The sequence below is a fragment of the Castor canadensis genome, chromosome 7, assembly GCF_047511655.1.
Source record: "Castor canadensis chromosome 7, mCasCan1.hap1v2, whole genome shotgun sequence".
Lineage (NCBI taxonomy): Eukaryota > Metazoa > Chordata > Mammalia > Rodentia > Castoridae > Castor > Castor canadensis.
This window is the reverse complement of record NC_133392.1, coordinates 20136124-20262770: the sequence shown is the minus strand read 5'-3', so window position 1 is coordinate 20262770 and position 126647 is coordinate 20136124. Positions and strand designations below refer to the sequence as shown.

General features: G+C 39.8%; 2 protein-coding genes across 6 annotated transcripts; one reads left to right on the top strand and one right to left on the bottom strand.

The window, feature by feature from the left end:
- The first annotated feature begins 14402 nt into the window (after positions 1 to 14402).
- Mxi1 (MAX interactor 1, dimerization protein) lies at positions 14403 to 88715 on the top strand. Of its 4 annotated transcripts, none has more exons than XM_020183092.2 (6): positions 14403 to 14922; positions 32203 to 32335; positions 54169 to 54198; positions 83180 to 83294; positions 83915 to 84086; positions 86200 to 88715. In XM_020183092.2, exons 1-6 carry the CDS (start codon positions 14649 to 14651, stop codon positions 86361 to 86363), a joined length of 888 nt encoding a protein of 295 aa, XP_020038681.1. In that variant the 5' UTR covers positions 14403 to 14648; the 3' UTR covers positions 86364 to 88715. The 4 variants fall into 4 exon arrangements, with proteins under 4 accessions (XP_020038681.1, XP_073934436.1, XP_020038682.1 ...); XM_074078335.1 differs by lacking the exon at positions 14403 to 14922 and adding an exon at positions 15692 to 15710; XM_020183093.2 differs by lacking the exon at positions 14403 to 14922 and adding an exon at positions 30825 to 31058.
- A 7341-nt stretch (positions 88716 to 96056) lies between these two features.
- On the bottom strand, positions 96057 to 106527 carry Smndc1 (survival motor neuron domain containing 1). Of its 2 annotated transcripts, none has more exons than XM_020183110.2 (6): positions 106332 to 106527; positions 105074 to 105193; positions 99675 to 99817; positions 98932 to 99093; positions 98157 to 98310; positions 96057 to 97268 (listed from the first exon to the last, which is right to left on the bottom strand). In XM_020183110.2, exons 2-6 carry the CDS (start codon positions 105191 to 105193, stop codon positions 97131 to 97133), a joined length of 717 nt encoding a protein of 238 aa, XP_020038699.1. In that variant the 5' UTR covers positions 106332 to 106527; the 3' UTR covers positions 96057 to 97130. The 2 variants fall into 2 exon arrangements, with proteins under 2 accessions (XP_020038699.1, XP_073934438.1); XM_074078337.1 differs by lacking the exon at positions 106332 to 106527 and adding an exon at positions 102079 to 102268 and having other exon boundaries at positions 105074 to 105544.
- Positions 106528 to 126647: the final 20120 nt, after the last annotated feature.

Below are 126647 nucleotides of genomic sequence, written 5' to 3'. Positions count from 1 at the left end.
CAACCAGTAAAATATTATGAAAGCATATTTGTTGACCTGGAAAGATACCCAGAATTCATTCTTCTTCTTTTTTCCTGGCAGTATTGGGGTTTGAACTCAGGGTCCCTCTAGGATTCATTATTGAGTGAGAAAAGGAGGTTAGAAAACATTTTGTATCGTGTGGTACTATTTTCATCAAAAAATACATCTGCATATGTATGCGAGAGAAAATACATAGGCTCACGCCCATAATCCCAGCTATGTGGGAGGCAGAGATAGGAGGATCAGGGTGCACAGCCCACCTGGGCAAAAAACTGTGAGACCTTACGTAAAAATAAAAACTGAAGCCAAAAGGGCTGGGAGTATGACTCAAGTGGTAAAGTGATTGGAGTTCAAAGCCCAAAGCCGCCAAAGAGAGAGGGAGGAGGGGGAGGAGGAGGAGAAGAGTGCTTTCCCTAGTTGCATAAATAAATAAATAAATAAATAAATAAATAAGTGTGCCATATACTTTTTGGCAGTACTGGAATTTGAACTCAGGGCCTCGCTCTTGCTAGGCAAGCAACTCTGCCACCTAGGCCACAGCCCCAGCAGGGAAACCATTCTTTTATGGAAAATGTTGCCAGAGGAACGTGCAATGCCGGGTTTTATGCAAAATATCTGTGCATCATGACAATGGCTGTACACTTAACATGTTTTTACTTTAGCCTGGAAGGGTGGGCCAAGTAGAAACTAAGGGTCGTCAGGGGAAAATAGATGAAAGATGTGCTTTTGTGAATTTATCAACCAAAATGTTACCAGTAGCAACTCGAATTTGGATAATTGGGGAGGGCAGGGTTTGAGACAGTGTCTTGCTATGGGGTCCAGGTTGGCCTCTAGCTCTCGATCCTTCCAAGCGCTGGGATTACAGACATGCACTACCATTTCTGGTTCAGATAATTTTTATTATCTTGTTTTTAAATCTCTGCATTTCTATGATGATTATTTATGTTGACATTTTCAAGTGGTTTTTTTGTTTGTTTGTTTTTTCCTAAAGACTAATGGTAATTCAAGTTAGAATCCAGAGGACCCTAAGACCTGGAGGGGAGGAACGGGGAGTTGAAGAAGTGCCAAACTCCAATTGCTTCAGAATCTCATCTGGAGCATCCTAGGGACCAAAGCCCATGACTTTCCCTGGGACTTCCTTGGACATATGCAATCAATTGCTAGGCCTCATTTCTGTGGTCATATCTCCTTAGGGTGATAGAGTGAACATGTTCTAGATTCTGTTTCTGGGCAGACTTCAAGTCTCTGCCACACAGCTATCTCATTTTTAGTAAAGATATAAAAGACAAAAAAATAAAACCAAAACCACTGCTGTGCATGAAGAGCTATGAATGGGACAGAGGTGGTGGCTACTGGTCCCAGTACCCACGTGTGTTATGTACACGTAGATAGTGCCTGAATAATGATGGGTCAACTTAACATTTTTCAGCTTTACAAAGGTGTGAAAGTCATATGCACTCGGTAGAAAATATACTTCAAGTTTTGATTTTGTGTCTTTTCCTGGGCTAGGAATATATAAGAAGATGCTCTCTCATGATGCTGGGCTATGGCAGTGAGCTGCAGTTCCATGTCACACTAAAACAAGGGTGACAATGTTCTTCCTGATCCTCTACAGAGTTGCTAAGCTAGGATGTTTGATAGATTACATGTATTGAGTGCATTTTTTTATTTATAATATTTTCAACTTGTAATGGGTTTATTAGGATATAATCTATCTACCTATCTATCAAAAGAGAGAAAGTCTTAAAATCAGGTTGAAATCAAGTAGATTGATTCCTTTCACTTTATTTTCCTTTTTTCAAAAATTGTCTATGATCAGGAGAATCATGGTTCAAAGCCAGCCTGGGCAAATAGTTCAGGAGACCCTATCTCAAAAAAAACCCAACACAAGTGTTGAAGTGTAAGCTTAGATTATTGATTTGAGTCTCTTCTAATGTATTCATTTAGAGCTATAAATTTCCTTCACTGCAGCCTTATCTTTCCCCCACAAGTTCTGATATGTTGTATTTCAGTTTTAATTCAGCTGAATGTATTTTTTAATTTTCCTTGTGACTTCTTCTTTGATCCTTGGATTATGCAGATGTATATTATTTAGTTTGTGTTTAAAGATTTTTCCATTATCTTTCTATTAATGATTTCTAGTTTGATTCTATAACAGTCAAAGAATACACTCAAAACATCAATTATTTTACATTTGCTGGCATTTGTTTTGTAGCCCAGAATATAACGCATCCTTGGTATTTTCTGTGGCTACTTGGAAAGAATGTCTATTCTGCGATTGTTGGGTACAGTGTTCGGTACATATCATTTAGAATATGTTGGTTGAGGTGTCAACTGATTTACTCTCTAGCTATTCTGTCAGTTATTGCGATAGGGGTATAGAAGTCTCCAACTATAATTATGAACTTATGTATTTCTCTTTCCAGTTTTAGCTTTATATATTTTGCACTTCTGTTGTTTGGAACAAAGCTGAAAATACATTTAGGATTGCTATATCTCCTTTATGTATTGACCCTTTCATCATTGTATTATATTTCTTTCTATCTGTAATGAGATTTTTTTTCTCTGAAGTCCATTTTATCTGACATTTATATAGCCAGATCTACTTTTCTTTGAGCAATGTTTGCATGATATATCTTTTATCAATCTTTTTACTATCAACCTGCCTATGTTATTATATTCAAAGTGAGTTTCTTGTAGACAGCAAGTGTTGTCATGTTTTATAATCCACTCTATTAATTTCTGTCTTTTATTTGCCAAATTAGATCAAATACTGATTTAGTAAGCATAAATCTACCATGTTTTTGTTTTGTTTTGTTTTCTGTTTGTCTTTTTTCCTTTTTCTGCCTCCCTGTGGGTTGCCTGTGAGTTACATTTTCTTAGAATTCTATTTATTTTTCTATAGTATCTTTAAGAGTACCTTTTGTACAGATTTTTAAGGAGTTGCTCTAGTATTATATTATACAAACATAACTTATTATAGCCTACTGATATCATTTAATCAGTTTACATGAAGCCTAATACCCTTACTTCTCTTTTTATCTCTTTACCTTCCCTTAGTTATAATTATCTTAGCCATATATTTAGAGCCATGCCAGGAAGTCTTATAATATTTGCTTTCAACATCGAACAAAATTTAGAAAATTCTAGACTAGAAAGAAAGCCTCGTGTATTGACCCATATTATTTTTGCTTTCTGTGTTCTTTCTTCCTTCCTGATGTTTCAAATTTTCTTTAAAACTTTTTTACTTTCATGTTTAGAGATCTGTTTAGGCTCTTCTTTTTCTTAAGGCTATGTCCACTCATGACAGATTCTCACAGTGTTTCTTATTTGAGAAAGTCTTGGTATTCTCTTTATTCCTGAAGAATGTTTTCAGTGGATAAAAGATCCTCAGGTGACAGTTCTTTCAGCACTGAAAGAAGATTGTGCCACTTCCTTCTGGCTTCCATGGTTCTTGGTGAGGAATATGAATCTGCTGTTTTCCTCTATGATAAAGCAGAATTTTTCTCTGGATCCTTTTAAGATTTTTTTTCTTTGTATTTAGTTGCTAAAAATTTAGATTTATTTGATTCAATCCCATTTGGGGTTCTTGAATCTGTAGATTTATGTCTCTTGACAAATTTGAGGAGTTTTCAGTCATTAATCATTTTTTCTTCTGGCAGTTTTAAAGCTTTACTCTCTTTCTCTTTCCCTTCTGGAACTCTAACAGCGTGAATTTAGATCATTTGTTATAGTTCCACTGTGTCCATGAAGCTCTGCTAATTTCTTTTTCAGTTTATCTTCTCTCAGGTGTTCAGGTTGGGCAAGTTCTATTTCTATCAGCCTCCTGCTCATTTATTCTTTCTTTCTTCTCTCCCCTCCATTCTGCCATTAAACCCACCAATGAGCTTTTCATTTTGGTCATTATACTTTTCAGTTCTAAAATTTCTAGTTGGTTCTTCTTTATAGCTTTTATTTCTTTGCTGAGATTTTCTATTTTTTTCATGTGTTTCCAACATGTTTGAAACTGTTCAATGAAACATTTTTCATCATGGCTATTTCCCTTTACTTGACTTTTAAATTATTAAAGTTTTTATAACTGACCAAAATACAAATTATATATATCTATGGAGTTCAACATGAAGTACTGAAATATGTATACATTGTAGAATCACTAAATTAAGTGAAACATTTTTTCTGCAGTGATGACACTTAAACTCTACTGTCTTAGTCATTTTCAAGCATTATAATTTCAATGTTATTAACTATAGTTATCATGTGGTATAATAGATCTCTTCACCTTTTTCTTCCTAACTGAAATTTTGATTCTTTGGTCAAGATCTCCCCAGTTCATCCCCTCTTCTCCCATACCTATTGACTGTCTTTGTTCTTTTGGTTTGAGAACATCCTGATTCCTAGGATGATGAATGCTTTTAGATTGAAACATGGACATTTCCCTATTATGTTATGAGGCTTGATATTTTATTTGAGACTTCTGCTTCATATGGCTTTCTCTGACTCCACTATGGCAGGGAAATGTGTAGTTGTTGGACTGTTGCTGCAAGACAGAGATAGAAGCTCAAGTTCCCCTCCTGGCCTCAGTTGACCCATGAAGAGGGCACTCCGGTAAACTGTGAAAGGATAGAAGTTCCTCGCATGGTCTCTACTAACTGTAGGGAGAGGACCCTCATTACCAACTGGTAGCTGATAGTAGTTGAAAATGCTGGTTCCCCATTCTACCTTCCCTGACATCATTCTGGTGTTGGGGAACCTTGTTAGAGACTGGGTAGACAAGGCTCCACTGTTGATCTTTTCTTGTGAGAATATAGGTGAAATTAGTTTTTCTGTGATGTTTGGCTATGGTTATTATCTAAAAGCGTTTTGTCTTGCTAGGTTGTCCTTTTCTTGAGAGCAAGATTTTGTTGTGCCTTTTTTTTGTCTGTGGTTGCTGGTTTGTCCAAGTTGCTAGCTTCTCCATGTCTGGAATATATAAGGCAAAAATAAAATCCAGGGAATCCACCACTGTGTTGTTCTTTGTGTCCTGAGCTCCCTTGACAAGAGCTTCCTTTCCTCCTTTCCAAGACTTCTCATGTTTGTTTTATATGTAATGTCCAAAGATTTCGGTTGTGCTTGGAAGGAATGGATAAAAGTATGCCTATCTCATATTCCTGGAAGTGGAAGCTCTTTCCTCTCTGTTTTTATTTGTACCTCTTAACCAAAGCAAAAACCCACTGGAATTTCAGTATCATTCCAATTCTTAGCATAGCTCATCAACATTTTTAAGCGTTCAAAGTCCTTTGCTAAGAGAATGTCTTCAGGAGATATTTTGGGTCCGATCTTTCCAGAGAAAATAAGCAGGCCTGAATAATTGGAGTATCCTTTCTGGATAAATCTGTTATCACAGTAAAATTAACCCCATCAAATAGTATTAAATCTTGAGAGCTCAAAGGGGGAAGACAGTGTTATGCTCAGAACGACTGTCCTAAAAACACCACCATGGCCAGCTGTTGGTTCTTGTTTTACCATGCCAAATCTCTGAGTAATGGCTGATGATGTCCCCCAAATTAATCATCTGCAACTCTACTCTCACCTTCTGGGTTTGATCTTCTAGTGACACTACCTAAATTCCCATTGTGTTTCTTTCAGCAAAGGTGAGTTACAAAAAAACAAATCAGAAATAAATCTCTGGGTATTACCAACAAAGAAGGTGTTTTCTTTGAATGAAAGTCTTTTTAACTGTGTTTCTCAGAGATTTCCTGTACAGTTTCAAAAGGAGTTCACAACCACTTTGACTGGGACTTTGCTGCAAGTCCTGATGGAGACAGGCATTTTCTCAGAATACCCATCAGCATGAATGTTAGCCAACTACGTCTCCTTGTTAAGAGAATGCAGCCTATGAAAATGATTTTCTTCACCAGAGGCAAGAGGCAGCTGCTTCTCAGTTCTGAGTCCTGTGGTGGGAAAACTTTTGGAAGGGCAATGAGACTTTTCTGTTGGTTCCTAGTTTGTTCTTAGGCCCACCCTGATATTGAACAAATATGGACAAATGCTATCTGTTGCAATCAGACAAAATGTGGTCTTTTATTGCACTGTTACTTCAGTTGCTTGGGGATTTGGAGAAAGAAGTTTGCGGGGGGTGGCTAATGGAGACAGATGGCCAATTCAATTATCACTTGAAAAACAGGTTTGTCCTTCAAAAATGACAACAGCAGTGGACTCTCAATGGCAGGCAAAATTTGAAAAAGGATTAGGAAAGGATTACCTAAGAGAAAAAGAACAGGTGCATACAGGGTGTTCTGGTGAAAGGGGTGGGGATTCAGCTTTTGAATGACACCCTCAAAATAGCCCTTTCAAATCTCAGTTCCATTTGTACCTATGGACTTGACAATGGTCAGTATTGTGAGTTTAAGTCAGTCTAGAATTAAGGCAAAAGGAAGAATGAGTACAAGTTTCCCTACATTATTTGAAGGGGAAATATAACTTAAAGATGCTACTTTGTGCTTTCTTCAGGTACGCATGTACCTGAAGGGAAGGTAGAAAACCCACAACTCTCAAAGCAAAGCTCTCCACCCTATGTGAGCACTGATACTCTGCTTCAGAATCCTGGGAACAGAGAAAAAGAGTCATAATTCTCCCGAGAGGATGGCTGTGGAGTCAAGGCCAGAATTTCAATAAATGAGCTGACCGAAGAACTGTGGATGAAAGTGATCATCTGGCTGTTCCCATTTTACAGATGATTCTAGAAATAGAACCCTGGGAGGTACAGTGACCTGCCAAAAGTCACAATCAGTTACTTGGCAAACTTACAACTGGAATTCACAGATTTAGATCCCCTTTTCCCATCTCAACCTTTTCCTTTATGCTATGAGCAATCCTGTCTTAACAGGCATGGCCGATGTTTTGGTTTCCCCCCAAAACCCCAAAGGTAGGTCCCAAGCCTATGTTCTGTTCAGCAGAGGGACTCCTCGGGGGCACACCAGAGTACGCACACTACAGTCCCACTCACAGGAACCAATGGCCCCTGTTTTCTTTTTTCTGCAAGCCGTGGAGAAAGAAGAACTGCAGGAGCTTCTGGGAAAGGTAGGCAACCAAGTCACAACAAAGCACTTACTGAATGCCTCATCTGTGACAGGCAGTGTGCTAAGCATTTTATAGACGTAACCTCATTTGACATATATGGGTCAAGGAACTTATTTTTTTCTCAATCTCCATTTCTTCATCTGTGAAATGGGGGTGATGATAATCGCCCATGGATTGACTATGAGGCTGATGTCAAATGGTGTATGGAAAACAGAGCCTGGAATATGTTATGCATTCTATGAATATTAGCCTTTATAATCACAGTATTTTTTTTTTTGTCATGTTGAGGATTGAATCCAGGACCTCGCACCTGCTAGGCAAGTGCTCTACCGAGTTAAAACCCCAGCCCTGATTACAGTATCTTTAAAACAATATGGCCCAGGTATTGTGGTGCCTAACTTAATCCCAGCACTCAGGAGTCTGAGGCAGAAGGATCATGAGTTCAAGGGCAACCTTGGCTATATAGTGAGACCCTGTCTCAAAAATGAAAAGAAGAAAGGCACACACACACACTATGAGACTAAATTGCATATATTTACAATGGCCTCAAACGTGTTTGTGTACAAAAGATATAAGATTAAAATTTACATGATAGGAACATATTTTTCTTAATATTGGTTCAGTCTAAGTTTTGATAGAGCTCAATTCTCTGAAGACTTTGAAAAGTGAACCAGGAAGTGTAGAAAAATTTCCCAATTCCAGCCTCTGTGTTTGGGATTTTCAACGCGATTTTACTTTAACAATAATGCAATTAAGTATCAAAAGTCGAGGGCAGATCCCTAAGAATCAGCGAGTTCTTCTCCTGTGCCTGCCTGTCTGGGATGGGTGCTTTTCCAGTGCGGTTATATGGAAATAGCCTCTGATTATGTTTCTGACTTTTCCAGGTAGGTTATAATTTCAGACAGTTGCTTTGACATGACTTTTGGCAAGGCACACATATCTGAGATCTCTGGACCTTTGTGAATTAGAATGGCAGATGACATTTTCTCTCTCATTTAACTATTTACGGGCTAGAGGTGTGGTTCAGTAGTAGAGCATTTGCTTAGCATGCCTGAGGCCCTGGGTTTGATCCCCAGAGCAGAAAAAAAATTGTTCTGATACATAACATAGCGTGCCTTCCTATTGTAGAAACATTCAAAGGATCAGTTGCTTGCAAACAAAAGTTAAATCTTTCTTTTATTCGTTGGTACTGGGGTTTAAACTCAGGGCCTTATGCTTGCTAGGCAGGTGCTATGCTACTTGAGCTACGCCTCCAGCCCAAAAGTTAATTTCAGATACAAGCAAGAAGAGAGAAGAGGAAAGGATGAAGGCAAATCTGTTTCATGTCTATTCCTGTGACGCATGAGAGGACCTCTTAGCCATTCTGTGTGAACCCTTCTACTTGGACCTTAATGTGGAGTTAAAATTTCCTTGTCTGAAAGACACAGGAGTCAAAAGTGCCACCCTGATGTTCATGTGTGTGCCTATGTGTCTATCTGTATGTGTCTGTGAAGGTAGGCAGTTTCAGCTATTTGCTCACCACTGTGTCCCTATCCCTAAAATGAGAATCCGGCACTGGGAAGACCCTCAGTGTCTTCTGATGGAATGAAATAATGTGCACGCTGAGCCTATGCTCATGAATCTGCTATCCCAGATAAGTTACCCACTTCAGAGAGAGAGAGAGACAGAGAGAGAGGGAGTAAGAGAGAGAGAGAAAATAGGCTTTAGGCTTCAGAGGGAGAGAAGGCAGGTGGTGGGCAGGTGTCTAGATTAAAGACCAGGGACTAGGAGCAACGGATTTTGTGTACCTCCAACATGGGAGGCCATTTTCAGATTCTTCATCTCAGTAGCTCATAATCCTGGGTCCTGGGATCCCAGATATCAAAGACAGGAATGAGTCTCCTCCAACTTTCTTGTTTTACTTTGTTTTTCAAAAAAGAGCCAATGAGAAACAGGCTTTTCCCAGAGGTATGGCAGATGGGGTGATCTAAAATGCCAGTTAGTTTGCTATTGTCTAGAATTTTCTAGTAATGTGTGGTCACAGAGGTCTTCTCATGCTGACCCAAAGCCCGATGGACGCATCCTAAGCTGTGATTGATGAACACAGGGAAGATGAATTAATGAAGCTTTTTGGAATGGTGGAACAAGGTAGTTTCTGAGCTAATGGAACGCTCCATGACACAGTGGTGCCATGGAAGAGCTGTTCTAAACACTGGTCTTCTAACTCTTGTTCCCACCTTGTTGTCATTTTTGGTTTTTGTTTTCCCTGAAAGTCTTCCAGACCCTCACAGCCTAATACTCCCCCAACATGCACACAACGCTTTGCAGTTTCTAAAATTCCTTCATATATACCCTTTCATCAAGACAGACATTGTTCTTCCCTCTTTGCAGATGAGAAGACTGAGGCTCTGACAGGTTAAGTGACTTATACAAGTGCAGACAGTTGATGACCGGGAGGAAGACCTTTTACCACCTGCATCTCCCAATGCCTAATCTTTACCATTCTTCCATTAGCTTAAGGAATTAGCCATCTTTAATTTCAAATGTCTCTGGGAAGAATCATATTTAAGCTAGTGTCAGTCACTGATACCTCGATGTACAAAAAAATAGAATCTTTTGGTGAATTATTTTTTTTAAACATGGAGATGTTAAAGAAAGTGAGAGCCTGGAAAACTGAAGAGACCTGGAATGTGGAGATGTGGGAAATCTCTTCCCAGTTTGGGCTCAGGCCACAGCCTTCATGACCTGGTGATTTTTTCAAATCCTGCATCAGAGGCATCTTATTACAGAGGAATCCCATCTTGCCACCAGATCTGTTACCGACAAAAAGGACAGGGAAAGGACAGCCGAGCCTCTGCTTTGTGGTAGCAGAACCTCAACCATCTGGCTTCAATGGCTTTCTGGCATCTCCACAAAGACAAGATTCAAGTATTTAAACTTTAATGTGAGTGACGCAGGAATAGTTTTGCAGACTGTCAAATGCCTCTTCTTGCACACTGGAGCAAGGAAGCCATGAAGAGCCAAGACCAAGGCTTCCGGCAAGCAGGAAAGGACATTCATGTCTTCATTCTTCATGACTTAAGTCCCTGTTTTGTGCCATGCATGTGCTGTGCTCAGTGCAGGGCTGGGGAGCCAGGTGTACACCTTGACTTTTGATGTGCTCATAGTCTGATAAACCCTGGAAGTACTGGGCGTTGGATAGGAGAAACCCAGGACTCAGCTGAGCTGGGACGGGCCACTAGGACAAAGTTGCAGAATCCAAGAGAGTAGAGATAATGTCCTAGTTGCAGGTGATACCCAGTAAGCTCCAGTGTAGGGCAGAGATTCTTTTTCCTCTGCCCGTGTCCATACCCACTGGTGAGTGTGGGAGGGGATGGGGGCATGGGGAGTGGTTGAAGGATGCCAGTCAGCACTTTTATGCCAAGGGGAGGGAGGAGTCTCATGGTTCTCCTTCTGTTTGTATCTCACACTCCCTAACACTCTATTTCTGGCCATCCCTTGGTAGGGCATGCCCTACCAAGACCCCCAAACTGGAGTAGCTTGCTCAGCTTGCTGCTGGGTGATTCCTTCCCAAAGGGAAAAGTGCCCAGGAAAAGTGTGGCTAGGAAAACTTTGGAGATTAGGACTCAGGTAACAACCCAAGGGACAGAAGATCTCTTGATGGTGTTTACCAAGTCTGAGTACAAAGACCACAGGGCAAAGAGCAGAGAAGAATCTGACTAGGACATTCTAACAACATAAGGAAAAGCCAGAAGTTGGAGTGACAGACAGGCTGGAAGGGTTAGCAGGGAAGAATGGATGAGGGAGAAAGAGCAGGGCTAAGGAGCCCAAGTGGTCCATGAGAGAAGAAAGAGCATCCATCCTCATGCAAGATGGGGAGGTCTCAGTGGCAACTCTTGTGTTGCCATCTCAGTAATTAACCATCCTCTATGTACATAAAGACATAATTACAGGCAAAACAACTCCTTTGATGTAAGAGTATAGAATGTCTCAGACAGAGAGGGGGTAAATAAAGGAGAGAACAATCTTGCTTTAATATGCAAACAAAGTTGATGGAAAAATATTACCAAATAAGCCAAACAAACACACAGAAGGATGGGAAAACAAGACCCATACTGTGCAAGCGTCCCTTATGCTGGGCCACCCGGGAGAGCTGTAGTTGACCTCATGGGGTATTTCTGCTTTTCTTTCAGAGTTCACACACCTTCTTCTCAGGGTGGCTGTATTCCCATCCCCTACCTGTTCTGAGCAGATATTCCCAGCAAGTTCCCAAGGAGGCCTGTGTACTTCGGGAATCAAAGCCCTACAGAAAGGGAGGAGGACTTGAATGGATCCTCCTGGGAAGCAAAGCTAATCTGGAATGGAGCTGAGCTTGTAACCCGGCATCCAGGATGCCTGTCCTATGATATAAGCCCTGAAATACCACGCTTGCTGTTGGGGCCAAACTTTATTAGAGAAATCTGTTAATTGGGGGAGAGAAGGAAAGGGAGCAATGCGACGCTAATATGATTTAACACTTGATGGGCTTTGAAAAAAATAAGGAAGGGGCTTCAGGCTTTAGCTTGGCACGTTCATTGTTCCACATACATGTTACCAAAATGAATATATACAAGTAAACCTTATGCAAGACGCTGGGGGCACAATCGCAAAGACTTTGTAAAACAAAAAGGCATTTCTCCTGCCTCCACTGTGTCTCTTGTGGTGCCATTGTCTGATGGTAAGAACTCACATAATAACAAAAAACAATGTCCCTATGATGGGGGAAGACTTGATTTGGCACAGGCAGTGGTGTTTTCCATGGGAATGATGGTGGGGGCTGTGGCCGACTGTGGGAATAGTGCAAATCAGCACTTTTTTGTAGATTTTCTTCAAGCCATTGTTTATTTTGGCTTTGGTCAGATTCGTGGGCCAGCCTGAAGATTCCCACTGGGCTTTCTGAAACTCACAGACCTATGAGAGATGGAACAAGGATAAATAAATAATTACAAGACGCTCTTCCCCTGCTCCAGCACTTTTGTGTGGGGTGTGTCTGTCTCACGTACATGCATGTGGTTTGTAGTACTGTATATGTGACTCGTCCCACCACTGGAGAATTAAAGAGAAACCAAGGATTTTCTCTGAACTAGTTGGGCTTGTTGTATCATTTTCATTTGGGGAAAGGAAGGTCAGAACTGTTTCATATAAGCACCAGTTTTTGCAAAATGGCGTCGAATAAAACTTGTTTGAAATTGGGCATTCACCAAGCCTTACTGAAGTCCTTAGATATTTGTGGACATTTAAACATGAATAGTTCAGGTTGCGGTTCTGATAGACACAAAAAGTTAGTAATTGTGCTGATAATAGAATAAATGACCTTTCATTTCATGACTCTCAGAAGCTTCTACTTGACCCTGGCCGAAGGATACAGAGATCAATCATGCAAAATCTGTCACAAGATGAAAAATGACCTAAGAGTGTGTGTATAACGATTGTATTGTGGTACAAACCCGAATACACTGGATTAAAAAAAAAATTGTTGCACTGGAGGCCTTGAACTCAGGGCTTCATGCTTGCAAAGAAGCAGCTATACCACTTGAGCCACGCCCCCCAGCCCAATAGATTGGGTTTAAAATGCTAGTTGCTGGTTGTTCCTGTCATATCAGCAGTAGATTGTTACTTTTTTAACCTCTGTGTGTGTGCGTGTGTGTGTGTGTGTGTGTGTGTGTGTGTGTGTGTGTTACATGCTAGGCAAGTGCTCTATCACTAAGCGACATCTCCAGCCCAGGTTATTACATTTTTAAGAGTGTGCCAAGGCTTTCTTGCAGGCTCTGTGCTGGCCTTCACACATACTCTGTAAGCTTCCTGGAATATTTTAGAAAGAAACGTACTCTCTTTCCTTTTCTCAAGTAGTTTCCATTTCCAGTAAGTCTTTGTGACAAATGTGTATGAAGCTGCCTCTGAGCAGGGTGGCTACAGCACACAACTCCAGGGGGCAGCATTCTCTGTGTCCTTTATGTAAGTACTTTCCCTGGAGGAAAAGTCCAGGTGGCTTTCAAGGGGACAGATTTGGATGGTCTTGTAGAGATTTGTTTCAATGAAAAGTCTTGTTCACTTCATTCCTCCCTTAGAATCAGAGTAAGGGACAAAGGATCTGGCTGAAAGATCCTATTATGGCACTTGGGATGGAACTCAGAGATAGAGTGTTTGCACAAGTTCCTGGCTTTGATCATCAGTACTGCAAAATAAATAAATAAATAAATAAATTCTTACTAGGGACCCAAATGTGTTAGGTGTAGATATGATTTAATCCACACAAGATCTTATCAGAGGTTTCAAAGGATTTGGAAAGTTAGGCAAGAGAGGCTAAGGGATTTGCCCACTGCTGGCTCACACAATCTGCATGCAGCAGATTTGGGATTCGAACTCTTTTCTGTGGCACCCCAGAACAGCCCTCAGGTATCCCAGTGTCTCCCACTGCACCTCTCAGGCCTGGAAAGCATATAGAGTTGCTGACAGCAGCAGCAGTAAAAACATGTCAATTGGAGTAAGGGTCTTCATATCCAAAGCTGGGATTCCCTGGAGGGGTCGGGGGAGAGGGGAGGAGAGGTTGTTCCTGGGCTGCCAGTTCTGCCTTTGAGGCCCTCTGTCAAATGAAAGAGTCTTGGTTGTGAGGCTCCCTGATGTGAGCTTTGCACAGCTGGACCAAGGCTGAGAGGAGTAGTGTGGAGAGAGATGCTTACATCTCCTCCCCTTCCTGGAAAATAACTTTGCATTTGAAGGGTTGCAAAGAAGGAGCGAGTAAATCGGTAACCCGGACTTGGGCAGCCTGGGGATTTCATTTGGCTATGTGAAGGCCAACACAGCACAGGGTGTGTGTGTGTGTGTGTGTGTGTGTACAAATGTTTGTGTTGGGGGAAGGAGTTCCTGGCTACCTGTGATGGTTCTATTTTTCCCACCCGAATTTGGCTTTTATTGTTTGTTTAAGTTTGAGAATGGGTCTCACCATGTAGCACAGTCTGGCCTCGAACTCAGCCTACCGTGAGTTGGGCTTTCATTAAAAAAAAAAAAAAAAAGGGGAAGCCACAGCAGCTATCATTTTTTGAGACCTACTATGTGGCAGCATTGTGTTGGACGCTTTCCCAGGTGTTATTTTTCCGTTAAGAAATAAATTGTTTTTATGCACCCAGAGACATCTAGTATTTTTTCCATTCGGTTTATAAAATACAGTGCTCTATAGGGTGCTAAGATTTGGGGAGAGGCGGGGAAGGGTGTGGGGACGGGCAAGGGGCGGTCCCTGCCTCCTAGTCTCCACCTTTTATTTTGACCGGTCAGATGGCGACAGGCTCGCACTAGGACCCAGGCGCCAGAATGCCTCCGTCTGTCCTGTAGGTTCATTCAATCTCCCATACACACAGACCCACAGCGAGACCGACACACACTCTCACGCACGCACACACACACAACTCCACGCAGCGAGGCTCGGGAAGTCAGGTCGGCTCCTCACCCCGGCGCCTCCTCCGCTCCAGCAGGCCGGGTCTCCCTGGGGGCCCGGAGCTCGGCCGGCCGCGCAGCCCCGTACGAGGACGAGCTCGGCGGACCCCTGTCCCTCCATGGGCAAACGCGGGCGGCCGCGCAAAGAGGCGCGCGGCGAGGGCGCGGGACTGGTCCCCGCCGCGCCCCCGGCCGTGCCCCCGGCCGCCGCCGCGCCCCAGCCCCCGGCCCAGCCCGAGGAGCCGGCGGGGGCCAAGCCCCGGTGTCCCTTCTCGGATATTTTCAACACCAGCGAGAACTCGATGGAGAAGCACATCAACACTTTTCTGCAGAACGTGCAGATTCTGCTCGAGGCCGCCAGCTACCTGGAGCAAATCGAGAAAGAAAACAAAAGTAAGTTTGGGGGCCCTCGGCAGCTCCTCGGCGCCCAGCTCTTTCTTTCTCCCCCACTCGGGCGACCCCTGTCCCCTGCTCGGTCCGCACCCCCCCCCCCTTTCCCCAACAAACACATCAACCCTCGGCAGGAAAGCCGATGACACCGGAGAAAGGACACGCACGCAGAAAGCTGCTAAAGATGTAACAAAGACGGCGAGGGGAAGAGGGGGCCTGTCGGTGCGTCCGTCTGTCTCTGGCAGACTGGGAGGACAGCCCGGCCGAGGAGCGGGGGAGTGTTGTTTGCTGACAACTGAGCCCAGAGCTCATCTCTCCTAGGTCGCCTTTCTTCCTTTTTTTTTTTTCTCCTTTCCCCCCCCCCCCTTCTTTTCTTTGCGGAGCATTCTCAGGCAGACAAGTGTTGCTGTTGTTGTTGTTGTTGTTTGGTCTCTCGTTCCTTGGTGGGGTGGGGATTAGTAGCCGAAAGTTGGAAACGTAGGCAGAGCCCAGGGTTCCAGAAAGAAGCACACAGACACACACAACAACAATAACAACCACCGCCACCGAACAGCTCTCCACCGCCAGGGCTCGAGCTCGGGCTCTCCCCACAGTCTACTCCACCACCCCCCTCCCGCAGCAGGACTGGGCTCAGGCCATCGCGTCCCCTGATACGGTCCCTCTGCACTTCCGTTGCCCTGGGGTGCCATCGTCTCCAAAACCCTCCCCCAAAGAAACAAGCCAGTGGGACCAGGCAGCGCCAGCAGCTCGCCTCGGACCCGCCGTCCTCCGCCGGGGAAACTTGGCGAGGGGTACGTGGCTAGAAGGAAACTTTGGGATCTCGCAGAAACAATAGTTGGGGAAGAAGATGTGGGCTTGTTGTGTGCGGTTTCTTTATTTTCCAGGAGTCAGCTCCCAAGTGAGCGCGCAGGGCCAGCAAGGCAAATGCTTTCCTGGGTTGATTCCCCCCCTTCAGGTGGAGATGCATTGGCGGGGGGTGGGGGTGATAGGAACCCCACCCTGGCTGGCTTCCTTTTTGTATTTGTCTCATTTTTGTCCCTGCCAGCCGAGTCCCCCAGCCCTCCCCAGGCAGTCGACTCTGCGCCCTAACGGGGGCACGCGTGTGCGGCGTCTCCAGCACCAGCCTCAGAATAATAGATTTGAGAAGGAAGAAGGGGCCGAGGCAGATAGACCGACAGACAGGAGAAAAGAGGAAACCGGGGTGTTTAATCTGTCTGAACAAGTAGGAAGATAAATGAGAGAGAGAGAGAGAGAGAGAGAGAGAGAGAGAGAGAGAGAGATCCGATTGCAACGTGTCAGATCTTGCATCCCCCCCCCAACACAACAACAACCCTCAGACACAAAAACACCTTTGCTAACCGACACCCCAGGCCTTCAGGGTTAAAGCAGCCGTGTGTTGGCAGCGCAATTGTGCAGACGCTGTAAGACCAAAACAAGGATTTGTGTTGGGGGAGGTCGGTGATGCGTTCTTTTCTTTCTCTTCTCGTCTGTTTTCTCCGAGTGCCTGGTTTGCGAGAGAGGCGCATCGCAGGCTGTGCAGCGGAGTCGCTGTGCGATTATTCATCGGGGGGCCGGGGGGGTGCTGCATTCGTCTGGACGTTAGTTTCTGAAAAGCCAGGGCTGGTGGGAAGCTGGGTGAAGACGTGGTTTTGTTTGGTGTGTTTGCTTTTGTTGCAGGGGGGAGGGGCGCGATTTCTTTAGTTTCCCCTCCCGGGTCCCTGGTCTCTGGAGTCTGTCCCGTGACGCCGGCTCTTCCTGGGGGGTGCACCCAAAGAGGGCACCTTGGCAGTATGTGGCGATCGTGGTTTGCCGCCCCCCCCAGCCCCCGCCAGCGAGGTGTATTAAGTAGGCGACCAGAGCTTCCTCAGTGTCCCGAGGTCCCCCCTCTTCGCACCAACAGACAATCGGAGACCTTTCCCCACCCCCGCACAACCCCCCCGCCGCCCTGGCCGTCGCCACCTCCTTGTTTACCCCGTGCCGGGGATCCGGCGTGGCCACCAGTCACGTAAGCAGAGAGCCGGGTGCGCCGGGCTGGGCTGCCCTGTGCGGGGCGGGCCCCCGGCGGCTGAGTGGGGCTCCAGAGGCCAGCGAAGCCGAGGGGCTCGGGAGCCTTAGTACCCCAGTCAAAGTCAACTTCGTGTGCGTAATCAGCACCTCAGCCCCGCAGTCCCCCTCCTCCGGCCCGCTCCCCACCGGAGTATTTTTAGCCCTTTCGCTACTGCTGTTCGGTTCTAAATGACGTGATGCCAACGGCCCCCAGCTTTCCCCGAGAGTGTGGGGGCACTGCTCCGTGCCCGCTTGGCTGCAGGGGACCCAGCTCCAGGCCATCGCCCCCTACCCAACTGCTCATGCAGGCGGAGGTGACCCCACCAGCAAACTCTATGCTACCACCCACCAGACCCTCTATTATTCCCCCCTGCAAAAAGGAGCAGCCCATGGGAGCTACTTTATTCTCCCCACTCTCCTCCTCCCCTGCCCGGGTTGGGTCTCCCCGTACGCAAAACGGCCGGGCGCTACATCTGTCGCGTTTTATTGGGGGCGCTTCTTGGCGCTGGCAGCGCTTGCCGTTGTTTTCTGCTCGCTGCACACAATGCCCGCGCGTCACGGCGGCCCGCGTGTGCACAGCAATAACGCGAGTCGGGGGGCGGGTCGTGCGTGCGTCGGGCTCGGGCACTGCGGGTCGCTCCGCGCGCGCGGGGCTTGTTTTGCTCCAGAGCGCGGCTTTCCGAAACGCTTACATCATTCAGTTGTTGGGGGAGGGAGGAGGATCTGGGCGTTCCGATAGAATTCCAGCATTTCCCTGGTCCCCGGTTTTTGGAAGGAAGCTAGAGCCCTAGCTTTTTAATTATTATGATGGGGGGATGCCGAGGTTTTGTTTGTTTTGCAAGTCTAGGGTTTTTTTTTTTTTTTTCAGGTCACTACTGCAAAGGGCATTCCTGGCCGGCTCAGGTGCACAACCTCCCCGCCTTCATTTCAGCGAGTTCCCCTGTAATCACTTGATCTCAGTTTCTCTGCCTCCTCCTCCTCCCCCTCCCAGCTTGAGACACATGGTTTCCACATGGAGACAAACTTCTTTCCTCCGACTGGACTTGACCTAGCTGCATCTTTCAGCCAATCAGCAGCATCACCCTCTTCTGACGTCATGCGTTGCTGAGGCTAGATGCTGGGGGGCGGGGCCAGGATGCAAGCCAGGAAATCTCTGGGAGCTGTAGTGCAGCCAACTGGTCCTGTCTCTTCTTAAAGGGACGCACTTCCTCGGGGAGATGAGGGTAGGCTTTCGAGTCTCCATTTCAGGTTCTGTGAGACCTTCCCGAGATGCACCAAATAGCCCTGGTCACGAGTTCACACGTTCCGTTTTTACTGTTTGCAAAGTACTTACTTGGCAGAAGCTTGCCTTATTTTCCACTGTAGCCAGAACTGCCTCATTGAGGTTTTCATACTAGCAGTGTTCACCAAGCTCTGACCACAGTAATGAATAATTTCCAGTAGATAGGGTGAGTTTTCTTGAGGGAGGGGTTCACATTAAGTCACCAATGTTGACGATACTCTCTGTGTAGGCAAGGGATTCCTTAGAAAACGCAGGTACCATTTCCCCAAAATGCTACTTGATAGGAGCCTCTACCAATCTCAAACCGAAGGCATTCAGAACAATTAATCATAAAGTCCGTGACCCTGTTGTCACAAATTCAGAAATTATATGTAAATAACCTCTGGCACCATTACCCATATGCCTGTGGAATCCAGTGGAAGGGTAGCAATTAAAGACTAATAATTAGAAAAAGATTTAGGCCCTGTTTTGGAAAAGCTTAAAACTGAAAGGGAAGAAGAGATTTACAAAGGGATGCTGTTGACTGGTAAGTGGAAGCAGTTATGACGGCAGGAAGGAGGTAGCGGCTTTGGAGGCAAAACTTAAGATAGGGAAGAATGGTTAGATGGGAGGAGAAAGCCATGGGTTGCTTTCTGGAAGGGCTTACCTGGGTTTGAGATTGGGGGTTTTCCTAGGGGCATGGACAGGCCAAAGGGCAGCCTCTTCCTCCTGCTGGGAGAGACTGCTAATGGAAGTTACAACTGTGTGGTGTCATTTGGCCCCACCCTACTTTCCTGACTTAATCTCCACTATGGGGCCATGAAACTTCTGCTCCTGTCCAGCAGGTCCACCAGCGTGCAGGCTTCACAGTCATGCCTCTGTGCTTGACTCACTCTTTTTTTTTTTTTTTTTTTTTGGCGACACTGGAGTTTGAATTTAGGGCCTTACACTTGCTAGGTAAATTCTTACTACTTGGACCACTGCACCAGCTCTTTTTTTGTGTGTTGGATTTTTTCAAGATATGTCTTGAGAACTAATTGCCTGGGGCTGGCTTTGAACCTCCTGATCTCTGCCTCTCGAGTAGGTAGGATTACAGGCATTGACTCACACTTTTTCCTCTGTCAGAATGCCCTCATTTACTTAATCCCCTGGGGTTTCTGTGTCCTTCAAGACATAAGTCAGCTCCCACCTCTTCCAAAAAGCCTCCCCAGCTACTTTACCCACTTGACTCCATTTCTTGAATAAGGGTACTTGAGGGAATGAAAGCTTTGCAGTCCACATGGAACAAGGAGCCAGAATTCCTAGTCTATGTTGACTGGCTACGTGACGTTGAGCACAAGTTACCTAGCTTCTCTGAATTTCCATTTTGTAAAATTGGCATAATGATAGGACAGCACTCAGGTCATTGCCGAACAACTAAATGAATCACTGGTTTTAAACATTTTAAGAACCTGAAATATAATACATGCTCAGTTAATAGTAACTTTCTGAGCATTCACAACCAATACCATAAAATGCTCTCCTTGCATCCTGTGTGTTAGCTTTACCTTGCAGGAAGATCACCTACGGTATTTCAGTATGCGTCACCTGTTACATAGAGCATACAGTAGACACTAAATATATATTTCTGCATAGGTTAGATTTGGCATTTCCTAGCTATGACATAGTAAGCAGGTTTGGAGGCTGGGACACATAGCAGACGTTCTAAAGACTTGGGGAAGAGCTGGAAATACTCATTTCTGATTGCTCTTGGGTAGTATGACCAGGGCCTGCAAGGATATGATGGGTCAGGCCTGGCCAGTCAAAACTGCATTGTGTCAATAGTTGATCCTGAAAATAAAGAAGTTACTGGCCTAGAAAGTAGGGGTCTAGGACAACTTATGCTAAAATGGAGGGCTTTGTTGGGAACTAGTGTTCAAATTGGTCACATTTCTTCATGGGCGTCATGTTATGATGAATCCATTCATTCGACAAGTATGTAGTGAGTGCCTACTATGAGTTGCTGCTTTTTTCTGTATACTCTGTGGGTTGATATATAATGCCAGTGGAGGAGTGGGCTGTTTGTTTTTGGGAGACTTGTGTCAAGAGCATTGTTAAATCAAGCTCTTCTCTCTGTTTTAAATTGTGTGCTCCAAATTCAACATTTTTTTCCACTGGTAGACCTTTTTTTTTTTTTCCAGAGGTAGACTTTTGAGAATATCATTGTGGATGTCAGAGTGCCAGAGCTCCCAGGGACTGGGTGCCTGTGAAGGAGATGCAGTGTATGGGGACAGGGCCTTAGGAAGTTGAATTGAGCTAGTCCTGCTCTGGGGGAAAAGGAGGCTTCATCAGATCGGCTACAAAGACACAGCAGCAGCTGCTCACACATATGTGTCTCTAACCCAAATGCCCTCCCATTGGCACACCCAGAAATGGGGATTTTTCATTTGGGGATGGCTGAGCAAAGGTCTAGAGGGAAATGAAGAGGGTGCCAGCACACAGCATCAAGTAACTAAGTGCATTGCATAATATTAGTCCTGGCTACCATTTATTGAGCATTGGCTGTATACTAAGTAGGAGGGTAAGCATGTGTTATCTCCTTCAGTTTTCACAAGAACCGTCTGACACATGAAATTTTATTACCCTCATTTTACACATGGGGTCATCCAGAAACAGGCATGCTGGGTAACTTTCCAAAAAGTCATATGGCAAGTAAGTGGGAGAGCTGAGTTTGCAACCTAGATCTCTAATTCCAGAGAGTGCAGTCTAAGCCGTAGACACATGTGCTCATTTTATAGCCAAGGAATGAAGTCCAGACAGGAGAAACGACTTGCTCAAGGTCACCAGCAACATGAAGCAGAGTTGGTATTTGGAACACCCTGTTGCTTGCCCAAGGTCTTTCTGTACACACCTTGCTTAGAAGAGGTTTAGAAGTGAGACTGGAGACAGAACAGCCAACCAGAGAGGGATTTTTGTTTTTCAGAGTTGTTCAACCCCCTTGGCCCTAATTCAAGTTTAGGACTCCTAGGAAACACCCCCCCGCCCCTCCTGCTGCCTTTCCCAAGTCTGTCCTCTGAGCATATTAGAGGAGTTGGGGCTGTTGCTATGGTACTAGGGTCAACAGCAGGTTCATCAAAAGCAGGGTCTTTTGCCTAAAAAAAACCTGGCCCTGCAGAAACGAATTGGCCACAGAGATTTGCATCAGTCATTGTGGCCTGTTCTGTTTTAGATCCCCCTGCCTTCCTGCCCTACCCCCTCCTCTCTACCACCACCACTTTCTATAAATACAGTTGGGTAAATATTGATTTAAACTGGGTTTCTGGAGGAGAGGCACATGCTTGCCCTGGCTTGGTCTTCCCTTAGATACCACCAGTATGTCAGACCTGACACACCTAACCCCAGACAGCTCTGGCTTCCAAATGACCTGTTTTGGGGAGGTGAGTTGTGGCTTTGTGGCTTTTGAGTTTAAAAAAAAAGGAAAATAAGAAAAAGAAGTAGGAAGGCAACAACCAGCAAGAAATGTGAGTCTTCTGGCAGAGTAAAGCAAGCAGCTTTCAGCAGGGGGTCATTTAGGGTACCTTTCTCTGCCATTTTCCAATTTTTTTCTTCCCCTCCATTTTGGATTTTGTATTTAAAGGAGGCAGGTGGTAAAACAGACTGTTGGGGCCAAGAACCCCAGAGGTCACGAGTATCCATCATCCTCACTACACAGGGGTGTGAGGACAGAGGCCCAGAGAGGGACAATGGCTTGCCCAAGGTAACACACCAGAGGCAGAACCATGTCCTTCTATGTGCTCTGTGTTCCCTCCTGCCTGATATGAGAATGGGTCACAGACAGAACCCCAAATGACTTTTGTTTTACTGGTCAGGTGCTCATAAAGTCAGCAATTCTAAAGCCCGGTTTACTGATCTCAGGGTGTGTCTGGCTATTGCAAAGGTCACTGCAACATTCTCAATAGTCTTTCAAAATGAAGCTAATTTGACTTTGCCGTATTTAGAAAAATATTTTCTTTTACATATGACGGATAGAGGGAAGGAGCCAGAAGGTGGTGACAATGATGAGGTGTCTTACTCCCAGCCTTAACTGAGGAGGGAGAATTCAAGTTTTTGCCAGGGAATGGTGGTGGGTTCCAGGCTCACACTGACAGGGGCAGGGGGTGCGGGGAGAGGAGAACAAATGGGAGGGGCAGAGGCAGAGACAGAGGCTGCATAGATAGATGATAGATAGATACAGAGGAGAGACTATTCCCCAGGCTCTGGCTCTTCTGCTAAACGTGTGGAAGCAATTGTCTCTGATAACATAGTCCCTGGGTGGCCTGGCCAGAGGTGTTAAAGCTGTCCACAGTTGACTTGATCTCCCTGGCCAAGGGCATTTGCCACCATTATTCCAAGCTAGAGGCTCCTTCTGTCCTTCCTCATCTTGGCAGAATACCGTGCTGGGCCCCTTACTTGTGTAACATTTTGAAAGTTCAGGTGACCCTTGCTTTGAGCAACGAATCTCCAGGAAATACATGTAAACAGAAGGCCTTTTAAAGAAGTGTAGACCAGAGAAACACTCTTGAAAAGTTTCTTGCAGGAACTATTTTGATAAGATGTAGAATTACGTTGCGGGCCAGTAATTTTCCCTAAACTTGTTCATTTGTTCATTCCGTAAACTGGCATTTAAGGAGTGCATGCTTGCTTTACATCACCTTGGGGGGTACTCTATTCCAGTACCAGGTTTTGGAAATTCAGTTGTCTTCAAGTGGATCCCAAGCTGGGCATGCTGGCATGGTGCCTTTAATCCCAGAGTTTAGGAAGTCCAGGCAGCAGGAGCTTGAGTTTGAGGCAACTGTAGGCTACTTAGTGAGATCCCGTGTCAAGACAACAACAATTTAAAGTGAATCTGAACATTGTGCTGGCATTTGACTTGGCCTTTGTGTCTTTGATTCTAGCCATCATTACAGACACATAAAAACTTGTCCTGGGCTTCCAAAAGTATTCCTTTCCTCACTGTCTCCCCCACTCCCACTTAGTATTTAAAATGCTTTGTGTTTCTGTGTTTGTCCTTGTCATTTCTACAGATCTGACTCTTTAAAAAACTGCCTGAGCTTAGGAAACCAAGTACCCTGTCAGTGGCCTTGTAAATACACACCTTCTACTCTCAGTTCTTTATGGGTCAGGCCTTCTGCACTTGGAGGATGGTCCACACCAGTGTTACCATCCAACACACTCTCCCACACAACATACCACTCTCAACATACCTCAGCTGTCTGGCTCCAGTGTCTACTGAGGAAACTTCAACATAGCAAAATTAGAAAGACAAACACACTGTCCTAAGGGAGGAGATTGGGAAATTCAAACATAACCCCCCCAAAAAGGGATTTGGATTGCCTACTGGTTGAGATATTTTACTCTGTATCTTTATTGCAAGGACACATGAATGAAGATGACTGGGGTCTGAACTGGGGACTGGGTAGGCAATTACATTAAAGTGGAGGGAGGCCTAGGGCTGGCTGTTTCTGGCTATGGGTGGCAAGTGGGAACTGATGTGGTCATTATTTTTATTACAGTATGGCCCCTTGTGTTAGCTCCCTCTTAACCTCCGCCACAGCCTCACCATTATTACTATATTTCTTGTCCCCCCACAAACTGAGTGCCTTGCAAACAGCTTTCTTTCATTCTTTCCACCAGCTGTAAAATTGAGCTTTGTGGAACAAGTAATTTCTAAAACCTGCCAGGAACCAAGTGTTGTGCTTTAAAAGTGAAGCATGAGCCAAGTATGGGTGGCTCACGACTATAATCCTAAGTAACTACTGGGGAGTCAGGAGGATCATGGTTCGAGACCAACCCAGGTGAAGAGTTGGAGAGACCCTACCTCGAAAATACCTAACACAAAAAAAGGACTGGTGGAGTGGCTCAAGTAGTGGAGCACCTGACTAGCAAGCATGAGGTCCTGAGTTCAAATCCCAGTACCACCAAAAAAAAAAAAAAGTGGAGCATGTAAGGTCACCAGTTTGGGTTACATATTCCAGTTCAAATATTGGCCAAATAGAAACCAGTAAACAATTCTAGTCTGTCTTCTGGGAGTCTGATAACCCTTCCCGAGAGGGCTGCTGACAAGTGTAATCTCCTGTCTGCTTTCCAAAGGACTAGTGATAATGACCCCTCTTGCTGGACATTTACTATGATGTGCCAGCACAATGCTCAGTGCTTTGTATTAAATCCTCACAAACACCTAAGAGGTGGGTGCTATAATTACCCTCATTTTATAGCCGAGGAAAGTAGTGGAGCTGAGACCCAAACCCAGGTTTCTCTTTCTTCCTTAGGGGTTTGGGAGATGTCTCAGGGAGCCTGAAGTTAGCAGGAGGCAAGAAATGGAATCTGGGATGTTTGAAGTCCAGGCTGAGGATCCCCTTGAGGATGTCTCCCTGGAGTGACCTCCTCTCCCTACTTCCCGGGTCCCCCACCCCAATCCTAGGATAGAGAGAAGCAGCCAAAACCTCCCAGGGCTTTCTGGGCACTGACACTGAAGCCTTTCTCTAGAAGGTGATGGTCTAGGGTGTTGCTTGCTTATGCAGTGCACTTGCCCAGCACTCTCTGGGGAACTCACCAACCAGGGGCTCTGCGTGCTGGCTGTCAGGGCTGTGGATCCACACCCCATCAGGCTGCACTAGGCTTTCTTCAGTGCCTGAGCTTGTAGGGCAACTGAGCTGGTCTGTGCTTGGAGTCAAGGGCTGCTGCTGAGAAGCCAGAGGAGAGAGGCAAGTGTCAGTTGCAGGGATGAGCTTAAGCCCAGATGGTGTGGGTCAGCTGGTTCCCGTCAAACAACATAGGACTGACTTCTTCCTCTCCTGATCAAACTCTGGGAAATGAGAGTGATCTTAACTATAACTGGGTTCATGTCACTTGTTTAAAGCCCTTCAATCATTTCTGTCTCTCTTGGAATAAAATCCAAACTCCTTATCATGACCTTCACCCCAGCTCTGCAGAGTGATTTTGGTTTGAGGATGGGCATTCTTGGCATCTCCCTTTCCTGCCCTCCTAGGCCCAACCCTGACCCACTGAATCAGAGTCTGCATTTCCCACAATTTCCAGGAATTGTGGAGGAAAGTTTGAGAGGATGTCCTGGACAGCCTTTGTGATCTTCTCTAATCCCCCCAGTCTTTGGACACTTAGTCTACTTATGACAACATAGAGTTGTTCTACTTGCTTGTCACCAGTCTTTTGAACTAGAATATAACCACCTTGAGGACAGGAGCCAGAAGTGGTTATGCTCCTTATTCTATCTTCAGGATCTCTTTTGTTGCCCAGTAGATGCTTAAGGAATATCATTGAATGAATGATGAGTTTTCTGCCTTTGTCTTTCTGACTGTTTTTCATTAAGACAGCTATTGGTGGGACAGCCCTTGTGCAGGTCAAAGTGGAATACTGCAAGATTTAACATCCTTCTCACTAAATGCCACCAGAACTCCCTGGTCATTGTGACACTCCTACGTATTTCCAATGTCTCCTAGAGGAATAGGATTTGCCCTTGATTGAGACCAGTGACCTGTCTATGGCCATACCACCCTGAACGTGCCCGATCTCGTCTGATCTCGGAAGCTAAGCAGGGTCGGGCCTGGTTAGTACTTGGATGGGAGACCAGTGACCTAACCAGTTTAGTCTGACCACATCTGATGGAACATACCATGGTGTATGCTTTTGGGGTCCACGAGTCTGAAGATCCATGTTTGAATTTGTTCACTGGCTGTGTGACCTTGGGCAAACCAATTACCCTTCCTGGGTGTCACATGTGAAACAGGAATCACAGAAGTGTGCTTAGGGTGAAGTGAATTGACTGTAGGAACAGCAAAATGCACATAGTTGGGTCTACTTACATGGCAGTTAGTAGCCAAATGGAGGCATTCTGTTTTGGGTTCTCTGGAGAATCCCAGCAGCCTGGAATCAGAATGTTAGAGCTGGATAAGAGGTGAGGTCACCCATGTCTTCAGACAGGCAAGGGCCTGTGTTTTCATTATAAATGATACACCTCCAGCTCAGCACTCAGATACAAGACAGAAGGGGTCAGATGTATGACTTAGTGCCCACAGCTTGCCTGAGCCTATGAGTGACCTCCACAAGTTTGTGCCACCTGGAAAGGGGTGATGATTCCAAGAAGTGGGGGCAGGGCTACTCCAGGCCAGCTTTTGGGAAAGGAGGGAACGACACCCAGGGGTGTGGGAAGAATGTGAGGCATCCTCCAGAGAAGGCCTCTGGCCATCTTTTTATTTATTTTTTAAGACCTTTAAATCAAGTTGCATCTCACTTTGAAAAAAATAGGTCATTATAATACCAAAACCTGATATATACAAAACAAAAGAAAATTATAGTTTATTCTTGCTTTGGATGTAAATGCAAAAAAAATCTAAACAAAGCATTAATTCATGGAATTAAACAGTTGCTTCAAAAACATAACATCATGGCTGACCAGGTCAGATATGGCTGGAAGTCATGCAATCTACCAGCATGAAATGATTACAAATACAAATGACAAAAGAATAATGTGCCACCTCAGCAACAAAGGATGAAAAGTCACTTGAAAAAAGGATTTGAAAAAAAAAAACAGAAAAAGAGAGAGAAAAAAAGATGCCTTTGGGATATATTTGTAAGGAACACAGAAACAAATTTTTGTTTCCTTATGTTCCTTATTCCTTAATATTTGTAAACAATCACCCTGCAGATTGTTTACCTGTGGTGGTCTTTCAGTGAATGTGCTGAACGAAGCCTGGGCCAGGGCTTGTGGTCCTCACCAGCGGAGAAGCTGTAGATTCTGAAGGCAGCCTTTCCTTTGGGAAGAATGAACCTCGAACAGAAAACCAAAGCAAGTTTTGGATTCTTTGGGGATGTAACTTGGTCTTGAAATTTAAAGAATTGGGGCCTCACAGATTTAAAAAGGTCAGAACACTTACTCCACTTGAGTTTTTTTTTTTTTTCCCCTTCTCTTTTAAACATGAATCAATCAGAAAAAGAATTACAGAGATGAGAAGAGAGCATAGGGCTTAAGGGCTTGGTTCTGACCCTGCCTGTCTCCATCAGTTTGATGATCACCTGTGTGGCCTTGGGCAAGTTCCTACACCTCTCTGAGTCTGTGTTCTCAATTGAAAAATGGAGACTGAACTGAGAAATAAACTCAATAGTATAAACTTCAATGACATAAACCATGAAACATTATTTGGGAGAATATTCACTTGGCACAGCCCTAGCAAAACCCTTCTAAATACCTCGCCAAGTTGCACTCTGGTATGCCCCCCTCCCCTCATGAGGTGCTTCAGAGTAAGCAAACCACTTAGATGTGCATATTAACTGAGTCCTGAGATGCAGCTTTCTTCTGGGATCCAAGTTCATGCAAAAAAAGATGGAGAAGGACATTTGAGAGATTAATACATCCATTATAATCCCTCAAATAGCCTGCTGTAATAAGGGCCATTTAATAAGATGTAAAAAGCCCTTTTCTAAGGGAAGAGATGGGTCAGGATGGAAGTCAAGTGCAGCTGTTTGAGCCTTTGCCAGTGGTCTGATCTCACCAGAAAAACTGGAGTTAAAACACAACAAACTTCCAGATTCAGCGATCTCAGATTAACACTGTGACTGTCCCCTGCTGCTGCTGCCCCCTCCCCACCTTCTCTTTTCTCCTTTCTCCCCAGCACCTGGGTGGCATGCATTTCCTTGTGGTTGGGATGTCAGCAGGCAGCCCTGGAGACTGAAGCCCTGGGAGGTGGCAGCTACCTCTCTGGTTTAGCATTACGTCATTGCTTTAGACCCAAATTTATCTCGGCTGCACACAGCCCCGCAGCTCTGGCTGCTGCTGACTTGAGGAGAGCTTACGCACGAAGTTAGCAAGGCTGACTCACTGGGCAGGGAAAGGATTTCTGCTGCTCTTCATGTTTCTGAGCTCTGGGGGAAGAGGATGGGAGGAGGCTGTGCTCATCATTTTGGGATGGGGGATGGAAAGATGTATTAACTGTTAGGGTTGTCATTTAGGACCTTGGAGCTCACCCTCCCCTGTGCCCAAGTGGGTTATTTGAAAGCCTCCACCCTTAAAGGTCATTGCTGAGTACTGAGCCTACATGGTAAGCACTTGTGAGTTCCATAAAGATCTCCTAAGCACCAGGTGTCACCAACACTGTGACTTTGGACTTGTGATTCACGGACCCTTCCATCTCTCCTGTCTGCAGAAAAAATATAACACAGCAGCCGCCACTGTTGTGAATTTGCAATGATTCACTTTGGAAATTTGCATTTAGTAAACAGGGGGAAGGAGGGGCTAAGAGTTATGAGCTTTGCTTGCTTCTCCAGAAGGCAAAATGTTCCATCCAGGCTGATTGTTGTAGAGCTGGGGGGCTTCCCGCCACCCAAATGAAACTCCCCAGATTGAGAGATACTTTTGGGAGATGCCAGAACCACATGGGTAAGATTCCAGGTTCTTTTCTATGTAGGCTTTAAAAGCCTTGTTTTTCATGTTTGCCCATTCACATTTGTAGTGCTGATGGTTTTATGTGAGCTAAAGCTGAGGGATGGTTTCTGGTACCATAGCTGTCATGGTAGCCCATGTCCAGTCAAGGCCTTCAGGCCAAAGCAGAGAGAAGGAAGCGGCACCTCAACTGCTGCTTGAAAAGGCTGGAGACTTCCTGTACATAAATCAGCCCTAACACTGCCCACTGTTCACGCTTACCATAGCCATTCTTCTTCTTCAACATGTGCAGGTGGCCTTTTGGTGACTCTTGTGTTATTTTCCCTGTCTCCTCATCTGCCTTTTGTCCATGGCGCTAGGCTAATTCACCTGAAGTCACCTGTGAAAGGCCAGGCACAGGCCCCCTACATCTATCTAGCCTTCTCTTACTGATATGCCCTGGCTCTATGATCTGATCTATGGAATTAAACCCATCTTGAATTCATGTATATTTTTCTTGATTGCATGTCACATAGGTTTTATTGGCATTGGGTAAACTTTTATTTGCCATAAAACTTCCTCTGTTAAGTTCCCAATGTAGCCCTTGGGAATTTGGAATCTAAACTGAAAGGGATTCTGCAAGTGGTGGAAAATAACTGAACCTAGTAATTTCTCCCCTCAAAATAACAGATGTTCTGAGTGAATGGTATTTTCTTTTCAATAATTTCCTCCTACCCCTACCCAACAGGTTTCTCATTGAGGATGCAGGGTGGTTATTACTAATACCCAATGGAAAAGCCCAGATCTGAAAGGACCTAGCCAGCAGCTGAAAAAGCACAGTCCCTTTTGCAAAGCCTTTCAAAAAAAATTTTTTTTTCTCCTGTGGCTTGTGAACTCCTCAATTTTGGGTCTCCCTGAATTTGATGGAACATCTATTTCTTAAATATTGTGCCAAGTGTAATATTTAAAAGGGCTGGCAGAATTTTGCAACCTGTGACTTCATTGGAGCTCTTGTTCACTTTGGAAAAAAAAAAAAAAAGGGAGAGGGTGTTAAAATGGAGCATGAATCCCATAACATTTTTGGGAGGGTAAGCTATCCATCCCAAGATGGCATTTTCTGCATAGCATGGCATGACCACAGAGAGGGGAATTCTCCCCTCACCAAGAGCTTCCTGTTATTTTGGATTGTCTACCGGGGGTTCCAATAATCAGAGTGGGAAAGTTATGGATATGTTTACAAAGTTCCTGGCTTGCTCTCAGCAGTTCCAGCTCTCTTGTCCTTCTTCTCCCTGGATAGCTGTTCTCCACTGGGGTGGTTAGTGCCTCAGGAGACATGTGGCAATGTCTGTAGGCATTTTCAGTTGTCATGCCCAAAGGGTGGTGGTGTGCTCCTGGCATCTCATGGGTAGAGACCAGGGATGCTGCTGAACGTCCTACAATCACCACTCCAAGAAGGTATTATCTGGTCCTAAACAGCAACAATGCCAAGGTTGAGAAACCCTGGTCTGGACTCTGAGGACTTGTTAGATGGAAGACTTGCAAAGAGAGTGGTGGTAAGAGCACCCTTGTAGCACCAAAGAGGCTTTTCCGATGTCGAAGAGCACTAGCGAGAGACTAAGGGAGGATATAGTTTTAAAGAGACTTAGAAAAACTTCTTGTCTGTATGGAAGCTCTTTGTGATTAAACGATCCCTTGTTTCTGAACAATGATTTTGGCATCTCAAGTGTTTCTATGTATGCTGTCCTTGCAGATGTAATATTTGTAGTTGAGGAAACCGAAGGACAGAACTTACATGAGAAAGTAGAACTTACAGAACTGGGCATGGCAGTTAGGATAATGAATGCTCCAGTCCTTGGGCACCTGTGGGGAGTCGCGGAGAAATGAGCCGCCTCGGGAGAAGACTCAGCTCGATCAAATCCTTCTCTCTCAGAAGCCCAGCTCTGTCAACTTGTTAGTCTTCCCATCGTGGAAGAAGAAAAGGGAACTCAGCGAGACTACATTTCCCAGCAGCCACCGCAGAATCCTGCAAGCGCAGGCGCACTGGGCAGCGCGCAAACTACGACTCCCGGTGTGCAGCGGGCTAGGCGGGACTACACTTCCCAGGAGGCAGAAGAAGGGGCGGGCCCTGGCGTTGCTCCCTCCCCACCCCCGTGCTCGCGCCGAGAGGTAAACAAACCGCGCGCGGGCTGCTGGCGGCGCGGCGGGCGCGGCTGGGGCGGCGGAGAGCGCGCTGAGCCGCAGCCGGGCTGGCCCGCCCCGCTCGCCCGCTGCACATGTCCTGGGTTGGGGCGGGGTTGTAGCCGTCTGTGGCGCCTCCTCTCGGCCAGGGGCGGGAGCGCGGAGAGGTCGGGTCTCCACCGGCGGTGCCCATGGAGCGGGTGCGGTTGATTAACGTGCAGCGCCTGCTCGAGGCCGCCGAGTTTTTGGAGCGCCGGGAGCGAGGTAACGGCTGGAGCGCCGCTGCCTGAGCCCGCGGGCTCCTCCTCCGCGTGGAGAGTGCTGTGCGGCTGGTGGGGGGGCGGGGGGCGTGTGGGAGGCGGTGCGCACGCGTGGCTGGGAGGTCCGTGCGCCCGGAGGTGCAGGTGAGTTTGTAAGTGGAGGTGTGAGGGCAGGTGCGCGTGCTCGTGGGGTGCTGGGAGGGGCGTGCTTGCACGCGGGCGGGGCGGGAGGTGGGGTGAAGGGAGCGAGGCCGGGCTGGGGGCGGGGTGAGTCGGGGTGAGCAGCCGGGAGAGCGCAGGGGGGAGCTGCGGGGAGAGGCCGAACCTTCCGACTTGAGATGCCAGCAGAAAGGAAAGGACGGACGGAAGGGGGCAGGAGCTGTGGGGGTGGGGGCGGGCGGTGCAGGAGGCCGACAGTGAGAGTCAAGGGAGATGCTGGAGACCAGCCAGTCGGACCCCAAGCAAATATGAAGATTGGAGGGGGGAGGTGGTATGGGATCCCTTTAGAGATAGAGCCCAAAAGAAGTAGATTAGGGGATTGGGATATGAAGAGCAAGAACTATGGAACCGTGGTGTCAGGAGAGAAAATGTCCCTTTAAGACTTGGTGATTAAAATAATTGGAGTACTCAAAAATGTGGGTACATCCTCTAGAGGATGAAGACTGTTTAAAAAAAAAAAGGAATTTTGAGGCAGGTGAAATCATTGAGGTGAATGATAACTGATTTTAGAAATTAGAGTGTTTAAGTCAAAAAGGCTTTTGGAGAGAATGGAGAAATTATTTGGTTTAGAGGAGATACCAGTACACCCTCCTCCATTGGTGGGTTGAGTCTGTATATGTCACAGGATTTATGTCCAGGCAAGTACTGGAATGGGGGGGTGGGATTGGGAGAAGGTCCTCCCTATATAGCCCATGCTAGCCTTGAACTCAAGATCCTCCTGTCTCAGCCTCCCAAATGCTAGAACTACATGTGTGCACCACCATGCCCAGCTAAGGACTGGCATTTTTATCTCCTAATAAAAAAATAGTAGAAACATTTGACCTCTTCCTGCTTTCAAAGACATGTTTCTTCAAGAACCTTGGATTTATGGATCTGTGGATCTGGGTATGGATGGATGTTCTTTCACCTTTTTTTCTTGCTCTTTTTAGAGTGTGAACATGGCTACGCCTCATCGTTTCCCTCCATGCCGAGCCCCCGGCTACAGCATTCAAAGTCCCCACGGAGGTTGAGCCGGGCACAGAAACACAGCAGTGGGAGCAGCAACACCAGCACTGCCAACAGGTAGCAAGCTGGGGAGGTTTACAAAGGGGAATTGAAAGGGAGGAAGGAGTACAAACTCACAGGCCCTGGTCCTACTCACCGATATTTTCCCTCTAATACCAATTCCGGAGCAACGCAACTGGGTTTCTTTACCACCCTGGGGATTAGACCCTTTTAGAATAATAAGCTCTAGGGATCATAGCCTGGCTTTGTGTGGAAGAGAGGGTTAGAATCTAGAAAGGCAAACTAAAGAAGTTCTTGCTAGGATTATTAAGATAGGAAGTTCTGTGACTCAGTGGACAGCCAGTTGAGAGACTTGGCCGCATGTGTCAGTGTGTAGCCACACACTGAAAGTAGTCTTGGGCCAGCTTTCATTTTTCTTTCCAAGTTTGGGATAGTCCAAGAAGCATTTTTATAAATCAGAAATAGCTCTGGCATGATATGAAAAGTCAAGAGCTTTGTTAAAGGACTAGAAATATATAGGTAGTGGAGGAAGTTAGTGGGCATGGTCTATTTTTTTCTGTTTAAGGAAGAGGGGGAGGACCATACTGTGCAAATTTTATATTTTATTTAATGGTGATAGTTGATTGGCCAGGGGGTAGGGGGCTCTAAAGAAGAAAATCAAAAAGATGCTATCCTTCAAGCAGAACAGATGTCTTTAGACTCACGTACTGAGTCTTAGTCGACTTCTGCTTTTGAAAACTTTTGGCAGTGCCTGCCTGTCTCTTCAGTATTTTTGTTCCAGGAAGTCAGTGAGTCCTAAGACGTCTTGTCATATGAAGTTTTCACAAACCCTTTCCTGAAAGATGAACAGATGCTGCCTTTTCCATTGATAAGAGGAAACTAAAGGATACCTTTATTCCTGATTCTCTAAACCATGTCTAGAGAATGATTGATCTGAGGTGGGGTTTCCCTGAAGGCATTGGAGCCAGGTGGTTGGGTAGTCATTTGGAGAGGCAGGTTGAGGAGTGAATAGCAGAAAACCTGAGGCTCCTGCAGATACCAGTTGTAGCTCATGAGGTTGAGTCTTCCCACCCTGCATTTCAAACACCACTGAGGCAAAACCTGGACTCACTCTTCTCCCTTTTGACTTGCCTTTAGAGCTACGTTTTCTTTTTGCTTTATTAAAACTATATGTATTTTCTAAATTATAAAAATAGCCTTAAGTTTAATATGTTGTATTTATGTCTTGTGATATGTTATTATGTTTGAGATGACAATACATACTATGATACACATTTAAAAACATAAATATAAATTTGCTTGCCCTTAGAGTGTCTCTGGTTAAGCTACCAGGAATTAAGACCTTTTCAGGGATTTATCTTTCAATCCATATGTAGATTAAAACAAAAAACATTTTGTTTTGTTCTGTTTTTTTAAACTTAGAGACATGGAAACAGGACCTGGGTTCTATTATACTGCAAATATTTAAGTCTTTCCTATTTTGTAGGAATTAGGCATGTGATCTCTATATTTCTTCTCTGTTCTATACTGTTTTCATCTGTAAAATAAGGGATTGTGTTAGGTACTTGCCAAGATCCCTCAGTCCCCTGAAATTCTAGGACTCTGGTACCTTGACAGCGTTAGAGACTATTATATTAGTAACTAGTGTGTCTCCCCATCATTGCACATGTAGCATTTTTACTAACAAGGATTACAAGGTGTAAATAAGATGTACATTTCTAGATCCTACTAATTATATTATAGGTCATCAATAGGAAAATCTCTGTCCTCTGTTTTCTTACACTTAACACTGGCTCAGCTTGGGGTTTTGTTCTTTCTTTCTTTATTTATTTTTGTTGTCACTGGGACTTGAATTCAGGGCCTCACGCTTGCTAGGTAGGTGCTCTTACTGCTTAAGCCATTCCACCAGCCCTCATGCTACTGTTCTGTTTAAGATTCTGTTGTTTTGTGGGTCCATAGTATTCTTTACTTTGTTTTAGCACAGCACGTGAGAAAATCTGTAAAACTATAAGCATGCTATGTTTTGCTAGTACTCAAGGGGAAATGTACATACATTGAACCGCCTAAAACTGAGGAAGGTAATTTTTCATGGGAATTTAAGGAGCAAGCAAGAAATAAAAAGAAAGAAATTAATTCATGTGTGGGGTTTAGGCTGGTACCTGTGAAGGAGAGAGAGTATGTTAAAGTGGAACACTAGCCATTTATTTTTAAATTTTGGCTTCATGGGAACAGAAGAGCTGAATACAAAATTTTAATATCACGTATTGGGGGAATAGTCCATATGTAAGGGAACACGTAGGCTCCCTATTTTAAACTTCCTATTAGATTTAATAGGTTTTTATTACACTGGTTACATAAGTAGAAAGATGACTTGTAGAATTTTCTATTCATTCTGAAACAAGGAAAATAAGAGTTGGTGAATGTATGTCATGTTTTTTTTCTGATCAGAAAGCTACCTGTATGGAAGTTGTTGTTCCTACTATGTATCTGAAATGCTGGTATTTATGTCCTAAGATGACATTTGTTTTCCTTACATTGTAGGATCTTTAAGATATAATGGCGGCTGACTTTTTTCTCCTGGTATTCTCAGGTCTACTGTGATATTCCTGATACAAATGTTATTTAATACATTTGTACAGAGCATTGGTTAGCTCATAATATAAATTCGTATTCCTTCTTTTCTCTGAGTCTTGAAGTCTTATTTTCACAGAAGTCCAAAAGACAAGAAATGATACAGTGTGATATTACAAGTGTGTTCCTTGCAAATCCTTCCTGTCTAAACTGACAGTTGGGATGTGGGGCCTGTAATACATAAATGCTTCTAAAGCACGTGCCTGATTTTACTATCATCTGGCACTTTTCCTAAAATCACCCTTGCTACTAGAGAACCTTGCTACAATAGTTATCGGACTCATTGTAGAGCATCACAGCTCAGATTCTCAGCTTCACAATTTTTGTCTCACAATTGAAAAATCTCAGGATCTGCCATCTTCAAAATTCTACTAAATGAGCTATGGCTTTGGTGTAACACTGATCTTTTCCTACATATCTCTTGAATATGTCTTCTTTTCTTTTTATTAGTTCCCTCCCTATCTCAGCCATCATCTCTCACCTGAAGTAACTTCCTCCCTGCTCTCCTTGCTATCACAGTTCTCATGAATTATATTGACTTTCTTTTAGTTGTCTTCCTCAAGGTCTTTGCATAGACTCTATTTCCTGTTGGCAATCATTTCTCCTCCCCCTTCACCAAGTTATCGCTTGGTAACTTCTTACTTAGCACAATCATAACTTCCTCAAGGAAACCATCCTTCTTCTGCTGTAACAGGTTAGGTATTTACACACTTCACAGCACCCTTACTTTTCCTTCCCAATGTTCATTGCATTTGTAGAAATACAGTTGTCTTGATTGATTGTTGGACTAAAAACTCGGGGCAGGATTAAGTCTTTTCTAAAAGCTTTTAACATTTATCTCCACTATGTATCACAGTGCTCTGTACACAGTAAATGTTTCTCAAAGAATGTAGTGTCTTAAATGGAAACAGAGCTGGCGCAGTGGCTCAAGTGGTAGAGTGCCAGCCTAGCAAGTGTGAGGGTCTGAGTTCAAACCCCAGTACTGCCAAAAAAAAAAAAAAAATGGTCTGAGTTAAATGGAAACAGGAGCTCACTGTGTAGCCCAGGCTGGCCTCGAACTTGTGATCCTCCTGCCTCAGCCTTGCAAGTGTTGGGGTTACAGGCATACTAGTTCTTTTAAATAAGCATACTATTATAAACTGCAGAATGCAACACTTAATTTTAAAGAACACTCACTGTCATCTTGGAAATAGAAATAAAATGATATGAAAAGAACCACAGGTCTGTCAGTATTGGCAGTGATGTTGGTATGAATATGTGACACACACATAGTAGTTTCATTGTTTTTAAGAAAAGAACCAATTTATGCTTGAATTTGAAGTGCATGTATAATTTCTTCTGTTCAGCATCCTATGGATACTAAAGAATCTCACATCAGCAGAATTTCAGTTCCACCTGCTAGGAGCAAGGACATTTAAAAACAAACAAAAACCCCCACTTTTTTTTAAAACTACAGAATAAGTAATTTTTTGTCTTATTTTAGAAGGAAGGATTGTATTGTTGTGTTTTCAGCTTTATATCTCTTCTCAGTGTCTTCATGGATTTTTAGGGTGTTTTGGGTTGGAGGTGGGAAATGGTAAATTATTTTTTTCTAGGATGTAGAGAATTGTTTCCAGTGGAAGTAATTTGAGATATTTTGTTTTCCATTTCTATCCTTAAACATGTACCTATTTGTTTGAAGAAGAATTGAACAAAGACATTTTATGAAATTTTTTCTGTATTTTTCAGATTTTCTATTTTAAAAAATAGTTTGTGAGTCTTTGTCCAACAAACTGAAAGTTTTAGGACAAAATGCAAGTTAGTAGTAGTTAAAGTCTTAATATTCTTCAAGAATTATTTGTATGTCTCACACTAAACTAATTCAGGCTTTCCATTAAATGCTTCTTTGAAGCATAAATTAGCTGTCACTAGGTTTCTTGTGGTGTATCCCTCTAGGAAGTGTTGTTGTAAAGGAGACTTGCTTGATCAAACCTTGTAAATTAGGACAACTGCTTTTCTTCCTATTTGATGAGAGGCCTTTTGTGAAAATATTGCATATGTAATGTTGAATGAAGATCAGAAATTATAGAAAGGGAATTCAAGATTTCATCTGGTGCAGCTCTGTTTTATGAAGGTAAGATTATTACTCAAGTTATGATTAAAAGAACATGTGGCCAAGAGGTGGTTCAAGTGGTTTGCTTAATCCTTATGGCACAGGCAGTGATTGACTTCAGTAACAAGTTGGATTTTTTAAAAACAGTATAAATATCATTCTACCCATGCAGACTGTTGACTTGAAGAAAGCGTTCTCTTCTGTATTACTTTTCAGAAATGAAGCAGCATTGCCTCCTTTTGGGTATAACATGATTCTTTCATCATTTTTTCAGTGAGAATCATTTTCTAGATATTACTGTCATCAAAGTAGGTTGGTTGTATGCTTTGACAAAATGTTTCCACATCTTATTTTTAAATTCATAGTATTGATGTAATGTAGGCATGAAATTTAAAATTTTCTTCTCTCTCTTCCTTCCTCTGTCCCTCCGTTCTCCTTCTCCCTCTCTCCCATTCCCTCATTCCCTCCCCTCCTCCTTCCCCTCTTGCATTTTTTGGTTAAATTGCTTTTATTTTTTTATTTTATTTTCCTACATTTAAAAATCCTGGCAGACTTTTTTTTTCCTTCTGCATTATGTGTGCATGTTTGTGACTTACATGCACATACTACATTTCTCTACCCTCATGCAGCTTACCATCTACCGAAGATAACAGGTTAACAAATATACATGTGAACATATTATTTCAAAATATGATGAGCTCCATATAAGAAAAGTAGAGGCTCCTGTGAGGTGTACAACAGAGTCCTGATGATTTGGTGCATGAGGGAAGCCGCCTTGGGATGCTCTGCGATCTTGCTTTCACTTATCCTGGATGTTCATCTCCTGTTCATATTTACATGTCTGTGGCATCATTTCAAATTACTATAGGAGCTTATTCATGCGTGTACCGTACTTTATTAAGCCAAACAGCCTTTGATGACATTTAAGTTATTTTTCAGATGTTTTTGTCATTCCAAACAGGGGTGGTGTGTACACTCTTGTGTATACCTTTACATTTGTCTACCTGGACCTTTGGGGTAAATGTGAAAAATTAAAATAGTTGGGTCAAAGGGAAGAGCTCACTGGACATTACAGTATACTTCTGTACCCCAGCGCTTGGAAAGCTGAGGCAGAAGGATTGCGAGTTTGAGGACAGTCTGGGCTAAATAAAAAAGATGGGAGGGCTCCATGTTCCATAAAAATGATAACAGTAACTTTTGCATTTAATATATTATTTGTGCATAAAGTCCTTTAACACACATTATCGTCTCATTTGGATTTCAGAAAATTCTGTGAAGTGCAATTCTTTTCCCCATTTTTTTGATGCTGAAGCTAGGCATGTATGCCAGGTAACTTCCACAGGTACAATTAGAAGATGAGTTAAAGTCCTGGGATTTGTTTCTCTGGAACCAGTAAAGAGTTTTTAGTAATTTTCAGTAAAAATTAAAGACTCAGTGTCTATAATCTGAAACTTTATGAGTTAGTGTTCTGTCTTCCTGTTCTGCTTACTTTGTGTGTGTGTTGGGGGGGGACTGGGGTTTGAACTCAGGGCTGCTTCCTTGCAAAGTAGGTGCTCCACTGCTTGAGCCACTCCTCCAGTCTTTTTTGCTGTGGTTATTTTGGAGCTGGGTCTCAAGACTATTTGCCTAGGCTGGCCTTGAACCGTGATCCTCTGGATCTCAGTCCCTCGAGTAGCTGGAATTGCAGATGCGAGCCACTGGTGCCTGGCTCTGGGCCCCATGCTTTTGAACCTTTGCAATCTGTTTCCCTTTTTTTTGGGGGGGTGGCCTCAGGGACCCAAGCTTTTGCTTTGGTTGTTTTTGAGACAGTGTCTCGCTTTATGTCTAGGACAACCTGGACTGCAGTCCTCCTATTTGTGTTTTTCCGTCTAGCTGGGATAACGGGCATGCACCACCACAAACAGCCGTTGGTTTAGATGGGGTCTCACAGACTTTTTGCCCAGGCTGGCCTCAAAACATGATCTCGGACTCCCAATAGCTATCCTTTTTTAAAATTAGTTATTAAGGGGCTGATGAAATGGCTCAGGTGGTAACAGCACCTGCTTAACAAGTATGAAGCCCTGAGTTCAAACCCCAGCACCACCAAAAAAAAAAAAACCCTAAAATTAGTTATTAAAACTGCTGTCTTAAAGGTAATTAGCAACCAAATTTATGCTTCCCTGTCATAAAAGAGCTTAGTTTATGTTTAGGAAAAAATATATGTGTATAAAATTGTAACTAATACAAGGCAGCAAAATGCTGTAAACAGCCATTTTTGTTTTGCTCCATGCAAAGTACAGAGAGCAAATTGTTTAAATTTATAGAGAATAGATAATAACTTACTGTAGGAATGCTATAGATTCACAGCATATATCTGTCTATGATTAACTTTACCATGCATTTAGCAGCTACAGAGATTGCATTATTTGGTATTAAACACAAAATTCCTTATGTTTATCTAAGAAGCCAGTTTCTCATAAGAAAATATTCAGGATCAGTGTGTAATTTTGTTATTAATGTTAGTGCATCATTTGAGGGGAATGTGTTAAGGATTTTCTTACAACATTGGGTCGAAGGCTTTATGCCATGCTTATTTCTTTCCTTTACTGTGGTGAGGCTCAAACCTAGGGCCTCAAACCTAGGACCGAGCTAAACCCCCAGCCTTTTGAGAACCATGTTTTGGAAGCTAAGTGACCTGAGTTTGAAACCATTTGGAATAGGCACTTGTAAATATAGAAGAACATAATTTCAGTCTTCAGTTACTCACATATTTTTATAATGCAGCTGATTTTCCTTTATTTTGGTTTTGACTAACGAAATGGGTAATTTAGTATTCTCTTTTGCGAAATTGTAATAAAGGAGACCAGAGGTAAAGTGTAGTACATTTGTGTTAGAATTATAAAGACATGAGTTTTCAGATGTTTGGTTTTGATCCCACCATTGTCCTGTGTGATAGTGTATATTTTCTATATGAATATTAGAACTAAGTGATCTTTAGTCTGCATAAAAGCTGTGGACAGTGTGTTGTCCTTAGTTAGGATTGGTTTCTGTAATAAGTAATTTTCTAGTACTTAATTCACTGACTCTTTTAAGAAACAAAATGATTTAATCTATAAAAGTTCTGGCCAGGCGCTGGTGGTTCATGCCTGTAATTCTTACTGTTCAGGAGGCAGAGATCAGGAGAATCAGGTTTGAAGCTAGCCGGGGCAAATAGTTCCCCAGACCTTATCTCGAAAATACGCAGCACAAAACAGGGTTGGTGGAGTGCTCAAGTGGTAGAGCACCTGCCTAGCAAGTGTGAGGCCCTGAGTTCAGACCCCATTTCTGCAAAAAAAAAGCAAATAAACAGACAGACAAATTTTGGACTTAGAGGTTGGCTCAAGCAGTAGAGCACCTGCTTTGCAAGCTTGAAGCCATGAGTTGAGACCCCAGTGCCACCAAATTTTTTTTAAAAAATATTTTAAAGTAAGTATAAATTAATTAAACAGCATTATATGGTGTTTAACAATGTCAGAATATAGGGTTGTAGTTTGTATATATATATATATATATATATATATATATATATATATACAGAGAGAGAGAGAGAGAGAGATATTGAGATTCTACCTTTTTGCAAAAGGTAGATGATGAAATCTGAGCTCAGTGATGGGAGACATTTTGTAATATTTGAGTATTTATTTTCCTGGTTTATGGACTCAGTAAATACGAATACTGTCAGCAAGCTCACAGAGAACTGAGGGTATTTTCTGATGAGATGTTGGCAGATACTTTTGAGAAAGTTTGGAGAAACTTAGGTTCGGTTGATTGCTTTATATGAAACTGATGTAGAGATGTTTAGTTTCTATTCTCATTGTCATTTTATCTGTAGCAGGTATCCTCCTTGGAGATAAGGTTACAGGTTTTTAAAAAAAAAAAAACACTTGACAATGAGGCCCATATTATAAGACATTGCTGAGTAACATGTTTTCTTTATTTTTCCAACAAACATTGACTTACTAAATACCAGCCAGTGTCTCTTGTGTTGGCCTTTCTCATGAGTGTTGAGGTAAAGTGTAGCAGGTGTGAGACAAGTCCTTGAAGATGGAGACGTGCTAGCCCCTGTGTCCATACAAAGTGGGAATGAGCATAGAGTGTTACTCACAGTCCCCCAAACTAGAAGCAACAGAAAGGTTTCCTAAACAAAATGGGGTGTGTTCATTCTATGGAATACTACTCATATATATAACAAAACGTGAAAAGAATGTAGTCACAGAATTAAAAGTACATATTGCAATTATATTATAGGAAATTTATAGAAAAGGCAAAATACAAAGACAGAGCCAAGCAGTGGCAACTGGGGCTGGGAGTGAAGCGCCTCTGCAGATAGACCCGTGGGAACCTTTGGGGTCATAGAGGAATTCTAAAGCTTGGTTTTACAAAGGTTCCATAACTGCATAAGTTTACCAATGCCACTGAACTCTGCACCTAAAATGGGGGAATTTTGGGATATGTAAATTATACCACAATAAAGCTGGTTTTTAAAAAGATGATCTCTTATTGTAGTAAATTAAGGAAGAGAATTGAACATGTGACATGCTAAAAAGAAGTAAAGGAATGGATGAATATTAAGCATAAACTCCTTTAGAACTTGAAGTAAACCAGTAAGAGATGAGGAGTGAGGAGTATAACCAGGTGGAAGATGGCATCTCCACTTCCCCTAAGCTCCCAGAGCAAGGAGATTGCAAACCTCTCCTCTCTTACTCCCTCCGAGGACCACTTTTCTCTCTGGTGTAATTCCCTTAGGCAGTAAGACTAATAAATGTGTAACATCTGTATTGACAGAAGTAACTGAGCACATTAACACTAAAATTCAGGACCAGCTTTTTAATGGACTTGATATATATGCGTAATGCTGTTAATTATGGAACCATTTATCGTTTTGGCAATAAGTGTTTACTCAACGTTTATTTCATGCCCAATTCTTACTGAATTACAATTTGAAGTTACAATTCAGGAAATACTAGTATTTCCTCCATTTCTAAAGGTTTTCAGAATGTTGCTGTATATTAGAATGTGTTGCCAGCTAATGAACTAGCCTTGATAATTAGTGGTTTATCTTAAATTTTTTTTTTTTTTTTAGAAGTTCTGGGATTTGAAGTCAGAGTCTTGTGCTTGCTAAGCAGGCGCCTTACCACTTGAACCATGTTCCTTGCCCTTATTGCTTCATTTATTTTTTTACTGTTTTTTGTTTGTTTGTTTTTTTGTTTTGTTTTGTTTTTTTGATAGTACTTGGGGTTGAACTCAGGGCCTCATGCTTACTAGGCAGGCACTTTACCACTTGAGCCACTCTGCCAGCCCTTTTAGTTATTTTTTAGGTAGGGTCTTGCATTTTTGCCTGGAGCTGGCCTCAGATTTCTCTCCTACCTATGGCCTTCCTGCCATAGAGGGAGCATAGGTATACACCACTATGCCTGGCTTATTGATTGAGATGGTATCTCTCTGACTCTTTGCCAGAGAACCATGGCCTTGAACCATGGTCCTTCCAATCTCGACCTGCCAAGAAGCTGGGCTTTTATGTAGGAACCACCAGTCTTAAATTTAACTTCTGAAAATATGTGTAAGAGTAGTCATTTTAATCTTAAAAGTTCTCAGTATTTTCCAACATTTTTTCCTACATACCAAATGATTATTTCACAAATGATATATAACTTTATGTATAAGATGCTGCTTAATTTCTTGCATTGTGAAGAATAGAAAATGAAATATTTATTTTAGATTCATTCTAAATATTTAAAAAGCAATATATATAGTTTAGTCAATTAGTGAAGTATAGCTGAATTCAAATATGAATATATTTCACTATATTCATATAGTGAATTCAAATATGATATATTTGATACATTGTCAGAACCTTTGTAAATGCACAGTATAGCCCCACCCAGCACAACAATAAGGGAGGAGAGGGAGTGGGTGGTAAGGGAGGGGGTAGGGGCAGTGGGGGAGAAATGACCCAAGCCTTGTATGCACATATGAATAATAAAACAATTTTAAAAAATAATCCATTTTCTCCCCATCCATTTTCTGCTCTCTAGAGGCTGCTGCTTTTCATAGTTCAGCAGTTTCTTCTGCTGTTTCTCTCATATTTTAAATAAGAAGCTTGTCCTGTTCGTTAGCTATTGAGTTCCTGTGTAGAAGATGAAGATTTGACTGTCTTATCCTCTTGGCTAGTAGCAGATTAATCATATGACCAAAAGGAAATTTTCTAAAAAGTGCATGAGAGCAAAGATTCCCCAAAGCAATTATGTCTTCAGATCATAAACTTCATAGTAATTTATGTTAGTAGTCTCCCACACTAAGTGATTGAAGGTTTGCTCTTTAAAATTATGCATGAAGATTATCTCAAATTCATGTAGTTTAGTACTTTTTAAAATAAACTTTATTGAGATATAATTTCAGCACTCACTTCATCAGCACATATACTGAAATTGGAGATATAATTTCCATACAACAAAATTCTTCAGTATTTAGTGCACAATTTAGGGACCTGACAGATGTACAGTTGAAATTACCAACACAGCTTGTGATGCAGTGTCCATCACCCCCAAACGTTACCTCATACCCTTCACAGTCAATTTTCTGTCTCTATCCATGGTCCCAAACAACTTCTGGTCCCTTCTCTGTCTTTATAGGTTTACAATTTCTACAAATTTTATGTAAATGGAACATACTTTTTTATGTCTGACTTTAATTTAGCATTATGTCTTTTTAGATCCATGCATGTTCATTCCTTTTTATTGCTGAATAATATCTCATTGTATAGATGCGCCACAATTTGCTTATCCATTTGTCGGTTTATAGACAATTAAGTTTTTTGGTTCATAAAGATGTTATGAACCTTAATGAACAGGTCTTTTTGTGGACATATGTTTTTACTCAAGTAAATTCCTCAGAATAGAGTTGCTGGGTTGTACAATAAGTATGTATTTAACTTACAAAGAAACACCCAGCTGGGTGCCATTTTACGTTCTAGTCAGCAGTGATTGAGACTCGAGGATAGTGCTGCATTTGGAATTGTCCGTCTTTAACTTCGGCTGTTAAGTAGGTGTGTTGTGGCACTCCTGGGTTTTAGTGTGCATTTTCCTTAGGGCAGTGATCTTGAGCTTCTTATGTACTTGATTGCTGTCTATCTTCTTTGTGAAGTGTCTCCAAATCTTGTCTTTGAGTTTGTTAGTGAGTTGAAACTTTTTTATTATATTAGCACATAATTGTTGTACAAGGGAATATATTGCATATGTGTAAGCATACTTTTACATCTGTGCTTACAATAAATCTTAGTTACATTTACCCTCTCCATTGTTCTCCCTCTTCTCTCCTCCCCCTTCTTAGAACGATTTTATCAGATTTCATTTTTCTGTTTTCATACGTGCAAACACAAGAGTTGTATGTTGTTTGTAAATTCTGGACAAAGTCTTTTTTTTGTTTTTTGTGGGACTGGGGTTTGAACTCAGGGTTTTGCCCTTGCAAAGCAAGTACTCTCCTTCTTGAGCCACACCTCCAGTTCATTTTGCTGTGGTTATTTTTGGAAATGGGATCTTGAGAACTATTTACCTGGGTTGGCCTCGAGCTGTAGTCCTCCCGATGTCAGCCTCCCAACTAAGATTGCAGGCATGAACCACCTATGTGTGGCTGAACGTATGTTTATTATATATGTGCTTTGCAAATATTTCTCCTCATCAGTTGATTGCATTTGTCCTTGTCTTTTTTAGTCTTTTGGCAGTACTGGGGTTTGAACTCAGGGCCTCACACTTGCTAGACAGACTCTCTTCCACTTGAGTCAGGCCCCTAGCCCTTTTTGCTGTAGTCATTTTTCGAATAGGACTTCACTTTTATGCTTGGACCAGCCTGGACTGTGATCCTTCTATTTATGTATCCCTCATAGCTTGGATGACAGGTGTGTACCACCATGTGCAGCTTTTATTGATTGATGGGGGTCTTGAGAATACCTCCCCAAGTTGGTCTCGAACTGCAGTCCTCCCAATCTTAGCCTCTCACATAGCTAGGATTACAGGAATGAGCCACTGTACCCTTTGTCATTTTCTTTTTTATTTCAGACAGGGTCTTGCTGTGTAGCCCAAACTGGTCTGGAACTAGCAATTCTGTCTCGGCTTTCCAAGTGCTGGCATTTACAGGCATGCTCCACCATGCCCAGTGTTTAACTGATTTTTAAAAAAATTTTTTGGTGGTACTGGGGTTTATACTCTGGGCCTCATGCTTGCTACACAGGCACTCTTCCACTTGAGCTGCTCAGCCTGGCCTTTTATGTGTTGGGTATCTCAGATAGGGTCTCACGAACTATCTGTCCAGGCTGGCCGCAAACCACGATCTTCTTGATCTCTGTCTCCTGGATAGCTGGGATTTCAGGCATGAGCCACCTGGACCTGGCTAACTTTCTTTTGAAGGACAAAAGTTTTTTGTAATGAAGTTCAGCTGGTCATGTTTACCTTTTATGGTTCATGCTTCTGTGTCCTAGGAAGTAAGCATAATCTGGGATCACAAAGATCTTTCTCTTCTACTTTCTTCTATCAGTTTCATAGCAACAGGTTTTCCATTTAGAGCCAAAATTTAATTAAAGGACTTTTTTTTTTTTTTTTTTGCCATGCATACTAGGAGGTTTGAGGTAAGGGTTGAAGTTGGCTTTGTGGCCAGTAGACATCCAGTTGTTCCAGATTGTTTGCTGGAAAGACTATACTTACATGTTAAAATTGTCATCAGCTGACCACATATATGTCAGTCTATTTCTGGATTCTCTGTTCTGTTCCTTTGGTCTAAATATTTGTCCTCACTTCAATAATACGAACTTTTTGCTGCTTTTCCTTTCTTTCTTTCTTTCTTTCTTTTCTTTCTTTTTTTTTTTTTTTGCAGTACTAGAGTTTAAACTCAGAGCCTCAGACTTGCTAGGCAGACACTCTACCACTTGAACCACTCCACCGGCCCTTTTTTCTGTGATGGGTTTTTCAAGATAGGGTCTCACGAACTATTTGCCTGGGGCTGTCTTCAAACTTCTCCTCTTGATCTCTGCCTCCTGAATCACTAGGATTGCATGTGTGAGCCACTGGTGTCTGGCTCAATACAGTCTTAATTACTGTAATTTTCTAATAAGTCATGAAATCAGGCAGCAAATGTCTTCTACTTTAATGCTTTTTCAAAAGTTACTTTAGCTATTGTAGGTTGTTGATATTTTTACATAAATTTCAGAATCATCTTACTGATTTTTATAGCAAAGCCTACTGGAATTTTTGATTAGGAGTAAGTTTACAGATTAATTTCAGTAGACTTGACATGTCTTAACAATACTGAATCTTCTAATTCAAGAATATATGTTCCTTTTATTCAATTATTTAGGCTTTCAAATTTCAGTAACATTCTATATATTTGTGTTGGCAGTACTGGAGTTTAAACTCAGGGCATCGCACTTACTAGGCAACTGCTCTACCACTCAAGCCATATCCTCAGCCGTTTTTTGCTTTAGTTTATTTTAAGTAGGATCTTTAACTTTTTGCCTGGGGTCAGCCTTGGTAAAAAGGTAATCCCCTGTAGCTGGGATTACAGGTGTGCATCACCATTCCTGACCCTCTGTTCAGAAACTTTAGAGCATGGGTAATGTACATACTTGGTTAAATCTATTCTTAAGTATTTTTTGATGCTGTCGTAAGTAGCATTTGAATTGGGCATATTGACCTCGTATATTAACTCTGCTAAATTTACTTTTTATAGTAATTGTATATTCTGTAGGATTTTCTAAATAGACAGTAATATTCATTTTATGGGCATATGCTGGAGTTGGAACCCAGGCCCTTGCCCATTCTAAGCATGTGCTCCACAATTGAGGAATGCTGCTGGCCTCTTAAGTAAGTAGTGTTGTTTGTGATTAAAAATCTTTTGTATTTCCTCCTTTCCATTATACATGATACTCTTTTTTCTTGTCTTATTTCACCTGATAGGATTTCTAGTAAGTATACTGCTAAATAGAAATGGTGAGAGTGAACATCTTTGCCTGGTTTCTAATCTTGAGGAAAAATGCATTCTTTCACTATTGCATATGACAACTGTAGGGTTTTTGTAGATGCCTTTTTGGTTGAGGAAGTTCCTTTCTTTCCTAATTTGCTAAGAGGTTTTTTGTTTTTTGTTTTTTTATCATGAAGGGTGAGTGGATTTTTTGTCTTATGCTTTTTCCATACGTATTGAGATGATGCTGTGTTTTGGGGTTTTTTCCCCCTGTTAATATGGAGGATTTAGTTGATTTTTAGATCTTAAACCAACCTTACATTCTTGGAATAAACCCTACTTGGTCATGTTATATTTTGTACTATTGTAGTGCTGATACTAACCCTTCAGAATTAGTCCAGACTCCCCAGTTTAATGGTGCAGCCTCAAAGTCTGCTCTCACTACAGATGTTAGCCACAAGTCAGGGGTCCCAAGCTATTCTAACTCCCACCGACTGGTTAAAAATTCAGGAATTCCCACATCCCCTCAAGTCTAATAATTCTTTTCACCTGCTCAGAGAACTGAGGAAAGCACTATACTCACAAATGCAAGGTGTATCATAAGTGCTCTGAATCAGGACCGGTCAAATGAAGGTACACAGAGTGAAATAGTCCAGAGCTTCTGTGCCCTTTGTCCATTGAATCTGATTCCTTACCCTCCTGTCAGATTGATGCGCATCCAGTCAGAAGGCTCAGCCTAGCCTCAAGTTCCAGAGCTTTTATTAGGGTGCCATTATGTTCACGTGACTGATGGAATCATTGGTTATGTGACCGAACTCAGTCTCTGGCCCCTGTCTGCTCCCTAGAGGTTGGGCTGACATCAGTTATCCAGAGCCTGTACCCTCTAATCACACGATGGTCTTTCCACCATGACCAACTTCCATTCTGGGTCACCTCCTTAGCTTAAACTCAGGTGCACTCCGGGGGCCACCACGAGCAGTGAAGACACTTCTGTTAGAAAATTCCAGGGTTCAGTTTGCTAATACCTTGTTAAGAATTTTGTGTCTATATTCATGAAAGATATTAATCTTTTTTTTTCTTTTTTTGTTTGTTTTTCATGTAATTTCTTTGTCAGATTTTTGTATCAGGCTAATGGGCTAATACTGGCCTCAGAGAAGTGTTCCCTTTTCCTCTTTTTTTTTTTTTTAAGATTTTATGAAGGATTGGTTTTCTTTATTCCTTAAATGCTTGGTAAATTTTGTTATTGAAGACTTACGGGCCCAGAGCTTTCTTTGTGAGAAGGTTTTTTAAATTATTAATTTGTTTAATAGATGCAGGGCTGTTTGGGGCTAATCAGTTCTGATATTTATCTCTTTCAAGAAATTTGTCCATATCTAAGTTGTTAAGTTTAGATGATGTGAACAAACATGATTGGCATAAAGCTATTCAAAATACTTTCTTATCTTTTTTTCTTTTTAGAACTGAAAATTGAATATAGGGCTTTGAGCATGCTAGGCATGCCACTTATAGCTCTTTCTTACTATTTATTTATTTCATTCATTTATTTCCTTATGTAAGTACTGGGGATTGAACTTAGGCCTCATGCTTCCTAAGCAGAGTGCTCTACCATTGAGCTATGTCCCCAGCCCTGACTTTTTATAGCACAGTTTTGCCAGTTTTGTACCTTATATGAATGGAGTTATCCAGTATGTACTTTTTTGTGTGCCTGGCTTTTTTAAAATTTAACTTTATGTTAAAATTGTGGAGGTTGTTTTGCATAGTAGTAATAGTTTGATTCATTCTCATTGCTATGTAGTATTACTTTGTATAAATATTTCATAATTTGTCTGTATTATAGATGCTTGAGTTTTCAAATTAGGCTATAATGAACATTCTTTTGTATGTCCCTTGGTGGACATATGTATGTTTAGTAGTTTGGTTACATTTAGAGTGGTAATGCCGAGTCATAAAGTGTGCCTGTTTTCAGCTTTAATACATAAGTTTTAAGGGAAAAAGTTAGGAGTTGCAGTTATTGTGTATTCTTTTTAGACAATTTTTTGTGGGTGTAGTTACTGTGGTTGTGTTTTCATCATTAAGGAAGAAACAATACATTTCTTACAAGGCATTTTTTTCCTGAAAGTGTGCAATATTCAAGTTTTATTTGACTTAATAGGTTTTTTTTTTTAAAGATGAGGTATACCTTTCGATGGAAACAAATGGCAAAATATTATTTTAAAAGAAGAGTAATATATACAAATAGAATATTTACTACTCCACTAATTCCACTAGAGTTTTCTTTAGGTATGGACTTCAGAGACCCCTACTCTACTGTAGCTGAAGTTTTTTTTTTTCTTGCTTTTTTTAGTATATACTTTAGGTTACCAGTTAGAAAATTCTGATTTAGCTTCATAGAATATGTTCTTTTTATTGTGTGGAGGGCAGTATCCATTAGGTACTTTAGGATTAGAAAGTAAATGAAACAAAAACGCTAACATTGAGGGCTGGTTCCTTGATTCAGCAAGGATAGACGTCTCTTCTTCTGCTAAAACTGAGTGTTAATTCTGGGAATGGAGGCTTTTGATTTCCTTCTGTGGTAACACTACTCTTGAGCCAAACTGTACCATTTTGTACAGTTTCAATTCAATGCTTCATTTTGTTGACTGTCACCAAACTATACCCTACAGAATTAAAAGTCTGTGTATTAGAGTTATGCTGTAGTCAGTGACAACTTAGAGATATAGGTGAGGTAATGATGCCCTTCTGACACGGGACACATTAGGATATCTCTCTTAAGGTATGTCAGTTGTGAAAAAGATTACCTATTATTCAGTGATAAAATGATAGAAATGTCTTTTTCTCTGTCCTTGGAAGTTGTTAAGCATTCAGAGTAAGGGTGTTTAAAAGGAAGACAATTCATTAGTATTTGCTCTCAGTGGTGTGTGCATTTTATTTGGAGGAGAAAAAGTCATCTAACTAAACGGATTATTCAGAGTGTCTGAACTTTACAGGAAACTTACCATAGTCGGATATTTCAGTGATACATTACTGGAAGGATGTGGTTGGACACATAGGTGCTCAAGAAAGCAAAGGTATTGGTTGTGAGTGTGCTTGTGTGGGATACGTTTCATTATGTATTGCCAGCACTCTTGGGACTATAATTTCCTCTCTGAACATGTAGATAAGCATCTTTTCCCCTGTCATACTACTAACCTTTGTGCCATCCACATAGCTAACTGAATGACCAAGCAGCCTCAGTCACCCATCCTCTTTCAGTTTCCCTTTTCAGCATTGTGAATGTTTGTTTGCTTGTTTGTTTTCCAGGCCAACAAGTGTTATTGAAAACCAGTCAGATTGTTTTATGTAGTATACTTGACAATGGTTTGAGAAGTATATTTTTAGTCCTGTTAAAAATAATAAAAACAGGCAGGTAGGGTGGTACAGGCTATAATCTCAGCACTTGGTGGTAGCAGTAGCTGACATTTAGTGAATACTTCTTTGTGTGAGGTGCTTTCACATATTTTCTCCAGTTCTCAAAATAACCCAGCCACGGTACAGGGTAATACTCTACTTTTACAAATCAGGAAACTGGTTCAGAGAGGTTAAATAATTTGTCCCAAAGTTACATAGCTAATGTGAGTGACAGAGTTAATAATTAAACTTAAGACTTTTTATGATACCTGTACATTGTTCCCTGGTTTTGGTTTGGACCCACAGATCTGCTTGTTTGCTTATCTTATTCCTTCCACTTGGAATAGCATCTTCTTAACAGGCTCTAGATATTGCTAGTAGCAAATGCACACATCATGTGAGCCCCACATCGATTGCCAGCTTTTTCTGCAATTGTCCCCGTGCCCAATTTGGAGGTAAACTCTGCCTTCTTTGAACTCTCACAACAGTTGTACCTTTCGTGTTATTTTTATTTTGCTCTCAGTTATAATTCCTGTACACGTCTTAATTTACAACTGGAGACTGTGCCGCCTGATATGGCCTTTCACCATGAATGTACTCAGTAGTTTTTGACTTGATGGTTTATGCAAAAACTAATGAAAATAGGAGAAAAATTGGAGAGCATGGCAATATGGTAATAATTAGCATATCTGTGGACATTTTTGTTTCTTGTTATTTGGGAATCTTGTTAAGTTTTGCTAGTGGTATAACTAAATGTAGAATGCATTTCCTGGCTTGGTGAAAAGGTTTATATTCTTAGTAATCTTTTTTTGTTGTTATAGAAGACAAATAATAAAAGGGAGAGGTAGAAAGAACCTGCTGCTTTAATTTTTGTTCACAGTGGTGGGTCAGATTATATTCTTTTTATGCTAGCTTTTATAATAGGCTCAATACAATATTGAAATCCCACAATTGGTTACCATTGAATATATTATCTTTTGCATTCATGGCTATCAATGGGATTGCCAGATTGTTTAGAACAAGTTTACAGTAAACCAGAAATCTACTCATCTCTCCCTATAATGTTTCCATTTACTACTTACTCTAGTATTTTAAGTGTGTATTGTCTCCTTTTTTGTTTTACTTGTCTTAGTTTTCTTCCCAGAGAAAGGCAATTACACCCAAACTTGCTTGTGAAGAGGGGAAGAGAACCATCATCGATCAATCATTCACATTTTGAAGGATGGTTTATGTTTTTTTGTCTTTTTAATATATGCCATTTCCTTCTTTTAACTTACTGCTTTAACATTTCAGTAAGTTTCATTTCAGTGAAACAAAAAAGATCAAAACTTGTATTATTCATATGGCAATAGAGGTTTTATTGTAATTTATTGAGTTTTGAGTGCTGAGAAGATGCAGAACCTAGAAGTTTTAACTATGTTTTTATAGTTTCTTTCATCTGAATTAACAGCAAGTATGTGTGCTTGTTAATTTGTCTGACGCATTTGAAACATCCTAAGATGCTTTTCTACGTTTTTTGAGGGAGAAGTATTTTTATTAAGATAATGTCTTTGAAATGAGCTTCAGTCTTTCTCATCCCATGTCACTTGGACATTATGAAACTGTTAAGAAAGCAAAAGGTAGATGAGAAGTAAGCCTTAAACTAAGACAGTGGGTAAAATTTCCACAAATTATGAAGCCTGAAAAAACTCTTTTATTTTTATGGTTTGGGAACCTGATTATTACGTATTCATTAGAATAGTAAATCAGATTGAAGCAGTCGATAACATAATATTCTGAAAGCTTTTGGCATTAACCAGATATGTAAAATGATTAAAGTTTTATTGATAGAAGGTTAAATTCTTCTACTTAAAATTCCTGTATGCCTGCCTAGCAAGCATGAGTCCCTGACTCACGCAAACTCCAGTGCCACAAAAAAAAAAAGAAAAAGAAATTCCTGTTGTTAATACTGAGTTCTTATCAAAGTAACACATGTTCATTGAAGGAAACTCATATAAAATAACTCTAATAGTAACTGACTTTCTGTAGAGTTTATTATAATTTGTTGCTCAGTATAAACTTGTTAACCCTTACAACAATCATGAGGCAAGTTACTGCCATCCCTTGGTATCTGCAGGAATTGGTTCCACAACCCTCACAGTAAGCAAAACTCATTGACACTCAAGTCCATTGTATAAAACGGTGTGGTGTCTGTACATAATGGATTCACATCTTCTTGTGTCCCTTAAGCCATCTTTAGATTACTTACAATACCTGATACAACGTGAGCCCTGTGTAAATAGTTGTAACTGTATTATCATGTAGGGAATAATTTTAAAAAGTCTGTACACATTCAGTGTAAACACACTTTTTTCCTAAATATTTTCAATCCACAGTTGGTTGAATACAGATGTGAAACTGTAGATACAGAGAGCTAACTATACTGTTGTTTTTCCTTTTTCATAGATGAGGAAACTAACCACAGAGAAATGAAATGTGCTTGCTAAGGCCATGTGGTATTTGAACCCAGGCAGTCTAGACTTTAGATTGTGTACCTTTAACGTTTATTCAGTAGGTGGTTAGAAAAACTTGGGGTTTGGAGTAAGGTTTTCAGGCTTTTAGATCATGGCTGTGTTGCTCCTTGGGATAGAAGTTTGGCTCTTGGCCAAACTTCTCTGAGCCTCACTATTCTTGCTTATAAAGCAGTGGTCGCTGCACAGGCTGTGGAGGTGCACAACTGTAATCCCAGCACTCAGGAGGCAAAGGTAGAAGGATGGAAAGTTCAAGGCTAGCATGGGCTACACATGGAGACCCTGTGTAAAAAACAAACAAACAAAAACCCCACGGTTGTTTTAGAGATAAAATAATATGTTTTAAATGCTTAGCGCACTGTTCAATAGATGTTTGCTTAAAAGATGGGAAGTACCGTTTCGCATTTTCAGTGACATCCTTCTAGTCTTTAAAAAATGTGTCATAAAAATATAAAGATAAAAAAGAAAGTCCCAATTTTATTAATATGCATCTTTTATTTATTTATATTAATAGAATTTTCTCCCTTGCATAACTTTTTCTTGTTTGTTTCACACAAAAGGTGGGAGGGCTTGAATTTGCATGTGTTACTTAGTAGTAAGGCAAGCCTGTTTCAGTGTCTATGCTAGCCAAAACTTTCTTCTCTGTGTTTAGGAGTAGGTAGATGGAAATGGAGGAGGAGGAGGAGGTCTTATTACACACATCTTTTTTTCCCCTTTTAAAACAAAAGTGGGATTATGTTTGAATTAAAATTTCTGACATATTATCTACAAATCAAAATATACGATGCTATAAGTAAGCAGGAGAGTATGTACAAGTATTAATTTTATTAGAATAAGAATGAAATTCTCCAGTTTCAGAATATTTAGAGTTGTTTTTTTGGCCGTAGTGGGGTTTGTACTCTGGACCTTTGCACTTGCTACCTCTTGAGCTGTGCCTTCAGCCCTTTTTGCTTTAGCTGTTTTTCAGATAGAGTCTTATAATTTTGCCCAGGGTCAGCCTTAAACTGTGATCCTCCTACCTATGCCCCACACAGCTAGGATTACAGACATGTGCCACTACTACCTGATTTGTTGGTTGAGATGGCCTTGAAATGTGATTCTCCCAGTCTGAAAACACTATATTTGAATGAACAGTCTTTATGAATGTAATGAACGTAGACCATTTCCTTTTGATGACTGAGATTGATAGATGTCTGACCGTTGTTAAACACACTGATTGTTGTATAGCAGTGACTAACCTAGTCTTCTTTCTGTAGCCCTATTAACAAGCATGGCTAATGCTCTCTTTTTCCCCTTTCTTTTAGATCTACACACAACGAGCTGGAAAAGAATCGGTGAGTCAGTGATGGAGGTGCCACTTTCACTATGTTTACGAAGCCGACTCACCATTTTACCTGTAAAATAACGTAGAAGTGCATATGTAGTCATAATTTTCTTTTAAAACATATGGCATATGACTCTGATATGGATCTGCCCTCTGATGACTTAAAAAGTACACTTACATTCTTTAAACCTTCAAGTAAACAAGTTTTAAGCACATTTGAATTTGAGTTTTTGAGGTTGCTTTCTTTATTTCTATCTTTGAGAACAAGTTAATCGTGATAGGCTCATGGCTTAAATATAATCTTGCTAAAGGATTAAGTTGTGGAGTAGGTAATAAACATGACATTGGAGTGCATTGAATCTTTCTTTGCAGTTTGTTCATTCCATTGCGAAGCGTGTACTGTAATGTCATTGTCAGGCAGGGAGACTGCTCTACATAGGAAACATAAGAATATTTAAGATAATTTCTGTCCTTAAGGAACTCATGCTTTGTGGGGGAGAAAGATGTTGATTAAAACACTGTATAATGTAGTAAGTATGGCTGTTGAGAAGCAGAGGATATTTACTAGAGGATGCTGACTTTGAAGAGTCTCAAGCACTGTGTACTAAGGGAACTGCAAGAGGTTCAGAATGGGTATGAAGGATTGTAGCTCAAGGTATGCCATGGCAGATGTTGAAGAGTCTCATCTTGCGCTACACAAGGTAGCAATTGATCATTTTAAGATGGAGTGTAACATGATTATATTGGGAAAGATCACTGTGAAGAATTGGGTGGTTGGGTGAGGGATATCAGAGGCTTGAAAACCCTTTTAAAAGCTAGTGCAGTAATACAGGAGAGAGATAAGGATGGCCATAGAGACAGAAGCAGACTAAATAGAAGCAATGGAAATTAATGGTTAGATGGTATTGCCATTTATAGGAAAAGGATAAGTATGAGAGAAAACACAAGAATTGTATGAGTAAAATAATTCTCTTTATGGCAGAGATTAGATTAATAACCAACTGGAATTGTCAATACCAACCATTTTTAACAACAAAATATCACATCTTTCAACTATTTATCACATTTTTTCTAACTAGAAGGGACCTTACAAATTGACTGGCCTCACTGCCTCATAACCAATGCATGTAAATGTTAAATCCTCTTGAAAAGGCTTAGCACAGTCCTTTAGACACTTAGTTGGCTTTTGCCACTTTTTTTTTTTCCTCACAATGCTCTGTTTATGTTCCTGTTTTAAGACCAATTATAATTATTTTTTATATGCTTTTCTTCTAAATGACAATGACTCCCTCACAGGCAAGGATTCTGTGTTGTTCAGTTTTGTATTGTCAGTGCCTGGCATTTGATGCATATACAGCAGGTGGTGACTTTTATATTGAGTGAAGGTTAACGCTGGAACTCAAAGTTCGGTGGTCTAGTCAAAGACATTCTGTTAGTGGCAAAGCAGTTCATTCAGCAGGAGAGCCTCCCTTTTAAAAAATGTATTTTCTGCCTTATATTTCTGGTATGTTAAAGATAAGAATGGTTTAAAGGAAATAACTAGCTATTCATGGCAAAAAATATAAAAAAGACCAAGAAATCATAGGCCAGCCAAGTGCCAGTAACTCACACCTATAATCCTAGCTACTTGGGAGGCTGAGATCAGGAGGACTGAGGTTTGAGGCTAGCCCAGGCAAATAGTTTTCAAGACCCAAAATAACAAAAGCAAAATGAACTGGAGGTTTGGCTCAAGTAGCAAGGTACCTTTGCAAGTGCAAATTCATGAGTTCAAACTCTAGTCCCACCAAAAAAGAAAGAAAGAAAAAAAGAAATGGTAGCTTTGACAATTCTAAAAATAAACCTAACATTGAAGTTTATGCTAAATTAGAGCATGTAGTATATTTGGGGTTCCATGGGTTAAATACTGATGTGGATTTTATAATTATTTCATCTTGATGGATATGGCTATTGGTCACCCCATTGGAAACCTGGAAGAAACTTTGAATACTGGAATAAAGAGATTTTTTTATTAACTATTTGGAATGAAGTTTTTAAAACCTTTGAGTAAATTTTGTTCAGTGTATTCTACATATCACTTCTGACTTACTGCAGTAAAAAAAAAATCAGAGATTATGATGGGTTCATCTCTCATACTGTCACTTTGATGTGTCCTATAAGCTACTTAATCTAGTATCTGACTGTCACAGGTATAGCATGTAGATGTCCTGTGCTATCTCATTTAAGGCATGGGTCCCTTATCATCTTCTGGTAGACAGTCTTTATTAATCTAGAAGGACTAGTAGACATTCATTTCTTTTTTCTCAAATTATTTCCTCCTCTCTCTCCCACTTTGTCCCCCTCCTTCCCTCTCTGTCTTCCCTGAGGCTTAACTGAAATGTGATATGGGATTAACCTTTTCAAGATACATTTGTTTTTCAAGAGGATTTTTATCACTAGAAATAAAACTAATTTAGTAGTATGTGTCAGAGGGTCAGTGCCAAAAGAAAATTCAAATGTAATAACCCATACTCCACTTCTGGAAAGTTACCAGCTTGTGATCTAACAGAACACAGGACCGTTGAAAGGTAGGGGTAGGAGGTATGCTTAGCAGGAAAGTAGCATAGCAACATATTTAAAAATTTCAGTCTACATGTTACTACATTTTATTAGACCCCCACCTAGTACCGTTTAATAATTCTTTTAACCAACATGCATATTTTGTTTGGTATAGTAAAGAAAATAATTAATGCAGCTTTTGCAACCTTTAAAATAAATAACATTTTGCCTTTACCTGTTGTCTGCCTTTGAGTATGATCTTATGTGAGGAAAGTGATTCACCACCAAAGTGGTGATTCAAGCCAGGCATGATGGTAGATGCCTATAATCCCAGCTACTCAGGAGGTGGAGGCAGGAGGATCTCAAGTTGGAGACCGTCCCAGCCCAGGCAAAGCTAGTGAGACCCTATATCAAAAACAAAAAATATGAACAAAAGGACTAGGAGTGGAGCTCAAGTGATAAGAGCCCTTGCCTAGGATATATGAGGCGCTGGGTTCAACCTCCAGTATCACAAAGCAAAACAAACAGAAAACGGTCATTCAGTTTTGTATTCTAAAAAGCCATTCTTGAAGTGATACATATTGTGGAAATTTTGCCGCTTTATATATTATGGTCACGCATAAGACACTTTTTTCCTTTTCAGTTTGGTTCTAACATTTTACATGTACAGCTCTGAGTTAGTGGGTTTTTCCCATTGAGTCAAATGCAGTGAGAAATAGACTAGGTAATTTTTAATTATTAGTGAATGGCAGAGTAATTCCAGATGGCTCTTTTAAATGAATCTCAAAGATTGTTGAAGGTCTGGGTTCTGGCCTTGTAGAGACAGTAGCTAACAAATGTTAAGGTTCATGCTCTCACATCTGAAAGCAAAGCTTAATGATGGAGATTTGGGGTCTGGGTACTTTATTTTAACCTACAATTACCCAGGATGCCTATAGCTCATTGAGGAGCTATCAGTGATTTCAAAATACAGAAATTCATATCCTTTCTTGGATAGGCTCTTGGAGTTGGTTTCTTCCTAAAACCATGTTGGTTATGTTTAACCTGGCCTAGGTGTCCCACAGCAGGTCATACAGGCCTAGGATGTGGAAGTGGAGGGAAAACAGAGTACCTGGGTGTTCTGCATTCCTCAGGAACCTGTATGAATTAGCTAATGGTAGATTTAATGAGTCTTTGAGGTTGAGGAATTAAGAATTTACTTTGTCTATTGGCTTATTTTAGGAGTTGGGTTCTTTGCCAGAGAAGAAACTATTCAGTACAGATTTTGGATTGCTTCATTACTTTTTCATTTTCTTAATTCAAATTACTGATGTTTTCTATAGAGTCAACAACTTTAACAAGACTTTAATGGTCAAAGAACCTTAGTGCTGACTGCAGGAGAGGCCATTCAACCTTAATAGCTGTCATTCCATTGAAACAAAAGGCTTACCCTTATTACAACTTTGGCAAAGCTGGAAGGGCCAAGTGAGGACACTGGATTAATAATGCCTCCCTGAGCAGAGCAGAAGTGACTATTTGTGATAAGAGAATGACGTCCAGTGAGTGGTAACAGGTGTCCTCCTTATATAGGAACTTTCACAAACCTCTGATGGAAAGCTTAAAATTAGCATTTGTGGAGCTCTTACTGTGTTCTTTTGTTATACAAGGGTATTTTATAATTACATAAGGTAGGCAAGCAGAACAAATGGTGCAAAGTCTCGTTGAAAACTGGCTATTTGACCATCATAATTACATATCTCTCTGTCTCTCTGTCTCTCTCCTTTCTCTCTCTCTTCTCTCTCTCCCTTCTCTCTCTCTTCCTCTCTTTCTTTTTTAACAGTATTGGGGATCGAACCCAGGGCCTCATGATGCTAGTCAAACACTTAACCACTGAGCTGCATCCCCATCCTCTGATAATTACATTTTGAGACAAGATAGATGTGAACACAAACTACTCCTGATTATGAATTTGTGTGATCATGATATGGTCACCATGTTTAATGTCTGTCTTTCTATTACAGCAATGATTAATAAATACTGTGCTTGACATTGTGAAACATAAAATGAAGTAGATGCAGATGCTATCATATCCATAGGCTAAGGTCATTATAGCTCAGTGTTTATAAGTTTTATCTTTCAATACCATGATCTAGTTTAGTGACCAGTTAATGTCTCTAAGGGGGCTTTGAGAAGTGTTTTTAAACTGAAATTTGAAGCCCATTATGCAAGCATTTTAGTAAGTCATTTTGAGAAAGAAATAGAACATAAAATACAAAAGTGCACTGTTTGAAGTAAAGTTGAATGTAGAATTGTGAGACTTTGGTAAGCTGGATTATGATATTAGAATACCCTGGATCATTGTCAAAAAGCCATTGCCCTGGGTAGTCAAGAAGAACGTATACTGAGTAATGAAGAAGAAAGAGAATTTGAATATAAGAAAAGAATAACAGGCCTGGGGTTGTGGTTCAGTAGTAGAGAGAGTGCCTGCCTAGCAAATGCAAGGCCCTGAGTTCAAGTCCCAGTTCTACAAAAAAAATAAAAAAAAAAAGAATTAAGGAAAGGTGTTGGTGTGAGTAGAGCTATTGAAGTAGGGATCATAAGTTGTGTCCAGGAGAGAGTGAGTAGAACATGCTGAGTGAAATAGTAGCCTTACCAAATTAGTAGTAGGAGATGAGGCTAAAGATAGTTTGGGATTAGATATGTGGAATGTTACTGAATATCAAAGAATTTGGAATTTATTTAGATGGCAGGGGGTGAGAATTTGAGGCTTCTGTAGCAAAAACATAGATCATTTTTTAATGATCAAAGCATTAAAAAAACTACTCTTCAGCTACAGAAGCAGAGAGATAGGTTTGGATGCTTTTGAAGTAGGCCATGTAGAAACCAGATGTAAGCTAGCACCTGGTGATAGAGCTGGGAACAGACAGAAAGAGAGAGGACTAAGAAACACTGTAAAGGAAGAGTGTTATTTTCTGTTGACTGCAACTGCTTGTTTCTCCTTAACATTTCATTCTCCACATGGTAGCAAGTGTGACCTTCTCAAAGGATACACAGTTATGTCCTTTCTCTGTGTGTAGTCCTTCAGTGGCTTCCCAGTTTGCAATTAGATAAAATCTGTAGCCTACAAAGTCCTACCACTCAGTCCTTTGTCTCCTACGATCTGGCTGACGTGGCTTTTTTCCCCCTTGAACACACCATGCTCATTTCCATCCTAGAGCCTTTGCACTGCTGTTTATTGTGCTTAAAAACTTTTTGCTCTAGTTCTCCGACACCGGTGCCTTGATGTTGACTTTGCAGCCTCTGACATTACTGGGATGGCCTTCAGGGCCCAGCACCTGGCAGTATCTGACTTGAATTTGGGAATTTGGTTCATGTTCACCAAATGAATGCCTGGATGGAAGAGCAGTGGCCTTTATTAACAGCATTGTGCTGATTGTGGAACCCAGAGCCTTGCAGATGCTACATAAATGCTATACCACTCTGATTGGGCCAATCCTGATGAGATTTGCAACTAGTTGGATCACATCTCTGATTAGATCATCCACTAATTAGGATTAGCTGCTAATTTAGATCAGTCACTGACTGGATTGGACTCAAGTTGGATCAGCCCCTCATTGGATCAACCAGTGACTGGTTGGAAACTGCTAATTAGATCAATCACTGATTGGATCGACAAACTGATTATGTCTCTCACTGACATTCTCACCATCCTTTTGCTGATCACCTCCAATATAGAGTTTTGCAACTCCAGTGTATCAGTTCAGATGCTCAAAACCTTCATTCCCAGCTGCAGTTTCTGTTCTCAGCTGAGGAATCTGTATTCAGGTACACGGTCCAGATCTTCTTCTGGAGACACAGTGCTCCCTAGCATCACAGCAGGAAAGAATAAGCTTTCCCTAGTTTCAGTTTTCCTTCTTAAGTTTGTCAGTTCATGCCACTGCATTTCCCTTCCCTTAGGAGGGATGCAGACTGGGGAAGTAGTTGTAGGATGGATTTTGTACTTCTTGGCTTATTGCAGTAGCTGACGGAAAGATTTTCATTTCCTCTTTTGCCTGCTTTGACGTCCTTACAAATGGATTGGTTTCCCTCAGACTTGGTAGGACCCATCACTGAGTGGAGAAGGTGGATGAACCTTACTGAAGTGGAGACTGCAGGGGGTTTCGGTTGCTATTAATGATCAAGTCAGGGCTGGGGCTGTCGCTCAGTTGTAGAGCACATACCTACCAGGAGGCTCTGGGCACAATTCCCAGCACTGCCAAAACAAGAACAAAGAAAACACAGGTGTACCACCCGGTACAGGTAACCTACTTTACATGTGGTTTGAAGCCTTGAAATGTTTTGAAGATACAAAATCTTCAAGGCTTCCATTTGAAAAATAATCCTATTATTAGCATTTTGAAATGGTAATTTCTGGATATGTCAGGTTAAATAAAGTATATATTTGAAAATGAATCAATAATGATTTTAGAGACTGTTGCCTTTTTTGTTTATTTGTTTTGGTGGGACTGGGGCATGAACTCAGGGTTTTGTGCTTGCAAAGCAGGTGCTTTACCACCTGAGCCACACCTCCAGTTCATTTTGTTCTGGTTGTTTTGGAAATAGGCTGCCCTGGAATTGTGATCCTCCTGATCTCAGCCTCCCAAGTAGCTAGGATTATAGGCGTGAGCCACTGGTCCTCAGCAAGGCTAGTGACTTAGTTCATTAGACTGTTTCTACAGGACTGGAGAGTTGGCTCATTTGGTAGAGCGCCTGCCTGGCAAGTGCAAGGCCCAGAGTTCCACCCCAGAACTGCCACAAAAAAATAGATTATCATACAATATACAAAGATAAGGATTGGTAATTTTGCACAGGAACAGTTTACTTGGTGGAGTTTATCATCTCATTGAGATGTTTATTCCTTTTATCATTTGATGATTTGAAAATTGTATTTTTACAAGGAAAACATTTATATATGTATTTGAAGACTAGAACCCCATAAATAATGTCAGGTTTTTTGTATTAGAATTTTTGATGTGTTATGTTTATCCCAATCATTTAGCCACAATAATGAATTTTGCAGTTTTTTTCTAGACTGCCTACCATGTCCCCATTTGACATGGATATTATTACAGACTTACTGTTTTGGTTTGCCTTATCTCTGAATAGAACATAAGAGTAAATCATTAGGCCATGGTTTCTTAGTACTTCCTGTGACTATTTAGGATTCCTTGTCAGGAGGAGTATGTCTCAACTGGTTTTAGCTGCAAATTTTTGTGCTTGAATGACATTTGTTTAAAAAGAACATACGCTTTTATACACAGATTTTCTAGTATGCATATTTTAGTAAAAATATACACTTGTGAGGAGGAAAAAAACAAGATTGATTTGCCAGAGCTTTCATTAGAACTCACCTCAACTAATAGTACTTAAAGGGTATTTGATTGCATTAAAGATAAATTTGTGGGGCTAGGAAAGCAAAATGTTTATTATGGATTTAAAATTAACCTATGACCTTATCTGGATTAAAAATCTACAGTTTCGGATTAGGTTCTATAACTCTGGAAAGTGTAGTTCAAAGATTTTCTTAGCCCTGGTTTATTATTAAGATACAAAGGGTATTAGCATATCTGAATATGAAAATACTATATTATTGTAACTTCCTTAACCTGATAAAGAATACTTAGGAAATATCCAGAACTACTATCATATGTAATGGTGAAAGATTGAATGCTTTCCCCCTAAGATCAGAAATAAGATAAGGATGTCATTTTTCATGACTTATACTTCACATTGTACTGGAAGTTCTGGCCAGGACACTTAGATAAGAAAAAGAAATAAAAGGTAGCTTGACTGGAAAAGAAACAGTAAAACCACTTTGATTTATAGATATCATAATCTTATATAGAGAAAATTCTAAAAAACCAAACATAAAACTACTAGATCTTATAATAAAAATTTAGCAAGGTTTTAAGATGCTGGGTTAACACGAAAAATCACTTTCTATACACCAGCAATGAACAATCTAAAAATGAATTTAAGAAAATAATGTCATTTACCTCACAGAGAAATTAATTAAAAATGGATTATAGACCAACATTTAGGACCTAAACTATAAAATTCTTAGATGAAACTATATGAGTAAACCTTTATGACCTTAGGTTAAGCAATGATTTCTTACATATAACAGCAAAAGCACAACCAAAAAAAAAAAAATAGGTAAGACTATCAAAATCAGAAATGTTTGTGGTTCAAAGGATACTATTAAGACAATGACAAAAGACAGTTTGAAAAGTGGAAGAAAATATTTGCGAAGCATATATGATAAGAGAGTTGTATCCAGAATATATAAAGAGCTCTTACAGCTAAACAGTAAGAAGGCATTGGTGATTCACACCTGTAATCCTAGTTACTTGAGAGGCAGAGATCAAGTGCATCAAGGTTTGAGGTCAGATCTTATCTCAAAAATAACCCAACACAAAAAGGCTTTTGGAGTGGCTCAAGTGGTAGAATGCCTGCCTTGCAAGCATGAGGCTCTGAGTTCAAACCCCAGTACCACAAAAAAAAAAAAAAAAGTAAAAAGGCAGATAACCCAGTCTAAAAATGGGGAAAGATTTTGAATAGACATTCCCAAAGAAAATATGCAAATGGCATTAAGCACGTGAAAAGATACTGAGGGTCATTAAGGAAAGGCAAGTCAAAGTCCCAGATCCCACATTACACCGAAAAGATGTGTATGAGCAGCTTTGCGGTCATCCTTTCACCATAGCTGTTACCAGTAATGGGAGCAGGGTCCACTGACTTCCAGTCAGGCACACAAAGCCTGCTCATGGCATCATCAGCCTGTGGCACTGCCCAAGTGACTTAACCTTCTCAGTACTGAAGATAATGATAGCCACAGACTAGCTTCAGTGCGGGATGTGTATTGGAAGAGTATTTGATAATGGAGAAAAAGTGGGCTATATTATATATGTACATGTGTACATTTTATGTATAATATAGCATTACAGTGTATTTAAATGTTTTTAAGAACTTCTAATTAACAAAGAAGTCTAACAAGATTAAGGCCAGGTGTTAAAACAATATGGTAATTTTGTCAGTTTCACTTAAAGTATAATAAAATACAATTTGATTATATTCATTACCTGTTTAAAGTATAGTTGTAGAGGAAAGGAGAGACAGCATTGGCCAGTGCGTCCAGTTTTCTGATTACGCAAGTAAAAATGGCTTCTTCCCTTTTTTAGTGTGAAGGTAGAAAACTGATGCTTTTTTTTTTTTTTTTTAAATCATTGTACTGGAGGTACATTGTGACATTTTCATAAGTTCTTACAGTATATCATAGTTGAATTCACCCCTCTGACATCCTCTTTTATCCCTCTTCCCCCCACTTATTTTTAATTCATATAAAAATCCTGAAGAAGATATTTATATTCTTTGTATTTTTTAAGACAGTAGTTGTTCAGTTACAGTACAGAGCTATAAAATAACTATAGAACACTAAAAAAGTAATATGTCTTGGGAAGGAGGAGACACTCTCATTTAATAGAATTTTCTTTTTTGATTTTTCTTTTTTTGTGCTGCTGGGGATTGAATCCAGGGCCTAATGCATTCTAGGCAAGCACTTTGAGCTTATCTCAGCCTTTAATACAATTTTCTTACAAAGCTATAAAACCAGTTAAGTATGTAAGTTAACATTATTAAACAGTATGAAGAATAACACCTTTGCCAGAGAGACATATAAATGATGTATTTATTTTGAATGCAAGTAAATGATTATTTTAACTATATTTTTATAGGGGTAAGAATGTTAAAAAACTGTAGACAACTAAAAATAGCTGTCAGAGTGCAGAGATAGGCACTCATTAGAGTTAGGATTGAATGTTATATGAGATACAGATGAAGTAATGGGTGGGTTTTAGAGATAAAATTTATGGTTAATAGAGGAAGTATAGCCTGGGTAAAATTACACATCTAAAATGCAGTCTGTGCAATGCAGTCATTGCATTTGTGTCTAGATAGATTACAGTTTTATATTGACCTTTGTCAAAAATAGCTCATTAAGACTAAGCTTTCTACTTCTTGGCCTAGCTACACATACTATAAGTTAACAGAGGCTGACTCAAAGACAAGATTTGCACTCTAGAAACCCAAATGCTCTCAGTACTTCATCTGTCCAGTTCCCAGCTGATGCATAGTAAAAGATGAGATCATTAGGTCTTTAAAAATAACCCAGAAATATTATCACTTGAAACTGATTCTAAAATTATGTCTGGAAGTGAACAAGTAATTAAGTTGGACCTTGAATTATTGACATGGTGAATATTTGAATATTATAGCAAAGGTACGTTTTTTTTAATTCAGGTAATTTCAGAGATCTTTCTCAGTGAAACTGAGACTTGTTTTTAAAAACACCTGACTGAGCACAGTGGCTCAATCCTGTAATCCCAGTTTGAGAGGCAGAGACTGGAGAATCCTGGTTCAAGGACAATCAAAAGCAATAAGTTAGTGAGACCCAATCTCAAGAAATACGCTGGGTGTGGTGGTGCACACCTGTCATCCTAGCTACAAGGGAGGCCATAGGTAGGAGGATCGCAGTCCATACTGGCTGGACAAAAAGGGATAAGGCTTCACTTGAGTTGTAGAGTGCCTGCCTAGCAAGCTCAAGACCTTGAGCTAAAACCCAAGTACTACCCCACACAAAAAAGAAGAAAACACTTCTTCTCAAAATACGAATTTCTATTTTGATACAAATTTTGGCAGTTAGGCCAAGAGTGTACAGGAAGAAATCTTTTTATTACATGAGACTTCTTTAGAATCACTTTTAAAAAGTGAAGAGATTCAGATTCTTTTACTGTGTTAGCTGTTTAGGGGAAGAGGATAATTCTTTTGTACTTGTTTATTTTTCTCTCCTTACTCTAGTGAGTAATGTCAGTTAAAAGTTCCATGGGTTAGTAGTGAAAAGCGTCAGGTCTAAACACAGATGCAGTAATGAGAACCGAGTCTCCTAATCTGGTACTTGAAGACCAGTTCTTGAAGACAGACTAATTCAGCACTGGGACAAACATGGCATACTGCTTTTACTTGCATCTTCCACATTGGGAAAACTTGGATCTTAATAAGTAGATGAATTCCTTGTTTTGTTGTTATTTTGGGGAAAACCAATGGAGAAAGATAGGTTTAACACTGAGTAACGTGAGGCAGCCAAATTGTCAAAAAGAATGCCTGGAATTTAACACAAAAGGCTTCTTTTGAGATACATAATACACTGACGTGAGAAGTGTACCAGGAGTCAAAAGCGAATTTTTCCTTTTATCTCTGTAACTGATAAGCTGTAGATGTTTTATCAGTTACTTAAATTTTGGGGATCTTGTGTTTCTTGGCTGTAAAAGGAGGAGATCAGCTGAGTGTGGTAGTACATGTCTGTAGTCTGCGCTATGTGGGAGGCTGAGGGTGGGAGGATCACTTTCAGCTCACAAGTTCAAGACTAGTCTGGGCAACATAGCAAGCAAGAACCAGTCTCAAAAAAAAAAAAAAAAAAGAAGAAGAAGAAGAGACCCTGATGGTCTCTGAAATCCTTTCCTACCAGGAGGCTTTTGTAATTCTTTGAATTTTTATGTTCAGTTATTACAGGCATATGAGTGATATAATTATTATTCTGTCTGAAGCATTTTCCTTAATATAAACATATATGTAATGCAAAGCTGAGTGTGTGCAGCACTCAGGGGTGTGTATGTGTGTAACTCTTACCTCTACCCCCACACCAGTGAAAAAACCAGCTAGAAAAAATCAGCTAAAATTTGACTTCACTTAAAATTTGGTACTTTGTAAATACCTAAAGATGATTATAACACACAGTACTGTAGTTATACCAATAAGTTCTTATTTTGTAATAAGGTACTTTGCTAAGTAGTAAATATTTGTATAAAACTCAAATGTGCCACAAGAACATTTATTTTTGTGTGAGTCTATACTGTGAACACAGTTTTTCAAAGCTGCATATGTATGTGTACACACCTATATACGTACATAGGTATAGATATAAATTCTGAGATTTAAATTGTAATGATCATTAAGGATTATGTCCCTTTTGCAAAACTGCTTACCACTGATCTCTAAGGAAATATAACAAGTTAATGTATAAATATTATTGTGCTATAACTCTTGATTACTTTTTTCTTCTTTTAAAATGTATTCTCTGAAAGTTTTTCTTTGCTCAGGCTTCTGAGATCCGTTTTGGTAGTTGTAACTACTCTATTGCCGTATCTAATCAGTCACTGTAACAGGAGCTGGTGATCACTAGATGAGATGTGTCATACAAGAGTGCCTGCAGCTCTAACCCAAAACAAGCACAGGCTGTTTAGCATAGCTCATCTAAACCTTGGTCTATAAACAACCTGAAGAGAAAGTGACTGCAGGTCAGTACCTTGGAGTCTTTCTTCCTTATCATCTAGACAATAAAAGTAGTTTTTAAATCGTGTTCTCACTGCTTTGATAATCTGCCAAGCTTGTTCCTAATTCTGGGACGTCTCCACTGTTTATTTTTTTCACTCTCAGTCACTAAGAGGTGCTGGAAGTCATAGCTTTGCTGACAGTCTACTAGAGATCTATGTTGTCTTTAATTGCAGCTTCCTTATGGACTGACCAGTCTCACCTCCTTTTGTCTCCCTACAGCACTTACCTTAGGAACTGTACAAACTTTACCCCCTGCCACCTGCCACCTCCAACCTCTCCAGCACAGTGTGGGACAAAAGCACAAAGCTAGGGGTTATCAAAATCACATTGTAGTTTATAGATAGGGCTTTAGTTTCTTTAACATTAGGTAGTAGAATTCAGTGTTCCTTAAGATTTCTTCTAAGGGCTGGGGCTATAGCTCAGTGGTGAACACATGGCCAGTATAGTTGGAGGCCCTGGATTTGAATCCCTAGCATAGCAAAAAAATTAATTAAGTAATTAATTTAAAAACATTTCTTGTAGTTCAAAAAAAATCCTAAAATTTCAAGCACCCAAATCTCACTTTTTACTTTCAAATCTAGTTTTTGAACCAAGGGCTAGGATCCATATTTCCCATTTCCTAGTTAAAGGTATTCATACTATACTACTGTGACTCTTCTTTTGTTTTACTGAGAATGGGTGCCTGATTTGAGCTTCTCCTTCCTCCCTCTCTCCCTCCTTCCCTCTCCCTGCCTCTCTCCCTCTCTTCCTTCCTCCCTTCCTTCCCTCTCTCCTTCTTTTCTTCCTTCCATCCTCTCTTTCCTCCTCCCTCCCTTCCCTCCTCCCTCCCTCCCTACTTCCTCCTTTTCTTCTTTTCTTCCTTCTTCCCTCTGCAGTACTGGGGATCAAACTCAGGATCTTGTATATGCTAGACTATCTTTTATATTTTCTACTTCCATACGTGTGGCTCAGATTCATTGGCTATCTCCCTCACATCCTTTTGAATTTCTACTCAGAATAAAGAAGGGTCTATAATAAACAAAATAGAAATAATCTGAATTTCTGTCAGTAGGGGAATGACTAAAAAATGATGATACAGTTATGCTTTTCATCAGGTAAAAAGAATGATATAGCGTAGTGTCGGTGGATCACCCCTATAATCTTAGTTGTGTATGGGAGGTTGAGACTGGGAGGACCCTGGTTTCCGAGACGCATCTCAACAGGGAAAAACATCCAGCAGGGAATGGTGGTGCACGCCTGTTATCCCAGTAATGGGGGGAAGCTTAAAGCAGGAGTATCACAGTCAGGCCAGCCTGGCCAAAAAATGACACCCTATTTCCAAAATAAAATGGGCTGGAGGCATGACTCAGACAGTAGAGCACCTTCTTACTAAGCATGAAGCCCTGCCCCAATACTGCCAAAAAGAAAAAAGAATGATGTAGAGCTCTCTACATCACGCTCTCACGCTCTCTCTCTCTCGCTCTCTCTCTCTCTCTCTCTCGATTTCCAAGATACATTAAGTAAAAAAAGCAAATTCTAAAATATTTCCTGTACAATATCCTTTATATTAAAGTATCAAAGAAAAAAAATCATATTCTGTATGTACATACATGTGTGTGTAAATGCGTGGGAGGGTACATGTGAAGAAATACATGTCAAGCTAATATCCTTGCTGGATGTAGTGGTGAACACCTGTAATCCCAGTACTCCAGTTGTGGAGGCCAGGAGGATTTCGAGTTCCAGCCTGTACTATATATGGCAAAAGACTCTCAACTAGAAAAAAGAAACAAAATTGATATGCATGTTGTAGCTGGGGAGGGGAGTGAGAGTCAAGGGTAAGTGATCCTGTTGATTTTTTTTTTCTTTTGCTAGTATTTATAGCAAGAGTGTCTTACTTGTGAATTTAAAAAAAAACCATCTGGGCTAGCAGAGTGGCTCAAGGGATAGAGCACCTGCCTTGCAAGCCTGAGGCCCTGAGTTCAAACCCCAGTGCTGAAGAAATTCTTTAAAAAGCATTCATGTAGTCTTGTCCATTCATTTCCATAGATCATAGAGCTGAAAGGAATGTTAGGAAATCATCCAGTCTAGTCCTCAAAAACCTAAGTCCCTCTATGTTGTGTGTCCCGATAAGCTAGTCGATGACACAGGGTGAGAGCCTTGACTTTCTGATTCCCAAACTAGAGCCTTTGCTAGTTTCTATCTTCAGCACACAGACGTAACAGTGTATTTTTCACAAAGCTTGTCCTGATTATCAGAAGTGGTCTCTAAATTCCTGAGGTTCATGTTGATGTCACTTTAATCCACACTGCCTTTTACTGTAGTCTCCTCTCACTGTAGATCATATGCATCCTTTGTAGGATACATTTCATGAGTGCAGAGACCATAACTTCCTTGCTTCTGTGTCTGACACACAGTAACTTGACTAACAGCTGTTCAGTGAATTAATCATGTAGCATATCCTATACAGAAGCATTCATTTAGATTAAGAGAAAAAAGTTAAATTGCCAAGTCAAATAAATAGTTCTCATGCTCCTCCTCCTCTTCCTCCTCCTCCTCCTCCTCTTCCTCCTCTTCCTCCTCTTCCTCCTTCTCCTCCTTCTGCCACTTCAAGAGAGAAAATATTTTAGGAAGGCACATAGTGAGATATTTGCAACCCTGAAAACATCTTCCCTCTCCAAGGAAAATAGTCCTGCTTCAGAGAGAACAGTTTGTCCCCATAGGATATTCTAGGTAATGTGACCCACTTTGGAAATATGTGGTGATTGTACTCATCATGGGACCTCTGCTAAAGCTGTACTATGGGAAAATACTGTTGAGTATGATGGTTTTACAGACTAGGGCACATTGCTTTAATACAGCAAATTAAGAAACTCAATTGTATATTAAAGTTTTCTATAAAACAGCATAGAAGCTGGACAGATTTTTTGTTCTGAAAACATTTCCTCAAAATGCTTGAAATTTATACAAGTGTCTGCCTTTGGAGTTGTTGCCCTGTTCTGTCTATATAGCTCTGTCTTAATTAATCTTACTAAATTTCACCTTGCTTTTGAGATATAGACTCTTGTCCATCATGATTTTCATCTGCAGTTGTATTAATCCTGTTTTGCTTCTGATTTTTTGTAGCTACTTAATTTGACATCATTAAAAGCTTGTAGACTTAAATTTATCTTTCCCATGGAAGTTTCCATGATCAGATGGAACAGTGTTCTTTGGCAGGGCCTTGTGAAGACTTACTCCTTTTGGAAAACTAATGTCTCTCTTAATTTAGAGTTAATAGCTTTAGGAAAACATAGAATGCTGTGAATTTCCGTAAATGTTGCTAACTGTAGAGATTGTTATTGAAATGACTGGTGTTTACAGGTGTTCATCTGGAGCCATTCTGTTACCCCAGTTGAAAAGTGTGTGGAGATGGATGTGTGTGCATGTGTGTGTATGATATATGCATACATGTATATATCTTTATAGCTTTACAAAGATACATCCCTTTGGGAAAAAATAAAAGGCAGTTGGGGGTTTGGCTTATTTCATGGCTTATTTGAAAGCCATGAAATAAATAGAGTTTATTAAGTAGAAAATGATCCCTGTTTTAATGACTTTTAAGGATGGTATTGAAATTTACTCTGTTGAACATTTTGTTAGAAATTTTAAAAGACATCCTGATCTGGTTATGCCTACAAGGAAAGATGTTGGTTGATTTTTCACTATTTCACAAGTGTGGGGTTTGAACTCAGGGCTTCATGCTTGCTAGGCAGGTGCTCTTCCGCTGGAACCATGCCTCCACCCCATTTTGCTCTGGTTATTTTGGAGATAGGATCTCACTTTTTGCCCAAGCCAGCCTGGACTGGGATCCTTCTATTTAGGTTTCTTGCTGTTGGTGGAATGACACAACCTCGCCCAGCTTTCTTACATTGAGATGGGAGAGGGGTTACAAGAACTTTTTTGCATGGACTGGCCTCAAGCCACAGTCCTCCCTATCTCAGCGTTGGGCATAGCTTGGGATGGCAAGTGCCTGGGATTGGTTTTTCACTATTCTTGAGAGCATAAATTTTTAGTTTTCATCTTAAGATTTCTTATTATTTTGCTCATGGTGAATTGGCATTTAATTGTCATTTTAATTGGTCTTAGAATTTGCCATAATAAAATTCCTTTTATTTAAAAATTGTGGTCACACCACAGCATGGCTTCTTGAATTCAGTAGAGATGACCTCAGTTCTCACAGCTCCTCCTAAATGTCTGCCTCGGTCTGATTGAGGAGTCTCAAGACTCCTGGTTGGAGGTCGGGGAGCTCTCTTCCTGCCTGGCTGAGGAGCTGGACGATTAGCAGGTGGGGTGGAGACTGGGGACTTGCCACTTGTTTGTCCAACTTTAATATTTGTTAGTAAGAGCAGAACCTGCACAAAGTGGGTATCAGAATTAATGCTGTGAGGAGATAAAATAATGAGAACAAAGATAATGAAGTATCACAGAACATCTGCATTTCACCACTGATTGCAGTGCATTCTTGTTAGAAAACTGAATGTAACAAAAACCCAGGGCATTTTTGGAAATTGTATTCTCTCCAGCAACTTTGTATGACTTTTTATTTAGGCACAGTTTTGTGGGTCATACAGAATGTTACAAAAGTAAAAAATTGTGGTCAACGATAGTTTAGTAATATTCTAATGGAATAAAAACAGAGTGGTTTTTTAAATACTGGCTTTTGAGGATAATGCTGGTTAGTGTTTCAATTCTAAACTTTTTTTTTTCACATGGTGGTCCTTTAATGGAGAAGCTTTATGAAAAAGGTATGGAGTACTGTCTTATACTTCTGTTTAAGACTTTTCAGTTTGAATATGGAAAAGCTGGATTGCAGACAGTTGGAGTCTGGCACCTGAACCCATCTTCTTGCCAAGTGATGCTTCATCAGAAGTTTCTACACATTTTTGATAGAACTTTGAGGACTTGCCTACCGAGAGGATGGATGCTGTTACAGGTCCAACAGTGGCTAGAAATGACAGTTAAGATACTCATCTTCTAGGAGCAGTTTTACCACTCCCAATAAAATATATTTGGCTTCTCTTACCAGCTCTGTCTCCTTCCCCACCATTTGTACTTTTTAGGTGAGGCAACTAGAAAATATTAAAACTTTAGATGCAGGATTTGTTTCAAACTTCCTTGATCGCTTGATCTTGAAATTTGAGGGTTCGTTTTGAACACTGAAAGTAATATAATTAAGAATAGGCAATTGTCAGATATCAATACTAATGCCTCTTAACTATCTATACCATTAATTGCAAGAACACGTTTTCTGATTTGAAGTGTTGGTAGAAATGGGAGTTTATTTGAAGTGGCTTAGTTTCTGGCACTGGTAAAGAACTGAAGGTAATTACAAATCAGCTGACAAGCACTTATTAGGCATTAGACCATGTGCTAGTTACTGGGAATAAGATAAAATAAATAGAAGTTCTGGACCCTGCTGTTGAGGATTTATAGTCTAACTAGGTAGACAGCAAAAGACATTATTATAAAGCTCCGTTGAAAAGTATACAATTAAGTGCTGAGTTGTGTGTCACAGGTAGGGGTTAAGGTAAACTCATACTAGGGGGTTATCTTTTACCGAAACTAGTGTGAACAGCTTAGTCATGAACAGTTATTTCTGTGATACGAATGGTTCTCTCTAGGAGTTTGTCAAAATTGGTCGTATGTTTTCACTTTTTTTTGTTGTTGGTACTGGGACTTGAACTCAAGGCTTCACACTTAACCAGGCAGGAACTGTACCAATTGAACCACTCTGCCAGCCTTCTTATCATGTTTTTAGTAGGTTTGTTTGAAAGAGCATGGATAAGATAAATATAGGCCTGAGAATACAGAGAAAGTGTTGCAGTCTTTCTATTTATGCCATTGACTGTCCTGCTGTGTCTCTAATGACAGCTAAAATACAGTGTCATTTTTAATGACTATCTTTTCCCTATGAAGGGATGTCTGCTATGGGTCTCCCTCTTTTTATGGCAGTAATGTTGGTGCAGACCCAAATACCATAGAAAACAACCAAGAGCTTCAGTGGGACTGACGGGTCTGCTGTAGCTCTGGGCAGATAAAGATAACTAAAAGCTCCTTTCCTTTGTCCTCAGGGTCTCTTAAATGTCCTTCTGTTTATAGTACTGTTAAAGATGTTGGTTTTATTAATTTTATTCTATTAAGCCCTCTATGATGAAGAGCCTAGTGATTTAAAAAAAAAAAAAAACTTAACCCAGAACTGTCTATTTTAAGCTTGACTAAAAACTGAGGTCGACAGATTTTATGCTATTACAAAAAATCTTTTTCACAGAATGCTTTGCTTCCTATTACTTTTATCCTGAAGTAATTAGAGCAAAGCTGACTCATGAAAATAATCTAAAATTAAATGAGAAAGCATGTATGGGCTTTCTAATCTGGAAATGCAATGATTAAAATAAGGGAGAACTCTGGAAATTAAGAAAAAGTATGCTTATATTTCTTCACCAAAATCATAATGACTAAAATTAGGGTGTGTATCTCTTTTGAAACTTGAAGAAAGAAATTTCAGATTGAGAAAAAGAGAGGGAAGCAACCCCAACTACTCAGAAGATAGAGATCAGAAAGATTGTGGTTTGAGACCAGCCCAGGCAAAAAGTTAATGGGACTCCATCTCAACAAATGAGCAGAGCATGGTAGTTCACATCTATAATCCCAGTTATGTGGGAGTCATAGATAGGAGGATGGCAGTCTGAAAAATAACTTAAAAGCACAAAGTGCTGGAGGCATGGCTAAAGTGGTAGAGCACTTAAGTAGCAAGCACAAGGCCCTGAGTTCAAACCCCAGTACTGCCCAAAAATGGGGGTGGGGAGGTGAGGGTATAGCTCAGGTGAGGTCCTGGGTTCAATCTCTAGTACCTCAAAAAAAAAAAAAAACTTAATACAATGTGTGATAGATAACTACATAAAGACTTATTATTTCCCTAAGTAAAAATGAATAAAAACAACCCAAGTTTAGATGAATTCCTTGATAATGCTGTTGGGCTTTATTAAGAAGATGGGGTGTGGGTGTGGGTGTGGTCATTGTTGTGAAGGACACTGTCATAGTCTTCCATGAGCCATTCATTGGTACACTGGCAAACACCACACTCTTTTGTCATTTGATCATTGGATGACCAATTGTGGCATTTTTCTCTAAGATTATAATGTCTGTATGTTTTTATTTTGATTCACTTTATTCTAGCCTGATTCACAATTCCTTTATAGAACAGCTTGTATTTGGCAAAGCTGTAAAAAAAAATCTAGTCTCTTCTAAATAAGGTTCTTTTCAATTAGAAATTCCATCTTTGCAGTTAAAACATTTATAAACATAACACAATTTAGACAGAGCTGAATGATTTTATAAGACTGCTATTTTTATAATGGAGAAGACTTTTCCTAAAGAGCAATTTGGTGATACCGGGCTCTTAGTACACTCTTGAAAGAAGTTGGAATTTATTGCTGCTTGTATTGAGTCACTGGGGAGGGAGCATGGCTCTGCTGACTTGCAGTGTTCAAAAATACTGGTATTTTTAGAAGAAAATGAGGAATAAATGTATCTTATTTTTCACCATTTCAAAAGATCCTTCATATCTTTTGTTCTGTGAGATGAGAGATGCTGGTGATCCTGAAGACTTTTATCCTACAGTATCTGAAAGGAAATGTAGCTAAATTTGACAAACTCAATCTCTAAATCCTGACTCCTTTAGTTGGAGCAGTAGTCTATTATGTTCTTGATGAATTTACTTAGGCAAGAGCGCACCATCCCCACCTGCCGGGAGGAGCAGCCAGGATTTTGACTGGCAGCAGCATGCTCTCTCAGCCTGACTTCCTTTTTCCCAGACCCATGGAACTACATACATTTTTCTGGATTGCACTCCTGAGCTACTGATAGAATCAAGAGTACAGTTACTATTTGACAATTGAAAGCAAATAAAAATAAAGGGAAAAGTACAATCTTGCTTGTGAAGAGTCCTTGAGCAGAAAAACTAATGGTATTGAGCTGAAACTGGACTTACACAAAATAAATACTAAAGCTCTGATTCCTCTCTCATTTAATCTTTTCCAGAAAGAACCAAGCTAAGATTTAGAGAAATATTAACAAAAGTAAATTACAAAGTATAGTGCTACAACACAGCGATAATTTGAATCTGTCTTGTGTTTGATAAGTTTACCTTTTAGGAGATTATGTAATTGTTATTCCATTGGAAACCTTTTCCTGTTCAGAAACGTTTTAAAAGCAAAGTAGTTCTCCAGGCATGTTCACATTCTACCTGCCTAAATAGAGCCCTAAAAATTTCTGCTTTATTGAAGGAGAACATGCTGAAGATTGGTGCCAGGTGTTCGTATGCTGGCTGCCTCCAAAAGTAATGCAAAAACTACTCTTCATTTGGGCCCTTTGAGGTTAGGGGAAAAAATGATACAGTACAGTGAGAGAGAACACTCAAAACAGTTAAGTAATTTAGAAATAAAAAGTTAAGTAATTTAGAATAAAAAAGAACTTCAGTTCTGTCATTATCAGGAACTACAGCATGTTGTAAATTCTGCAAATTTTATTTTTTTGAGGTCCCAAATGGCAATGCTTCAGAGTTATTAAATAAAACAGAACAAAACAAAACACAGTGACCAACAGTTGTTCTTTGTTTTGCTTTTCCTGCCCCACATTTCATCCCCCTCCTCACCAAAATGCCAACCAAAAAGAAAAAAAAAAAAAAAAAACCCTACATTTTGGTTTTAGGAAAATTGTGCTCAAATGGGACTATAAACCTAATCCCTGGCTGGCTTTACGGCACTGGCAGGTGTCCAGCAATGTCAGAGCATTTGCCATTTGCCAGGAGTAAGCGTGGTTCTCACTGTTAATCATTCAGCTCTCCATTCCAGGTTACTCATATTCAGGGCGAACTGAATATTCACCTTCTAGGGATGCATCAGTTCTTAGGCCACAGTGTTCCTGTTCCATTTAATGAAATGTCTTCGTCCTAAGTGAATAAACCCCTTTAAAATGAGCTATTATACTAATCATATCTGATTAGTGGGGCCATTTTTAAAGGCACACTTTTTGCTATTTTCATTTTATGCTTCTAAATGAAGTTACATTACAAAGCATTCTTCAAGCATGCCGTTTGTGCTGTGTAGCATCACCATTTTATTAGAGATCAATAGTAATATTTATTTCTCTCTAATTGGATATAATAAAACAATTGCACTGGGCCCCTAGGTAGGAGTGGTGCTGTGAGAGTTACTCACACTTGTAGAACAGACTTCATTCTTGTGCATTTCTTGTATAAAAGTAGGGCAGTGTCATACAGCAGGTTGTCACTGTGTCTCACATCTGACTTGCCAGCACGTAGGAAGTTGTTTTGGTTTCAAAATGTACTTTACCCCATGGTGGCTGGCATGGTACAATACTATTGACATCACTGTGTTTCAAATAGAAAATTAACAAGTAGCTACTGTTGTGATTGCAGATTGCCTTCCCGGTCCCTGTGAGTGAATGCTTTTTCCTTCGGACAGCAATACTTCTCAGCCCCCTGGTACCATTAAATTGGCCAGTGGGGGCTGCCAGAACAGAGATGAACACCAACAAAAGGCCAAAGAGTAGAAGCTGTTAATAAGGCAAAAATCTTTAATCTGTTTCCAAACTGTTGTGAAAGATAATTTTTAAAAAATCTCTCCCACCCACAGCTACATTTTGACAGTAGTCCAGGTTCAGAGCCTGGTCTGTCCAGAGAGGAGTGTCCTCCGTCTACCCAAATCCCTGGAGACTTGCCAAAGGAAAATAAGCTATTTTGTATTTAGAACAAATTGCCACTGTTTTCTCCAGTGATGTAGCCCTATTTCCCAGACTTTGAAACTTGGAATACAGAAAGTTCTTGTGTGACCAAAGAAGAAATATGTTGAATGAATAATTGAGTTTGTTTTTGTTTTGAAAAACCACAGATCCTTATAAACAAATAAGAGGGGATGTATGTATAGGAACTAAATTTAGCACAAAATGGACATCAAGTGAGCAATTTCTGTTAAGACACTTTGGAGGTTCCTTATAGGAGTTCCAGTGAAGAACATGTGCCTCTGGAACAGATTTTAATTATTTTTTTTTAAATAAGACTGTCAAAAATGATGTCTTGAGCTGGGTGTGGTGCTACACAACTATAATCCCAGCACTTGGGAGGTGGAGGCAGAGTATGGTAAGTTCCCAGCCAGTCTGGGGTACATTTTGCAAGACCCTGTCTCAAAAAAACAAAACAAATCAACAAAGAAGTGAGGTCTTCCTTAGAGATGAATGCAATAATTGTTTGTGTTCTGCACTGTAATCTTCAACTGATCAGCAGAGGTCTTGTAAACCTATGCATATACCAAAATAAAAGCTGTTTAACTTTTTTAGTCTTCCCTCTCACACCTGTGTTTTCTTACCGTTTCTTTTTTATTTTCTCCTTAGTGATTGCCTTCCTCCCATTATACTTGTTATTGTCACTACTCTTTAAACAACAGCTAGAATAGAAGCAAACAAATTTAAGTTAGGTCAAATTTTCAGTCTTTGGGAGGTCTATTAATAAGGTCAGAAAGTTGAATTTGGTGACAAAAAATTGGATTAACATATCTCTGAATTTCATTTGGCATATTGTATTAGTCCCTTGTCACTATAAATACTTTGATAAAGTCATTCTGTTATAATGGCTACAAATCCCTACTTCCCTATTAAAAGAAAGGTCAACTCTAATCAGGACTTAAGTTGAAGACTGCTAAGTTATTCTACTGTTTCTTTGGTAGGGTGCACCTTACCATTCACTGGTGACCTCAGCTGTTTAGAGGCTCCATTATTGATTGTTACTTCAACTCTGGTGAGTTAACTGTGTGCCAGAAATATGCACTAAAAATTATATCTCTTCTCCCCACTATATGCTATTGTTTTGGTATTGGAAAATGAAAATGATTTAAAAGTCTTCATTTGATCTCAATTAAAATACAATGTGATTAGTATGAAAATCAAGTATTAATTATTTGAAGGAGTATGGAGACGAACGTCTCATGGAAGAAAAATTAGTTTGGCTATGGACTGAAAAGTGTATTAGATGTCCACCAAGTGGACAGTGGAAATGAGGATATTCTAAGTAATTGACAAGTATGAGAACATTTTTGGATGTAAAGAGGTTTGCAAGGGTATGAGTAAGGGAATGAGTAAGGGAAAGTAGGAAGCAAAGGGCAAAGTTAGTCTTTAAATGGATAAAGATTACTACTGACAACTTTAAGAATCTTTACAGCCTCTAACTCAGTGGGTAATAGGGTGGGGTTTATTGTTTACTGATTCAATAACAATAGTCACTCTATGTTCTTCAAGAGCTGCAAAAGCTGCAATGGAATCTGTAATTTGAAAAAGGATATACTACCATTTGTCATTAATTTATTGAGTACTCAAATCTCTCTCCCTTTTCCTTTTCCCTCTCCCTACTGCCCTTTCCCATATTCCCTCCTTCCTGCTCCCCTGACCCTTCTCCCCTCTCTAAAATTCTGCAGTATGCAATCTCAGCTTGGAGTTCCTAAGTCCAATGACTTACTAATGCTCTGTAGTAGTTTACTCTAGCAGTTTGAACATAGATTTCCAGAGGTCCTGAGATAATAATATGAAATAATGGGAAGTTTAGTTTAAGTCTTTTTATTTTAAAAGTGTACTTTGCATTATTTCTTCTTGTTTTTATATAAAAGTTTTCTCCTAAACTTTTGAGAAAATAATGTTGTCTGGAAAAGATGCCATATTTAACATCATGGCTTCAAATGCCCTCTGGCTCAGTATTAACCCCCATGTGGGAATACATAGTCTCCCTTCAGAACTGCTTAGATTTTATTGGGAGAACATGGCTTTTAAAAGCCTTCAAGAGTAACATGTATTTCAGCTGATTTTAATTCTTGTTTGTATATGCATGAGTCCTGTCATGCTGAGGTTAAATGTGACAGAATAATTTATATTATTACATAATTTGCAACTTCATTATAACACATCAGTATACCTATTTGGTTACTCTACAAGATACTAATTAAGAAAAATATCAAGAGAAAGCAGCCTCTTTGTGAAAAGTGAGAGGTGGGTCCTAGCTATTCTCCTGTTTTTACCTCTGTTGTCATCGAGTCCCATGACTACCATAGTCAAGTCTGACGTTAGGGAAATGCCACTTGCCACGCAGTCTATTTTCTGTGAAGTAGATGATCTTTAAGTTGTAGGTGAAACATACAATTATCAAATACCATTTTATAGGACTAACTTGTCTAGCTTCCTTCTTTCATAAACAGCATAAGCTATTTATGACCATACGTTTTAATAAAATTCATGAGCAGCAGTGTGCTTGACTTATCTGAATCCATTTTAATCATTTTCATACAAGTAGGATGGCAGATTATTTGTGTATGTGTATTGTTAGTTACAGAGGAACTTTGGTGTACACAAGGTGTAGGATAAGCAGCTAGCTGCTTTGACGAGCAGCAGTGTGTGTGGAGAGTTCAGAAACCTGGCCACAAGCCACCGTAGCTTTGAAGAATGTGGCTCCTGGGAGGACTCGCAGCCCATTGCGTAACCGCCAGCCCAGAGGAAAATACAAGCACTGTCCCTATTATTTGACTTGTTTTCCATTTTTATTTAGTTACTTGGCAAAGTCTTGGTATCCCGTAGTGGAGGAATGAAAGACAAGAAAGTTCCAGTGAAGGGCCGTGCCTCCCAGGGCATCAACCAGTGGACGGGTTGTGAGGCCTGACAGAGTTAGATTTCTTATTGTTGTGCAGGGGAATTAAGAGTATCCAGAAAGGACTTGGAAAACATTAGGATTAAAAAATACCTCTATATGATACTTGCAAGTTTTTTTTTCTTTTTCCTTAAAGGGAATTCTTTCCTTTTTCCTCCCAAAACAGTGTGTTTCTCATAGTTAATATACCTATGCTCTAAAATCCTATTTTATAGCAAAATCATTTCCTTCATGTTCTATGATATGTTAGTTTGGTAGTAAAGTTTCCAGGGTTTGAAATCAAAAGCAACATTGGTTCTTTCAGGGAGAAAATGATCCCAGTCTACCAAAATAAAAGCCTAACAGATGCTAATTGTTTTTTTTTTTTCTTCTCCCCATAAGGGGCTTGGCAGTTTTGAAGGAATGGGCAATTTTGATAAGACCCTTCTTTCTAGCAGGGTTAATGGTTAGGAACTGCCTTTTCCTCTGGGTAAACCCCACTTTAAAACAGACTTCAAAGTGTCTTTGAAAGTAAAAGTACATTGAAAAAAAAAAAAGTACATTGGTATCTCTCTATCCTAGCATCCCCACCCCACTTTCAGCAAGGAGATTGCAGTTTTCTACCAGGTCACCCCTTTGCTACAGTGTCTTACTTCCTGACCTGTTTCACTAGCACTCCTGGTAACTTAGGAAAGATTTTAGCTTTATAGTTTTTATTAAGCTATTCCTACATTTAAAAAAATATCTATGAGCTAAATAAGAGTTAAATAGATGCTAACCAGGAGTTTAAAATTTTTTAAAATCACTTTCCATCAAGTTAAGTTCCATTAACTTAACAATGTCAGGCTGCAGGATGGTGCCTTTCCTAAGTCGTTACTCTTTGTATCAGCATTTCTGCTTCTTGGAGATTTGAAACATCATTATATAATTGCATTTTTTTTTCTCAGTGATGAATAAGGATTTTCAAATCAAACCATACCTTCTGTGTCTCCTCTTCTTTCCTTGCCCAGAGTTGTACAGCTCATGATTTGGCAACCCCTTCCAGGAGGCTCCTGAGCCACCAGTCACATGAGAATGAAGGCAAGAAAAGAAAAGACCAGATGGCATCAAAAGATATGCCTTTCTAGGTCATGGTGGTTAAGCCTGCAATCTGGTTACCGACAGGGAAACTATGGGGGAAAGGTAGAAAGCAGCAGCATGATAAGGGAAGAAGAATTTGTCATCCATTTTTGTTCTAGGAATTTGCTGGAGAAAATAAAAATTGCATTCAAGCAGAATGCAATTTCACTCTCCCCCATGTAGTCATGGGATGTCCACTGCTCTTGAAAGAGTCCATTTCCCTGTATGCCATATAATCACAGGGGAAACCATTCTTTGAAGGGGACTCTAACTTGGTGAGCTGCTGTCCTTCAACTGCCACCAATCTTTTACTATTCTACTCCTAAAGTATATTTCATGGATGAGTACAAAGTGGAGGAAATGCATTTAGCGCTCACATACACCTCTTCCCACAGGAGAGCAAATGACCCACTGCTCATCCTTCATATGATACCTATTTTGAAGAACTGTACTTAGAAAACATGGAGAAGGAGAATAGTAGCATTCTGGCCTCAATGAGATGTGGTCTTTCAGGGAATGTTTTCTTGGCATAAGAAACAGATTTATAATTACTTGACTGTATAAATATTCAGTAGTGGCTAATAAAAAATTTTTTAGAAGGAATTCTGCCTTCCCTGTTCATTTAGGCATTAAACCTTGACTCCCTTGGTCTGGGTAGTCATGATTTATTACTTAATAAATTTGAGTAATTTATTAAAGATCCTCAGGATGCTAAAAATAGCTGATTTTCCTTACAGAGCGCCTGGCTCAGTTGTTCTCTTTAGGCAATCTTAGGTTCAAATTTAGTCCCAATCTATAAATTTAGATCTCTTTATTCTTTTAGTTACCTGGAAATCCTTTCTTCTTCTTAGAAAAATTCAGTATCTTCAAGTTCAGAGTCAAGCTTCAACTTTCTACAAGTCTACCTCCTCCCATAAGTCTCATCATTTATTTCAAATTCTGTTGTCATTGATAATCTGCATGCACATTTCAGTGTGAGCCAAGTGAAAGAAAACAGTGTTTTGTTCTGTAGTCTGGATCATAACCTTTTTATTTTTAGAGACAGAGTCTCACTATATTGTTCATACTGGCTTCAGACTTCTACTTGCCTCAGTCTCCCTAGTGCTGGGATTATAGGCGTGGACAACCGTGTCCAGTCATTTATCCACATCAAGTATGTCAGGTGTTACCTGGAGCAAAGCATTAGACTTGAGGTGATGAACTCAGCAGAGCTTTGGAAGGAAAAAATTAGCAGACCTCTTTCACTGTAGCTGGGAGGGTGCTAAGAGAATCTTAGCTAAGAGATAGTTGCTAAAAGTTTAGTTATAGCTAGTTAAAAAATAAGGGCAAATGATGTATTTTCTTTTCAGATATTCTGATAATTGATGAATCATGTTATGCCTTATAAAGCACAGAATCAAAGATGAAGACTGCTATTGTTTTAGGATGAAATTATGAACCCAGAGCTCACTTTAATCACCATGCTCATAGTTCAGGGAAGGTAAATCCTTGAGACTCTCTGTTAGCATTTCCAGGAAAAAGTTCTGATTTTCCTACAAAATGGGTAGGTCAGAGAATGTGATGACAATCTATAATTCTGTTACTCATTTTTCTTGTGTAGAAAATTGGACGCCAGTCGTGAGAGTGGCAGAAAGAAAAATAAATTAAGCTAATAAGCTGGTACACTTAGATAGGAAGACAAGGGGCTATACTGCAGGTTGTTTCAGCAGCTAGAAGTGACCACAGGGCCATATCTATAGTCTAAATTTACCTAAGCTAGTCACAAAATTCTGTTGTTTCTGTTGTGTTGGATCATGTAAAATTGGCATTTATGTAAGTGAGAAATGGTTGAGGATCAGGAAGTTCATATGCTTTTAGCAAGTGAGTTGAGTGTGTGTGTGTGTGTGTGAGTAATTAAAAGGTGGGAGGGAGAGAGGAAAGGGAAACTTGTGAGCATTTTAGATCTCCTTGGAGCCTGTGAGCTTGAGCACTCAATTACAACTATTATAGTATATTTTGTACTTCCATATTAATACAGTGAAGAGTTTATGGGACAAACTAAAAAAAGAAGTATCTGATGTCTACAGATTACAGCAGAAATACATGTACCCCTACACTTGCAGATAATTTGAAGAATTAGGGGTATAACATGGTTGTAAGCTGAATAATGCAAAATTTTGTCTTTAAATGAGTTTTATGTTTCTGATGGAATGTCCAAGCTTTGTTGATTTTTTTTTTCTTTCTTTCTTAGACGAGCTCACCTGCGCCTGTGTTTAGAACGTTTAAAAGTTCTGATTCCACTAGGGCCAGACTGTACCAGGCACACAACACTTGGTTTGCTCAACAAAGCCAAAGCACACATCAAGGTGAGAATTTTTATTTTCACAAATTTGGAACGACTCCTATTTATATACATTGGCTAGCTCACCATACCTTCTTTACTGACTTCAAGAGAAATCTTTCTAAAAACTTACCAGCTAATCAGATGGGAGCAACATAACCTGATTAAACTAAACTGGCTTGACAGTGTGGCCATTTGAAGAGCTGAGAGTGCGAGGGAAATAAGTTACTCTTCTAATACCCAAAAGGAAGGCAGTTGTGCCCTCTGGTGGAGATGACTTTATTTGGCTGTATACCTCAGTATTTTTCCATCAAATACCACACTGCAGAGGGTTTCTCCCCTGTGGAGATCACTTTACAGAGTTTTAGAGTTCTAGCTTCTAAAAAAAAAAAAAAAACAGAATTCTATCTTGTTCAAGTAATGTGGCATTCATACACAAAAATGTAAAGACATAATTATTTTTGATGTTTAAAATATAAGCACTTATATATATATATATTTTTTTTAAGAATCATAAATACATATATGTATATACAATTCATGTTTTCCCTGCCAAGGAAAAAATCTTTTAAGATGTTAGGTAGAAAACAGCTTTAATGTTTGTATTGGACTAACACAAATGTAAATATCATTTAATCATTTTAGAAACTTGAAGAAGCTGAAAGGAAGAGCCAGCACCAGCTTGAGAACTTGGAACGAGAACAGAGATTTTTAAAGCGGCGACTGGAACAGCTGCAGGGTCCTCAAGAGATGGAACGAATACGAATGGACAGCATTGGATCAACTATTTCTTCAGATCGTTCTGATTCAGAGCGAGGTAGCAGAGTGTCTCTTTTCTAAAGAAAGTCTAAACATCTCTGTCTTTGAATTCAGGAAGGGCAGGCTGGGAAACACACTGTATTTGCTTGCTTTTTAGCCAGTATTGTAACATTATAGGTTTGATTTTGTTTTGATGCTATTGGAGATGGAACTCAGCACCTCACCCATGCTAGGCTAACGCTCTACCAATAAGCTGTGTCCTCAACCAACTCATTCTAGGTTTTATGCAAAAACAGCATTGTCTGGTAGTGCCTTTGTGTTGTGTTTTTTCTATTTTCTATAGAAAATTGTAGAGCGCTCATCTACCCTTTACCAAGCTTCCCTTGTGTAATAGGTATTGAAGTCAGAAAATTAACGCTGATATAATACTGTTAAGTAACCTATAAAATTTATTCAGCTGTCAGTAGTTTTCCCACCAATGTCCTTTGTCTGATCTAGGATAGTATGGCAGGACTCCCCAGTGCATTAGAATTATTTTGGAGAATACTGGCCAATCTTTTTATATAGTGTTCCTCAATTTGAATTTTTATGTTTTTAAATTATTAGTTTGAGGGTAATATATTTGGGGTAAGAAATACCACAGAAGTGATGTGTCCTTTGATTGTGTCAGAAGATACATTTGTTTTATTACTGGTGATGTTAATTTTTGTCTATATATTTTAAAGTACTATACCATTTGTCTTTTCACCTGTCCTAGAACATTGTCTTTGACAATTTAAGAGCAGCAATCAACCAGCTGGGTGTTGGTGGCTCAGACCTGTAGTCCTAGCTATTTGGGAGACTGAGATGGAGAGGATTACGGTTTGAGGGCAGCCTGGGGAAATAGTTCCAGAGATCCCCATCTCCAAAATAACTAGAGGAAAATGGGCTGGAGTTATGCTTAAGCAGTAGAGCACCTGCTTTGCAAGTGAGAAGCCCAGAGTTCAAAGCCCAATCTCATCAAAAGAAGAAAGAAAAAAAAAAATGGTGTGATTTTATTTATCTGTTCATCTATAGTTCCCACCACCTCAGGCCTTATTACCAGTTTCCCAGAGGTGAACATGATGATTTTTAAGCCTTACTTCAAGAAAACAGAGCTCATGAAATCTTAAAAATTCTGAAACATTAGACAAGTGTCTAATATTTAAACTAATTTGTTTTTGTTTTGCCTTTTGAATGGAAAGTTATAAATATACTGAAAAATAAGACAAAACAATGATCTACCATGTGTCCCTTCTTCAGTTAGAACAGCTGTCAATACCCTGTCATTCTTGTTCTGATTCAGATGTGGAACATTGTCATTATGTATTATTGGTGATTGTATATGTAATACTTAACAAGATTTATGGTATGTACTCAGATATTTAGTTTTTGAAGCTGAATACCACCGCAAAATATCTTTACTGTAAATCTGTAATTCAGAAACTTTTAAGCCCTAGGCCCCTTTCTCAAGTTACATTGTGGCTAAAGATGTAGCTCAGTGTCAAAAGACTTGCCTGGCATGCACAAGGCCCTGGGTTCGATTCCCAACACTGCAAGAAAAAAAAGGAAAAGGGATTCCATAGCTATATCTGATGCAAGAAAACCAAATTGAAGAGAAATCCCGCTATGATGACTGGCTTATTTTAGTTACTGAACAGTCAAAAATCTTTATGATAAATGGCAGAAGTTTGTAGAGCTCTGTAGAATGGCACTGCCAATGGCCTGGATGGATACATTTTCTAGTTTGCCTATTTTTAAGTTTATGCCTCCGACCATTTAGGGCAGCCCTGATTAATAAACAGCACTGAGAGTTAGTTTTTGGTTTAATGCAAAACAGATGTTAAACCACTTGGGGTTGGGATCTTTTAATATTAAGTTCTAATTCCCCAATAGACAAAGTGCTTTTAGTGGGAGGTCCAGACGGACTGGCGTCAGGTTTTAGTAAACTTGCTGCTTAAATGAAGACCACCACTGAATACCAGACATTCCGCTTTTCAGAAAATAGTCCTCTTTACCTTCATTTCCCTCTGTACTCGAGATCACTAGTAATGAGCTTGTTGTATAACATTTTATATTACTTTTCCTCATGCCTTTTAATTTTTGAAGGTACACATATGGATTACTAATGTTCATTTTCTTTCTTTTGGCAGAGGAGATTGAAGTGGATGTTGAAAGCACAGAGTTCTCCCATGGAGAAGTGGACAATATAAGTACCACCAGCATCAGTGACATTGATGACCACAGCAGCCTGCAGAGTATTGGGAGTGACGAGGGTTACTCCAGTGCCAGTGTCAAACTTTCCTTCACTTCCTAGAACCCAGCATGACATAGCAGTGCAGGGCAAATATTCACTGGGCCAATTCAATACAATCTCTTAAACTGGGTTCATGATGCAGTCTCCTCTTTAAAACTAAACAAAACTATACTTGAAGAAAAGGGTCAAAAGACCTGTATTTAAGCAAATACTTAGCAAAAAGTGGAGTAGAGCCTCCCCAGAACAAATAAACTATTCATATTGGAAAAAATCAGTTTCTAATGACAGCAGAAAACTTGTGTGAAATTCTTTTGGGTTGATTTAGTTGATTTAAAAGAGGACAGTGGAGATTCCATCCTCTTCTTCCTAGTTTGCTCATACTATATTGAGTAGACGCATTCAAGGATGGGGTTCTGAACCCTTCCTGAGCTTTATGGCCCTAGAAACAAAAATCAAACCTGTAGTAAGGAAAAGACAAGATAATCAGGCATTAATCTTGCATAGCTAAAGAGCTATTAAAACTCAGCCTGGGACAGTTTATCATGAAGCCTGTGGATGATCAATATTTTTTAAAACAAAATCATTTCATGCTCTACAAAAGGAGAGACTCCCGTGAAGCCTTTTGAAAGAGATCATCATGCAGCTCAGCTTTCTGTTGGATTCCATGCTAAGCAAGCTAACCATAACCTGCATTGTTAGCACTAGGGCACCCAAGCCGCCAGCTCACCAGCCCGCCACCCTTAGGCCGCATGGGGGCAGTCCAGGCATGACAGCCTCTATCATAAGGCCTGTGAGTATGGATCAGGGAGCCAGAAGGAAAAAGCTCCACGTGCCTCTGTGTCTGCGTGGGTCCGAAAAGCTGTACACGCAGATGAACAGGCCAAGGTCTGAGCCACGGCAGCATTTTTATTTGAGATTTTGATAACTGTTTATATGTGTTGAAAACCAAAATGACATCTTTTTAAAAGCTTGTCCATAAGTAAACATAGATGTCTTTTATAGTGGAAAAACATATGGAAAAAATCATCTATTTTGATGCAGCATTTGATAATGATAAAACACCTCACTCTTTATAGTGCACAAATGAGGTCTGGGCTAGGTAGGAAAAAAGGTCAATGCTGTTTTTGTTTTCTTTTAGAATCATTACCTTTTACCAGCTTTTAACCATCTGATACCCATTGTAGACACACTATCATAGTTAACATAGTTAAGTTCAGCACTTGTCTCATTTTAATGTAAAGATTTGCTTCCATTTTCTACAGGCAGTCTCTCTCCTTCCTCACAATCCCACTGTGCAGGTGCTATTGTTGCTCTTATATTTTCAGAAATGTTATTTTCTTCTAAGTGAAATTTCTAGCCTGCACTTTGATGTCATGTATACCCTCTTTGTCTTTCAAACTCTAAGCTCTGGTTCTCTCCTTACCCTGGGAAGCCTTCCTGGAGACCTTACCCCTGGCTGTTTGGACTTTGTATACTTTAAATAATTTAACTGCCCTAAATTACTTTAAAAAAAAAAAAGCTTTATGATTTTCATAACTTATTGCTGATTTTAATGGGTTGTTAATTTCAGTCCTGTAGTTTTATTTTGTTTAGATAGGGCTGGGCAAGGAAAAAGAAAATAAAAACAACCATATTTAGCAGTGCAGTTGAGTTGTGTGTTAATGTTAAGACTATCCTTCTGTGAGTAGCACTTTAATAGCATTCACTGCTTCTATATGTGAAGTGTACCATCTTGATCATTCGTAAGGTCTCAGCAGAGCTATATACTCACTTGTTCTTGTGCTCTTCCTATGCCTCCAAAAATACTTTTTCCTTCATTGTGCTGTTTGAGTGGAAGAAAGTGTTTGAAGTAGATGTATGAAAAACTGCATGCCTTTAGAAACCCAGCATTAGAACTTGCTACACTTCAGGTGCTGGGGACTTTTAATGAAAAACATGACAAAACATTTGTGGCCCAGGTAAATTATTTCTGGTTTCATTTTTAATTATTATTGGCCAGGTAAGATGTTGTTCTATATTGCTGACTTTTGACTTTCCCAAGTGAGACAGTTGAAAGAGTATGCCGACTACCATAAGAAATCAATGGAAGCCAGTGACTAAGGCTCCATTTTTGTTGTTCCCATGGCATTCACTGGCATCAATGGCATAGGGCTAGTGTTTGGGACATCATTCAAATTTGAGATGCTGTCGTTTTGTTGTGTATGTATAGAATGATGAGCTGGGAAGCCTTTGTTACAAACCTATAGTGCGTATTTCAACTGCCCCCAAACTACTTCCCTGGGTTTTTCTTGAGGGGGTGGGGAGTGGGCATGGGTAGATTGTATGATAAGTAAGAAATATTAATTTTTTAAAAGACATATTGACTTTGAAGACACAAATTAACTGCAAGAAATAAAAACTGTGAATAAAGAACACCGAGTTATTTTTTAACACCCTTCTCCATAAAGGTAGAAAATATGTGAGTATCCATATCTTTAGGCAGTTATCTCCTAAATGTCTATTATTACAACAGAAGTTCAGGATTAATGGCAATTTTAATTATAATTTCTGTTCTTGTTCTAAGATTTAAATAGGTGCCTATCCTACTAATACCAGATAACCCATCTACAACATGTAGTTTAACATACCTGACAATACATTAATAGCTTCAGGTAGGACACATCTGTCATTATTATTAACTGTTCTCTTAACTTTTTAAGAGAATGTCTTTGGCTACTCTGTTATGCAAACTGAAAATAAGTCTGGAAGTTCCCATTAACCTTATTTAGAATATTCCAGTAAAAGGCCTAGGAGTGAAACTTGTATTAAAAGACAGGCAAATCCTATACCAGCGTATTACCAAAGGATTCTCATGAAGTCACTGTGACTGTTTCTGGTTAGCACAGGGTGAGAACTCCCATGGAAAATGCTTTTTCAAGTCCCATGACAATGCCTGCTTTCTGAATTATGAAGGAATTTTAAAAGGCAGTGAGAGGCCAGGTGTTGGTGGCTCACACCTATAACCCTAGCTACTCTGGAGGCAGAGATCAGGAGAATTACATTTTGAAGCCAACCCGGGCAAATGGTTCGAGACCCTATCTTGAGAAATTGCATCACAAAAAAGAACTGGCAGAGTGGCTCAAGTAGTAAAAGCACCTGCCTACCAAGTGTGAGGCCCTGTGTTCAAACCCCAGTGCTGGAAAAAAAAAAAAAAAAAAAATTGAGGTAAAGCTCCAAACCCAAGGCCTCAATGTTTCCTGGTGCGTATCTTCTGATGAATTTAGCTTTTTGGGAATTTTTTTTGTGAGTTTCTCTTTCACTTGAAGCCACTGCCTTTTCCCTGCCTTTTATTATCCTATCACCTTAAAAAACCCCAAACACAAATCATGGTTGGATCCTCAACACACCTACCACAAACAGCATAATGGCTGGTGGCAGTGACTCATTCCTGTAATCACAACTACTTGGGAGGCTGAGATCAGGAAGATCACAGTTCCAGGCCAGCCTGGACAAAAAGTTTGCGGGACCCCATTTCCACAAAGGGTTGGAGGTGTGACTGAAGTGGTAGAGTGCCTGCGTTGTAAGTACAAAGCCCTGAGTTCAACCTCCCCTCTCCAAAAAAAAAAATATATATATATATAAATATATATAATGTAGGAAAAGCAAAGGCATCACATTTTAATCCCAGTATACAACGGAGAATGCATTGGTGGTATGATGGTAAGCATAACTGCCTTGCAACATACGGTAGACACTGGACAAATTAATTTCTCTGTGGAGGCTGTTTCTTCCTGAAGAGTTGGCTATAAACACCACTCCCATCTTGAAATGTAAGGATTTAAGTTGAAACGTGTAAATCACTCTACCCACAAAAATCTAGGGTACTAAGTAGAAATTAGGAGGTATATACTTTCTGATGAATGCAACCTCTAATTCCTCCATCCTTAGTTTTGAATTTTAGTTTTGACAATAGGGTTGACCAAAAAAAAAAAAAAAAAAAAGACTACTTCTTGGATGTAGGTTCATATTAACAAAATTCCATGGCAGGTAATACTTGGTAATTTTTTTTGTTTGCTTTGTTTTTTAGATAGGTGTTCACTAGGTTCCCGGGACTCATTATGAGCTCAAGCAGTCCATCTGCCCATGCCTCCCAAGAAGCTGGGATTACAAGCTACCTCACCACACTTGGCTCACATTTGGATATTCCTATATATTTTTAAATCAGGGTTTTATAAGATAAATGTACTATTAGTTTTAGTGATTATCTGATCTTTCTTAAAGGCCTAACCTGAGGCTAAGCACATCATACACTGATAATATCCACTGCATGATAATTATGTGTCCTAGTTATTATTCAGTGCTAACTCTGCCAAGAAAAAAAAAGCCTGCCATCTTCTTGGCCCAGCTCTAATAGGAGAACTGGTTTTCTTATGGACATCTTTTTTTTGTTTGTTTCTTGGCAGTACTTGGGTTTAAACTCAGGGTCTTGTGCTTGCTAAACCATCACTACCACTTGAGCCATACCCTTTAGCCCTTTTTTACTTGTTTCTTAAGGAAGGATGTTTTTGCTTTATGTATCACCTCCCTCGTAGCTAGGTTCAGACACATGCCACCATGCCAGGCTTTACTGAAATGGAGGTATTGCTAACTTTTTGCCCAGGCTGCCGTTGAACCACAATCTTCCCAATTTCCATCTCTTAAGTAGCTGGGATTACAGATATGAACCACTGCAACTGAAAAATGCTTCCCCTCTTCCCCACACCCCCCACCCCCCGTTTAATGACAGTACTGGGGTTTGAACTCCGGGCTTTGTGCTTGCTAAGCAAGTGCTCTATCACTGGAGCCACACCTTCAGCTTCAGACCCTGAGAGCCTTCACAAGCTTGGCAAGTATTGTACACAGCCCTGATTCGTTCAAAAGACATGTACTGGCTGATAATTGCACTTGGTTGTTTTACCTTTCTTCAGAATTTTAATTTGAAAAAAGCTTTAAATATTTTTTTAAATGCTTTTAAAATACTGCCAACTAACACTGTAATTTTGGAATTTTTTTCTATTCCCTCAATTCTGTAGGCTTTGTCATGGGGAATGATTAAACATGTTTATTGGTTGGGCAGTGGTTAGGATATTTTTAGATGTTCACACCAGAGCACAGAATAGCACTGTAAAAATATAACAAAAGCCATAAGATATTTCTAAGATCTATATTAAAATATAAATTTAAGAGGTCAGTTGTTTCTAAAGTGTTTCATCACACTTAATCTGAAAGCTAGGTCAGCTAAACCTGACAGCACTTTTGGAGGAACAAACAAAGAACCAAAGGGATATACTTACTCCTCCTTCCTGCTACTTCTGAGCAATGAACAATTGGACAATTACGATCTATTAAAGACTAGCCTAGCTGCAGATCTTGGGCTTCAATTCTAGTGTTCCCGGGATATGGAGTGAAGTGTTTCCTCCAAGCCTGAATTCTTTGTTTCTCGGGTCAGAAATTCACACTGCATCTTGCTAAAGTAAATACAGGGCTTGAAAGGGGAAAAAAACAAAAGGGTATCAGTTTCATCAAGAAAGGGAAATTGAGCCAGCAAAATAATAACCATGAGTTTGAGTCCCAAGTTGAGAGTAGCTCTTAAAACAAAAAGCCAACCTTTCCTCAGTCTACACTGGGTAGACCAAACTGAACTGATAGGGTGCATAGTACAAGTAAACTACGGCACAGGAACTAAAAGATAAATAAATACCTAAAATTTGGTATTTTCAGTTAGTCCAAGTTAACGATTACTACAGATCTGTTAATTCTCAGAACTGCCTTATCCCATTCAAGGCCTCAAAAGAACCACCTTAATACATAAGCTGAAAAGACAACTAAAGACCTCACAGAAATGAAACATCTTGCATCTTTTGCTAGTTATTTTTGGCAAAGCCAAAACAAATTCTTAGAATGTCTATAATAGTTTCCGAACCTCTTAAGAATATAGCTATACAAATAGGTATATTACAAATAAAGCTCACTGAATTTGCAAATTACATGCAGTTTTGACCAAATGCAGTGAAGAGATTTAAAAATTTCAAAAAGGAAATTTTAAATTCCTATGCACATTGCAGCTTAGCTGATATGGAGCAGCTCTCAATCCTGCATTATTGTCAGCTGTTTAAATTGCTGCGTGATCTGGTTCCCTGAACTTAATTTTGTGAAAATCTGCCTCACAAAAAGAAACGATGCCCAAAAAGCAAGGTAAAAATTTATGGTAGTCTTTCCAAACTGAAAAGGGCACATTGTGTTTTAAGCGATAAAGTGAAAATTTTAGATCTGTTGAAAGGCGACAGGTCCATAATGGAAGTTGGGTAAGTTGGATAAGTATTCTGGGAAAATGAATCCAGCATCTGCAGTGCAGCACTGAACTCTAGGCATCCTGAGCATTCACCGTTTCTCCTCAACAGCAGGCTCCTTGGATCCACATACCCATGGATACCAAGTGTCTACCGTATATGCTTTAAAAAAAATAGGATAAAGAAAATCAATTACTTGAGGTTTTTTTGTTTAAACTATGGAATTACCTGTTATTTTTGCCTGCTCTGCTCTTCCTCTCCACTGCAGTAAAAATTCAGTTTAGCTTGCAACTCAAAAACCCTAGATATAAAGAATGTTTACATTTACTGTCGAATTTGTAAATTACTATTTATATTGATTGCTTCATAGTATAATACTAATAATACAATTCGGCAAGTATTTCTTGAACCCTCTAAGAATTTTTAACACAGGTAAAAACTTACTGGTTTAAATAGACTTTCTTCCTTCTTTTGTATCTTAATTGATACACAGGTTAGGCTAACAGCCAAATCAAAGTTTTAAATATATTTTTGGCTGGATTTATAACTGGCATTTTTCACCTTATAAAGGGTCTAATTATAAAATTACAATCTACAGACATGCATGCACACATCACACACAAAATCAATTTTCATGTTACTCATGATACCCTTTGCTATTTTCAAAGCAACACTCAGCAGTAAACCCACTTCATGCTGGAAATTCAGACACACACACACACACCTTGTAACAAAAACAAGAGTTTAAACAAAACAAAAAACGTTGAATAATTCAACTGATGCATTTTTGTGTTGATGTTAATAAAACTGCCACTAAAGATAATTTATCTTCATGTAAAAAAATCAAACTTTTACATTTAACCCAATGCAATGATTCTCAGCTAAGGATGTATGAATCCCCTATGGTGTTTGTCAAAGACATACCTTACTTAGCCTGTCTAAGTCTGGTGGGACAGAACCCAGACCCAGGGATTCCTCTTTAAGTAAGCATTAGGGGGACGGCAGAATGGCTTATGGGTAAGAGCACCTGCTTAGCAAGCATGAGGCCATGCCTCCTAAAAAAAAAAAAAAAATTAAGCAATAGGGGTAATTTTTTATATAACCTTCACCTATTTCCCATTAAGAAATACACCCTAGTATGAAAATTAAAAATTTATTAGAATTTACTTAGGGTTTTTTTTTGGTGGTACTGGAATTTGAACTCAGGGCCTACATCTTCAGCCACTCACTCCACCAGCCCTTTTTTGTGATGGGTTTTTTTTTTTTTTTTTTTTTTAAATAGGTCTCACAAACTATTTGCCTGGGCTGGCTTCAAACCACGATCCTCCTGATCTCTGCCTCCTGAGTAGCTAGGATTATAGTGGTGAGCCACTAGTGGTTGGTTTCTTAATATATCTTCTTTGATAATTTGGCAATTATTTCAGTAATAGTTATAATTGGGGGCTTCAAACATAAGCAGTACATATTACCTATTATAATGTGAACTGCTATTCAAATTAAGGAGAAAAGATCAGACACTATTTAGTAAATGGCAAACGGTCCTCTAGTGCTTACCATATGCTTGATACTCTCTTCACAAATATAACTCAATCCTTAAAACCTTGAGGAAACAGTTAATTTCTATTCTTCAGCTGAGAAAATGAGGCAGAGGAATTATACACAATAGCTAATAAATGGGGAGCCAGGATTCAAAGAGCAATCTAGTTCTGAGTCCTTACTCTTCCAGTATGTATCTGTGATTACTATTAAAATTTAAATTTTTGGCCAATAATTTTTAGAAGTTAGAACTGTTCGTTCTTTCAAATAGTCAATAACGAAGTCAAACATCAAGCTTTGAGAAGATACATGCAACCATTCCTACTTAGGAATTACAAATCAAACTTTTAGTCTGCCAGTTTTAGTTTCAAGTCACATTATGATGTTGGCAGTACTGGGATTTGGACTTGAGGCCTTATGAGTGTACAAGACAGGCACTCTACCACTTAAGCCATTTCCCAGCCCTAAGTCTCTTCTTTGACATAGGAGAATCTATAATAAATCTTATAAAACTTTGTAAGGGCCAGGTTCCTACTGCTACCATGCTTCTCATTAAGCATCTTTTCAACTTCAACATCAAACTGACAGGTAGTCATCTCCCCAAGAGTCCTAACTTTCAGTTTAATCCAGAGACACCCTGACCAGGATTAGTATTTTCCAAAGAGCCACATGTAAGTAGATCTTTGACACAAGGGCTCTGCATCTCCAGTTTTCAAAACAAAGGTTTGTTATAGTGTGATCTTTTTCATTCTTTTTCTTTTACTACAAAGCTTTCCCAGTATACATACAAAAAGGAAGGCCCACTGGGAGCATGGCTCAAGTGGTCATGCACCTGCTGAGCAATCATGAGGCCCTGAGTTCAAGAGTTTAAATTCCAGTCAACACTAAAAAAAAGCGAAAAAGCCATTGGTCAAAGGAGGAATGGTCTTGGTTATAACAGTCCTGCCTAAACAAACACCAGGTAAACTACTATTCCAAGGTAATCTCAACAAAAACCATTTTCTGGAGTCAGTTATACCAAATTTCTTGCTATGTTCCTTCAAAAGATTCTCTTGCAGTCCTTCAAGGCTACTATTGGTTATTAGTATTCTCTTAAGATGTTTGTTGGGCTGGTGGAGTGGCTAAAGCGTGAGAGCACCTACTTAGCAAGTGTGAGATCCTGAGTTCAAACTCCAGGGTTGTCAAAGTAATGTTTGTTAAAAAAGCTGGGCATGATGGTGCACACCTGTTATCCCAGCACTTGCAAGGCCAAAGCAGGAGGCTCTCATCGTTTCAAGTTCAAGGCCAGCCTGGGTTACATACATAGTGAAACCCTGTCTCAAAAAGACCAAAGTATGTTACAATGGTAACAAGAGAAATATTAGTGTAATTAGTACATTTAAAACATTTTACTTACAAGTTTTCAGGCCTTAAGTAGACCCCCCTTCACACACACACACACCTGAGGATTGAACCCAGGACCTTGTACATGCTAGGCAAGTACTCTGGCACTGCTACATCCCTAGTCCAAGTAGCCCATTTTCTATTCTCATTTGTGTTTTTTGTCTTACATGTTTACAAGGAAAAACTGTGACCTCCTGGGCTGGGAAGAGGGTGTGTGAAGAGGGAAGGGAAAAAATAGTCTACTTATCACTGTCTTTCTAAAACTTTTGATTTACCAAAAAACAAACAAGAAAATGTAAAATAAAAAATGTACAACACCCCTACACACAGCATAAGCCCTTAAAGTAAAACTGATCCTTTAAGGTCCCAATGGTTAGGCCTAATGGAAGAAATACTTAAGGATTTATTGGAATCTTTCTCACATACTCAATATCCTCTTCCACAGCAATTCTATATGCAAGTGTGAGGATTATTCATTATAAAGCTGGCAGCTATAGACTTCGCCCTTTTGTTAACACACCCTGGAGATTTTTTAAAACACTTTATTTAATAAAAGTTAAACATACAAAACTGAAATTAACACACATCCTAAAAGTCATCATCTTCCATTAACAGGAAGACCTTTCTATATGCATGTATTTGGCTTAAACTCAACTTGGGATAACTGTGATACTCACACCAACAAATGCTGGCAACTTGATCTAGTTAATAAAAATTACAAACTCAGCTACATAAACATAATATACAGGGAAATTATGGTCAGATTAATGCACAAGAAATACAAGTTTTTAATGATGAAATATTCAGTACTCTTGTTCATTAATTTAGCCTTTTTTTCTTTTTTTACAAAAATAGTATCTACACTGTATACAGGGCTATACATCAGCTTTTTGTTTTCCCATATAAACATTACACTTTCAAAAAAATGGTACCACTACCTTAAGTGAAAAATCAACAAAAGGAAAAACACAAAAACAAAACACAAACCACAAAACACCAAACAAAAAACACGTTAGAAAGGGAGCTGATGGTTTCTTAGATAAAACTAAAACGCAATGAATAAAAAGAAAAGAGCTGGATCAATTGCAGAGGTGGCCAAACAAGCCTCAACTTTTGCCATTTACATATTAGCCTGTATTTAGGCTTATTAGGTTTAAACCTTGAAGATAAAAAAAAAAAATGGAAAAAATCTATTTAGCAAGCTTGGTGTTTGCCTTCATGTTCCAATGAAATGCTAGAGTATGTGTCAAGTTCAAAGCTTCTGAAAACTCCAAGTTATAACTTAAAAATGTATATTCCATCAGTTAACTGGGGGTCTATTAGGAAGATCAATAATTCATCTAAGTGCTGATTTAAGCAGCATCCATCTAGAAAAGTTTTCTTATTCAACAAAGTCTGAAGGTACTGTGGTAGTAGTAATGAAAAGTTAAATGAATAGCAGTTATCAAATGCAATTTCTTCAAGTTTCATTCTATTGAAGTCAAACAATGACAATGGTATCCTCCTTACTCATCTAACAAATAATTTACCTTTAGAAAAATATAAGGATAAAAAGGTAAATGTAAAGCCCTGCAGAGACGAAATCCAACAGTTTTTCTGATTACTGAGGCATCAAATGCCTGACATTGTATTTAGAGGTATCTTGATATTGCGTCATGGGTTTATCAGCAATTCCACAAGTTCCTACTCCCACTTTGCCGGTTACACTTTCAGGTGAAGCAAAAATACTCCTCTTTACCTAGGGGAAAGAAAACAAGACCATTCCTAATTAGTGAGGGAGAAAATGTAAATTTCAAATTTTAAGTAATGTTAAAATATATTCCAGTTTCAAGTTTTTTTTAAAAAAGGAAAGCACACTGCTTGTTTGCCTAGTGTCAAAAATACCCCTCTTCTGGTGCCACTCACTCTAACCTATAAGCTGTGGGGACATCACTCTGTACTACTGGCACTCATTAAGCTTGCCTTCAGTTGCCTCAAAATTGTAGCTTTGCAGTCTCAAATCCCAATATAAGGCATGTGTTCTCCCATTTTGGCATGACTAGAATGGGTTGTATTAATTTAGGATGGGACCTGGTATAAAGTACCTGGTATAGTCCCCTGCCCTTTGTTAATCATAAACAAGTTTATGAAAAGAAAGCACTACTTCTCATAAGCCATGTCCAGTGGAGGAGCTATCTTGATAGCAATAAAAAAATCAAGATATGGATGAATGCCACGTTATCCTTACTCTGAACATATATTAATGGTATAGTTACCTTCTGCCCAACACCCTTAGGAAAAAAAAAGTAAATTAAGGAAACATGAAGGCGCCTTTAAATAAAACCTACCAGTGATGCCCAGCATAAAAGCACATTAACACACTGCCTCTAAATGGTATGTAAGGTACCAAATGTTTCAAATTTTGCAATTCTTTGCAATAATGTTTCAAATTTTGCAAACTATCATTTGTAGTATTTTTATTAGAGAGTAGCTAAAAGAGGTATTTTAAATAAGCCAAATTAAGACCTGACAAGGATTCTAAGTCAAGAGCTAGTTAACCACATAGTTTTGAAAATCTGTGCATCTCCTTTTCCATTTTCAAGTCATTTTAATGACAGTTATATTTTCCCAGAAAAGATTTACCAACCTGGCCTTTTTTATTTTTAGAATAAGCTCTGTTGTTGAATTGCTGCCATTTCACCTTCTGATCCTCTCTTTCCTGCTCAAGTTCTTTTATTCTCTGTGCTTTTTTCAAAGCTTTCTTCTTTTTATATTCACGCTGCTGGGCAATCATTTCTTTTCTGTGCAGACAAAAACAAGCATTAAACTGTTGTACTATATATGTCATAACCTGCCTTCTAGTTTACTTACAACTCCACTTTTCAAATCTCAGTTTAGATGTCAGTTTCTCTAGGAAACTGCCCTATCAGTACAGTTTCGGTACCTCTTCTTTGTTCCCTTAAAGTACCTGTTATATCCTTTCATAACTTCTATACTTTTTTTCCCTCCTCCCCAGTGCTGGAGATTAAACCCAGGACTCTGAACATGACAGGGAAGCACTATACCAATGAGCTACATATCCAGTCCTAAAGCACTTCTTTGATTATTTGTTCTCTTCTTTGGACATAAACTCAGTAAGAACAAAGCCCAGGTTGGTCTCCACTGTGGTGTAGACCACTACATAAAAATGTAGTAAGATGTTCTTGGTACATAGAACTTGTAATTTATAGAATACCAAGGAGGAACCAAAGCATCTTCACTTTACCTAGGCATACATAGACAGACAATACTGACCCTCTGTCACTAATCTTCATATGGTATTATAACCTTCTCACCTCAATACAGCCTGTACAGATTCCTTTTGCAGACTACATCAAGTACCCATACAGGGAACACCTAGAATGCTATGATCAGTCACTTACTTTGACATGGGTTTGTTGCCACTGTCCTCCTTTGCCTTCCTTCCTTCTTCCACAGGCTTGAGGTTCAACAGTGGAGTCACTTCAGCATTGCCATAACCAGCAAAGGTGATTGCAGCGGTGCCATTTTCTTCATCTATCTCCTCAATCTCCGCTTCATAACACCTGTAAAGATATCATGGCTGTAAGCAGGTGAGTAAAGATTTAGTACTCAGCCTATAAGACTTATACTTCAGTGATTCTATTATTTCATGAGTTTAAAATGAAACTTCCTCAATTAAATGGCCCCTTTGGCCAAAATAATACAAGAGTGGTTTGAGTTATGCATCTGCTATCAAAAAAGTCCCAATCAAAATATTGCCAGGAAAGTCTCCTTCATATAATCTACTCGGTATGCTTTATTTAATCTCTTTGAGAAAACCTGTTCCATAAAGGAATGATTTCAGTGAATACATTTCACAGAAATGAGATAATCACTCAACTTTTAATCTGAGGAGAAAAGAATTTAGATTATTTTATAAAACACCTATTCATCTTTCCTTCCTCTGGTATCCAAGCCATTCTCCTCCAAACTTAATCTAAAGCTAAAACTAAACTGTACTAATGGCAAACATCCAAAATTTAAACTGGCTCTAGAAATCACATTGCTTGTACAGAAAGATTAAAATAGGGTAGTTCAAACTGAATGAAAACATCTTACCATTGTATTTTATTATTGCATGTTATAGTTAGTTTTCTACACTTACTGTCCATCTTCACTCCAGATTGCCATACACTTGTCTCCTACTTTCCATGAATGAGTGGGCTGAGTAGAGGCAAAACTGTCTGAACTTGCAAGAGTTTCTGAAGGTTGAGTTGACAGAAGGTCTTTGGTTAGTTCTATAACTTCCTAAAAAAGAGCAAAAACAGTAATATTTTTTATAATTCACATTGTCAACTGCGTTCTTTCACTTTTTTGTTTTGCCCTGGCACTGGGGATTGATCCCAGGACCTTGCATGATAGGCAAGCACTCTATCACTGAGCGATATCCCAGTCTTTCTTTTAGTTTTTGATAATTCTCACACTTATTATGTACTCTACATGTATTTTATTAAGAACTCTAGCACTTATTAAGTACCCTATAGGTATTTATGTGTAGTTTGTAAAAGAGGATACAGTGATTGTCCACATGTAGAAACTAAGATAAAGCATTTTATATTAGTAAGCAGTGGATCTATGATTTGAGCTTCTATAGATACCTTCAACTTAACCACAACTAATAAAAATAAAAGACTTAGGCTTATACCTTGCATTACTTGTAAGTGCCTATTTTAGCTGAATATAGATCACTCTAAAGATGAGAAATAAAGTATGATGCTTTGAATTGAGTCAAGATCCCTTTTAATCTTATTGTCACGTGTTATTTCATGCAACTGTAATGTTTTATAGGGCATTACTTAGTAGTAATATTATCTAGTCAAAAAACAGTTTCCCAAGTCCCCAGAACACTTCAAGTAGCCATATTAAGTAAACACATGTTCCTACTTATACATATTTCTGCTAAAATACTGATGGCACATATAAAACAAATCAGTAGTCTTCCTAGTCTTTTATTATAAACCCCACCAAATTAACAAGTTGTATTTAAAATATTCTATACCTTAATATTTATTAAGCACATTAACACAGCTACATTTAAAAGAAAAAAATAAAAGTAACACACACAGAGGCAATGCCTGTGTGGCAGGTGTTTTTTCTACTTCAGGCATAACATTTATTGGTTCCACTTAAAGGTGTGTGGGGGGGTGGTTAAAAAACTTGAGAAATGGCAGAAATTAACAGATTCTGCTACCTATCTGCTGTATTGTTACTCTACTTAAGATCCATACTTTAAATCACCTTATCTGATTTATTTTTAAGAATTCTCAGATCTGTTCTCCCACACTACTGTATTTAAAACATCACTGTATGTTTGGGGAGAAATATTGGCAAAAATTAAACTCAGTTTCTTGTGGCTCCAACTGAGGTTTCATAACAATTATTCTGGTTAAGTAACCAAGAAAGTTAAATATTAACCCTGTTTTAAAGATTCTAAATCTTCCTGGCTTTTTCTGAAAAACTAATATTTGGGCCTTTAACAAAAAAATAAAAATAAAAACAAAAGAAAATTAAGCACTTGGAGAAAGGTCAGTTTTTTATGAATAAAAAACTGAAAGATTCATATAAGTTAAAAATTCAGTACAGCAGCTGTGTTGCATGGGAAGCAGCGATCAGGAGGATCACAGTCAGAGGCTGGCCGTGGAACACTTTGAGACCCTCTCTGAAAAATAACCTAAAGCAAAGCAAAAGGGCTGGAGGAATTGCTCAAGTGGTAGAATACTTGCCTAGCAAGCACCAAGTCACTGATTTAAAACCCTAGTACTGTCAAAAACAATTTTTTTTTCAGTAGAGTAATACTGCTTAAGTTTTATTATTTGCCAAGTAGCAAATGATTTTTTTCATAGTCCCTTGAGGTAGAACATGATTTAATTAGTAAATTAATAAAAGGGCTTTGTGCATGCAAGTGTTCTACTACCAAGTTATATCGCCACAGCCCTCAAATATCTTTTAATTAGATAGTCCTTCGCAAATAAAGCAAAGGGGTTTCAAATAATATAGTATACAAAAATGAGAGTTAAATTATCCAGTTTTAAGTTAACCATCTTGATAGCCAGGAATGTAATAAACTAGCCTGACTCAAAGAGCCTACAAAATCCTCATCATTGAATACTTCCACATCCACCCAGGGATCCCTTCTAGTGATCACTGGACCTCCTAAGGCACAAGCATGAATTCTGTATTTGTAGGTCTCAGATTTAGAACTCTTTTTTTTTAAGACGAACATTTTCCCACTATATTTGTAAAGAAGCATTTTCATCAACGAAAAGGGTACTGAAAAGTTGTGCATATTTAAAGAATTGTCAGAGCCCTGTGCTGATTGACCTTTTCTATAAAAAACAAAATCCAGAGCATTTAACTCTAATGTCCTGTAACTTTGCCATGGTTTTTATGCACCCCTCCCAACAATTTATGAAGAACCTTCTAAATTTTTCTTTTTCTTCACATGTGCACATGGACCAAATTATTAGAAAAACTATTGTATGTATGAGGGGGTTCTTGAAGGTACATACCATTAATTACTTTTCCTCCCCCAAGTCTGAGCTCTGAAACTGCTCCTTCATTGACAGATGGGCAGCAGTTATAGTAATCGGCAATTCCAGGAAGCATCAGGTGTTGTGATCTACATATCAGCAGGTCAAAGGGGGTGCACTCAAGCACTCTGCTTACTGAAGGAAGGCGTTTCGGGGATGCAGAGAGCCACTGTAATATATGAGACAAGTGACTTGACCCCTGCCTCCTTTAAAACCAGTTTATTCAGCAAAACAGTCTAATAAATTGACTATTTTTGTGCGTATCATAGACTGCCTGGGGAACTAATCAGCTAGCTGGCCTGGATTTTTACTATACCCAATTTTTCTTTCAAGTTAAAAAAAAAAAAAAGGCAGTTAGAACTTCAGTAGACTGATATGCTGCCTGCTGAGTAACATTATTCTATATGAAAAGTAATACATAAAAGAAATAATACTAGAAATCTTACGGGAAAATTAGAAGTCACTGAAAAAAATTCAGAGAATTTTGTCGTAAATCAAAGGGCAAACAAATTAATAACCAGGATAGTAATATGTTTCCAAAGGAGGAACACAAGAAATTAGAAACCATATGACGATCCAAAAAATGAAAAGAAGCCACACACTTAACAATCTGAGAAGACGTCATCAAATGTAAGGGCAGAATTAAACACTAGTGGCATAAGATACATACATCCCAAAGAGCAAATAAGAAAAAGAAAAAGGGAGAGGGCTCCACAGTAAAACAGAAGTGTAATTACTCTCTGTGGAGACAATTACTAAGTACAAGAAGCAAATATTCAAAAACTAATTTTACCAAACAGAATTTTACAAGATGTTTTTGGTTGTTCTCATTCTAAGAGACAACCTGCTCCAGTTTATTCAAAGTGTACTCCTTTCCTAATAAACTTTGCTATGACTTTTACTTTAAAAAAAAAAAAAAAAGGATGCTTTCCATCTTTGAGTAGCTTTCAGTTCAAAACCAAAAATCAAACTTTTTTCCTCACAATGGAATAAGAGAAAGAAACTGGTCAAGACTGGTCAGGCAACACATTGTGTGTTACCACTATGTGAGGTATCAGCACTTAAGTTTCTAAATCTGTACAATCTAGTATGCAGTCACATGTTCCTGAGTAACACCAACAATCTAGCTCCTCACTCACTCAATTTCAAATAGTTAACCCACACATGGGGCCAGCAGTTACGACACTGAACAGCAGATGCAGAACATACACATTGTCACCAAAGTCCTATCGGCCAGCACTGCTCTGAATGGTTATGGCCATGGCTCGTGTGGTGAAGCGCCTACAGGTACAAGGCCCTGAGTTCAGGCCCCAGTACTGGGGAAAAATCCTAAATGTTTATAGAAAAGAGGATATTTTATAGATAAAAGACTCCCTGGTCATTATTAATGTACCCTAAGTCTTTTAACTTCTTACTACATTACCTATCGCAATGATTTCTTCATTCAGTACTTCCCACTATAAATCATGTCATATTAAGACAGTTATGATCATAGCCTAAAGATAATTTATTCTACAAATTTTTTTTTAAACTTGCTAATAATGCTGTTTTGAACACTATTCCCAACTCCCTCTACTAGTTCCACATGTACCTCTCCTTCCACTGCTCAGGAAGCAATATATAGTATAAAACATTGGCACATGTTTTCTTCAAAGAAAAAAAAGGAATGCTTCTAAGTTAGTAAAAGTAGATGGATCCTCTCTCTGAGGCAAGAAAAAACCTTGTACTATAAGTACACAAGAGGCTAGTTTGACTTTGCCACCTCATCTTCAAAGCACATTCAAAGAACATGTGAACCTATCAAATGAATGAACAAGGGGCAAAAAAAAAAAAAAAACCCAAGTTATTTTTTATAGAAGGTCCTGGGAATGCAAGAAATTGTTCCCTAAACATCTTTGTCTTACTGACTGGTACCCTAAAATCCACAGGCCTGGCTTCTACAGATTGAAAAATGGTCCTGTTCAAAGTGAAATTATTCCAGATAGTTTGTGTTTTAAAAAGTAACACACTATTGAAACTTTTATTCTAAATCTAGAATCTGAATTTGAAAATACCCAACTCATTTTAATAAAACTGGAAACCCTTTCAGATGTTTCACTTGTTTGCAAATGTAAAAATCCCTAAAATGTAATAGTTTTAATGGGCAACAGGATAATAAAGGGACAACTGGTTAGGTAGAATATAGATTTAGTACAGTAAGATCATCTAATCAAAACATTCTGAAAACTTAAAATTCAGGTTCAAAATTTTAAGACGTTAAGATAAAAACTTATATATGGTATTTACAAATTATATATGGTATTTTTCTTAACCTGGTGTCCTGAGAAACAAGAGATATTATCATGGCTTTATGTTTGTCTTCAAAACCCAGTGTAGGATTTGAAAAGTTTCATACTTACTGAACTCTCCCATTACAAATAAATTAAGATCTCCTTTTCACCACAATTCAACAAGAGTCAATAACTACACTGTTAAAATCTACTCATAAGTGCAAATACTTTTATAAAGAACATATGTATATCTCTTTAAATATTTTTAAGATGTGTTTTTAATCTAAGGTGTAACCCACTAGCTTTCATAAACAAAAAGGCCGTATTTCACCGTCAAAGAATCTCGATTAGGTTATACTCTTTAATCTTAGTTACCGTTTGAACTAAGTTTCAATAAAAGCACATTCCATTGCAAAGTTTCTTCTCTTGAAAGTCTGACTTTCAAAATCATTTTTTCAAACCCTATGAGCACACACAAAATTTACATAACTGAGAACCATTTCATTCATTTGGATGTATGCAAATTGAGGAACCACCCCTAGTTCTCTAGAAGACTCAATGCCTCTGTCCATATTCATGTATAGGGTGAGGAGACCCTCTTCCAAGAGTGCTTTGAGTTACCTATGGACTCTAAACAAATTTTAGAAACACAGAACTAATCTTTTCAAGCAATGTTACTTACAACAAAGTCCACCCACACTTACTTGTAAATCTTTCTTCAATTTTAGCAAATCTTCATTTTCTCCATTTCCAGATAGTGCAGCTTCTACTTGCTGGAGCTGAGCTTTGTAGCTGGCCAGCTGCTTTGCTAGATCCTCTGACATCTGGGGAAAATGAAAAGGTAAGACTTTGAAAACTGGATCAAATATCAAACCATACAAATATTTTCCTAGCCAGCTTGAATAAAACAGTTTGCTCCTAACTCAACATTACGAATGAATTAACCACCATTATTTTTACTCTTACTTCATTCACTATTTTTACTTACTTCAGACTAAGCTAAACCACAAATTTCAAGGCAGCAGATTCTGAAGATTACAAGCATGTCACAGAAATTCCGTATTTAAAAAAAAAAAAAAAGCATGAGTTAAGAGAGAAAAAAATGTATTTTCTTCTAATTCCTATTACAGGAAAGGCAATGCGTGGCTCAATAATCAAGGGTAAGCCTTTTATTAAAAAAAAAAAAAAAAAACCAAAACACGAAACTACTTGTTAGAAGAGTCAAATCCGTGGAAGAACATTTTAAGCATGAAAAACACTTATTAATTCAGATAAAAATTTTCCTTTACACAAATTGCTCGCCCTACGTGAACTACTCAACTAAAAAGTCTATGTTAGAAGTTCTTTTCCAGAGCCAAAATCTTTCACCCAGTTCACTACACAGTTGCAGATGCATTTTCTTAAACACCACAAACACTCTCACGTGTAGGTATTCCAGCTCACTCATTTTCCTGAAATTGAGACACGAGTTAACCCTTTCTTGATGGATTTGGAAGCAAACACACGGGGCCTCCTAGGATCTTCTCGTTCTTAAATTCTCGTCCACCGAAAGCCTGGGATCTGGAGACTCCAAAGGACTCACGCAAGCATGGGCTCTCCTCCCAGGGACCCTACACCCCAAAGCCCGCCATGATGTTGTGGATCGTTTCAGACCTGGAAACTCAAACACCGGGCTGCAAGGGGTCCGCTGGGTCCCCGCATCCTCACCGAGGCTCTCCCGGGAGCGCGCGGCGCCCCAGCCCCACCCGACGGGTTCCCCACCTTGGCCGCCTTCGCTGCCACGGCCCGTAGGACGGGCCGCTCCCGGCACAATTCTGGGTGGGAGAGGCTCAGGAACTCCTAATCCCACTGCCCGCGCCCAGACCTCTGCTGGAGGCTGGCTCCTGGGCCTCGGGCCTCCGCTTCAACGCCGGAGACACCGAGGCCCGGCGAGGCCTCGCCCTCCCTCCCGGTGTTTCTTACCTTGTGTGGGGTTGGGGGTGGGGCGGCGGGAAGGGGTCGGGGCAAAAGAGCGGTGGCAGAGAAGGGCAGCAACAGTAGGAAAAAATCTCCGCGACAGCAACAAGGCGACTCGGTCTAAAAAGGAATAACTCGGTCGACGATGAGGGGGGAAGGGAGGAAAGCCGGGCGCAGGAAGGAGGAAAAGACAAGGCAAATGAAGTCTCGCGAGATATACGAACTCTCGCGAACGTCGCTCGATTCACGTGATTCCTGACGCCCTCCAAGCCATCCGCCTTGAAGTTAAGGAAATGTAGTAAGCGGGGCCTAATAGGAGGAAGTGGCGTAGTTAGGTTGCGCCGGACTCAGGGTGTAGGTACTTCTAACCTCAGTTCCGGCTCGGAGCAGGTAGCTTCAGATAATTCTTTTGCAGTGGGTGCTATCTAGCAGTCCCTGAGCTTCCCAGGGGAGTATACGCGTGTGCCTTCTTAAACTAGCTCCTGGAATCCGCAGCATCAGCATAATCTAGGAATTTATCGGAAATGCAAATTCTTAAGCCCCGACCCAGGCCACCTGAATCCAGAAAATCAAGTGCAGGGGGCGAGGGGAAACAGCAATCTGTTTCAACAAGCTTTGCAGGTGATACCTATGTCTGCTCAGTTTTGAGAACCTTGCCTTACTCGCAAAAGAAAGCTAATTAGAGTATGGCAGAAACTATTAGAGAAGAGGTTGATTTATTTAAAATCTATTTGTTAAAATCTGTTCTTAATTAAGTTAATTGGTTAATCTGTAACAGGGAACGAGATAGAGGCAGGCTCTTTACCACTTGAGCCACGCCCCCAGCCCTTAAAAAAAAAATACAGATATTCTTTTAGTTTTCACAATTCTATGTGGTGTTGAAGACAAAACTGGAGCAAGTATAAGCTTTGACTAAGTGATACTTCAAATAGCCTTTCTGACTCACCACTTCCCTTGAAGTGTCAAGCTATAGTTTTGAATGATAGGCTGGTGTGAATGCTACCATTCATGTTAAGAAAAAGTATTCATTTGTGTATGTTTGTAGTAACACATTGGGTACGAGTTCTAGACAGATGCACAAACCTGAGTCTTGAAATGGAGGCCAAATGTTTTCAGTGATTACCCTTTTTACTGTTAACCCCTTTTCCTCTTCCCCCTTCTTCACTATATGTATATAATTTTATTTCAATTTAAGAAGAAAACAGACCTGAAACACAAAGACTATATAAATGTCAGGAAGAAACCTTCCATGGAGGATTGGGATCTGTTGGACTCATAAAAAGGCCGTCCTCTCAGATGGTCTATTTTGAACTGTGACATCTTGCTCTCTAGATCTTTCCTTTCTTTTGAAAGAGCCCTCCCTCTCCTTCTCTACATACACGTAGCCTTAATAGTCACAAAAACTGGAGAGACAGAAACTAGGTCAGGTTTGTGCAAGCGACTGGGTTGGAAAGCAACGTGCAAGAATTGAAGATGCTGCAGAGGGCAGCAGTGTGTAACTAGAATTAAGAGAGAAGACAAATTGGAAATAAAATATTAATTTATTTTAAAATAAATGGTAGTTTTTTGACAACTGCTCTTATTCTAATTGTGTACTTTAAGAGCTGATGTCAGGAAGATCTTTCTTTACAGTTGTGTAAAAATCTCCCAGTTGAGAGCTTTTCCCAAACCTAGATCAGAATATAGGGACATATTTATTATAAATTCCAGTATGACTTTCTGTGCCATCCTGATGGTTTTTGCTTTCAGTGTTGTTTTTAATCTGTCCATGTTAGTACTGCGGATTTATAAAGCGAAGCTTTATGAATTTTAATTCTCACAGAGAAATACCTATATATATGTATATAAATAATGAGACCCATAATGAAAAAGGCAGAAGGGAGGAGAAATAAGGAAATGTAATAGAGGGGGTAAATTTGTTCAAAGTACACTGTGCACATCTAAGGAATTATCACAGTGACACCCCCCTTGTATTATTAATGTATGCTAATAAAAAATAGTTTTAAAAAAAGCAGTATCCAAACTGCTAGTTCTTTAAAACTGTAATTTATTTCTACTGAAACCCAGCAAGTAAATAAAATATAAAGTCTCCGAATTGTCATCAGAATAGACAGCTATATGTCTAAAGAAAATTAAACTATAGCTGCCTTTGGAAATGGGACAAACCACTGCAGAGCAAAGAGCGTGCAGTAAACTAATACATGTTGATCAAATGGGAAACTACATTCTTTAGCTTTTATTTTATCCTTTTCCAGAGTAAAAGTAGCCCCAGATTTGCCCATATTTTTTCCTATTAACAGATGACTAAGGTGATGAATCAGAGATGTGCTTGTAGTCATAATTGCTTATGCTGTTTGTTTTCTTTAGTCATGGAAGTATTTCGAATGTTTGCATAGAGATTTGCTGCAGGCTAAGCTACTTGCTTTTTTGTGTTTGAGTGGTTTTGGCTACAGTGCATTGAACACATATTCTAGGGTGATGCTTATATGGCATCATCCATTCAAGGTTGATGGGAAAAGAACCTTAGTGGATGTTGGCCAGTGTGGTGCTCAGATAATCATGAGTTGAACCTATCCACTTAAGTTTGTGTTGCCTTGCTAGTCTTAGGATATATATTTTCAGCTATTCTGTTTTATCTGTATCACTAAAGACAGAAGACTGAACATTAAAGAATAGAAAGCATGTCACTTAAAACAGGGATTTCATCAGTTTAAAAATGATTATAACTTAAAGCTTTACAAAGATCACAAAGGTCAAAGTTGTTTAGACCTATTCAGGGTATGTATCCTCTTTCTTAAATGTTTGGGACCAGAAGTACTTTGAATATCTAATTTTTTTAATTTTTGGAATATTTTCAAATACATAATGAAATATTTTGAGGATGGGATGCAGGTCTAACCATGAAATTCATTTGTTTTATATATACCTTATACACATAGCCTGAAGGTAATTTTATGTACTATTTCTAGTGTACCTGTATTTTGACTGCAGCCTCTCACATGAAGTCAAGTGTATAATTTTCCACTTGTGATATCATATTTGCACTCAAAAAGTTTCGGATTTTGGAGGTTTTGGATTTTTCAGATTAGGGATGCTCAACTTGCACTCTGACTTTCCGTTTTTGTGGTAAATATTTGGAGAACATAAAGAACCTAGCAAGCAAAACAGTCAAACATTACAAGTGTATTGCTAGTAATACTATTGGCAAAGTAATTTTGAAACTATAGACAGAAGAAATAATAAATGTATTTATGTTGGTAGAAACTCTGTGAGGAAAGAAACACAAATAGAAAAAATAGATGGATGGACCGGGGATGTAGGTAAGCGGTAGAGTGTGCTTGCCCAGCATGCACAAGACCTTTGGTTTGGTCCCCAGCACCACAATAAACCACAATAAAAGAAACAAATCATGAGGGAAGCCCCTTTGATGTTAAATGTGAATTAAAATTTTTCATATGTGTTTCTTAGAGGTAATGTCTCACCATTATAGGTACTCATATATTAATATCTAAATACCATTTAGGAAATGGCATTTCCTAGAGAAATGGGTGGTTTGGGATCTCAGACCCAGTAAGTACAAAGTTGGGCCTGGAACACCTTTCCAGGAAGCAAAGAAATACCCCAAAACTAATTGGGTCAATTCAAAATCACACAAAGCCAGCTTTACAGGACTCCATTGGCCAAAGATAAGTCAATTTGGCCAGTAAAAAGAGTAATAACTGTAATAGATAGTTAAAGCATTGAATATGGTTTTTAAACCTAGAAGTCCAAAGTGATAATCAAAATGTAGGGGAAGGAAGTTTTTCTTTTTAGAAGAAAATAAATGCAGCCAATAAATGCAGATGGAGTGATATAATTGGAAAAGTCACCATTTGTAATCCCCAGTGATTCAGGCAAGGATCATCAATAGAAGCTGAAACTCATCTGGTGAAAAGAAGTAGGGAAGAGGAGGATGTTTACATAGGGTCAGAGAATCACATAGATTCAAAGTATCATTACACCACAGTTTACTTAATAATTACAGTGGGCAAGATAACCATACTATGAAGAAATTCATCAGTCACAGACTTAACCCAATGATCAAAATTAGCACCACAGTTGTGGAACAACCCGACTTTATACGCCTGTTAATTTGATGCTGTAGGAAGTAACAGTATCACCTATGAAGGAAACTTGCCCAAAATCCTTGACTTAAATATAATCAAGCATTTTGACTTAAATTCCAGTTTACAGGAAATAGAGGCATAGAGGAAGAAGTAGAATGACCTTGAGGGAAGAATCACAGATCCAGAATGTGGGACATTCTATAAGAAAACTGCCTTAAATTCCTCAAAAGCCTAATGTCATTAAAAAGATAGAGGACAGTTCTGTATCAAGAGACAAAAAGACATAATAATCAAATGCAGTGGGTAAATCTTGACTGGCTCCTAAAAAATAAGGCTATAAAAATTGGGGGGCAGGGGCACTGTGCCATAACAGTTGTAACTTACCTTCAAATGATTTGGTCAAAAATTACATAAAATTTATAAAACTCATATACACACACATATACATGAATGTGTGAATGTGTGACATACATCAAATGAAAATGTGACAAAATGTTAACAGTCATTGAATCTAGGTGGAGGACACTAAGTTCATTTACTAGTCTTTTAACTTTTCTATATGTTTGACATTTTTCAAAATAAAAAGATGAGCCAGGTGCTGGTAGCTCAGGCCTGTAATACTAGCTACTCAGTAGGCAGAGGTCAGGAGGATCATGGTTCAAAGCCAGCCTGAGCAAATAGTTCTGCGAGATCCTCTCTCGAAAGAAACCCTTCACAAAAATAGGGCTGGTGGAGTGGTTCAAGATGTAGGCCCTGAATTGAGTTCAAGCTCCGTTACTTCAATAAATAAATAAATAAAAAGATGGGGAAAAATTTTTGTATTCATAGACTGGCTAGAACACATTTCCAGATGGTTTGGGGAGGGGCATGTGTTTGAAAATAATGGGGAAGAGCCACAGAGATGGAGGGGAACTCCAGGGGTGAGCTATAGTTTATCAAGGTTAGAAGTAATATGTTGTCAGAAACAAAAAGACCATGCGAAGCTGGATGGGCAAGGCTTAGCAGGAAAGATGTGGGCTGAAACAGCAATCACCAGGAGCTCCTTGAAGGCCAGGTAGGAAAGCATAATTAACACCTGACTTCCCCACTTGTAGGATAGTTCAGTGGGCCCCACCCTCTGATGTGGTATTAGGAGCTGTCCTCGGTTTTTGCCCATTTGACTTGCTCATATAACAGCTGCAGCAGCAGTCTTAAAATGGTCTTTTAAATCTGGAGTGAATTGGATTCCTATGCATTACAGTCCTTGAAAGGACCATCTTTATTTGGATATTCCCACCCCCTTGTTCATGACACTTAACAGCTTTTTTATCTTAGAAAAGAGAGGAAAATGGAGAAATACACTATATCCCTTTTATTGCACTGCAAATAAACAGATTTTTATTTCAGACAGGGTTTCACTGTGTGCTATCCTCCTGCCTCAGCCTCCAGAGTTCTGGGATTACAGGAATGTACCACCACACCAAGCAGAACAATCTTTTTTTGAAGGCTACTTGAACCAAACAACCACGGGTGGCTGGAGACAGGCATTCCCATATGTAAAAAGGAAAAAGAATTCAGTCAACTTGACTTTTTATGGAAACCAAATTGAGCCCCAGCGTTCTGCCCTGTTAAGACTGGTATCCTATAGCTGATATGACCACGGTTAGCCATTTTATTGATAAAATGTCCAGCAGTTGAAAAAAAAACAAAAACTACATAATTGAAGCATTTATACTCAAAGAGTCCATTAGGTGGCAGTCAGGATACAGGCACATTTGATATCTCAGTCTCTGACACCACCACCCTACCTCAGGTGTTGGAGGTTTAGTGAAGAAACATTGCAAGCAGCTTGGGCGGGGGAATAGGGAAACCAAACAACCATACAAACTACGGCTTACTAAAACCAACCAAGTATCCAAACGAAGAACTAGTGGTCATCCGTACTCAACTTTCATTTTGGTTCTAATGCATGTTTCAGGTATCCTTGTGAAGATTCCTTAATAAGTTTTATAAATAGTTTATATCCAAAACTCTTTAGACCACTTGTGTGCCATTTACATCTTTGTTAATATAAATAGAAGTGTGGTTCATTTTGTTCAAGATCCAATACACTTAATATGTACTTTTATAGTGATACCCTTATGCTCTGTAATTACTGCTCATGAAAGGCTCTTTGTGGTCCTGGTAGGTTTTGGAGGTTGGATTTCCCAGGAAAAGGACTCTTGAGATTTCTGTGCAAGAGGTTTATTGGAAAACATCACGTGTGAGAGGTGATGGAGAGTAGGTGACCTTCCATCCAGTTGCAATAAGAGCCTGAGTCCATCCCATAGGAGGAGCTCTGGAGCCCTGGCTACCCTTCAGAGATGCCCCACCCCTTACATCCAGGGGGCCAAGGCTTTATAGTCCCCCATTCCTATAATCACCTTGTTAATTTATTAACCAGCTGATCAGCTGCCTTAGTGAAAGGGGCTAGAACAATTCAGCTGAGAACGGACAACTATCAGCACTCCCTCTTCTGGGAGAATGAGGCACCTTAGGTCTGAAGAGGAGCCCACTGCAGGAGACAGGCAAGTGCTCAGTGGTAGAGCACTTGCCTAGCATGGGTGAGGCCCCAGCACTGTGCAGAAAAGGAAAAAGAAAAAAAGAAAGCTGTGAACTGTGAAGGAGGAGAGCCTAGGCAGTGAGCCACTTCGACTGGGGAAAAGGCAGGCTTTTCTCACACCATCCTCTTTCTGCAGTCTCTGATACTGCCTGTCTCTCTGGCAGACCTAACTGCATTAGAAATCATGAAACGCCATCACCACCTCATCTTGTTTTCCTCAGTTTAAAACTAATGGGAAAATACTTCTGCCCTTTCTGTAGATGTTGCGTTTGTTTCAAATTGATTTCTGGTATCTATTTTATGCTGTCAGGAGCTTGCTCATGCATGAGCATTTCAGGTGTGAGGACTAAACATTTCCTTTGTTGAGAGTACTCCCAGTTTTTTTGGGGGGGGGGGCATGATTAGCGATTATTTGCTCCAGTGTATCAAAAGCCATTAGAGTGAGTTTTATTTATAAAAAAAAAAAAAGGTGGGAGAAGCCATAAATAATGTTTTCTGAAAATAGCTTCTTTACAGTAAGAGTGTGATTGATCACTTATAAAGAAGATTTTCATTGAGCTGGTTATGGTGGTACAGTTGTAATTCCAGCACTTGGAGTGGCTGAGGCAGGAGGACCTTGAGTTCAAGGCCAGCCTGGACTACATAACAAGACCTTGTCTCAAAAAACTAAATAAATAAATAAAAGTTTTTTAGAAAAAAAGATTTTTTTTTTTATGGGACTGGGGTTTGAACTCAGTTCTTTGCACTTGCAAAGCAGGCATTCTACCAATTGAGCCATACCTTCAGTCCCCTAGAAAAAAGATTTTAAAGTATCTGCCTGGCCTCATCTTTTATATTCTGTTAACACTAATGTTCTTCCTAATTATTTTTCGGCTTTCAGCTGAAGGAATTCCTTTCCCTTTTTATAGTCATTTGACTAACTCTAGTGACTCCCTAAAACTCTTGACTATTTCCTCCACTCCCCTGCCTTCCCCGTGCTGCACACTAAGCTGTCAGCATTTCTCACTTGGTCTGATGCAATAATCTAAGAATGGGATTCCTTTCCTGAAAGGTGTCCTCCACTCTTGGCTGGCAGATCAGTCTTCTGGAAACATCATTGTAAGCAAGCCTGCACCTACATGTTAGAAATCTCAACTTGTTAGCCTGCCATATAAGGCCATAATTGATATGTCACAGGCTTAGCATGGGCTGCACACTCCATGTGCAAACCTTTTTTCTTCCATGCCTTATTTCGTTTGAACCTAGTGCCTGCTGACTTCACATATCTCTTCCCACTTCCCTACCTGAAAGAATATCTTTAAGACACTGTTTAGGTGGACATTGGTGACAGTGTACCACTTTTCAGGTGGAACTTTCCTCTTCTGCTCCCTTAACAGTTTTACTTCTATTAAGAGCGCCCTGGCCAGGCATGGTGGCACATGCCTGTAATCTCAGCGCTTGGGAGGCTGAGACAGGAGGATTTCCAGATCAAGACCGGCCTGGGCTATATAGCTAGAGGCATGGCTCAAGTGACAGAGTGCTTGCCTTGCAAGGGTGAGGCCCTGCAAACCCCAGTACCACCAAAAACAAAAACCAAACAAGAGTGGAACCAGGCTCCTCTAGGTAAATCCAAGGGATAGTAATCACTTCCTTTTCTTTGCCTGTTCAATTCCTGGCAAGGTGTGCCTGGCACTGGTGGAAGCTCTATGACATGAATATCTCTAGTTGGACTGAGAACCAGTCTCCTTGAGAACAGAGGAGGCAAGTTTTCAGTACTAGTGAACATTACATTTGACTTTGGTGAACATTCTAAAGATTTCTTGTAATTGGTGTTACAATACAATACTTCTCTAACACTGGCACACAATGTAGCAATTTCTTCATAAGTTTATTTCTATAGTAAGGTATAGCTTGTCTCAGGCAATTGGAAGTGATTTTTACACTCTTGTGTGTACTGGTAAGGATGTAGCTATAAGAAAAATGAGAACTGCAACCAGTAAAAACCCTTGTTCCTTCCTATTATTGCTTATACTCTCTCTACAACAAAATTAGAAATAAGGGCAAAATAGTTTCTGCTGGGTATTGGGGGGGGAGGGAGGGGGTGGAGTGGGTGGTAAGGGAGGGGGTGGGGGCAGGGGGGAGAAATGACCCAAGCCTTGTATGCACATATGAATAATAAAATAATAAAAAAAAAGAAAAATGAGAACTGTAAGAGAAGTTTGTGAGCAATTTAATCAACAATTATCTTGTATATTTTCAGTATTACTGATTAATTGTGTAAGTTTGATACTTTCTCCATAGGCAAAAGGTAGTACAGCCATTTAAACCTGGCACTCAATAAAAAGGCAAAATTCATGTAACTGAGGCAAGAAAGTGGCTCCAATGTATACATGTATGTATCCATTGATCTTGTATTCTGTATGGAGCCCATGTTAGTTTACTTTCTTTTGCTATAAAGTGACTTAGGTTAAGTCACTTGACTTGTTTGTGTCCAAGGTAAGAGAAAAACATATTTCCCTGTCCCTTCAAAGACAAAAATTGATGTAAATATAGAAACTGCTTCTAACAGTTCATAAACTCAGATTAAACGGTCATGGGCTTTTTGGGCTGTTATTGATAATGTCTTTTAATTTTATTGTTTTATTTTTGTATCATTCTCAAATCTCCATTTTATGATCAAAGGAAGGCATTGCTGACTAGCAGGTGAAACACCCAGAGAGTGGAACTTTAGTTCTAGTGTGGATTCTTTTTTTTTTATTATTCATTTATTCACATGTGCATACATTGTTTGGGCCATTTCTTCCCCCTACCCCCTCTAGTGTGGATTCCGAGTCTCACTAGCTGTGAGACCTTTAGCAGAGAGACCTTAACTTCAGTGAGCCCCTGTTCCCTTACTTTGTTTCCTTGCATTCCTAAGATTCTGTGATTCTTAAGGTGATAGGAAGTCAAGAAAGTTGACATGCAGTCTTCCCAGAGGGTCTAGTCCATGGACAATTCCTCAGTCCTAACACCATCTCTTTTTCCTCTGAGTTTCTACCACAGCATACGAGGGCTAATCCTTACTTGTCCTCTGCTGGTAAGTTCTAGTAAAACAGAGCTCCATGTGTGAAACCCTGCCTTATTCCCTCTCCCACCTACCCCAGCCAACTCCCAGGTGAGGCATCTGGTGTGGACTCAGTTAATGAGGAGGAAGCTCAGGAACTATAGAGCTTTCGCTTACAAGTTGTCCTCTCTTTACAGAGGAAAGGAAGGCCATGTGGCAAGAATTTCTTTAGCTATCTTCCCCCTTCTGCACACACATCTAAAACCTATTCATGTTGATTCATCCTTGAAAAGACTGGAAAAGTATGACTGCTATGGTTGAAAGTCCTCCCCAAATAAAAACTCATGTTGAAACTAATCCCCATTTAAAGATGTTGAAAAGTAGGACCAGATGACCTTTAAAAGGTGATTAGGTTGTGAGGTTTCTCCCCTCATGAGTTAATGAAGTAATGGGTTATCCAAAAGTGGAATCAGTTACAAAGCCAATTTGGCTGTTTCTTGGTTGCGCCCCTCTCACCATGTGATGCCCTGTTCTACATCAGAACTCTGAAGAGAGTCCCCCAGCAAGAAGGCCCTCACCTAATACAGGCCTTTGGCTTTGAATCTCCCAGCCTCTAGAACCATGAGCTGAGTAAACCCTTGTTCTTTATAAATTACCCAGTCTCTATCATTCAGTTAGGTAGCAACAGAAAAAGAAAATTACTATATTGAAATTGAGATAACATGTACAACAAAGACATCATTAAAAAGTTAAGTTAGAGGTGGGCACCAGTGACTCGCGCCTATAATCCTAGCAAAATTGGGAGGATCTTAGTTCAATGCCAGTCTGGGCAAATAGTTTGCAAGACCCCATCTCCAAAATAGGGCAAAACAGACCGCAAGTATGCCTCAAGAGGTAGAGTTCCTGCTTTGGAAGTGTGAAGCCCTGAATTCAAACCCCAGTCCCATCAAAAAAAAAGAGTTAAGTTAGAGCCAGGCACAGGGACTCATGCTTGTAATCTTAGCTTAGGAGGCAGAGATTGGGAGAATCACATTTCAAGGCCAACCTAGACAAAAAAAAATTCCCCAAGATCCCATCTCAATGAAAAAATTGGGCATAGTGGCATGCACCTATGATCCCAGCTACATGGGAAGCATAAAATAGGATCACAGTCTAGGCAGCCTGGGCAAGAAAAGCGAGACTCTACCTAAAAAATAACTAAAGCAAAGGTGAGGTAAGGGGGCTGGAGGTGTGGCTAAAGAGGTAGAGTGCCTGCTTTGCAAGCACAAAGCCCTGAATTCAAACCCCAAGCCCACGAAGAAAGGACTAGCAGCATGGGTCAAGTTGTAGAGTGCCTGCCTACAAAGTGCAAGACCCTGAGTTCAAACCCCAGTATGCCAAAAAACAACAAAAATTAAGTCTTGGACATGAGACGTTATTTGCAAAAATTAGTAACTATAATAATAATAGTAATTTAAAACCCTGCATATTATGAAGAAAATATAAATAACCCAATGAGAAAATAGCAGGTAGTAGAAAGAAGAAAGGGAGGAAGACATGAATAATTTACAAAAGAAAGAGCCCCAATAAACATGAAAAATACTCAAACTTATGCATAACTAGGGACATGCCACCAAAAACTCTACCCCATTAGATTAGGTAAAAATTTAAAATCCCAGAAAATGGTAATACTCACTTTGGAGAACAAGTTGAAGGTACACACTTTGGGGAGTCCATGTAATAAGGGGACATATAAAACTTTGATTTTTAAAAGCCAAAACTTTAAAACAACAGCCTCAATGACTGTCAGCAGGAAAATGGAGGGGGGAATGTGATATATTTATTCAATGGAGTATTGAAAAAAATTCATGAAATGAATGAAAATGAATAGACCAGTGGTATACATACCAACATGGAGAAATCTCAAAAACAGCCAATTGCAGAGTAATATGTACAATAGGAGACCATTTATACAAATTTTAAAGTCATGTGAAAATACTTTATGTAATATATAAGACCACATGTAATAAAAGTAGAAAATTGTGGAATAGGAAACACCAGTCAGGATAGTGGTCATCTCTGGGGAAGACAAATGGGTACTGAGATCAGAGAGTAGTACAGGAGGCTTTTCACTGTGTCTGCAATGTTTCCTTTCATATATATATATACATATACATATTTATTTATGTATTACATATGTAAACATATATAATATGTTTCCTCTAAAAAGAGGAAGAGAAAATTAAAGTCTCATGAGATTCCTCATTGATATTTACCTAAACATATGAAAGTTCTATATAAAGTCACCTTTGCAGGTCTTAGGAAAAGATTCCCCTCCAGCAGATGCAACCCCAGAAAGATGTGACTTAGATACTATATTGTGACTGGTGCTCTTCCTCCAGATAGACACAGCCCCACTTCAAGACTTATAACTGGGAGAGCAGAATGCCCCTTTCAACCAGGAATCTGCCTGCAGTACATAACAAATAAAACCCTATGTAGCAGCCCCAACTGTTTGTCAAATAGATAGTTTTTCCCCTCTGTCTTTGTATCTCAGTGTCAAAGTGAGGTCGTCCTCTGAGTTCATATCTTTTCTACTCTCCTCTCATTACTGTCATTCTTGCAGTGTTAGCCTTGCCTCCCTTCTAGCCCTTCTCCCAGCTTTGACCCTCTGTTTCTATCTGCTGGCACTTCGTGTCCCAGTATGGTCTGGTTTCCTCTTTCACTGCATCACTGAAGTTGACTGTCACCTGTAGTCACCAAGGCTTTCCTAACTCTCCCAGGCAGAGAGTCACTCTGCAGTTCTCACTGCACTTGATCGTTGTAATATTTTACATCTTTCCTAAGGAAACTCCTGTTGTGGCTTTGGACACATTTTTTTTCCTAGATTTTCTCCCTTTGACTGTGGGGCTGTTGTCCATTCTATAGGACCTTCTTCTGTTATATGGCCTGTGAATATTAGTATTTCTTCGCCACCTGTGTTTTCTTCTCACTTTCTTCAAGTAGCTTCAACAGTCATTTAATAAATAAATATTGAACACCTAACCCTTGCCAACCTCTTTTCTCAATGCTAGGAGCACAGCAGAAAGAGGCCTTGTATCTGAGAGCTAACACTTTAGTGAGGGGAGACAGCAACAATTTAAAAAGCAAATCTGTAATAGTTACATGATAGGTGCTATGGAGAAAAAGAAAAGAGAGTAAGGAGATAGGTCATACAGGATGGGTTGTAGTCATTTTAAAGAAAATGGTTAGTAAAGTATCACTGAAATATTGACTTTGAGGCTGAGGCCTGAAGGAAGTGAGAACTGTGAACCAGGTGGTTATCTGGTGGCAGCAAGAGCAAAGGCTCTGAGGCAGAGTGGGCCCATTTGGGATATGATGAGTTTGAAAGGCCTATTACACATTCAATGGAAAATGTTGAGGCATTTGGGGAAAATATAGATATATCTATATAGACTTGGGAAGGAACAGGTTTGCTGGAGGTGGGAGTGGGAGAGAAAGAAAAAGATCAGGAGTTTAATTTGGCTGGATTGTGCAGAGTCCATTAGAGATCAACATGGAAATATAAAGCAAATACTTGAATTTGTTCAACAAATACTTACTAAGCACCTAGCATTCCGTGTCTGTAAATAGCAGAGTAGTCTACAGTGGATTAACCCTTCCACAAATAACAGTGATAAACTCTGAAGGAAAAAAAAATAAAGGCACCAAAGAGTGACCAAACTAGAAACTAGTGAGTTGACACTTGAATGAAGAGAATAGTACTGGATGAGTTTCCAGGTTTCATTTTGTTACTGTTTTTGAGACAGGGTCTCTTTATGTAGACCACACTTAGAACTTGCCATCCTCCTGTCTCAGCCTCCCCAGTACTGGAATTACAGGCATGTTTCAATACACCTGGCTTGTTTGGTTTTTCAATGACCTTTTTCCCTGAGGGCAAGCTCTAGTCAGTTCCAGGCAAGGATCCTTGAACTTAGATAGAAACCACAGTTTTGATGAATTCATTTGAGGAATTAGAAAATAGAGCTTTAGGCTGTCACAGCTATCATAGCACCTGGAAAATAGTGTGGTGGTGGGTATCCTAGAAAGGAAAAAACCATAGAAGAGGTGGGCACCCATGGATCACACCTGTAATCCTAGCTACTTGGGAGGCAGAGATCAGGAAGATTGAGGTTCAAAGCCAGCCCAGGCAAACAGTTCATGAGACCGTATCTCAAAGAAACCCATCACAAAAATGGGCTGATGGAGGGGCTCAACGTGTAAGCCCCGAGTTCAAATCCCAATAGTGCAAAACAAACAAACCTCACACACACAACCATAGAAGAGCAGTCCCAAATTCTCTGATTCTCTGGCTTACACACATAGGAGGTAGACTTCAAGCTGCCTACCTGATGACAAAAGAACGAAACAGAAATTTTAACCTTTGCCTACCACAGAGGAGAAAGAATTTGAAGTTTTAGAAGAGCCAAGTTAACCATTTAGTAAAAGGAATGATTCAAAGCTTTTCAGAGGAATAGAACAGAAACTATAGTCAATACAATGTATAATTTACAATATGAAGGTCATAATCCAAAATTACTGCGCAACCAAAAATATGATTCATATATATTCAAGAGAAAAGGAAATCAATGGAGATTGACTCTAAGATAATGCAGAAGTTAAAGTTAGGATATAATTATTTTAAAATAACTATTATAATTCTGCTCAATAACAAACAAAAATATGCTTATCATGAATGAACACAGGAAATTTCAGCAGAGGAAGATTTCAAAAAAAGAAATGAAATTCTAGAAGTGGAAACCAGTAAAAATGTGTGCATTCCTCTCAGCTTTAGGTGATAAATCTCTCTTCTCTGCTTTCTATGATACTTTTTAATAAAACTAATGCTCATAAGTACTCATGTCTGTCATTCATGTCCCTAGGTCCTTGCTTCTAATTTCATTACTTTATTTAAATACCTGAAATTTTAAAAATTCACCCAATGATATTAACAGAAGATGGCAAATCAGTCAGTGAATTTGAAAGTAGTTTAATAGAAATAACTAGAACTAAAGCTAAGAAAAGAGATTGAAGAAAAATTAATAGAGCTCCAATGAACTCTGGGTCAATATCAAAAATTCTAACATAGGTCCAATTGTAATCTCCAGTGAAGAGAAAATAATACTAAAAAAAGAAAATAGTGGCTGAAAATTTTTCATTCTTGGTCAAAGACATAAAACTAGATTCACAAATCTTACTAAAGCCTAAGTAGGATAAATATAAAGAAAACCGTACCTAGACACATTTTACTCAAATAAGACCAAAAGAAGCCACAGATCCTTTGTACACATGTTCAAAATGGAATTTAGCTTCTTCCTGCCAAAGTTGCTCCCTTTTTTATATTTCAGGAACATGGTGCTACCTACATGTTTTCCTACAAGAGTGATGGTCCTCTGAACTCATTCTGGTCCTTTCCTTTCTACCTCAACTTTACCAGCACCGTTGATCACACCATTACATAGTCAAACGTTTCACCCTTTCACAGCTGCTGCCATAATTCAGTCCGTTATCATTTATACTCTGGGAGCCTCCTAAATTGTCATCCTGCTCGCTCATCCTCCTTCAGCTGCCAGGATGGTTATTTTAAGTCCCAATTCTAATCTCATCACTTTCCACTTTGAAATCTTACAGTAGTTTCCATCTTTTTGAAGATAAAATTTCAGCACCTTTGCATGACCTAGGAGGTCCTTCCAGATTGGGGACTTGCCAATATCTCCAGGCTTAGTCTTACCACACCACCTAATGTGTGGTAAGACTCTAAATGAGCCATGGTATCATACTTGTGTGGCTTTGCCAATGTCGATTTGTTTTTGTGGAAGGTTCTTTACTTGTTTCCCTGTCTAACTCGTATTCAAGAATCATTCCTCTTGAGGAGCTAGGGATGTGATTCCAGAGGCCCTGAGTTCACATCCCAATCCATATCTCCCCCACAAAAAAGCAAATCATGTCCTCTTGGAAAACTTCCCTGACCCCTCCCCCCAGGTGGAACCAGATGTCTCTCATATTCTTCCTCTGTGACATCATGGTATCCTGTGCTACTTTACCTTTAGTTTGTCTGGTGTTCCACTGTACTCTCATAATTGATGTTCCTTTAGGATCAGATCTTACTCATCTGTATAGCTTCCAAACATGGCAAATTGTTGGTGCTTACTGTTTGTTGAATGAATGTCTGCCTGAGTAAAACAGAATTTGAATTTGTTACCTACATGGAGCCTATCCATTTCTTAGCCACTGAGCTCTCTTGCTATGATAAACCTTCCCCAAGTAAAAATATCCATGTGAGACAATCAAAAAAGAACCTGGGGCAAAGTCTAAGGAGAGGAACTTGCATACATGGTTAGGTGTTTCTATCTTTTCTTTCTTTCCCACTGCCCTTCAGAAGATAAGCATACTCTTACAAAGGTTATATTATGACTCGAAAGAAATAACGTATCTTATTTTCACTTTTGATGCAAATTACTACTCCAGTGCTTTCTTGATTACCCAGAAATCTATTAAGTAATGGATAACATAGGCAGGGCTCTTGAAATCTGGAAGAGGCACTATTGCTCTAGAGAGTCTAGCCCAAGTCATTGAAAGCCTGCTGCCAACCTACACAGCAATTCATAAGAAGCATAGAAGCACCAATAAAGATGTACCAAAGAAGGAAAATAAGTTGTCAAGAACAATGAGTGATAGTAAAGTGCAAAAATCAATATCTGTCCACGTATTTCTGTTCATGGGGTGCATTCATCAAAATAAGTGCGTGACATTTGCCCCAGTCTGGCCAAGGGAGCCAGTGCAGGATGACTCACCTTCTGTGCTCTCAGCAAAGCCCCTGCCTGGTACTTAACACAAATCACTAAAGGAAGCTTTATTCTGAATCCATTGCTAATTGAATCTTTAAATGGAATCCAACTGCCCGTCAATTTACAAACTTCTGCCATATTCTCAGGTTGTTTCCAATCTTCCTCCTAATCACTTTTACATACTGGCTGGGTTTGATTTGGTTTATCTTTGTTTCCTTGGAGGAGGAATTGCAAGGCCTCCTGTCTAAGAAGATGATTGTGTATCCCTTGCACAGCTTGGGGAGAACACAGAGGTGATATCATGGGGTTTTTCCACTCAATGTATCTGATTTTTAAAACATAAATATGTGAAAGCCCCAATGGTGCCTCTTAAAATCCCCTTTGTGCTCAAAGAGGAAGCTTGGGCAAATAGTTTCAGTGAAGTATCAGGAATATCAGATAACACTGATTCACCAAGTTCTGGAAACAAACCTCAGTTTCTTTAGTTGTTGGTTCAAGATGAGAAAACTTCCCTTTCCCATGAACTAATATGTCAACAAACCAGAGATCAGCCAGTCCTCTGACAAGTATGACACATGAATGTGACAAATGTTCCATCTTCTTCCACCCCTACTCATGCTGTGCCCTTCTGGCTGCATTGCTCCCCCTGGTTCTCTACGCAAGTCTCAGTCATCTTTGGAGGTCTCACTGTCTGTTAGGATCCTTCCCCAACATTCTGGCCAGTGGGGCACTTTTCCTCTGAACTCCTCTGGTGAGTACATCAAAATCTCTTAATTGATGTTTAGTGCAGACTTTGCAGGGTAGGGACACCTGTGCAATGCTGGTGCTTAGTTGACAATCTGCTGTGCAATTCAGGCCAGCCATTGCAACCACCTGTGCAGCTCCTAAAACACTTCATATGTCCAGGCTGTATCACAGACCTTCTGAACAAGAATCACACCATAGGTGATTTGGGCTTACCACAGGGATGAAAAACAGAGCTTCACTGTCATTAAAAGGTCAAAAGAATAGTCTTTTTTTTAAATGATAGGCTTTTGTACTAAATGCTAATTACAGTTTGCAGTAAATACTATGGCCGCCCCCACCCCAGCTTCCTAGCTCCCACTCCCTTACCAAAGATTGCTCAGAAGGCTCCCCTCCTCCACACAGACCTCTTGCTTCCGCAGAAACTGACACCATCCTCAGTGTCAGGTGAGAGTCTGATTGCTCTGAGGTTAAATATATACTCCAGGAATATATAATAACTGGATCATGTGACCCAGTTCTGGTCATGAAGATGCAAAAGTTTTCTGAGAGGGGTCTTACTTATTTTGAGAAGCTTCACTCTCTCTCTCCTGCCTCTACTGACAGCCATCCTGTGATCTTTCTCTCACCCTCCTCTCTTGCATTTCTCCAAAGGGAACAGGTCTTAGTATGGGGCCATGACAAAACCTGGGTCCTAGATGGTGGATTGAGAAAAACCTGTTTTGATCTAAATTTGGACATCCACTATGGGCACAATAAATTTTTTAAAGCGGTTTTGTATTTGTGCTGAAATACTCTAGCTACATTTGTTTTTATTCCTACATTTTCAAGTATCACCCAACATACTGCCTTCCTTAATAAATGCATCAGAGAATACTTACTGCATAAATGAATGAAGGGATGGATGGATGGAGTCATAGTCATTGAGTATGTATATATTCCAAGTACTAGAAGTAAAGCAGCAACTAAATAAAGTCCCTGTCCTCATGGATTTTATATTCTGATAGGGATAAACTGCACTTGGAGGTAAGATTAGCAGCTAATCTACAGAAATAAACTTTCTGTTGTGTAAGTAAACTTGACCAATACAAGTAGTTAGAATGGAAACCCTTGTGCCAAAGGACCAATGTTTAGGAATTCACCTGACCACCAGAGTGGCTTTCTGCAGGTAAAGAGAAAGAAAATGACAGCTGGTACCATGAAGAGTACTTTGTCCTCAAGATGATGACTCAGGAAAAACTGCAATGCTCTTGTCCCCAGACCTCACTCCCTGGGATTGCAGGGGCCAAAGGGGGAAGGAACAATCAAAGAGTTAGAAAAAACCAATTTTGATAAATGAAAAATTGTACGGGATACATGACCTACTGATTGTCAGTATTTGGGTCTGTGCGAGGCAATCACAAGAGGGAGGACCAGCTGTCTCCAGGCCTTCTGTCTGCAGAACAGAGTCAAGAGGATACCTTCAACTGAAAGATTGTCCAGGGCCAGCTTAAACTGGAGAATGGCCGCCCTTGGAGAGAGCGTTCTATAAGATAAGCCCTCTTTAAAGACTTAGATGTATTCTTTACACAAGCTGTGGAATGATCCCAGGACTTCTCTGGGGACATTAGCTAGGGTGAGTGCATCTGCTACTGTGGCTAAGGAAGAGTCACTTGACTAGTTCTCAAGAGAGGAGCAAGACTGTCTCCTCCCCACTCTCTGGATTCCAGTCTCATGTAATCTCTCCCTTCCATGCAGGTGTGCTCCCACCATTGGGATGGCGCTTGCCATGAGGTCTGCAGAGTTGGCACCACATCCTTGAATCTCTAAAACTGTAAATAAACCTCCTGTTTATTTACATTAACCCAGCCTCAGGTATTTTGTTATAGCAATGAAAAACAGACCAATACAGAGGCCCACTCCTGGTATTCTCTGTTGCTATTGTTTAAGATAGCCTGAATTAGATTTCTGTTACTTGCAATTTGGTGTCCTGGAATGGTAAATAATAGACAGTATTATCATAAGTTATATTTTCCCATCTTCTCACAGTTGATGAGATCCTGCTGGTCAACTTATACTTTCTAAGCACTGGGATATAACCACGAATAGTCCTTGCCCTCAAGGAACTTACGTTCTAGTAGGAGGAGACCATCATTAAACAAGTCAACAATAAATAAACAAGAACAATTTAGATCTAAAAATGAGCTATCAAGATGATTAAACAGGAGACTAGCAGAGCAGGGAGGTTCTCTTAATTGAGGCGACATTTGACTTGGGGCCACAAAGATGCGATGAGAAGAGGTGGCTGTTCAAAGATTGGACTGTGTGCTCTGAGCAGAAGGCAGAGCAAGTGTAAAGACTGACACGAACAAACCTGGCCTGTTGGAGAGACGGAAAGAAGATGAGTGGGTGGCAGTGTTGTCAGTAAGAATATGAGTAGAGAGAGACGTAACTGGAGAGGTGAGTGCGGGCTGCCCTCTTTACCTTGTGAGAGTCTAGATTTTATTCTGAATACAGTGTCCACCTGTAGGGTGTTGATGAGACCCAACCTAATTTTAAAAACATGATTCCGGCTGTTAGATGAATATTGTACTGAAGGAAGGCAAGAGGGAGATAGGGGACACTGAGAGACAGAATAAGATAGTTCAACCAAGAGGTGGAGAAAGGCCCTGAACTGGGGTTGGAGCAGTGGAGATGGAAGTGGAGGGAGAGGAGCGGGGATTCATTCAGCACACATTTTGGAGGCAGAGACAAGAGGATAGATTTGGGGTTAGAAGTGAAGAAAGAGATGATTTAAGCATGATGACTAAGTTTTAGCCTGAGGAGTAAGGTGAATGCTGGTGTCATTTACAAAAATGAGAAAGCCTCAGTGGAGTAAGAAAGGAATCTGTATTTCTGCTAGAGGCAGTCTATTCCTTGGCCTGGGTGGTGACTGCATGAATGTGTTCATGTAAAGATAATTACTTTTCTGTATGTATGCTTCAATTAAAAATTTTTTAAAACTAAGGAACCAGGAAGCCTGGGCCTCAGTTCCAGCATCGAAGGTGGCTAACTGTGTGATCCGAGGCAAGTCACTTAACTTTC

What these genes read in the sequence shown, in the direction of transcription:
- Mxi1 (XM_020183092.2), top strand. Translation starts at nt 14,649, where the DNA reads ATGGGCAAACGCGGGCGGCCGCGCAAAGAGGCGCGCGGCGAGGGCGCG. An exon ending in AACACCAGCACTGCCAACAG is followed by an intron (nt 32,336 to 54,168) that starts GTAGCAAGCTGG and finishes CCTTTCTTTTAG; the next exon opens with ATCTACACACAACGAGCTGG. An exon ending in TCGTTCTGATTCAGAGCGAG is followed by an intron (nt 84,087 to 86,199) that starts GTAGCAGAGTGT and finishes TTCTTTTGGCAG; the next exon opens with AGGAGATTGAAGTGGATGTT.
- Smndc1 (XM_020183110.2), bottom strand. Translation starts at nt 105,193, where the DNA reads ATGTCAGAGGATCTAGCAAAGCAGCTGGCCAGCTACAAAGCTCAGCTC. An exon ending in AATTGAAGAAAGATTTACAA is followed by an intron (nt 99,818 to 105,073) that starts GTAAGTGTGGGT and finishes GCTCTTTTTTAG; the next exon opens with GAAGTTATAGAACTAACCAA. An exon ending in GGCAACAAACCCATGTCAAA is followed by an intron (nt 98,311 to 98,931) that starts GTAAGTGACTGA and finishes TTGTCTGCACAG; the next exon opens with AAAAGAAATGATTGCCCAGC.